Source organism: Cryptomeria japonica, chromosome 1 (genome assembly GCF_030272615.1).
Source record: "Cryptomeria japonica chromosome 1, Sugi_1.0, whole genome shotgun sequence".
Lineage (NCBI taxonomy): Eukaryota > Viridiplantae > Streptophyta > Pinopsida > Cupressales > Cupressaceae > Cryptomeria > Cryptomeria japonica.
Window position 1 is genome coordinate 616,690,667 of NC_081405.1, and position 144,179 is coordinate 616,834,845.

The 144,179-nt window shown below is 36.5% G+C and overlaps 1 long non-coding RNA gene across 1 annotated transcript; it reads left to right on the forward strand.

Moving 5' to 3' along the window:
* Positions 1-13,005: 13,005 nt before the first annotated feature.
* LOC131070244 (uncharacterized) lies at positions 13,006-64,922 on the forward strand. The gene is made up of 3 exons (XR_009112300.2): positions 13,006-13,086; positions 13,249-13,479; positions 64,556-64,922. It is a non-coding gene; the product is annotated as an uncharacterized LOC131070244 (long non-coding RNA).
* Positions 64,923-144,179: the final 79,257 nt, after the last annotated feature.

A 144,179-nucleotide genomic window follows, 5' to 3' on the forward strand; every position in this document is an offset into this window, starting at 1 on the left:
GTGATCTTATGCAACATCTAGTCATGGATCACTATGGCTTACTGACTACAGCATATACCTTGACCATATGAGCATGAACCATTATGGAGGGTCCATATTCTTTATCTATGCTGCTTGCTTAAAGGTATAATGCTCCAAACTTGGTTCCTACTACCTCATCCAAGATTGATACTACCATTTCTAAATGATGAAAAAATAAAAGCACTATGGATCCTCAATTCATCTCATTTGTTTATATTGTATTCCGTTGCATATCACCCATCCATTTGATCATTATTCATATTTATGGTTTTGTATGCAAGTGTGAACAAGTGAAAATATGAGAAGTTACTTAATATAAACTGGTCTTGGATACAATCATGACGGATTTCTCTAATACATCATCAGTGCATCATACAAATTCTCACCAACTTGCATTCATCTATCATGAACGCATGAAATCACCATTCCATTGCATTTAGTTGCATTTAAATGCATCTAGTTCATTATCATTTACTTCCATGTACATTCATTACATCCATTTTAGATATTCATTTAAGTGCATCTAATATCATTTAGTCGCATTAGTTATCATGTACTTACATTATCATCCTTACATCATTTCATCATTGCAAATAAAGGCATTTAGATTCATTTGTATAAATTTCCCATCATTTCATTACTACCATTATTAGTCATTAACGTACATTCATTTAGTCATCTAGGTATAGTTAGCTATCTCTTAAATCATTCAAAATCATTCATCATCATTTAAGTTTGTTTACAATACATTCATCTAGATTCATTTAGTTTCATTCATTTGCATTTATCTATCTATTAGTTAAGTACATTCATCTATCTATCCAATATATTCTTACACTCATTCATTTTATTCTCATCTTTAAAAGTTTCATCTAGATTCATCAAGATGCATTCATTATCCTTTTAATTTCATTAAGGTGCATTTATTCATTATCCCTTAGTTGCATTTATTTGCACTATCATTTCACTTAGTCATATTTTAAGTCATTTAGAATCATAACATAAACATTTGTCTCAACATTTGTTTATTCATTTTACAAGTGCATTCATTTAAAATCATCATATATACATTTGAATCACCATTTGTTTAACCATTTTGCATTCATTTTTAACCATCTATAAACATTTACATAAACCATTCAATTCATTACATTTCATCATATCAAACACAATTGCATATCACCATTTCATCAACATAAACACAAGTACTATCTCATAGTCAACATCATTCATTCATCATTTTTGCATACATCATCATTATGGCATTACATACATAAAGCATTACAACAATGCATCATACATTAACATACATCCACATGTTAGCATCACATTCATAAACATGCATATAGACATCATAAAATCATCATAACATGCATATAGAAATCATCTCATCAACATATACATCTAGCAAGTAAAAACGTCCATCTGAGCATAAATCATAAATCATCATCCTACATAAACCCATACATATCATCAAAATGCATATCATCACAAACTATGGGATCTCCTCATATATTATATCATATATCATCTCGCAAAAACATAAATGTATCAAAGTACAGTGATGTCAAAAATATCGGCTACCAAGAGCCATCCAAGCCATAGTCGAAAATGACAATGTAATAAAATACATAAATCTCTCTCAAATGGCACTTTGGCCAGATGTTGCACCCCCATCACCCCCTGCTCCACCACTACCCCCTGTACGACCCACACTATCTCACTGTGGAGGACCCATAACACGACCACTACTCTGCATCCTCTAGGACTGCTCTAATCTTGCCTGACGCATCTATGGATAACTCAGTGCCCACTGATTGGATGACACCACCTGCTCATATAAACCTGACCAATGATCTATCTCCACTTGAGCCCGCCGCATCTCCCTCATCACCTCCCTAGTAGGACCCTGTTCTCCTGCCACAACTAGTCCTCTCTCTTGTAGCTCCCTCAATCTCTCCACCACATCATCTCTCTCTCTCTCTCTCTCTCTCTCTCTCTCTCTCTCTCTCTCTCTCTCTCTCTCTCTCTCTCTCTCTCTCTCTCTCTCTCTCTCTCTCTCAGCACTACAGTCAATTCTGACTCCCGTGCAAATAGTTGAACATCTCTAGCTGCAACCTCTGCTTCCATCTCCTCCACCCATGCCTCGTCTACTATAAATCTAGACTACATATATACTAGCATATGATCTTGCACATCTACCATCCCCATCGGATACTCTCTTCCACCTGTAGGTCCCTCTCCTCCACCAGTAGCTCCCTCTCCCATATCCATAGATGCCTCTCCCTCCCCCATATCCCTGCAACCTAATCTAACTCCTTGAATCAAAGGACCCTTTGACAGTCGCAATGGCTTCCTTCCTCTCCCTCTCCACTATAACCATCCTCCTCCACCACCTCCACCTCCAAATCCACCCCTACCTCCAAATCCACCACCACCTCCCTCACCACCTCCTCCTCTTCCATCTCCTCTACCTCGTCCACCTACTATATGTCCTTGACCTCCTCTCCTCCTCTGTCTTTGTCTCCTATCATCCTCAAAAGCTAGAATCGGCTCCACTAGATCTGATATACGTGGAATAGGATGTGCAGTACGATATTGCATGTACTCCTTTGTAACCCCTGCATCTATAATCCCTAGACTCATATGCCATGGTCTCGCCTGTAAAGTCCAAAAATCGAGTAAGGCATGATTATACGATAACACTGGCCCCCACTGGAATCTCTCCCGCACTGCTCGTGCATACTCCCCTGATCCACTCGGTAACCCTGCCTCCGACCGAACTACCTCATCACTTTGTTGGGTACCTATATCTCAACATTGTAGGATGTCCTACCAATCAAATATCATGTCATAAATACATACAGCAAGTCCTCTGCATCATCATCCCAAGGCTCACACTCAAAATAGGGCCTCCATATCACTATATCTAAATCCTCTAATGCCCACCACCACCACTCTAACTTCCCTAGGTGGGGCTGACTCATCATACCTCCATACATGTACACGTAGGGCTTATCTACTGCCCTAAATCTCAAACTAACAAGTTGTATCACAGGTAGGTGCTCCCATGCCCAATATGCAAAAGAGTGATCGCAACTCCTAGAGAACTCGTCTCTCGGTACACCACCTCATGCAGATCCCAATATAAATATGCCAGAACGCACGGTCACCATACAAAGAGAGTCCCCTCAGTCACCATTTGCTCTATAACCTGGCCCCAACCCACAGCCAGTCCATGCGATCCTTGATCAAGGCATAGTAGGCCTCCAACAATCCCTGATAACACAACTGGAAGTGGCTCATATAACACAACTATCTCCTCCCATGCTACTGAGCCATCATCAATAAAAACATCCTCTAAAAATATCCATTGCACAGATGTTGTCCCCCATGCTCAGTCATATGTCACCAGCTCCCCTCGGATAGGGATGTGAAAAATCCATCACACATCCTCCAGTGTCATGGTCATCTCACCCATAGCCAAATGGAACGTGCAAGTCTCGTTGTGCCACCGCTTTGCTAATCCCGTCATCAAGCCGTGATTCATCTGAATCATGAGCATGTACATCATATCGTAAAGATCTGTTGTCGCAATGCAATCAATTTTGACCTTCGTTAGTTGATCTTGTAGTTGTTGGGTGGCTAGATGTCGCTCCCGCATCTGTAAGATGGAAAGATCCTCCTACATAAACACACATCCGCATCATCATTAGTTGTTTTGTTTCAAGCTTTATTAAGTTTCAACCTAGACTATCAACAGATACTCTAATCAAGTATCTTCGAGTCTCAACAGGTAAGCAATCATGGCAAACCTAGACTACAAGAGGCATTTATCATACTGACCTAGTCTCAACGGGGCTGCTATGGTTCAAAACAACTAACTTGTCCATCCATCCACCCAACATCGGCATCAGGAAATCATGTTCCTAAACAATGGGGCATCTATTTTTGACACGAGTGCAATTTTGCTAAAACAGACAAAAATGCTATTTTACTAACACTAATGTTAAAACAACTACACACTAGCGCTAAAACCACTGCATAACAATGCCATTCCAGGACAGTAGCGCTACAACTTTGACTCGATCGAGCTAAAACTACAATCACGCTAAAACAACTACACGACTGCTCTAAACCTTGCGATAACACTCAAACCACTATGCAATAGCATTATAGCGGAACAAAGGCACTAGTTTAGGTGACAAAAGTGCTAAAACACAATTTTAGTGCTATTGTCTTGACTGAACTGGGAAGCTTGAAAAAAGACATCAAAAATACATAAAAAAGAAAATTTAAATTGGCGTACCATTGGACCGTAGTCATCTGGCCGCTGGAATTGACAGACCCGCTCTAGCTAATGACTTGCTATCAAGACAAGCATCCTAATTGCTACTCGCTCTTTCACAAAAGTCACTATTAGAGCTCTAGATCACTGTGGAGATGGATGCAAATGACCCTGTTTTTACCCCTTCACCCCCAAATATACCCTCCACCCTCAACCTAATTTTACCCCGCTCACCGTCGTGGTCCCCATGAACTTCTAGTGCCTCCCATTTCTCTGTGTTATCTTCGATTTCTTCTATTCTTTTACCATTATTGCTAAATTCTTCTCTTCTACCTCCCTACCCAATCTTATTCTTTTTTGAGAGATCGCCCGATTTTTCAAAAAATTTCAAAAAATTTTCGTCCATCTTGAGAGGGGGCATACCACCCATTAAATTAAGATTTATGGGGCATATTTCTTCACACCTATTTTTATTTCTTTGAAATGACGCGATAAACTGCACCGTCTCAAAGAGGGGCAAATGTAGTCACATAAATCTATCCATTTAATTAAATGGATATTTACTATTTTTTTTTAATAAATCCACTAGCCAGCAGTTAATTAAATTAACATTTAACTAATTCATCCTCAAACATTCTCCTATTAATTAAATAAATTATTCAATTTATTTTAATTAATTCATTACACCAAATTCACAATCAATTAAATGAATAAATCCTATTTATTTAATTTAATCCCCTCTCCTCTTTTAAATAAATAAATTAAAACATTTATTTAAATCATTAAAATCCCCCCACTTGCATTCTCCTACAAATGCAAGTTGCAACCACAAGTTGAAATAAATTTATTTTATTTTAAATTAAATCCTATTTTCCCTCACCCACCAAACCCACTTGAAATCCTAAATCCCATTCTAGACCTTTCTAACCACTTTCTATTCATTCCCAATTAGCCTAATCCCATTTCCTAAACATTGTCACATTCCTAAGCAACTTGAAGTCACTTATCAAAGCCTTCAAAGTCTTGGAAAAGCATTTAATGCTTTATGTGTTCAACAAGCTAACCTCTAAAGTCTTCCAAACCACTAATGGCTCTTACATGACCATTTATGGCTCTTACATAACCATTTATTGTTAAATCCACTTGCCCCCATGGTTAGAGACTTTACCTCTAACTCAACCCTCATTTAACCTATGGGTCTCTTCAAGCATTTAATGCTTTGACCATGGTTATCCTCACTAACTCTTGCACAAGAGTTTATCCATTGGATAAAGATATTATTTATTGGATAATGGTTTTATTCTTTCAACTCAACATTAACCTTACCTCCCAGGTTAACCCTCAAGTCATGTCAAGCATTTAATGCTTATTCCCTCTCCTCTCAACCTGTCTCTTAGTGACATTTGTCATCCTAGACTTGGGTCGAAAGCCATCACATAGATCATAAACCCATTAATCTTGACTCTTGATGAGAATACTCAATCTCAGCCATCCATTGCTCCATTTTACCTATAAATAGAGCTCATTTCTTCATAATCCAGATCCTGAAAACTTGTATGCATCTAACTTATAGTGAATTTTAGAGAGCATTTAGCATAATCATCTATATTTGCCATTTTGGGCTAAAATTAATATTAGATAATTAGATAATTTATCATTTTAGCTTATTCAGATTTGCATTCTCATAATCATCCATTCTACAATCTTGAACCTCCATAAGACATCCAAAATAGTGCAAAAAGCTACTGAGAGCTACACTCATTTGGGAACTTGGAGAGGAAAGGAACAAGGGAGGAGAAGCTACAAGCATGGTGGAAGGCATTTGGATATGTCTTAGAGCATTTATTTTCTTTGTTAAGCTCTCTATTTTTCTTATAGTATCTCTCTTGATATGCTTGCTTAGGATAGTGTTTGATTTTTGATTTTCTAACACTAACAATTGGTTTCTTTCTTTTTTATTGGTGTTTGTCATCCTAACCATTCTTTTGTGCAAAGCATTAGAACCTATTTACTAAATAGTCTCTAAGGTAGAAAGGAGGGGTTTCATGAGAGGTGAGATAGACCAAAAACTAAAGATATACTAAAATTGAAAGTTGATCAACCTCCTAATTTGGAATGGTTTCTAGAACTTTATCTTTCCCTTTTTTATTGGACCTAGGAGGTGAATTAGTAGAGCCAACCTCCATCTCTATTATTTTGTGCTTATCTTTCTTCTTCTCTAGTTCTTATTGAAAGACCTATTATTATTGAAAGACTTATCTACTAGTTCCTACATGTTTTTCCCAATTGTATTTTGGTTGTCTTGGAGACTACCAATAGTCTTGTCAATCTTCCTTCTATCCTTGATTGAACCCATAGTATGTTGCAAGGTGTGCACCCTTCGTCTCCTTGTGTTGTGCAGTGTGGTGCTTGTGTTCATGACATGGCTCAATCACCTCCCATGCATTCATTAAATCTTGTGGTTGTATTGGAAATTAACAAGTCAATCTTTTGGTGCAGTGGCAACTATGTTTCTAACAAGTGGTATCAGAGCTTGAGTCATGGGTTTGAATACCTCGCTTGCACTGGGGGGACTATTGCAAGGTGTGCACCCTTGGTCTCCTTGTGTTGTGCAGCATAACACTTGGGTTCGCAACATGGCTTAACTACCTCTAGTGGATTCATTAAATCTCATGATTGTATAAGTCATTAATAGGTCGATGTTTTGGTGCAACGACAACCATGTTTCTAACATAGTAGCTTTGGTATTTTCCACTTCCTTCTCCAAAGCATCCCATCTGTTAGATCTCCTCACCAGTCCCTTTATAGAGGCCCAAACTTTCTCATCCACCAACTTAGTGGGCCATCTAATCACTATATCCATGGTTAAATCTTCCAACTCTATGATCTTAATCTTGGCAATATGAATTGAAGCTAAGTACCACTTAATAATCTTACTTTGAATGTTATAGGCGTTACATAGTTTGTTCACTTTGCACTCAACTCCTCACAAAGTTTGCAAGAAAGGGACATAGAGGATTCCCCACAATGAGAGGAGCAACATAATTTTGTAGAGGGATTGTTAGTGGTTTGGGAAGCAATCAATGAATCTTTAGAGGAAGGAGACTAGGTAGAATTTGAATCATCATTGGAAATATTAATTTTTTGGGGATATTCAAAAACCAAATTTTTCTTTTTAGGGTCTTTAAAAAATACTTTTTTATTTTATTTGGAGAAATAGAGGAATTGGCATCTTGGGTCTCTCATTTGACATAGTGTGGGGGATTGGAACAATATAGGTACAAGGGAGACCATGAATTTTAGTCTATATCTCTTAAAGTTCATTATTGAATTCAAAAGCTAATAAGATCCTTCCATACATCTTATCCTTATAACAATATAACTATCCATTTTATATCAATATATATCCTTTGAATGTAAGGATAATGATATCTAAACCATCACATTATTTATGATGAATGTAATAAAACCAAACAAAAACAAACATCCATATTTAACTTTGTTTAGACATCCTTCAAAATAGATTTACCCAATATGAAAGTTGTTTAAACATATCTTCATCTTTAAATATCTATACATTCTCTTTCATGTAAACTTTTCAATTAAGAATATTTAAAAATAATATCTATAAAAGGAAAGGCAAATTGCTACCTGGAACAAACATATTTCTTTTAACAATAAGTACAATTCAAATTGCCGACAAAATTTCACTTAACCAACCATGTGTAAATCTCGTCATTTCTTGTCTTCCCTGTAAATCATCATCACTTCCATCACCTCAGTGTACTCACCTTGCTCCCCACATCCCACTACTCAATGCTACACAGAACGAAAATATGGACAACATTTTCTTTTCGATGTGTACTCTCATGCCTAGAATGGCGCTTCCACCATTATTAAATCGCTTGACTATTTGTGCATATCCTCGATTGGAGACGTGGCACGATCAGGCCCACGCAATCAGTAATCACTTTTCATATAGAAATACATGAACAATGCTAGCGATTCTCATCAGCTTCATCTGGCATGGCGACATCTGCATTATGAGTTTACTTTACTTTTCTTGTCTTACTTTAAACATACTCTGACTTTAGCTGGGCCCTTCAAGCTCGTGAATGATTGCAGTACATTTGGAGACCACTATGGAATCATCATAATGATATTTATATTGTCCGACAGGCCAATAGTTCCAGCAGGACCCATAAATAGTTGAAAACTTTCGTTATAAGAACTCTACAGTCATTTGGCGGCACCGTCTTAACAGTTGCTGCATATCTACAGATATTGTGATGTTTGGTTCATCGACATGGCCAAACACTTAGCAGTTAGATTGGACTTGACTGCTAATTACAGAACCCAATGAGCTTTACATGTAAGCTAAACAAATTTTAGGTCTCTGGGGATCTCGAAGCAAAGGACTACCTCAATGAGCTTTACATGTAAGCTAAATTTTTTTTAGGTCTCTGAGGATCTCGAAGCAAAGGACTACCTCACGGCTCAGCAAACCTCACAATCCATTTCGGATGCATGTTACAATTAAATCCATTTAAATTGAGTGACTGACGTTTGGTCTAGCCTCACACCTAGGGAGGCCCACTCTCATGTGCGTTCTTCTCACATACTCCAAGTTCAACGTGCTTTCTTCACTAATGACTCCGGACTCAAAGGCGTACTAAATTAGATTGCAATAATTTCTGGCTCTTTGTTTTGTTCGGAGCACAAATTCTTAGAATTTTTAGTAAATCGGTCTGACAGGGTTTCAAATGCAAAACCATCTTCAAATATGATTTATGCAGTCCCAAATTTGAGATTTAAAGTTTTAAGTTTTGATTTGTTTTGATGGTTCATCTGAAATCACACTAACTTTTTCAATAAATTCAATCTGATAATGTGATTTTAGATGAGCTAGATAAACAAGTCAATCTTACATGATAGTTTTTAAGTTAAAATGTCTAATAGTATATGTCATATCAGTGTCACACCAATCTACTAACAACAAAAGAACTCAAAAAACATGTATAAACATGATTGAAAGGAGTACACTACACAAACAACAACTTGTGGTGTGGGACATGACACTAATGGATTAAATATGATAAAACTATGAACATGAACATTGGATCTGTCTCTCAAACATAAAATTATCTTTTAGATCTATATTCATATTATAGATCACTCGGGAATTAAAACAAGTGAAAAGGGTTCCTAAATATCTTATAATATTGTTTGCTAATGCTTTCCATCTAAAATAGGAAGAATCAAAATAAGGCACCCATCATGGTAAATTAGGCAAGATCATATTAGTGAAATAAATAAATAAATTCATGTTATATTGTGATATCATTGGTGTGTTTATGTGCATTGCAAGCATCTAATAATGTTTCAAAGAACTTCAAACTCAAACTTCTATTAAATTGAATAGTTTAATTTTGGCTATTTTTTTGGTTTCTTAACAAATTATAATTTCTTTTATAGAAGTTGTCAAACAAGGCAACAAACACAAAACTATATGAATTATGATTTATGAACAATCTTAAATTTGAAATGTAGTCATCCAAAATCATTGGAAACAGTCTAAGGTGATAGAGTGATATGGGAAAGCATAAACATCACATTCTATGCTTTGACTTGCTTACGTGGCTCCTAAAAAATTACACTAGCTTCAATAGTAAAGACCACCTATTAATGTGATTTTAAATGAGCCAACTATGCAAATCAAAGATTAAATTGTGTTTGTATGGTGAAAATATTGTTAATTCTCATTTCCCTTGGCTATAAGAGGATGAAATGGAATCATATAAAGTATTTTATGCATTGGAAGGGATGTTTAATATTTTGTAATGTGCCCTGTTATAGCCTCCTATTACCTCTAATCTAGAATAGTCTAAGATGTCATTTTGTATAGTTCATTATCTATTCTTCAATGCTACATGTGATATAATAAAGGAAATGTGTCAAATCCATAAGTTCATTCATGAGAAAAGAGTCTCCATCATATACTATGTATCTCCAATTATTAATTTAATAAAGCAATGATGTATTCACTAGTTAATCCATACATAATTTTTCTAAAAGAGATGAAAAGTGCATTTTGAATAATTACTCCAATTATATCATTTGAGTTTTCTTTGACCTCTTATTGATATCTTAAACTATTATTTCTTATAAGTTCTCTTAATTTACGTGACCAAGTGTTGTAGTTTCATAATAGAGGAAAAAATATGACTTTTTTATGCATGTTTTAGTTATGATTTTCCTAATATGCTTGTTTCTAGTTTCTTGTGTTTGATTTTTTTCTTACTATGTTATGACCTAGTAATCAATAATGTTTCCTATAATCACAACAATTCAAATATGAAAATGATGTTTCCTTTGTCTTTATACATTAGCTTTAGATTCCTTGTTATTATCCATCTTCATAAAGTCATGTTTATAACTCTTACATATATTTCTCAACCCTTTATTAACAATTATTCTCAAAGGTCCATGGATTCAATATTCTACCTAGAGTTACAAATCATCATTATAATCTCTCATATGCATACATACATGGGTATACATGTACAAACACATACACATACACAAACACATACACATACACATACACATACACATACACATACACATACACATACACATACACATACACATACACATACACATAAACATACACATATAAATATACATATGCATATGCATATACATGTGTGTGTGTGTGTGTGTGTGTGTGTGTGTGTGAGAGAGAGAGAGAGAGAGAGTGTGTGTGTGTGTGTGTGTGAGAGAGAGAGAGAGAGAGAGAGAGAGAGAGAGAGAGAGAGAGAGAGAGAGAGAGAGAGAGAGAGAGAGAGAGAGAGAGAGAGAGAGAGAATAACGCATGTGATAATTAATACTACATATACTTTGTTCTAGGATTTGGTTATGATTTTATATATAGATATAATTATCATCTGCCCTTATTGAAGGGTTGGGCTACTTCTAGTAGAAAGATGAGTGGGGAACTTCTTATTCTATCACTAGAGGTAAAGTGCTTATGTTCTCCCTCTTTATAGTTTAACAACCATATTCATTTCACTTAAATGAGATGACTATGAATATGGGATATCTATTTGTAATGAATATAAATGATAAAGGTCATTTCTAACTAATCAACATCAATAGCGCGATAGGAAACTAGCTCTAATCCTATTTTGAGTCTTGATGCATGCTATACACCAACTATCACGATGTACTATCTAATTAAATGTATGATATTTATGTCTTAAGTTATGAAACATTTTGTCTAAAATGTGAAAAAAACATCTTTTATGGGTAATATTGAATTCTTTTCTTTCCATGTAATTTACTTATTTTAATAATCATAATTATGGAGGTTTATTTCATTACCCTACAAGAACCATAGTACCATTTTCCCATGTAAATCCCGGTAATGAAACCACTTTAATTAAAACTTGAATAGGGCTTCTTAAGGATAGAGAAAATAGATAAAGAAATATTAATATTCTAATTATCTATACCTTTCAATGATATTTTATAAAGAAGCAATTCAATTATGTCCAATCTAACAATTGAAAACTAAAAACCTATTTAGCTACTTAAATATTGTATTATAACCATGCCCCCTATTATTCCATTTGAAAAAGTTGCCACTTTGTTTAATATCCACAATATTAAGAATTGACCTATTGTGATGTGATAACGAAAAAGAATGGTCTAGGTGACTCAAGGCCTTATGTTTCTCTTTAAGAAAAATAACAACATTACATCCCCATCGTATGTCAAAGGGATAGAAATAAACAAAGAATAAAAAAATTAAATATTTGACCATAAGAAGACCTTCACTTGAAAATTTGTAGGAGCATAAACATTAGATAAGTAAACAAGACTGCCATAATTAGAATAGGAACCCACTAAAGATATATAATGCTTACTCAATAATCAAGACAAAGGTGTAAGCTAACAATAGTCGCTAGGTATGCTAACCCTCTTTCACAACATTGAGCTCCAACACATTGATAGTGGATACCTTTTTGGAGCACTCAAGAAATACATAACAATTCATGCATTGAATCTTTCATTTCCTGAAAAAGAAATCCATTTCTATATTATTTATCTTATTGAATTCTTAAATAGCATGATTATGTTTGACAAAAATATTGACTTTATCTTCAAAAATTGTTAAAAAATTAGTGATAGTGCTAATTGTATATTGATATGCGCATGTATGTGAGGCATTTAAAAGCTTGTAGAAAAGGTTTCTTAATAATTGCCATAAATAGATTTCAGCTTTAACTGCTTTGATGGAGCTATACGTTTTTGGCAAACGTACCAAAAGAATATATTTTGCCCAATATATAATTTAAAATTAGAGCTCTATGGATACATTTCAGATCCAATCCCTGACATAAGTATCCTCGGATTTCATTGGGACCACTACAACAAATGGTATTAAAAGATATAATTCACAATAAAAAGGCATCCTTTCCTAAAATGGAAAAAGAGATTTCACGACAAGGTATCACATCAAAACCCCGCGTCCATGATCGATAATATTGTGCCCCTTTTACCAGACAATTAAACCGAATACATGTTTTTAGGGTAATCTTATTTTCTTGGTGGACATTGACGTGTAAAAGTCGGCTAAGTGGTTGACAGTTAATGCCCGCTACAGGTATCCAATTTCTCAGCCCTTCCTGTTCAAATAGTAACCCGTCGACTTCTTGGAACTCTTTTATATTACGAGTTTCATGTCTGCGCCCGTTGGGAATTCTTTACTCAAGGTGTCATGAAAATCCATTTGTTTGCTTGATATAAAATTAATGAATTTAGTTTGTAGTAGAATTTTTGTATGTATGTTTAATAGTCTCTCTCCTTTAACATGTTAACTTTCTGGTAATCGGATTCCTCGCAAGGAAATAAACCTGGGTGATGTGTTTTATCAGGGATGGAAGGAGAATGGAGATTTGGGGTTGAGTTTAGCCAGCTGTTACTCAGTGACAGCCTAGGAATCGTCGAATAAATCCACCTCCACACAACCGTGTTAGAATGGTGTGCAGAGTATATCTCTCTCTGGGTGGAAAGAGATTGATAGCGAAATCAACCCATGATCTCAGTGGAGAAGACGGCGGACAATTTAGGGTTTTACAGAAGGCGAAAGTGGCAGCGCCGTAAAGGTCAGTAACTGGTGGTGAAAGTCCTGTATTCATAGATTATTAGATGTTAGGGGATACTGATACTGATATACGCTGTTTTTTTATTCGAACAATACAGAAGCAACGCATATATTCTTTCTGATTGTTTAAGAAATTCATTTGACAGTCGATAACAGTATTCGGAAGGTCAGGAACTGTTGTTGAAAGTCCCTGTATTGGTAGATTAGTAGATGTTAGGGATTGAAAGCAGAGGTTTTTGCAATTATGATTTGTTTTTGGTTGTTTACCAAATTTCGTTTAACAGTGGATAATAGTATTCGATTTGGAAGTGACCACTTTTTTGATTTGAAGTTACTTTTTCTACACCACTAAAAGTGTCGATCTCTTTTTTTGGGAGCTTGGGTACGCTTGCGGATAAGATTTTTGAATGTTCATCAATGATTTGCCTACATGATTAGGAGGTGCAATGTTTGCCCACATAGGAAATGGCACTTTTTTAAAGCTCTTTTTTCGAGTACTTCAATGTCCATCCATTGGAAATATTGTAACTTAATTAGATTTGAAGAACATCCTGCCTTTACTATTTCAAGAAATGCTGCTTGTCTAAGTTTCTAAAGTGCATGATCAATGGATGATCTTCGATAACTTTTAATAATAGTTTTACTCATCCAACATCACTTTGCGTGATCGTTAATCATCTCTAATAATCATTCTGCTTGTTCAGAATCAGTTTCCATGCTGGGCAACTTCTTATTTTTTGTTTTTTTTAGCATAGTGGAACCACAAACTACAAAAACAGCATGTATGTTTTTTAATTTTTATCTTTCTTTTAATGCAGTTTTTAGTAGTTTTTCCATGCAGCTCTTATGCATGTGGATTACTTTTTTTTCGAACTGTTGTAAGAAAATAAGCCTTCTGCTAGTAATCACGGCTGTATGACCAGCTAAAACATTAAAATAAATGTTTTTAACAATGAACAGCCAATTCAATTGTGTTTTTTTTAATATCTTACATTTCCGAATGCTATATATTTTTGGAAAAAATATTACTACCCCTGTTCAAACCACCATCATTTTGGTTCCAGCAACCCCCATACACCCATACATATTAGAGCCCTACATTTCTGGCCTTGCGCCGAGAAACTATACTAATATCGACTTATACAACCAGAGCAGTTTACAGACAGGAAAGTATTAGACCCCTCAAAACTTTCTTACCCTATCATATATACCAGTTCTACGAATTTACAGCATCATAGCCATGGTGATCTTTGATAAAAACATTACAAAATTCACAGCATTATACATAATTCACAAAATTGTACAAAATTGATGCATTTTAAGCCCTTTGTGCCCTTGCTTGCCTGCCTGTCCCATTAGTCCTCTTCTTTGAATCTGAGCCGCTTCCTCGTAGGTGCTAGCCTGTTTTCACTTGTAGCGTTCGTTCCTTCTCCCAGTCAGCAATGTATTGTTTGATAAACTCCAACTCAATATGCACCTACTCCCTCCTCTCCTCTGTATCGCTTCCCGCCTTCCATATGAGGAATGGTCTATTGGGACAAGCAAACTCCCTTAAATGCTGCCATTCACCAAACGTGCGTTGAAACCCTCACTAGGATTTGCCATCTTCAACAACCCTTCCGAGACAAGGCACCATTCATTCCTCACCACGACCAACAAAATCCACCTTGTCGTCTCTTTGTCACCAAACTTCAAGCACCATGCCATGAAGAGTGAAGCGATGACCACATTGGTGCGGTAGCGATATTTTTTGACCGTGTATTCACCTACTACGATCATTTGAATCATTTGGAACAACAAGGGGTTGTCAAATGAGAAGATATTTCTCAGATGATCATCTATAATTTTCCCCATAAATGCCAATTGCTACTTCACCATCCTCAAAGAAAAGTACCACAAAAAATGGTGGAAAATCATTATGCATCCTTCATTAAAAGCTGCTCACAAGCATTGGTTGACAAATATTAATTACTATGAGTAAATCAAAATACCTTCACATCAACTCAAATCATTGCTCATACATTCAATCCTTTAAATTCCACATACCAAAAATCAAGCCACCAAAAATCATGATTTCCTTCATTAAATTTGTTCGCCTATTTCGATAATATGTTCACCAACTTATTGCCATCCCTTTTAATATGAGATATTTTGAAATTAAAAAAAAAAAGAAATATCCCTCATTATATTTATAAACCCATTGAGTTTCCAATTTTGAGCTTCACCTTTTGCAATAGCAATGGCCATTATTTGTGAGCCTCCTTCTAGATGTACTTTTGTGAGCACCATTTTATGGGCCATATTGGTTGCCAGTAGAGCCACACTAGCCTCTACTTCATTGTTTGTACCGTGCAGTAGATTTTGAGTTCAAATTGCCAAGATATTCCCCTTCTCATCCCTACCCACACATCTTGCTCCAGAGGGTAAAGGATTGCCTTTAAATGCCCCATCAAAACTGATTTTAATCCGTCATGTGTTTGGCTTATGTCATTCAACTCCTTGAGTCTACTTTTAGAGATGGATTAGCCCATGAAGGCCCATTAATAGGCCACAACTAATTCAATTATTGAGAATAATAAAAAAAATAACTTTTTTCTATTTATGCTAACTTCTCGGTTTTGGGTATTTTTTTTATTCGTAATAATTTATTACATCATTATACTTTTCTTGTTCATTAGAGTGTTAAGAGTGTGTCATTTGTTATATCTTTCAACTAGGACATTATATCCAAAACTATTTTCTTTCTTCGATGGGTATCACTATCAAATAAAGTTTAGGAAGTTTAACTTTTTATGTCTATTCTATTAGATTTATCCATTGAGTCATAAGATGGTTCACTTCATGGATTCAATTTCTTTAATTCTTAAATTTTTAAAATCTATTCAAAATATTGAAAGTATTACCAATTTGATTTCATCAAATGATTGGTTCATAGGGACTCCCATGCTTCCATTGATTCATTCATTCTAGCAATACAAAGAAAAATTGAAATATCCGATGTAGATTAGATGGCGAATAGAATTTGGTTGCCCCTATTTCTATCTTCTTTCATTTGAGTTATTTTATTAGTTTTTAAGCATTCAAAACATTTTGATTTTCAAGTCCTTTGAGTTCTATGTATCCTATTTGTTAGTTTACTTCATATTCTACCTAGGCGTCCACATAGGCTTTTAAGCCTAGCTAGGTAACTTGACACGTCTGCTTATGAGGTGTCCAAGTTGTTGAGAGGTTGTGAGTGGTGTCAAATATCACTTGACACATCTCCCTTATTTACTGGGTAGTTTTACCACTACTCCAGTTCTTTCCTCCTTTCATGGTAGGTCTTTAACCTATATGTACACATCTCCTTTCCATTATTCAATGGTCGAGTTTGTTCAATTTTGTGTTACTCTTGTGCTTGTTTTACCTTCATTAGATCTTGGTGTTTCACACATGGTATCACATGGCTAGCTAGCATGGCAGAGGAGAGGCTAGAGAAGCGGCCAGGTGGTCATAGCAGGACCAACACCTAGCTTGAAGCTCACAGAGGTTGAGACAACTTGCCATCTGGAGGCCGTTGAAATTCAAAATCATATTTTGAAAATCAGAAATCTAGCAGGCGTCAATTTTTATGGAGCCACAAAGGGCACTATTCATATGTAATTTGGCTCTCTTTTGATGACCTAAGAAACTAGGGGGTGGTGTGATGTCGTGGAAGGGAGGATCCAATTTTTTTTGGATTTTACTCCCTAGTCACATGACTTTTCTGCCCCTGGTTCTTAAATTTCCTCTAATTTCTCTCCTATTCTAATTTCTTAAATATTTTATTATTTGAAGTTTGTAAAAACAAATTTTATTGGTGTTAAAATTATAAAATTGTATGCAATATATGCACTAAAATAAAGTGCAAAACAAAGGAGAAATTGCAAATATTATAAAAGGGAAGTCATAGAGAGAATTGTAATAAAATCTACTCCAGAAATTGTACATTAAAACTATGTGTGTCATATCTACTCTATCAGCCAATTATGCCTCTAGAGCAAATGTAATGCATTGTGGCCTATCTACTCTATCTGCCACTTATGCCTCTAGAGAAAATGTAATGCATTGTGGCCTATCTGCTCTATCAGCCAATTATGCTTCCTGAGCAAATGCAATGTGCCCTATCTACTCTATCTACCAATTATGCCTCTAGAGAAAATGCAATGCATAGAGCCAAATGCAAGTTAAAGATGAAGAAATAGGAGGATCACAAGAAGAGGAAAATATTATAACTCTTTTTTGTAGGATAGTTTTTTCCCCACTATTTTTTCTATCTTACTCTATTTATTATATTTTTCTTTGTACATGAGTACCTTATCAGGCTTCATGGTAGAGACTCGTTTTCATTTGCATTGTACATGGGTACCTCACCAGGCTAGTAGTCGGGACCCATTTTTTTTCATTGTACTCACCTAAGCTATGCTTAAGGGGGTGTTAGTGTACTTCATTTTCCACCTAGGCGTCCACGTAGACCTTTAAACCTAGCTAGGTAACTTGACATATCTCCTTATGATGTTTCCAAGTTGTTGAGAGGTTGTGAGTGGTGTCAAATATCATTTGACACATCTCCCTTATTTCTTGGGTAGTTTTGCCACCACTCCAATTCTTCCCTCCTTTTGTGGTTGGTCTTTGACCTATATGTACACATCTTCTTCCCATTATTCAATGGTCAAGTTTTTTCAATTTCATATTAATCTTGTGCTTGTTTTATCTTCATTAGATGGTGTTTCACACACTATTTATACTAATTCTAAAATATATTGAGTTAAAAGTGGGATCTTCAATATATAACTGCAATATTCACTGTTGTCTACTATAAATAGTGGAGGCTAAAATGGGAAGCTAGTATCATTAGCCATTTGGAGATAATTCTTCACTTGATTTTTCTATCCACATAATAATATTATTTTTAGCATCCTCAAACACCAATTGAAAGATGAAAAAAAATGCGATTGGAGAACCTTAAGAAAAAGTGTGATTCTTGGGTAATAGATACTCAAATCATATATGATAACTAAATCTAAAGTATTTGTCAAATTAGATCATTATGTAGGAAGTTGACTTAAATTTGGAGATGTAATGCATGATGGCAACCTTTTTGAAAATAAGGAAATATAAATTTCTTATATTCATGATACTTTGTATCTATGAAAAATAGATCAAAATATTTAGTATACTAGACAACTTGTAATGAAAAAATTATAAAGCTATGTGTGAAGATAACCATAATAGAAAATGTGATAAATTAACTAGTTATCATTTTGAAACAAAGAATGGGAGGAGATCTTGTGTGCACAGAGCTGGATTTAAGCCAGACAAGTTCAAAATTTGTTGAAATTGTGTGGCACATTTGCAAGGAAGGAGGAGTTGATGGTTATCTTGAATAGATGCAAAGGTTTGATCAATAATTGTCTATCTAGCTTATTACATGTTGGGTGAACAAATGGGTCACTATGAGTGGTATCTTGTTCAAGGTTAGTGAGGAATTGATCATCTATGCGATTGGCCTCTCCATGGAAGGCAAGAAGTAGAAAAGAACAATCAATGTTGCAAATGGTGAAAGTCTTAACTAATTATTTCATGGGAAGGAAGCCCTTTTGAAGTTGCAAGGTGTTTATGTGACAGAAGAGCTCCCTGGCCACTAGGAAATGGAATGCTTAATGATAATGAAATATTTCACTCTCAAAGGTCATCATAAATTCTATTATTTATATCATATGCCAATTCTCAACCATTTGAGGAACCATGAAACCATTTCTTTTCCTTTCTATCTATTCCAATCCTTCAAACAGTCTATCAAACAAGCCCTTGATACAAAAAATAGGACAAAAATTTGGTGCCCTTGCACCAGGGTTTGATTTATAGGCTTAATCCTTTCCATCTTGCCCTTTGTTCGCCTTGACACATTGTTGTTATGGTAGCCCCTTCCATGAGTACTTACTCCTTTCTAATTGGTGCACCTAGTGCTTAGACAAAATACTATATTCCCCATCCAGAGGTTGATTTCATGGCTTCACCTACAACCCCTTCCACTTTTGTGGTTATAATAGAAATAGATATGCCCAAAACCCAAAAGGACCCAGCTAGAAAGAAGAAAGGGAAGATCCCAAGCCCCAAAAAGATTACAATTGTTGACGAGTCAAGTAAGGAAGAAGATGAGGAAAAGGAGAGTATTCAGAGTCAAGGTAGGAAATGGTTAGACATAATTGCCTCTTGTGATTCTGGGAACAGTAGGAGGTCAAAACTGGTGGATTATGACTTTAAAGATTAGGAAGGGGAGTAGGGAAAAAATTATGAAGAAAAAGGGGATGGTGGTAATACTTACAGTGGAAAGGAGTATTTGGATGAGAACCTTGAGAATTTAGATGGGAACCCTAAAAATTTGGATGACAATCTAGATCTAAGTCAGCTAAAAATAGTTGGGCCTAGTAGGGGAGCCTGATTGGGGATGAAAAACTAGAAGAGGTGGTCATGGAAGAAAATGTGAAGATGAATACAATGGGTGAGAGTTGTGTGGGATGTTAGAAGGCTGAGAAAGAGTTGAGATATAAGGGGGAGGAATTGCATAGACTTAAGGAAAAACTCATTGAGCTGGAATTGAAGATGGGTAGCATTTGTGAATCCAACCTCATGGTTATGAAAAATTCAACTACTTCTCTTTGTTTAATATAGGAAAAGGTACTTGTCGATGTTGTGCACAAATAAGGAATTCACAAGGAACTATTTAAGTTCCTAACTGATGACTAGAACAATGTTGTGGTACAAGAAGACCAAGGTGTTAAAAAATCTAGCAATACCTAGTTGTTTAGGGGATTTTCCTATTGTTGTTGTTCCTATTTATAAGAGCTTGGCTCCTTTTATAAACTTTAAAGGTTACTATGGTAGGTTTCTTTATTAGATTATGTTCTATACTTTCGATGGTTATGTTTATTGCTATCGAATTGTTGTGATTTTGTTATTTTTTGTGTGCTGTAATTTTAGTGTTTAATTTTGGATGCATTCGGGCTTTTGTTGTTATAGGGACAACTGTTAGGTCCTGGAGACAACTGAGACAGAGGGGGGGTGAATCAGTTGTCTAATAAATTCAAACAAAAAACCATTTAACCAACTTAATGCTTAATACCGGTAAACCAGTTAAGTATGCCCATAGACAGTGTTAATAGTAAATTACTATACCGGTAAAGATTAGTGCATGAAACATAAACATAAAGTCATCCACAACACATAACACCAATATTTGTACATGGAAACCTTGTAAGGGGAAAAAACACAGTGGGAAACCTTACCCACAATCAGATGATACTACTACAGATAATAAGTGTACATAAATGGGGTCTGCACATGCAGAAAGGCCAACAGCCTAGAGCTCATTGCTTAATCACAAAATGGGAGTCACACTGACTACAGTTGGATGGTTAAATCCAATAAGATTGTACTGTACAATTTAGCATCTTCATATGCTGGATTCAGTACCAGTGTAGTGCTGATATGCTTCTACAAAAACCTTGCTTCACCTTTAAATGATGTCTTCGTGTATACCTTTGCTTAATCTCACATATACCTTCTCACAATTCTTCTTTGCATTCCACATTCAATCTTACAAATAAGATCTTACATTTATACCATAACCTAAGACCAATTCTAGTAGGTCTACTCTACAAGATATTACAATAACAACATTTTACAAATAATATAATATCCGATACAATAACTGATTGAACATGTCAGCTTAATGCATTTACAACAATAATAAATCATCTCTATAGCATGCCATGCTGATCTAAAAAAGACAAGCCTATCGGTGTAACCCTAGATAATCCTGGACCTATTTAGCAGTAAAGACAAATATGCAAATATGAATATACCAATGATTAATTCTTCAAAACAAAGTGTCCACACGATATCTTCAACATTACCAAGTGTCTTCCATATTATTCGAAGTGCCAGTGAATGTTATATCCTGTTGATGAACCATATACCAGTAACTGTGCAATAGTTACTTGCTTGGCAGTGAATGTTGCTGGATCTCCAAAGTGCCAGTGTTTCAGTAGGTGTTGACATCAATGACAAAACCATACCAAAATACCAACAATCTCCCCCTTTGGCATTGATGGCAACACAAGATGGAAAAACCATCAAAGTGTCAAAACAGAAATGCCAAATGCCAAAAACCAATAATCTCCTCTAAATAGTTTCTCCCCTTGGGAGCAACATGTGTTTATCCAAAGATTTTTCAATACCAATCTCTCCTCAAAAGATAATGTGTTTTTCCATAGATATCTCTCCCCCTTTGACATCAAATGCCAAAGTTACAAAAATCAAGTTCATATACAAAATACCAATCAATTCAATATACCAACTACTCCCCCTGAGAAGTAGCTTCCTCATCAAAGACCGAAGTAAGAGATTTGTCTTTCAATTCTGTTGGTTGATGACAATCATCAACTGTCTGAGTCTCTGCCAGTGGTGGTATGACTCCAAGTTGATCTCTGAGATATTCAAAAGTCTCCTTAGGAAAAGATTTTGTGAAAATATCTGCAAGTTGTTCTTTAATATTCACATAAACTAGTTTTATCTCCTTTTCTTCAACTTTTTCCCTTAGAAAATTTAGTTTGATAGAAAAATGTTTTGTTTTAGAATGTAATACCGGATTCTTAGATATATCAATTGCTGTAGCGTTATCACAATATATAGTAATAGGTTCTTTGCATTTTACCTTTATGTCTTTCAACATTTTCTTAAGCCATAGTACCTATGTACAGTTAGTTGTTGCTGCAACATATTCTGATTCTGCTGTTGATAAAGATGTACAACTTTGTTTCTTACTCAACCAAGAAACTAATCTCTTTCCAAGAAAGAATGCTCCTCTAGTGGTGTTTTTTCTATCATCCACATCTCCTACCCAATTTACATCTGTGTATGCACAGAGATCAAAATTTTCATCTCTAGGATACTATAATCCAAGATTTACAGTGCCTTGTAAGTACCAAAAAATCCTTTTTACTGTTGATTCATGATTTTCCCTAGGATTACTTTGAAATCTAGAAACAATACATACTGCATTCATAATATTAGGTCTAGTTTGTGTCAAATACAGTAGACCTCCTATCATAGATTTATATCTAGTTGGATTAACGGGTGTAGATTCATCCCTTTGAGATAATTTGTCATTTATAGTCATAGGTGTGCTTACCAGTTTAGAGTTCTCCATCCAAAATTTCTTTAGTAATTCTTTCAAGTACTTGGATTGACTCAAGAATATACCTTTATCAATCTGTGAAATCTGCAATCGTAAAAAGAATTTTATTTCTCCAATCATAGACATTTCAAATTCTTGCTGCATTTTAATAGAAAATTCCCTACATAATCCATCTTCTCCTCCAAAGATTATATCATCAATGAATACCTCTATAATCAAGATGTCATCATTAGTTATTTTGTAATATAAATTGCTATCTGCATTTCCTTTAGTAAAACCAATCTTTAAAAGATACTTATCCAACCTTGCATACCAAGCTCTTGGGGCTTGTTTCAATCCATACAGAGCTTTTCTTAACCTGCAAACCATATCATTGTCATCTGTCAAAGAAAATCCACCAATTTGTTCAATATATACATTCTCTTCAAGATCTCCACTCAAAAATGCACATTTAATATCCATTTGATAAACTTTGTAGTCCTTGTGAGTTGCAAAAGCCAAGAATAATCTGACTACCTCAATTCTAGCTACCGGTGCAAAGGTTTCATTGTAATCAACTCCTTCTTTCTGAGAATATCCCTTACACACTAGTCTTGCTTTATTTTTGACAACCTTACCATCTTCATTAAGTTTGTTTCTAAAAACCCATTTGGTTCCAATTACATTTTTATCTTTAGGACGGGGAACTAATGTCCGAGTATTATTTTTCTCAATTTGTCCTAATTCTTCCATAGGTTTAATCCAAAATTAATCTTCACATGCCTCATTTATAGATGATGGTTCAATTTGAGAAATAAGACATACCTCTTCATTTGCCAATCTTCCTCTTGTCATAACTCCTTTAAATTTGTTTCCAATTATCTGATCTTCGGAATGATTCAATCTTACATACCAGGGTGTCTTAGTTTGTTATTGTTCTTCAATTACTGTGAAATCCTTTGATGGTACCGGGGTAACTGGATCTTCATTATGTACTGGTGGATTTAGTGTAGGTTCATTTGTCACAATTTATGTTGTTGGTTCAGAGTCTATATACCTTGAAGTTCCTCTGAATTGTTCATCAATCTTTACATTTGTACTCTCAACAATTTTTTACAATCTCTTATTAAAACATCTATATGCCTTGCTCTTAGATGAATAACCAAGAAATATTCCTTCATCACTTCTAGGATCAAATTTGCCAATATACTCATCTCTTCTAATATAACATTTACTTCCAAAAATTCTGAAATAATTAAGAGTAGGAGTATTAACAAACCATAGTTCATGAGGGGTCTTACCGGTTTCACCTTTGATGTGAAATTTGTTGAATGTATAGACAGTAGTGCTAACTGCTTCTCTCCAATACACATGTGGTAGATTTGCTTCAGATAACATACTTCCTGTTGCATCCAAGATAGTTCTATTTTTTCTTTCAACAACTCCATTCTGCTGTGGTGTCCAAGGTGTTGATAACTGTCTTCTGATTCCATTCACTTCACAAAATGTATTAAATTCCTTATATGTGAATTCTCCTCCTTGATCTGATCTTAAACATTTGATTTTCTTACCGGTTTCATTCTAAACCATTGCTTTGAACAGTTTGAACTTTCCAAGTGCTTCTGATTTTTCTTTGAGAAAAGTAACCCAACACATTCTAGAATAATCATCAATAATTAGCATGAAATATCTATCACCTTGTAAGATTTTAGTTCTTGTCAGACCACATAAATCAGTGTGAATCAAATCGAGAGCATTATTGGATTTGTCTAGAATACTTTTGAAACTAGCTCTAACTTGTTTTCCAAATTGACATTCCTTACAAATTATACTCTGAGGTTTCACAATTTTAGGTAGATCTCTAACTGCCTTAGAAGTACTAATTTTTACCATGCAATCAAAGTTTACATGACATAGTCTCTTATGCCATAACCAACTTTCATCTATATGTGCAATCAAGCATGCCTTTTCACTATTATTCAAATGAAAGATATTACCTCTAGTCTGATTACCGGTTGCAATTTCCAAACCAGTTCTATTCATGATTTTGCATTTTCCAATTTTAAATTGTAACTGAAATCCCTTCTCAACTAATTGACCAACACTTAAAAGATTATGCTTTGATCCTTCAACATAGTAGACATTGTTAGTGTTATTCTTACCATCAAGAGATATTGAACCCTTACCTTTGATTGAACAGGCTTTGTCATCTCCAAATCTTACTAAACCTCCATTGTATTCTTGAAAGTTCAAAAATTTACCTTTGTCTCCTGTCATGTGATGTGAGCATCCTGAGTCAATGATCCATTCATCCTTTGCTTCAACTTTAGCTTCTAGGGCTTGTTCTACCGGTTGAGCAATAGGTGTCGGTTGATCTTCGGTTATAGCAACAAAAACCCATCCATTGTCTACTAGATCCTCATCAAAATCATCAATCACACCTTCATCAGCAATGTAACAAGATTTGTCTTTGTTCTTCTTAAATCTGTATCTCTGATATTCAGGATTAGGCTTGTATGTTCTTCTAGCTTCTTCTCTTAGTCTAGCATGTCTATCAGGGCAGCTTGAAACCATATGACCAATTTTATTGCAATTGAAACATTTAAAGGATGCTTTACCTTCATACTTACTTCCAACTAGACCTTTTGGCATTTTCCTTGCAAATAGTGCTTCAAGTTCTTCAAGCTCTTCATTATCCTTCCTAGTTTCTTCAAGTTCTTTTGCATAAAAGGCTTTCCAGTTGGATTTGTCAAATGATGGAGCAGATGATGTTGATGATTTAAAGGCCAAATCTGTCTTTATAGTAGCAACAGGACCAAATTCCTCAATTTCGAAGGCTAAAAGTTTTCCAATCAATCTTTCCCTAGTTATTGATGTATTAGGCATTATTCTCAACTCATTTATAGTAGTAACCTTCATTTTATATGCTGGTGGCAATCCTCTTAAGATTTTTAAAACAATTTCATCCTCACTCAGGGTTCCTCCACAACATTTAATACCCAAATTAATTTCATTTACTCTTTCCATAAAAGAAGAAATTCTTTCATCTTCTTCCATTTTCAGATGTTCATACTTGATTCAGAAGCTTCCAAGTTTTGCAATCTTGACTATGGAATCTCCTTCATTTAGTGTTTCCAAATGATTCCAAATAGCTTTAGCAGTGGACCTATTTGATAATCCCATGATTTGTTGATCTGATAATCCACTCAAAGTGCTTCTCTTGCTTTCCAATCATTCTCCTCATCTTTAGCTAAGGTAGTTGGAGCAGTCTAACCAGCTATAGCAATAGTATAACCATTCTTTGTAACTTCCCAGATGTCTTTACCAATGCAATTCAGATGTGTCTCCATCCTAATCTTCCATATCCCATAGTTGGTTCCATCAATTTTAGGACTGTCCATCCTGAAATAATTAGTAGACATTGCATCTCCTCAATTTGTTAAACTTCTGCAAAAGAGGACTAAGCTATGATACCTATTGTTAGGTCCCAGAGACAACTAAGAGGGGGGGGGTGAATCAGTTGTCTAATAAATTCAAATTAAAAACCATTTAACCAACTTAATTCTTAATACCGATAAACCAGTTAAGTATGCCAGTAGACAGTGTTAATAATAAATTGCTTTACCGGTAAAGATTAGTGCATGAAACATAAACATAAAGTCATCCACAACACATAACACCAATATTTGTACATGAAAACCCTGTAAGGGGAAAACCATGGTGGGAAACCTTACCCACAATCAGATGATACTACTATAGATAGTAAATGTACATAAATGGGGTCTGCAAATGCAGAAAGGCCAACGGCCTAGAGCTCACTGCTGAATCACAAAATGGGAGTCACACTGACTAAAGTTGGATGGTTAAATCCAATAAGAATGTACTGTACAAAATAGCATCTTCATATGCTAGATTCAGTACTGATGTAGTGTTGATATGCTTCTACAAAAACCTTGCTTCAACTTCAAATGATGTCTTCATGTATACCTTTTCTTAATCTCGCATATACCTTCTCACAATTCTTCTTCGCATTCCACATTTGATCTTACAAATAAGATCTTACATTTATACCATAACCTAAGACCAATTTTAGTAGGTTGGCTCTACAAGATATTACAATAAAAACATTTTACAAATAATATAATATTTGATGCAATAACTGATTGAACATGTCGGCTTAATGCATTTACAACAATAATAAATCATCTCTATAGCATGCCATGCTGATCTGAAAAAGATAAGCCTGCAGGTGTAACCCTAGATAACCCTAGACCTATTTGCCGGTAAAGGCAAATATGCAAATATGAATATACCAATGATGAATTCTTCAAAACAAAGTGTCTACATGATGTCTTTGACATTACCAAGTGTCTTCCATATCATTCCAAGTGCCGGTGAACATTATATCCTGCTAGTGAACCATATACTAGTAACTGTGCAATAACTACTTGCTTGCCAGTGAATGTTGCTCGATCTCCAAAGTGATAGTGTTTCAGTAGGTGTTGACATCAATGACAAAACCATACCAAAATACCAACAACAACACCCTTGTTATGCTAGTTATAATATAGAAAGAAAACACTTGTATGAAATAATAATTTATTCTCTCTCATATTAGTTTATATTTAAATGCATTCCTTTAAAACAACCACAAATGATTCATGATTGTGACACCAATGTAACGGGCATTTAGCTTTTCAAAGATTACGTTTAGTTCACAAGAAGAATATTGTAATGTCCTTTTTTTATATTCTTGATTTTATCCTTAAACAAAAATATTTACTCAAAGTGATAATAACATTTACAAAAAATAAATAATTAATCATAATATTTAGATAAATAGATCATAGTATAATTCTAAAAATCAATCACATGATGATTTTTTTGCAAATACTTACAAACATGCTATATTAGAGGTTTTTATCCCTAACTCAAAAATGGTAATATCAAGAGTTTTCATTCTTAACTTTCAAACAACATTAAAGGGTTTTTGTCCTTCTAAAACTTAGTCTACCGTGACCAAGATTTGAGTTTTTATCTAAACTTGGTATGTGAATTAAGGGTTTTCAACCTTATCTTCTCATGAACTTAGAGGGGATTTCATCCCTCCTCATTGCAAGACACTTCCTAAAATTCGAGAATGATTGCTTGATGTATTTGCTAGATTATTGCTTTTACTAATTGATATATCTTGATGGATTGATAAGTCAATATTTGAATTTTTCTAGAATGAATTTATGGCTAGTGGATGCTTGAATTGCCTTTCTTGGATGAATGATCTCTTCCTCAAAAAAGTATCTACTATTTATATCCCATTCTTGAGGGAGTGACAAAATTTCACAAGAAATGAGTCACAATCCTTCATTGCTGCCCTTTTGAGAATAACATATTTTTCCAAATCAATTGCTTGAATTAATTCCTTTATTCCAAATAAATCATTGAATGCTTTTCCCCTTTATGAAATGATGTTATATTCATTTTATACCTTTAGTCCTCCACTAATCCTAAGTCATTATTTCAAGCTCTTTGACCACTTATTAAACTTAATTTAATTTTATATTTCATAATTATATTATAATTAGTTATTACTATTACATATTAGTAAATCCAATTTAAAAAAGGAGACATGAAAGTCCACCCTTCCAATGATTGCTTGTCATTAAGATATCACAAATTAGGATAGATTTAGAATTTTTCTTAAATTGACTAATCATAAAATTATGAAATGTATGATGGTGTGTGAGTGAAGTATGTGATTGTATTATGTCCGTGTTCTAATTTGTATAGACTATTTAGGTCATGTTATTTCTTCCCAGTTAAGACATTCTATGTATATAATTATAGACAATTTAAATTATACATTCATGTTATAAATTTAATTTTGAAGGAAAAGTTCTTGCATCCCATGGTTTTATTTTATTTATTTTTAATTATAAATTTATTGCAAGATTCAACTAATGTTTGGGCTTTAAGTGAATTAATGTAGGGAAATGATAACTTTTATAATTTTTATAATTTTTATTTTTGATGCTTTAGAAATTTTTAGGATGGTTTTGCTTTGTAATATTTTTTATTAAAGGTAGAATAGGTTTTAAAGGGACCCAAAACCATTTACAAATAGATTTTGTTGGGATATGGAACCCAGTTATAGAGCACTACAAAAATATAAAACATAGAATAGCAATAAATAGCCAAAATCATAACAACGACAACAACAACAACCAAACAAGAGAGAACATGTAGTTAAATCATCAAGACCTTAAATCCCCAAAAAAGGACTACTTAGAGAGACAACACTCACAAGACCAATAACGAACACAATAAGTATTAATCATATTAAAATATTTGACATTCACTTTCCTTTGAAACCGATATGAATACCTTACACAATTCTCAAACTCCACCTCAAAAGGAATAACAAGAACAATTCTACAAATTTCTTTAAACTCCACCTCAATACGAAAGAAAGAGTGAGATCTAAATGAAGGGAAACACTAGCTCCCTTGCAGCACTTCCCTTCTTCTCCTACACAACCAAACTTCATTTCTATAGGAAAAGGCTCAAGATCCATAAGAAAGGTCAAATAATATGAGAAAAATAAGTACTAGAACTCATCACAACCTACCACCACACTCTTTGTTGGAAATTGACACTCATTGGATTCATTTTGTTTTCATTGATGGCAACAAGATTGGATAGAAGGCAATTAGACTTGATGGAAGTCACAAACCGACACTAGGAGGCATATACCGGTAGATACTGGCATTGGAAGCATTCAGGACTACACCGGCACCGGCACTGGCACCGACATCAGTACTTCAAGGAAGCTGACATCAAGAAGGATTTATTTTGGTAAATCTTTTTGTAATTATTGTCAAGGCCGACATTGAATATTCTTTATAAATGCATTGTAAGCTGACATAAGACATATCATATGTAATAGGTATATAAGTCAGTTTGCTAGGTCAATTTAAGACATGAAGAGATGGTATAAAGATATACATATAGCAGAACTCTGAGATACAAAATATATGTATGGAGATCATTTTTGTATGTGAACAATGTATCATGCAATGATCTATAGATAGCTAGGAAAGAACTCTTGGAGGAGAAGTAATACCAGTAATAGTTCAAGATTGTGAACCGGTACAGAACAAAACTAGAACCAGAACTCTATCTGGCATAGCAGATGCATTCTTGACTCCATTTTTTAGTAATTTAATTTGGCAGAAAGCTTGTAGTCAGTGAGGCTGTTTAGTGATGAGCAGTATGCTCTAGGTAGTATGCCTTCCTGCAAGTGTAGGCCCCTGTTTATGTAATATCTTTTCATATGGCCAGTGAGCTAATATTGTGGGTCACAAATCCCACTATGGTTTTTCCTCATTGAGGTTTTCCATGTATAAATTATGTGTTATTGTGTTCATTTATGTGGATGGTTTATTTGCTTCTTGTTATATGCTTATTTGTTTACCGGTACATACATGCATGGTTTAGAAAGTTAAATATTGTTGATTCTGACATAACACTAATTCAGCCCCCCCTCTCAGTGTTCTCATATCCCAAAACACTTCACCTAAATAGGATAACCAATCACAAGTTATAAAACAGGGGTAGAAGAAATCCCCTTGTTGTATCTCCATAACCATCTAACTTTAGGATCTAAGGGAGAGAGAAAAAAGGAAACAAAACACCTAACCAAAAACACACATAAAAAAACTCATCCAAAAGAGGCCACCAAAATAAATAGGGGTCAAATCACAACAACCCCATTATAGCCAAAACACCCAAATGACACCACCAAATCCACTAACAAAAAATATAGTAACTAGGAATCTGAAAAAATAAAAATAAAAAGAACAAAACCACCAAGAAAAGATCCCTAAACAAGTAGGTTTTTCCCAAGTCTCCAATTGAATTTCAACGAGACTAGATTGAGTAATAAGAATTCTAGCACTGGAATAAGCCAATATAGAGGCAATCTCAAAAGGCACAGCAACCCAAAGAAAATATCTTTGTCTTGCAAGATCCCAACAACCCACTATGCAACAGGGCACCCAATCTCAACCACAAAAGAAGAATGAGAGAAACAACTGCACCATCTAAAACTTTCCTAAATAAGATGAAAGAAGAGCACTGACATATCACAAGTGCCACCAATCAAGCCTTGAATCCCTATTATAGGATAATCCTTAAAAACAAAACATCAACAACAACCACCAACAAACCCAAAAATTAAAATACTTGAAACACACAAAATTCAATAGAAAAAAAAACCTTGAAGCCATCATCCATGATACAAGAAGAATAAATCATGCTAAAATATAAAGAAAACACAACAACATCAAATAAAACAACACCAAAGAAAACCAAAAGAATATGGTATCAATCCCCCATGTAGAGGGAAAGGAGAGTCAAGAGGAAAGGGAAAGGATAGATATATCCCCAACCATTGCATCATCCTCAATACTATCCCAAGGAATAAGGAAAGGACACCACTTTGGAATCACCCTAGCTCTAGCAAGCACATGCATCACTCACCAAAAGAAAAAATGGTGAGATTCAAATGAGCCACATCTAAGACTGGGATGACCATAGCGGAAAACAATCATTCCACCATAGTGGCGAAAGGAACATTAGTTACTAGAGACAAATGTGTTTGAAGAAGCAACCTCACCCACAAATAAATCACCTTTATAATCTTTGTTTTAATTTTCTACACATTCTCCCTTGCTGGAAACCCTCTCTTCATTGTCTTTGTATCCTCCTATGGTTCTCGTGATTTTTTTCTTCAATGTTAATGGAACAATACGAGTTAATTTTCCTACTTTTAAATTTTCCAACAATTTATTTGTGATATTTTGGAAAAAATTGGCCTATTTAATATTTTCCAATTTTAATGCAATAAATGGAGTAAATGGACTTATTTTTCTTCTCATTATTAATTTGATAGATTAGAATAAATTCAAAAGGTGCAAGTGCCTCTTCATGAATATCATTTGGTAATTAATAGGGAAGTACATATACAAATTATTATAGAAATATACTTACTATTTTGGAAGCTTATTGTTGGTAGGGTTTGCACCCAACCATAGGAGCCAATCTATAGACCATCCTTCATAGAAAAAAGAGAACAAGCAATGGAAATGATATTTCACCACTAACAAAATGAATTAAGGTGAACGGTGAGTAAAAATGTACAATAGCCTTGCCTATAAAGGCAAGAGCATGAGGGAAGAGAGCACAAGATCTTGACATGTGTCTAAATATTAAAGGAGTGTAGGTAGAGTCTAATTACCAACAACTACCCAATTAAATGCTAGTTACCTAAGTGAAACACAAGTAAACATAAATAGGGAAAAATAGTCACTCAACACCTCTCATAAGTGGAGCTTAAGGATTAAAACTATCCAATATTAGATGCATTATGAGTCCTGACAACAACACTATGTTAGGTACCCATCTACAACTATACTGTGTTAGGAATTCCATGCAAAAAATATCAATTATATGCAAATAAAGAATAAAAAAAGGAATGAAAAACATGTTGGCATTCTACACTCACATGATAATGGTTGATGTTGTCATTGATGGCAACCAACTGGTAACAAGATTCTATAGGTTCACTAGCAAAACAAGCGTCATTCACCGACACCAGCAGGCACAACAAAGTTCATTCACTAGTATTTAGTTTTCACCGATAATGAAGCATACCGGCATCTAGGCCGAAATGAGACAAGTTTTGTTTATGTGAATTGTATTGTAATGTAATTATTTGTAAGCCGACATGATGCATTGTAAAGACTCATATATGTACGAGATCTTATAGGTTATTTTTGATATAATATAGAGAGGCAATTATGTAATAGATTATAGAAGATAGAGAAAGGATTTTGTAACAATTAAATATAGGTTATGTGAGTGAATATCATTCACCAACAAGGTTTTTGGTTATGGTTTCTAATAGAGCTTAAACCGATACTAAATCAAGCATTACAGATGCTATTTTGAGTAGTACATTGTCTTGTATTTAATTATTCATTTTGTAGTCAGTGAGACTCTTCTGAGTAATGAGCTCTAGGCTGTTGGCCTTCTTGCATGTGCAAGCCCCTATTGTAAGAAATATTTATTCATATTAGCCAATGAGTAAATATTGTGGGTCACAAATCCCACCGAGGTTTTTCCCTTATCGAGTTTCCTCGCCAAAATAACATGTGTTATGGTGTGCATTTATGCTTTCTCTATTATTTATCTTTGTTGCATTATTACATGTTTACTAGTACATTAATTTGGGTTGCAAAGTATAAATAAGTTCAAATATTCCTTTAACTAGTTAGACATTGATTCACCACCCCCCCCCCCCCCCCCCCACCCATCTCAGTGTCTTTGGGACTATGATTGAATCTAACAATTTGTACCAGAGCTGGGTCCTCTATTTGCAAAAGCCTAATCACTTGAGGAAGATTCTGAAATCGGTATTGATGGAGAGTTTGAGAAAATAGTTGGAAGGAGCTCTTGAAGATTTTGATGTAGAAAATTGAAGAATATCAAACTTGAAGATGATCTGAGGACTGCCCAGGAATTCATTAAAGGACTTCAGGAGAACCTAGTTATAGCACAAAATAAGAGGAAGGAATTTAATGAGCAAATGCAGAAACATGATGATGAAAAGGAAACTCTTAGAGATATTGTAGAGATGTTGAGGCAAGAGAATAGTAACATGAGGAATGGAATGCAAGATTTAACCATGAGGCTATGTAAGGATATTGAAGATAGGAAGAAGAATGAAGAAGACTTGACTAGGAGACTTAATGGTGGAGAAAATTAAAATCTAAGACTTTGTCATGAGAATGATATGCTAAAAATAGATCTGATTCACATGCAACAAGATAAAGAGGATCTTAGGAGACAAAATGGCATTTTGGAAAATGAGTTGATCATTGCAAATGAACACAATGACAAATTCAAGAAAAGTTCAGAAATGCTTGATGACATGCTCAAAAGACAAAAACCTGATGGAGATACAATTGGACTTGGATTTGAACATGGAGAAAGTTTCGAGACTGCAAATAATCAAGATCACAGCAAGCCGGTAAGACAACCTAATGCTTATAAATTTAATGGGAAATGTTATAATTGCAACAAATTTGGTCATAGAGAAAATTAGTGGAGATTTAGAAATAATCAGAATACAAATTTACCCACTGGTCAATGTTCCAAATGCAATAGAGTTGGTCACAACTCAAAAAATTGCAGAATGAATGTGAAATGCTATGTTTGTGGTCAATTTGGACATTTATCTAATCGATGCATAACACAAACTGGTCAAGGATATGGAAAGGTTATTCAGAGAAATAAAGTAACTTATTATGCATGTAACAAGTTTTGGCATATTGCAAAATTTGTAGAAGCAAGACTATACCGGCGAATAATAAAGGATCTAATGAGAAAGGAAAGGAAAAAGTAAATGAAATAAAGCAAGAATTTTCAAAACAATGGATTAAGAAGAGAGATCAAAGAGTTGATGAATCTGTCTCTGCACCGATAGAACAGAGTAACCCTCCACCAATAGGAGATTATTCATCTAACTAAGGAATAATACTTAGAGGGTATGGCAAAAAACTCAAAATCATGCATTCTACCCTTGGTTGATGGTAAAAAGTTATATTTATTCTTTACCGACAGATATGTTAAGATTTCACTTCACCGGCAAGCATTTAATGTGGTTGTAGGAGAAATTTTTTTCTATAAAACACCAAAATATCCCCATTTCAATCCACCAAGAATCCAAGCATTCAAAGAGCGCAAAGAGAGAGCAAAGGCATTTTAAAGAAAGCAACAAATATTTTTCAGGCATTTAAGGATTTCACAAGTGAAAAGGTATTTATCTTTCAAAATGGCATCTTCATCTTCTACACTTGAATTTATTGCAAACCCTACTGTGGTAGAAAACATTAAGCACCCTAGACTCATGTTTAAAATCATTCCTAAGATTTCTAAGCAAGGTGATTCCATTGGAGTCTTTTTTAAGATTCTAAATGAAGTTGCTTTTTTTGAAGACCCGGGGATTTTTATTCACTGCAATATAGAGAATCTAGGGTCAGATGACTTGAGGAACATGTATAGAAATGTTATAACTGATGAACAAGGTTTAGTCAAGCCGGAGCATAAGATTGTTGCGGATTTAGGATTTTTTGAAATTTTGAACATTCCTGAATTTTTGGATAAGATAGTTTGTCTTGTACTGAGCAGAGTTCATGGGGAGTTTATTTGGATAGACTCTATTTGTAAAATTACTAAGGAAGCAATTAAGGCAGTTACTGGTTTACCCTCAACCGGTACTAGGCCTGACAAAAGGAAGAAGATACCAAACAAGGGTGTTATGGACCTAACCGAAGCTACATTTGACAACAGATCTCTCAAGGTTAATGATATCATTCATGCAAATGTGAAATATGTGATCATAGTATTTGGATACAGAGTTACACATGCAAAGAGGTTAAATTTTGTTTCTAGTTTGTGTATTCATAGTGCATATGAGATGGTAAAGAAAAATGCTAAAATTGATATCTATGAGGGGCTTAAGGATGAACTGCTAGATAACTTGAAAAAAGATTAAGGGTGACAAGAAGGGAACATTCCATTTTGGGAATCTACTTGTGTGTTTAATTCTTTACTTCACAAAGGAGATACCCGACATTGGTCACAAGGACTTTGCATATGACATCTCGGTAGGTAGACAGATCATGGAAGCTATTACCGGCATAGGTGCTAACAATGATGACATGGTAAAAGACTACTTCAAAAACATCCATACCAAAATGAAGGCTAGAGAAAGGATACCGTAGAGCATTGTGGATAAGTATGACAAGCAAATTTGTTTTGTAATCAAAAGAGATGAGACATGGATGGAAGTTGTTACTCCTAGAACTATTTGGATAACAGAGATTGGATATGAAGTTGATCTGAATATTCTTGAGGCTTATGCTAAGACACTTCTTGATGCACCTAGGGAACCCTCTGAAGACTATTGAGAGTGTTGTTTTGATGCAGAATCAGAGAAAAAGAAGAGAAAAATTCATCAAAGATGCATCCAAAATAGTTAAAGAAGTTAAGGAAAATGTGATGAACTTAGGTGGTATTTCTGCTAGTGAATTGAAAGGATTAGAACCTATATCTCATGTTTCCTAGTTGTCACTTCTCCTGATACAGATAGTGGAAAGGCAACAATGTTCGAGAGAGTTGAAAGGAAGAAGCAGAAACCCTCACTAGTACCTTCTTGTTCTCCTAAAAGGACAAGAACATTAAGGAAGAAGCAACAGGCTATAAGGAAGCCTAAGAAGAAGTTAACTCCAAAGAAGAAATAACCTAAGGCACCAGATACCCTTACATTGGAGGAACTGGTAAATAAAATTACTAAAGATGGTAGTCTTTACAATGTGAATAAACTTTATCATTCATTCAAGGATTTTGATAAGGACACAATAAAGGAAAGCCTCATTTTGCATCTTGACATCTACAAGAAAGTTTTGATTGAGGTTGTAGATGATCTGCCTAGTGACTTATACATTAGATTAGAGGCTAAAAGGATGTTAATGATGGAATTGGATAAAAAGTTAAAGGTAGAAGCATTGTTGGTTGTTCACCCTGTTAATTCGAGAGAACAAATTGATGAATTGATTGTTGAAGCCAACCAGTTAGTTTTTATGAGTGGTCACCGGTAGGTCAGCCTAATGGCAGGAAGAGTGAAAGAGATAGCAGATGAAACTGCTGACAAATGGGACATATTTTTGGTTGAAAAAGAAATGAAATAAGAAATGGATAAACAAAAACTGGATGTCTTTTGCAAAGGTATGTCAAAAGGACAAAAGTAAAAATAAAATTGGTAGTGTACCTATTATAAATGTCATAGATAACCTTTCTCCACTGGCATAGCACACCCCAACAATAACTACAGAGATACCCGCACATACAGACAGTCAACCAGATAAGGAGGCTGAAGAAATAACACATGATGATACTAATCTAGATTCTAAAATTCTCTTAACTATGAATGCAGATACACATGATGTTAATATTGTTATGGATAAAGAGACTACAGAGGTTAAGATAGCTGATGCTACAAACATTGAGATCTCTGAGTCACTTGGTAACACTGTTGACTCTCAGAACATTAAAATATTGGCGAAAGATAAGAATCTTGACATTAAGAAACCAACAGAAGCAGAGGTAATAACACAGAGTGAGAAACTGGCAGCAACTGTAAATAAAGAGGAAACAAATGATGGAAACAAGGGAGAAATTGTTAAGGTAATTGGTGAAGTATCTATGGAAAAGAAATTTATTGTAGAACCAAGCACATCCACTATAGATTTCAGACCTACAAATGTAACAAATGTTCTTTTAGATTCAATTAAGAGGATCACAGAGTGCAATGCCTTAGCATACAAGACCATTGATGATACATTACCTATTTTGAAAATGATTGCACTGGTATGTACGTTAGATCATATTGATGGTTCTTTGGGTAAATTGGATGCATTGTCCAAATTTATTGCTTCAAATATTCTAACTGTAGATAAGATCAATGAAGAAACCATTAAGGAAACGGTAAATAAAGAAAAAGGTGAATTCTTTGAGAAAACTATCAAGGACTATACTAAGCATATTGATTCCTTATTACTGGTACTTAATTCCACAATTTTGGAATACAAAGAATTATATATGCAAGCCTGCAAGCCTCACCACCTGACTGAAGACATTGATGAGAAGATTAAGAAAACACAAATTGAGATAGATGACATAGCAGATAATATGATAGGTTCTTCAAAACTTACCTCTACTTTTGAACAAAACATGGTAGTTTTTGAAGAAAAGATATAGAAATTGGAGCAGGAAAAGAAAAGATAAGGTTGAAGGTCCGAGAATTGAAAAACAAAATTGGTCCAAAATTGAAGAGTCTTATAACTCACCGAGTTGAACTATCTAAAGCATTAATTCAAGGAGAACAATCACTGGAGAAACAGATGCATTATATGGCCGATATGATCCAATAGATAGAAACCAATATCTTTGACAACAATAAATTCATGCAGAGCCTGTTTCTAATATTGGTAGATATCTTTCAAATTGTAAACAATCAGTTACAGGTTATGAGGTAGAATTTTTGTATTCCTAGATTCTTTTTGACATCCTTTGTCATTGATGTCAAAGGGGGAGTAGTATGGAGAAAAATGTATGGAAGAAAATGCACAGAAGAAATCACTTGCTCAGGGGGAGCACACTTTTATTTGGGATCAGTTTTGGACTTCATTTTTGGACAACAGTTTTTGGATTTTTCTCACGAGTGTTGCCATCAATGCCAAAGGTGGAGATTATTGGTATTCTACACTCACATGAGAATGGTTGATATTTTCATTGATGACAACCAACCAGTAACAAGATTCTACAGGTTCACCTACAATGCAGACATCATTCACCGGCACTGGTAGGCATAACAAAGTTCACTCACCAGCATTTAGTTTTCACCGGCAACAAAGCATATGACATCCAGGTTGACATGAGACAAATTTTTTTTTATGTGAATTGTATTGTAGTGTAATTATTTGTAAGCCGACATGATGTATTGTAAAGACTTATATATGTCTGAGATCTTATAGGTCATTTTTGATATAATATAGAGAGGCAATTATGTAATAGATTATAGAAGATAGCAAAAGGATTTTGTAACAAGTAAAGATAGGCTATGTGAGCGAATATCATTCACCGGCAAGGTTTTTGGTTATGGTTTCTAACAAAGCTTAAACCGGTACTAAATCAAGCATTGCAGATGCTATTTTGAGCAATACATTATCTTGGATTTAATTATCCATTTTGTAGTCAGTGAGACTCTTTTGAGCAATGAGCTCTAGGCTGTTGGCCTTCCTGCATGTGCAAACCCCTATTATAATTAATATTTATTCATATTGGCAAGTGAGTAAATATTGTGGGTCACAAATCCCACCGAGGTTTTTCCCTTACAGGGTTTCCTCGCCAATATAGCTTGTTTTATGGTGAGCATTTATGTTGTCTCCATTATTTCTCTTTACTACATTATTACATGTTTAATGGTACATTACTTTGGGTTGCAAAATTATAAATAGGTTCAAATATTCCTTTAACCAGTTAGACACTGATTCACCCCCCCCCACTCTCTTAGTTTCTTTGGGACTGTCATTGCATCTAACAAAATAGAGAAATAATAATAGAGAGGAGACAATTTTAGTGTGGTTCACCCAAACTCGGGCTACATCCACCAAACGAAGAGTCCAATATTATTATCTAGTAAATAAAACCGATTACAACCAGCAATCCCTTGCAACTCAATACCACTGCAAAATGCTACAAAATTCTCTACAGAAAACCCTAACCCTTAGCCTTTTTATCAACACTTATTTCGTTTACAAAATTAAGGTTTCAACTTGTCAGGTAATAGAAAAATAACACCTGCTCCCCCAAAACCCCCGTAAAAAATATGGGGGGAAACCGCACCGATAGAAGTAGGAAAAATTTAACCTTTGAGTCTAATTAGGATCCATATAAAAAACATACTGCAATATAATCTCTCACCAATTGAAAAAATAAAAAGTTAGTCCTATAGAAGAAAGATCCTCTCCAAAAGAGAACATGAAGTACTAAGAAGCCTCCAAAATAATATCCAAAACAAGAACATGAAGGGAATTACTAAAGCATAAAGATGATGTATACAACTAACAAACAAAGAAGACTAATATAGTGCTATGATTGAACCACCTCCTCTGAAAAAGATGATGGTCAGGCTCAAGAAGACAAGAATTTGCATGAATGCCCCAAATGACACTACTCAAATAAGGATAAGATGGAAATAACTACAAAATATATATCAATTCAATTGAAAATATAGGTGGCACATGAATTTTCATGAATGATCTCATCATCACTACTGAATGAATAAAATGGAAAATATAGGTGTAATAGTTTGGGGAATCATGATTAAGGATATAAGGTTGCCTCCACAAAATAGGAAAGAAAGAGTGTCTCAACTCACTCCAAGTGAAACCATGGAAGCATTAGCACAAATAGTATAATACCCCCATAATGGTAATTAGGGAGAGTGATGACAGATCCACTGAAACTATGTGTCATCAAGAAATGCATGAAGGAGATTTGAGACAACATCTGAAGTGACCAAAATAGAGTACATGCAAATAAACAAAGGGTGTGCACCAAGACTACACACGTTCATGGGACAAAATGCCTAGAAATACATGAAAAAGATGTGGCATTTATCTCAATGTGTCCACACACCAAAAAAGAGTTCTTACAAAATATGCTCAACTGATCCATATGGTTTTCACAAATTATTAGGGTGGGCGCATAGAATTACTCTTTTGTATCTCTCATATAGGGGATTTTTTCACTAGATCATTTTTTTAGATTTATAAACATTAGGCAATACTAACTAGTGCACTATGTGACACTTGTTCTTCTTTATTTGTATTCTTTGAACATAGCTATATCTACATCTTTAACGTCATGGTTGAGTAATGATCTATAGGTTCACTAATGCAAAGTTTTGTATCTCTTGATTTACACTTTGGAGGTTTGTTGATTCCATTATACACTTGTTTATATTTTGGCAGAGTTTAAAGTTCTTGACATGCTTTAGGATTTATTCATGATTATGTTCATCTTCACATGGACATCATTGTAGGAGGTTTTAACCTTCTCTTTCTCTCTTTTATAGGGGATTTTCATTGCCACTGGATTTTCTCTCTTTCTTTGTTTATGAGAGATCTTCAATTTATACATGGGGATTATTTTTTTTTAGACTTGTTGAGCTGATGGTCTCATGGAGGAGCACAACTTATCTCCTAGGTTCTTAAGAGGGGTGAGGCATTTTTTTATCACCTTTGGTCCCTAATTGATGTGTTCTTTCTTTGTTGTGAAGGATGATCTGCAAATTGGTACTTTTGGTTTGCTAGAAACCCTAACATGGCATTAGAGTAGAGGAAAGAGAGCATAAGATCTTGACACGTGCCTCAATCTCAAAGGAGAGTAGGTAGAGTCTAACTACCAATAACTACCAAATTAAATTCTATTTAAATAAGAGAAAAATAAGTAAATGCAAATAGGAAAAACTATTTACTCCAACAATTGTCTTATACTATTGCTTTAAAAATAGTATTTTTTCCTAAATAAGATATATTTCAAGATTCCTTAGTGTGTGTACAAACATTTGTAAGTCTCAATTTTTATGTAATATTTTCTAGGTTAAGGGATCCATTTATTGATTCATTATTTTTTATTTTTTTTGAAGAACATTCACAAAAAAATATGAATTACTTGAAGGTAACACTTTTTACAGAGTTATTAAACAATATTTTTCATAGCACAACATTTGGTATTTTTTTCTTACATAAGAATTATTTGCTAAAACCCATAATACTAAATTTTATAATGGCTCTCTTATTATTATTTTAAATTTATAACAAATATTAGAGAGAAAAACACACTTTTAAGTGTGCTCTATTGAAGGCTCTCTTGTTAATTCACTTACATAGAAGATGATAAGAGATATTGTTAAAAAATCTTAAAATACTTACTATTTTGGCTAAATATTTCATACTCCTTCCTCACCTTCATCTTCTTGATTGTCCTTTTCTTGCTAATTGTAATGAAAGCAAGTAGAATGCATTGTATGTGAAAGAAAGACCCAACTTTGATCTTATAGCTATAGTCTCATTTATACAACGTTGAAGGTAATCTATTGTTGATAGCTAAGATATTGTGTTGATATGTGTATATCTTTGAAATATAGAAAAAATATTTTTCAGTGACCTGAATTATATGTTTAGTATTCTTGTGTATGATTCCATAGGTTCATATTGTTCATTGGCTATGTTAATTTTTTGACAACTGAACATAGAATTAGACTTGGTGTTTGTTGACGTGTATTTTGTACACTATCAAACATAGAATAAAATACCTAAAGGTACCTTATCCTCTCTTGAATAAAGCATCTGATTGCTGAAGATGTCGCAAAAAAGGATCAATCATGGTGACTCCAATGTTCTTTTATGTAGGGTCTCTACGTGTGGATAAGCACCAGTGGTCGTTGTGATTGTTGTTTCCTCAAGGGGACTTACGTATCCGAATTCCAGGAACAAGATTTCCTAATACTAATGAATTCCAAAAAAGATCAAAAGGGTAGGGTTTGCAAGAGATAAACTCTAATCTAATCCTAAGAATGACTCAATGTGGGCAGGACTTGGTAAGATTCTACCAACTTCAAAATTGCCATGAAATAACAACTCAACTGAAATTGATGCGATCTTCTAAGGTAACAAATGATCTCTCAATTCATCAAGGATCATGGAAACTACCACGAAGGCACATATCCAAAGCTCAATGACGATTGAAGGTTTAAGTAATTCGAGTCTCTCTAGTTGACCACACAAGGCGTTCCTACAATCAGTAAGAAGCTAGTGGTTTGGAATGTGAATCTCACCAAAGATCAAGCCCAACACTTAGTCCTTCAAACTTAAATACTACTTTGACTGAGAATGATTCAAGAAAGTAAACAACCATGAAGATAACCACAAGAATTGCAATAAAACACCATGACTTCAATATTTTATTGATCTCAAAGCCATCATAAACAACAATTGTTTGAAATTCCTTCTTCAAAGCTCAATCTTGCTACAAAATAACTTGCTTCTCTAAAAAAACTCTAAACTCTAACTATTTATTATTGCTCTCTCTTAATTCTATATCTATATATCAAAATGAAAATGAATGAGGGTATAAATAGCATCCTCAATTATAATGAATGGTCCAAATCAAAAGAAGATCAATGGCCAAGATTATGACACCTAAACCCTAATTAGGGTTTATTACAAATAGCCTCCTTTTTATTGAACAATATTAAATGCATAGCCAATATTAAATTTGGCACAAAAACCTAGGAGGCATAGACCAATGATAATTAAGGTGCCACATCATCTATAACAACCTTTCTTCTAGAATCTTATTCCCTTTCCAATGCTCTTTTTTAGCATATGTAATGAATCTAGACACGATTCCTTCAATCTCAGCAACTGGAATCTCGGGAAGATTCCTCATTCGTTCCTCCAAGTGGATGACCTGATCGAAAGCCTTGAGAAGAGCAGTGTCCCATCCAGGTTCAAGTTCTTTGATTTTCTCAATCAGGAGCATGGTAGCAAACATCTGATCCCGTTGCTCATCTGTAATAACATTCTCATCTTTGCAAAAGATGACCTTGACTCTTTTATCTAATTCTTGCAAATCCACATCTGTCTCAACTGCAATCCTCCTGCCAAGAATAGTACATAATACTTCAAATACCTTGTCCTGGATCGGATGGATAATCTCTTCAACTTGATTGCATTTGTTACTGATGTCCTCAAAAATAACTTCCTTCATCTGGAGTAAAGTTGACCATTGGAGTAAACTATGAGGTCCCCCATCCATTATCTTTTCTTGTGCTAGGATCTTTCTTGATGTTTGTCTGATTACTTGCAGGAAAGGAATGATAACATCTTTAGTATGAGCAAAGGCGGCTACCATTATCATTAGGTTGTGGATGATCTCAAGAACTTGGATAGCTCGATGAATGGTCTTTATCATTCTTGTTGCAAATTAAATAGCAACTGTATGGGATTTGTCAATCCAAGAGCTCATAAGCTGGACCAAACTCCTGACTCTCTCTGCCTCACCAACTGATTCAAGGGGAACTGCCTGCGCAGGAGATACTGTTGGATCCTGACGCCTCAAAGGCTAATTAAGATGGCTAAAGTAGCCTCTCCAAGCACTGACCTCTCGCTCAAGCTTTCTATTCTTTTCCATTTCTTCTCTAAGCTTGTCCTTAAGTGCCTCAAATGAATCAGTGGCCTCATCCAATGTCTGCTCGGCTGTGAGTGGACCAAGCTCAAATGTCTCTACATCATACTCCTCTGCAAGGATTTCACCTTCATACTTGTCCACTGCTGGTGTAGCTATCTGTAATTTCCTAGATCCAGTCTCATCTCTAATCATCTTGGACATCTTAGTGGCTTTCCTCTTTTCTGTCACTTCCTGAGAATTTCCAACAAGGCTCTCTAAATCAATCACATTATCTTTGTCCTCGATCACAATCACCCTTGTTTGTCTCTCTTTTAACCAATCTGGAATGGCAGATCTTGTTTCTCTAACCTGTATCTACTTAGGCAATGTTTCTTCTTCTCTGAGAGGAGATGTCACTTCGTCATCATTCTTGTCTTCATGTAGCTCATTGACTTGGAGAGATCAGTTTGATGAACGTTGAGATGCCTATCCTTCTTCATGTTTATCGTTCTGTACCATTGATTCCATAGATTCCTCCATTTCAAGTGTCCTCTTCTCTTGTCGAGAAGATGTGCCGGATGAACGATCTCGATTGGCCTCTTGCTTCTTCTTGGAGGATTCTCTTTTTTCAGGTCTCTCTTTTCTCTTTGAGCCCCTAGGATGAGGATTACCCTCACTTATGCTTCGAAGGTTGCCTTCGCGTGTGCTTCTAGGAGTAGGATTACCTTCACTTACACTTGCTCCTCCTTCTCCTGGCCTTTCCTCCAAAGTCAAAGTCATAGATATGCCCTGCTCTCTCAACTTTTGATGTTGCACATCAACCCATCTGCGAGTACAAGACAAAACTGGAGCCATCAAGGCATCTAGATCCAAAATTTCAGGTTCATTCCAATCTAGCCTCACTGCTTTGCTTTCTCGGTCATAAGATGATTGGAGATGTCTACCACTGTCCTAAGCTTGGTCGGTCACTCTGTAAATTTTGCATTTCCTGATGAAGTCTAAAGGCAATCTGGAATGCATCTTTCTTTTCACTTCAAGATCATCTGAGAGATTCATCACAAAGTCCTCTACCTGAGGTTCATGTCTTTATTTCCTTCTGATTGTCTCCTCTATATACCCATAAGGATCAAAACTCTCTCTCAAGGCAAAGAATGAAAATGAATATAAAGCTAACTCCTTTTCTGCATCATCCATGGCTAGAGCATTAGGACATACCTCAACTGAATTTCCTAGTATGATAGGCACAGGAACTCCATTTCCATAACTGTGTCTGAATGCCTTCGCATAAGCTGCCAACTGTCTAGTTACCTGAAGTAACACTATTCTGTCTGTCGGATATCTCGGCAACATGTACGGAGGTGAAGGACATCCATGAACTCTAATATATGTAAACTTCTGAAATTGGATGAACCAAGCACCGTACCTCTTTACAAGCTCTTGTGCATCTTGAGATAGCCGATTGTGAATCCCGCCTTGCAATGTCTTGGTGATGTTCATCGTGAAGGTATCATTGACCAACTTGTAGTCAGTTCCTGGAGGATGATGCAAATGAACATAGGAATCACAAACTCTGACTTCCCCGGGCCCTCTTCCGATCACTCCTCTGTGAGGTAATCCTGCATATTCAAAACTCCTTATCAAGGCATATATGATGTATGAACTCATGTGGAAGGACTTGGTAGGCTTCAGTCTTCTTAACTGCACGTCCAAGCAATGGCTAAACATTCTAGCCCAATGAATTGTTCCTTTTCCTTGAACTATCACTTGGATGAAGTAGAACATCCACCTCTCAAAATAGAAGGCTTGAGGATCCCCTGTAACCTAGTTGAGTAATGTTATCAAATCTCTGTACTCCTCCTGGAAGTTGATCCTATGTGGTGTGTTCGGAATCTTACTCGGGCGAGGACGACTCTTGAGTAACCAATTCTTGTTGATGATGCTCAAGCAAGTGTCTAGATCATCTTCGTACATGGACTTGGCTCCTTCTAAGCTTTTATAGATCATATCTTTATGTTCTGGTAGGTGAAGAGCTTCACTGATAGCCTCCTCTAAAAGATAAGCCAAAGTGTATCCTTCCTTGGACACGATCGATCTGGACTGTGGATCATAATGGCGAGCACACTCGATCATCAACTCATGGCACTGGATTTCTGGAGGGAAGCCAGCTGCCTTGATAATGCCACTTTCAATTATTCTCCTTGCGACAAGTGATGGCTTGCCAATGTAAGGGACCTCTCCAAATTTCCTCGTACTGAAGTTTCCCAAGTTGGTATCTCCAATGTTGCTCCACTTCAACACGATCTTGGTCTCCAATTCTTCGTTCTTTTGATCTTCCTTCATGAGGGCTGGACGACTGGTAGATGCTCCTGCTGTTGGGGTCACCATCGTGACATCTATACAACATTTCATAATGAGTAACAGATTTTGCAATATAGAAATATAGATTGAAATTTAAATTTAGGAAACTTCATGATAAATCCTTGAATTATCATTTCCTAAATATAACGATGCAATTTTGGAATTCAAGATTCAAAATTCAAAATTGAAAATTGGGGCTAGGATGATTCAAAATTCAAAATTTGGACAAGGGAGATCTTGCCATACCTTTCTTGAGAACTAACTCTAAAAAAAGATGCAAAATTAGGAAATTCGCCTAGGCAAAATGAAGATTGGAGTCTTCAACGTGAGCTTCTCTTAGCAAATGTGCCTCCTTTATCAACTTCACCACCCTTGGGGTCTTCAATGCCTTAAAGGAAAATCCGCTCCACCTCTAACCACAAACAAAGTTCGCACTCCTCCTTGGATGGAAATTTTGCTCCTTTCCTTGGATCAAAATTCGCTCCCTCTATTGCTTCTCCAAAATCGCATGTAACAATGATTGAATGATGTTTTAAAATGCTTCAAAGTACCCTTCTTATATAGGCGCTCATCTCCTTATTCTCACATAGGCCGACTTTTTGAAATAAGGCAAATAATAAACAAAATTTAAATAAAAAGGAGGCCGACTTTTGTAAAAATATAAAAATATAACCCCAAGCGCTCTCCCTTTTTATTTGATTTGATAATTAATTAATTTAAATGCCTTTGTAATTAATAATTTCAATTTTTTAAAAGGCTAAAGTAATTAGTAAATGCCTTATGCGCTATTTTTAAATGCCAATTTAATTTTATCGAAATCAGCACTTAATGTAATTCAAAAATTATTGGCGTCTATACATGGGAGGAATTTGGAACATTAATCAATATCGCTCTGGTCCCTGGGAGAGGGACAGGAGTGCTCATGCATTTTGGATTGATTTTCACGTTCAAAGTCACTTCCTTTATGTCCAAAATGGGGTCTTCATTTGTAGCTTGGAGTTTGATCTACTCAATTTTTTGAATGAATGCCTTTTAAACCATTTTCGCCCTGGTCCCTTGGTGAGGGACAGGAGTGATTTTTGCTTTAACTCCTTGGTCCTTGTTTTTTAAATTGTCAAATCAACTTGCGAGGTAGGCAATGATCATCCTTGTTTGTTCTACACATGCCAATCTTGTCTTTTGCAAAGCAAACTTGATATTCTGGAGATTTTTGCCTTGGTCCTTGACTGAGGGACAGGAGCGAACTTTACATTTGAGCTCAAAATTGTTGAGTCTTGGAGTCAATGCCTTGTTTATCATCTTCCTAAAGCCATGTGGGATCTTGCATGACCTTGCCTTGACGTAGTTTTTGAAGGGAACGGTTGACTTTATTGAAATCGCTTTGGTCCTTGACTGAAGGACAGGAGTGCCATTTTGTTCTTTGTGCGAACCCTTGATCATATCAACTTCCAATTGCCTTCAAAGTGAAAAACATTGTTTCTTATTCCTTCTTGAGTCTTGCAAACGATAGTAGTACTCCAAAATACTAGGCAATAAGGCAAATTTGAGGATTTCGCTCTAGTCCCTGGGAGAGGGACAGGAGCACCTTGGGCAATTCCATCAAGTTCTCGGGTTATTTACAACTTCATTCTTCTTTGAGGCATTCCAAACATCTTTACCATCATGTGCCTTGGCCTGGACTCAACCAAATTCGAAAGGGAATGCTAGATAACCAAGATTTCGCCCTGGTCCCTTGGAGAAGGACAGGAGCGAACTTGCATTTATAAGCTTATTTGTGTTTCGCCAACTTTCAAAATCATCTTTGACGGATTGGTTGGGTTGCCTTTCCTTCATCTCAAGCTTGAAATTCGCCTTTCCTTGGTCCAAAACTTGTCCTTTGAGAAAATCGCTCTGGTCCGTTGGAGAGGGACAAGAGCTTCATTTGAAAATCGCCCTGGTCCTTGGGAGAGGGACAGGAGGGAACTTGTACCTTGGGTCGATTTTCTCCTTCGTGGTCCATTCAAGTTATATTCAATGGGAAAAACGTACTTTACTTAATCTCTTCCAAATCGCGAAATCATTTAATCTTGCAAGAATAAGGCAAACTTGGAGTTCAAGCTCCGGTCCTTCAGTGAGGGACAGGAGCGATTTTGTCATCTTAGCATATTTCCTTGTTTGCCCTCCTTGATCTCTTCCAATCCAAAAATTGTCTTGGCCCTGCAAGGACAGTGCAACTTTGAGAAACAAGCTCCGGTCCTTCAGTGAGGGACAGGAGCGATTTTTGTCCTTAAGGTCAAATGTTCAACTTTTCATTGCAAATGTCTAAGTCTGGGTGCTCCATTATGTTGATTTCATCCCTTATTGCGTTCTTGATGCTCTAGTTTGATCAACTAAGGCCAAAGATGCCCTAAGTAAACCATTTCGCCCTGGTCCCTGGGAGAGGGACAGGAGCGATTTGGCCTTAAACCTTAAAAATTTGCCATTTTGAGTCTCAAAAAAAAAATCTTCCAAATCTTCAATTCATGCTCGATTGTATCTCTTGGCGACCCTGTACAAGACAAATGAAACAAGTCAATAACCAAGATGCATAAAATACCAATTTCGCCCTGGTCCTTGGGTGAGGGATAGGAGCGATTTGACCTCTATAGGCCAAAATATCAAGAATTTAGGCTTTTAGTCACTTCACAAGGCATAATTAGGTCATCTCCAAGGCCAGGGGTCAATTATCAAACTTTCCAAAATTTTGATCCAAATTCACCCGGACAAGATTGCACAATTCCATCATTAACACTTAGGTAAAATTTGAACTTGCTTTCAAAATTCCGACTGGACCTAGACAGACACACCTGACATACTGACAGACTCATCCTATTTCAAAATTGTAATCCACGCGAGGATGCTCAATAATCTTTCAAAATTTGACTGGACTGCAGCTTGAAAATATCAAAAAAAGGAAACCCGAAGGCTTAGCCCTAGTCCAGACGACTCACTCACTTACTCAAAACCCTAAAAGCAGAGAGAAGAACAGGCAAAACCGAGCAAAAAGAGGGGGTCCCCATTTTAATGGGGCGATGTGTGAAATGGTCACAACATCTGGCGACACCACTGAGAAATGTTGGAAAACATTTGGGAATCAATCTTTCTTGAAGAAAACTTAGAAAACCTCCCTTAACAAAACCAGGAGTTAAGAAACACTTACAAGAAGAGACCATCATATTGAGACAAAGTATCAAGTCCACAGTTACCCATTCGTGTGCAAATGAGTTGATTCCCCTCAACAAGACAATCATGATCCTCCAGGTTCCCCTGTGATAGGCTACGTAGTTAATCTGTACTCCAAAAGCATCCTGGATAGAGCCTCGCTGCCAGTTAGATGTCCATAGTCCCAACGAGGTTAACCCCGCAAGCTCACGAACATTGCTCCATTGCCAGCCAGGCATCTATAGCCCCGATGGAGTTACTCGTATATTCCCCTTAGCCAATTTGATATTTCTTTGTTAGCTCATTTTTCTTCTCTTTTGATTTTTTCTCATTTTTATCTCTTGATACTACTTTTCAATCCCGTCAATTCTTTTGGCTTGTGAGTAGTGAAGCTCACTAGGGTTTGAGGATTGCGGTGGCGCTGAAGTCAGATTTTAGATTTTTCACCGATCACAGCTTTGCCTGGAAACCATAATGACTCGGAGATTATAAGTGTGAAAAGATATAATAACTGGAGGACAAAAATACGTGAGTTCAATAAGCTAATCTTGCTTCATTGCAAATACGGCCTGACTCAAAGTTTTATCAAAAGAAACCCCCTTCGTAATTCCAAAAGACCTCATGATTGTCCAAATGCAACCAACAACCTAGTGAGAAGTCAGAGTGTTACATGACAAAATCACCCAATTTCAAATGGATACCCCTCAGGACAAAACAACTAACCTAAGACAAAACACCTAAACTAAGAACGAAAACAAAGTGAAAGGCAAACCAAAACGAAAGAAAAGCAAACAAACGAGAAATGACGAAAGCAAACTAAACTAGCTATGTACAAGGGAAGGCCTTAGGCATCCTAGGACTGGAAATAATGTTTGAGATACCTCCCATTGACAGGCAATGGGATGTCTTCTCCAGTTAAAGTCTTCAACCTAAATGCATTTTCTCCCAAAATCTCTGAAATTTGATAAGGGCCTTTCCAAAGCTTATCAAACTTGTCATGCTCTCCCCTTTTCTCATGTGCCTTATCCCAGTATAAGACAAGATCTGAGATCCAGAATGCCCTGACTTTAGCTTGCCGATCAAACCATCTTTTCACGACTCCTTGGTGTTTTGCAAAATTTTCCAATGCTTGATCTCTCTTCTCTTCCAGATTCATTAACTGTGTTAATCGGGCTTGAACAGCATCAGTGTCTTCCATGTATTCCTGAATAAATCTTAGGGTTGAGATCCTGAGTTGCATGGGGAAAATTGGATCTTGACCATAAACCAGAAAATAAGGTGAAATTCCTAATGCGTTCTTGGTCCTGATTTTGTCTGCCCATAGAGCAAATCTCAATTGGGTATGCCATTCTCTCGAGCTTCTTTCTAGCAGCTTCTTGATAACACTGAGTAGGTTCTTGTTAGTTGACTCAGCTAACCCATTACCCTGAGGATAATAATTTGATGAAAATTTGAGGGTTATCCCATATTCAAAAGCCCAATTCGAGAATCTCAATGATGTGAACGCCGAGCCATTGTCGCAAACCAACGCATAAGGACATCCAAACCTTGTGATGATGTTTTCCTCCAGGAATTTAATTACAGCTTTAGTGGTGCATACTTTGAGTGCTTGTGCCTCTGACCATCTGGTACAATAATCAGTAGCTGTGATGATATATTTGTGTTGTGCCGAGGATGCGGGGTTGATGACACCAATGAAATCCATTCCCCATTTGGCAAATGGTCTTGCTTCGATCACTGGGTTCAATGGCATGGCCGGATTTCTTTCTCTGAAAGCTGTGACTTGGCAAGTGTGGCAAGTCCTGATATGATTAAATGTATCTTTGAAAAGCGTAGGCCAGTAATACCCTGCTCTCAGGATCTGATGACCTGTAGCGAGGTTGGCTCCATGTTCGGTCCCAAACTTGGAGTGAAAATGTTCAATTATCTGTTTGGCCTCATCCTTGCCAACACACCTCAGATATATTCCTTCATGATTTCTGCAGTATAGAACAGATCCTTGAAGCATATAATGTTGACACTTTATTCTTAGTGCTCTTTTCTGCGTGGGTGTCATGCGAGCAGGACATTTGTTGTTAAGCAGGTATGTCACAATATCTTTGTACCATTCATCGGGGGTGACATCCTCTAATTCATAAATTTGTTGGACTAATCCTAGTCCGTCAATTGCCAATGTCTACGCCAAAGCTTGTCCTCGAACAAGTTTCATGGGTTGGATTTCGATATCGAACTCTTGGATAATGGCGACCCACTTTCCCCTTCTTTCTCCTAATTCATTTTGCATGAGAAGAGTCTTGACTGTTGCATCTAGTACTATTGCGTAAATTTTGGGCCTCAAGAGGTAATGTCTGAATTTCTTAATGGCCTTTACTAGCGCGTATGCTTGTTTCTCAATATTGGGATATCTGAGTTCTGCATCTTTCAGTGGGGTGCTCATGAATGCAATTGGATTCTCGTCCCTTTCTTCACTTCTCTAGGTGAGGATAGCAGCACAAGTGTAGTCAGAAGCGAAGGAATATAGATAGAAGGGCTTGAGGTAATCAGGACTGATCAAAACTAGCGCTTCTGCAATTGCTGTCTTTATCTCCTCGAATGCCCTTTTGGCTTGTGGTGACCATTCGATCTTTCCATCCTTCTTTAGCATCTCATTCAAGGGTCTGACTATCTCAGCAAATCCGGTGATGAATTTTCTGACAAAGTTGATCTTGCCAAATAATGATTTGAGTTCCTTCTTACTAGCCGGCAAATTGATAGTGGATATAGCTTTTACTCTTTCAGGGTCGATGGAGATTCCTCTTTTTGAAATGACATGTCCTAAAAGTTTTCCTTCTGTTACCCCAAATATGCATTTCTTTGGATTGAGAGATACACCATACCTTCTGCACCTTTGGAAGACTCTTCTTAAGTCATCCACATGATCTTCTCTTTGCCTGGAGAAAACTGTGATATCATCCATATATATAATAATGCATTTTCCAATTAAGTCCTTGAAAGCGATATCCATGGCTCTCTGGAATGTGGCCCCGGCATTGATGAGTCCAAAAGGCATTCTCTTGTATGCAAATGTTCCCCACTTGGTGGTAAACACGGTCTTTAGTCGATCTTCTAGCTCGACCAGAACTTGGTTATATCCTAAATATCCATCCAGAAAAGACATCATCTGCGACCCGTTGACAATCTGCAATACCTCATCTAGTGATGGTAGTGGATAATTGTCCTTTTCTGAAGACCGGTTGAGATTTCTGAAATCAACACACAATCTAATCTCTCCACTTTTCTTTCTGACAGGAACTAGGTTGGCGACCCACGTCGAATGCCTTACTGGGAAGATGATCTTGGCTGAGAGCAGTTTCTTAACTTCTTGATATATTAGGGGCTCCAATAAAGGATTAACTGGCCTTTGTCTCTGCCTAAATGGTTTGCTTCCTGGCTTCAAAGGGATTGTGTGAGTAATAATTGCAGTGTCATAAGTCTTGAGATCTTCATAACTCCATGCAATGACATCTGGGAAATCTCTCATGTTTTTCAGGATTCCATTTCTTTCAGTTGCGGTGCAGGATTTTCCAATAAACACATTCTTAGTTTGCATGTTGTCACCTACGTTGATTGCGTCACACATGTTTCCTTCCATGTTGTGGTTCTTCATCTCTTTCAATTTGTCAGGATCAAAAATTCTTTCTAATTCTACCATCCCCTTTGGAATAGTGTTTGTCTTTAGATTCAAAACTCCTTCGGCATCAAATTCTGCTTCTCCCACTTCTTCCTCATCAATGATCTAGGCTAGGAAGACATCTGTGTTGGTTAAGAAATCCAGTATGTGCTTGTTGTCTTCGAAAACTTGAAAATTAGTGATGTTATCCGGGACCGAAGGGACTGATGTTAACTCAACTGTGAACTTCTTCAATCCTTCCATTGCTAATGGTATCAAGGAGCTGGCGGCTTGTGCAAGGGAATTAGCCACTTGATTTTGATGCCTGTATATTGATTGGATGTTGAAGGCTTCGAAACTTTCAATGAGGTCCCAAACTTGATTCCGATATCTGGTCAACCTTTTGTCATGGCAGACATACTGTTTTCTGATTTGTCTTATGGGTATTTCTGAATCTCCATATACTTGTAGCATTTTTGCCTTCTTTTTGATAGCTAAAAATAACCCATGAATCAAGGATTCATATTCAACCACATTGTTGGTGCAGGGAAATTGCAATCTGTGAGTGGCAAGGTATGTTTCTCCTGTCGGGCTAATTAATTCGTAACCTACTCCAAATCCTTGTTTGGACTTGGAACCATCGAACCTTAATGTCCATATTGCATTTCCTCGATCTTCCGTTTCTAGGTCTTCTTGGCTTTCGGTTGATGTGTCGGATAAAGTCTCATCTTCTGAGGAGCTTTCCACTTCTAAATCTTGAACTTCTTCTATAATCAACGTCTACGGGGCTCTTTTGTATACTTGTTCTAATGCGGTCTGACATAAAGAACAAGATAATTCTGAATGGACGACATTGTGTATCCTACACCAGTTGGGAAGGAGCAGATCTCGAATGGACGCCAAGTTACCAAGTTGTACACTTTGCTGTATGTTTCTATGTACGAACCTTCTGAAATTTTCGAACATTCCATCATCTTCTTGATCGGATCCTTGATCACTTTCGATGACAATTTCTATAGATTCTATCACTTTTTGCTGACCATCTTTATCTTGTATGTTCTGTATCATCAGGACCTCACCTACTTTAGGTTTGTACGTCCCTAAATCTGATTATAAGAACAGGACCTCATTGTCTTCCCCATACTTAGTTATCATAAGTCTCAACCTTGGAGTGCTGTCGATCTTGATTTGATTTGGGACTCCTCTCCATGGTAGCCACATATGTGCAAAATCAGTTGACACATATCCATTCAATTTTCATGACCAATCTCTACTTAGGAGCATCCCATATGAATCTGGAATATCCATGACTGATATGTCTATTAAATTCTGGACCCTTGGATCCGCGGCCAATTGCATGTGGATGTTGTTCAACTCGCCCATTACTGGAACTTCTGTCTTGTCTAACTGGGTGACTTTTCTTTTGGTAGGAGCGGGAGTTATACCTAGTCTTTGACAGACAGCCAGGGGCATCACGTTACTGGAAGCTCCTGAATCATAGAGGCAATTGTGTAATAATTTCCCAAAAATTCTAACTGACAGCAGGAATAGGGCTGGTTCATCTTTTCCATGGGAAAGGGCTGAAGAATCCCCACTGTGTTCTTGATGTTTCACTTCATTGACCTTCAGATTGTTGTCCTTTACCAGACCCTCTTCTTTTGAGTGATCAGTTTTGTTTAGAGATTTTCCTTTCTTGACCACATCCTTTTTAATGGCAACTTCCTTTTCTGGAAGGATCTGACTAGTGGTGAGGCCTTCTTTGATAGTAGGTTGAGCTCACTTAGTTTTGCCTCTTTTGAGTAATACCTTTCCTTCTAACATGTCTTCTTTTTTGGCTGGGAAGGTTATGGTCTGGACCATGCATTCATCTTGTTCAGATTGCCCTTTGTCATCGGCTTCCTCTTGGGTCACATTGATGGTACCTTGAGCTTTGTCGGCCGAGTCCTGAACATTTGACCTTACTGTACTAGACTCACTCAAGCTATTGAACACTGCATCTTTGATTTCTGAGATTTTGAGTAACTCATAGAGTGGTAGACTAACTTTAACTTTCTTGAGTTCTTCTAACACCAATGTGGCTAGTCTTTTCATTTCATTGCCCATGGGGGGCATAATATTCCTTTGTTTGTATCCTTGCGTGTGTTGTGGATATTCTGGATTGTTCTTGGCTTGTGGATCCAGAGGAGTAGAGAAATTGTTCGGAGGGATCGATGTGGTTAGGGGTTCTTGATTTCTCTGATTTCTATGATAAACCCTTTGGTTCACGCCTCCTGAAGACTGGTGGAATACCTCCTTTATTCCCTCGACTAGGACACTGTTGTTCAAAGGTGGAAAATAATACTCTGAGTCTTCAATGGGTCCGTTTGCAGATGCAGGTGGGAACTGGGAACCCGGAGGTACCATTGGTCCGTTAGTAGATTCTGGTGGAAATCTCCCATTTTGAGTCTCACTATCTTCTTCTTGTGAATATTTGTAGCTTTCCACAATCATGGCTTGATCATACCATGTAGTTGGGACCATTTCATATCCAATCATGGGGGGATTTTCAGGGGGATCATTACTGCGCATCTCTTGCTGGAATATGTCGGCTGCGATTTTGAACTCAGGACACTGCAACTCAGAATGTTGGTTCGTATTGTGGAGTCTACACCAACTGGACAAGGCCGCCTCTGCTAGAAACACTTTATTGGTAGAATGATTTTCTTGATTCTGAGAATTTGGTTGGTTATCTAGTGGCGTCACCACATTTCCATTATTGGGAGCCGTATTCCACGGTCTCCTCTGAAAGCCTTGGTTATTATTTCATTGATAATTATTTCTGAAGCCTTGATTGTTATTTCCTTGGAAATTTTGATTTTTTGTATGTTGGCCGTGGTTGGCCCTCTGCATGCTTTGGAGTTGATTATTCTAATTCCTTAGATGAGTTACTTCAGTTGATAGTCTCTTGACTTGTTCAATCAACTCTTTCATTTCATCCTTTTCTTTCTGTGTTCTTGATGAGTTTGTTACATTTTGCAGGTACATAGGTTGTGCTGGTGGAGCTTGTGAAATCGGAACTCCAGGATGAAGGACCAACTGGTTTGTTGGCTGCACGCTCGGATATGTTGCTTGTGGAATCGGATTCATAACTGGAGTCTGGTTAGCCAACACCATTCCAACTATCTGCATTTGATTTGGTGCTGCGACAGGTCCCATGTGTAGTAGTGGCCCAGTGATATTTTGTCCCATGTGCTTACTAACTTCAATAGCCTTTGTGTACGCTGCATTTAGGTCATTCGGGATAGGATGTGTCCTTACAAACATAGCAGTGAGATGGTCCAAGGCCCCATAGTAGATTTCCCTTGGGTCCACAATGAGATAAGGATGCCGTAACATTGTGTATGCACGGTGAAACCTATTGTTAAAGGAAGTGATGGGCTCATGTTCTCTCCTTCGGACTTCAACAAACTATCTATACAACTTAGCTGGTGTGGTTGGTATACCAAACTTGGCAATAAATGCATCTTTCATCGCGTCCCAAGTCCTGATTGACCCTGTAGGCAAGTGGATGAACCAAAAGTATGCTTCTTCTCCTAATGAGTAGGGGAAAAGTCTACATGGAATAGAAATGCTTTGGATTCTTTGGCATATCATGATAGACCGCAAATTCCAATGGCGATGGGTTGTTGATTAGCCAAGTTGCGCCATTAAGCACATGAAGAAGAGGAGGAGGAGGAGGCGGAGCATTGTGAGCCATCGTACTTTTTGAGGCTTGAAAGCTTCACAAGGGGCTTGATGAACTAGCCTGGCTTGTTGTCTGAGAAATTGCCTGGATACTTGATTGGATCACCGCTTGTACTTGTTCTTGAAGAGACGGAGCTTGTTATGACTCAGGAGATTCCTCTAGTCTTAGTTCAAATTATTTGGGAGTATCTTCTCTTTTGACTCGCTTCGACTTTGAAGTAAACTGAAGCTCACTTAGATTCTTGATGCCTGGTGTTGACCTCAATATCTTTTGATGTTTCTCGGGCGACAAAGAACCAATGCGATCTAGCGTGAAGTTTTTGTCATGCAGAGATTATTGGAGGTTCCTTTGATTGCAAAGCTCTCTAACTGTGACTATTCGGTGTTCTTTAGCCCTATATTCTTCTTGTTCCAAAATGATTCTCACTCTGTTATACTCAACTTTACTTCTCCTTACGTTCCACACTAGGTGATTCAATCCTGAAACAATATCTTCTTGAATGTCGCCTATCTGCAAATTAGGTTGCACTACTTGATTCAATCCCTCATGTGGCAAGACCATCGTGATTCATGATCATGCCTGAAATGTATTCTTCTTTAAATCTTCGGATTTCGGATGTTCGAGCCCTCCTTCTAGTGCCAATTCTATTGACGTGTATTTTGTACACTATCAAACACAAAATAAAATACCTAAAGGTACCTTATCCTGTCTTGAATAAAGCCTCTGATTGCTGAAGATGTCGCAAAAAAGGATCAATCAGGGTGACTACAATGTTCTTTTATGTAGGGTCTCTACGTGTGGATAAGCACCAGTGGTCATTGTGATTGTTGTTTCATCAAGGGGACTTAAGTATCCGAATTACAGGAACAAGATTTCCTAATACTAATGAATTCCAAAAAAGATCAAAAGGGTAGGGTTTGCAAGAGATAAACTCTAATCTAATCCTAAGAATGACTCAATGCGGGCAAGACTTGGTAAGATTCTACCAACTTCAATATTGCCATGAAATAACAACTCAACTGAAATTGATGCGATCTTCTAAGGTAACAAATGATCTCTCAATTCATCAAGGATCATGGAAACTACCATGAAGGCACATATCCAAAGCTCAATGACGATTGAAGGTTTAAGTAATTCGAGTCTCTCGAGTTGACCACACAAGGCGTTCCTACAATCAGTAAGAAGCTAGTGGTTTGGAATGTGAATCTCACCAAAGATCAAGCCCAACACTTAGTCCTTCAAACTTAAATACTACTTTGACTGAGAATGATTTAAGAAAGTAAACAACCATGAAGATAACCACAAGAATTGTAATAAAACACCATAACTTCAATATTTTATTGATCTCAAAGCCATCATAAACAACAATTGTTTGAAATTCCTTCTTCAAAGCTCAATCTTGCTACAAAATAACTTGCTTCTCTAAAAAAACTCTAAACTCTAACTATTTCTTATTGCTCTCTCTTAATTCTATATCTATATATCAAAATGAAAATGAATGAGGGTATAAATAGCATCCTCAATTACAATGAACGGTCCAGATCAAAAGAAGATCAATGGCCAAGATTATGACACCTAAACCCTAATTAGGGTTTATTACAAATAGCCTCCTTTTTATTGAACAATATTAAATGCATAGCCAATATTAAATTTGGCACAAAAACCTAGGAGGCATAGACCAATGATAATTAAGGTGCCACATCATCTATAACAACCTTTCTTCTAGAATCTTATTCCCTTTCCAATTCTCTTTTTTAGCATATGCAATGAATCTAGACACGATTCCTTCAATCTCAGCAACTGGAATCTTGGGAAGATTCCTCATTCGTTCCTCCAAGTGGATGACCTGATCGAAAGCCTTGAGAAGAGCAATGTCCCATCCAGGTTCAAGTTCTTTGATTTTCTCAATCAGGCGCATGGTAGCAAACATCTGATCCCGTTGCTCATCTGTAATAACATTCTCATCTTTGCAAAACATGACCTTGACTCTTTCTTCTAATTCTTGCAAATCCACATCTGTCTCAACTGCAATCCTCCTGCCAAGAATAGTACATAATACTTCAAACACCTTGTCCTGGATCGGATGGATAATCTCTTCAACTTGATTGCATTTGTTACTGATGTCCTCAAAAAGAACTTCCTTCATCTGGAGTAAAGTTGACCATTGGAGTAAACTCTGAGGTCCCCCATCCATTATCTTTTCTTGTGCTAGGATCTTCCTTGATGTTTGTCTGATTACTTGCAGGAAAGGAATGATAACATCTTTAGTATGAGCAAAGGCGGCTACCGTTATCATTAGGTTGTGGATGATCTCAAGAACCTGGATAGCTCGATGAATGGTCTTTATCATTCTTGTTGCAAATTCAATAGCAACTGTATGGGATTTGTCAATCCAAGAGCTCATAAGCTGGACCAAACTCTTGACTCTCTCTGCCTCACCAACTGATTCAAGGGGAACTTCCTGCATAGGAGATACTGCTGGATCCTGACGCCTCAAAGGCTGATTGAGATGGCTAAAGTAGCCTCTCCAAGCACTGACCTCTTGCTCAAGCTTTCTATTCTTTTCCATTTCTTCTCTAAGCTTGTCCTTAAGTTCCTCAAATGAATCAATGGCCTCATCCAATGTCTGCTCGGCTGGGAGTGGACCAAGCTCAAATGTCTCTACATCATACTCCTCTGCAAGGATTTCACCTTCATACTTGTCCACTGCTGGTGTAGCTATCTGTAATTTCCTGGATCCTGTCTCATCTCTAATCATCTTGGACATCTTAGTGGATTTCCTCTTTTCTGTCACTTCCTGAGAATTTCCAACAAGGCTCTCTAAATAAATCACATTATCTTTGTCCTCAATCACAATCACCCTTGTTTGTCTCTCTTTTAACCAATCTGGAATGGTAGATCTTGTTTCTCTAACCTATATCTCCTTAGGCAATGTTTCTTCTTCTCTGAGAGGAGATGTCACTTCGTCATCGTTATTCTCTTCATGTAGCTCATTGACTTGGAGAGATCGGTTTGATGAATGTTGAGGTGCCTATCCTTCTTCATGTTTATCGTTCTGTACCATTGATTCCATAGATTCCTCCATTTCAAGTGTCCTTTTCTCTTGTCAAGAAGATGTGTCTGATGAACGATCTCGATTGGCCTCTTGCTTCTTCTTGGAGGATTCTCTTTTTTCAGGTCTCTCTTTTCTCTTTGAGCCCCTAGGATGAGGATTACCCTCACTTACGCTTCGAAGGTTGCCTTCACTTGTGCTTCTAGGATTAGGATTACCTTCACTTACACTTGCTCCTCCTTCTCCTGGCCTTTCCTCCAAAGTAAAAGTCATAGATATGCCCTGCTCTCTCAACTTTTGATGTTGCACATCAACCCATCTGCGAGTACAAGACAAAACTGGAGCCATCAAGGCATCTTGATCAAAAATTTTAGGTTCATTCCAATCTAGCGTCACTACTTTGCTTTCTCGGTCATAAGATGATTGGAGATGTCTGCCACTGTCCTGAGCTTGGTCGGCCACTCTGTAAATTTTGCATTTCCTGATGAAGTCTAAAGGCAATCTGGAATGCATCTTTCTTTTCACTTCAAGATCATCTGAGAGATTTATCACAAAGTCCTCTACCTGAGGTTCATGTCTGTATTTCCTTCCGACTGTCTCCTCTATATACCCATAAGGATCAAAACTCTCTCTCAAGGCAAAGAATGAATATGAATATAAAGCTAACTCCTTTTCTGCATCATCCATGGCTAGAGCATTAGGACATACCTCAACTAAATTTCCTAGTATGATAGGCACAGGAACTCCATTTCCATGCCTGTGTCTGAATGCCTTCGCATAAGCTGCCAACTGTCTAGTTACCTGAAGTAACACTATTCTGTCTGTCGGATATCTCGGCAACATGTAGGGAGGTGAAGGACATCCATGAACTCTAATATATGTAAACTTCTGAAATTGGATGAACCAAGCACCGTACCTCTTTACAAGCTCTTGTGCATCTTGAGATAGCCGATTGTGAATCCCGCCTTGCAATGTCCTGGTGATGTTCATCGTGAAGGTATCATTGACCAACTTGTAGTCACTTCCTAGAGGATGATGCAAATGAACATAGGAATCACAAACTCTGACTTCCCCGGGCCCTCTTCCGATCACTCCTCTGTGAGGTAATCCTGCATATTCAAAACTCCTTATCAAGGCATATATGATGTATGAACTCATGTGGAAGGACTTGGTAGCCTTCAGTCTTCTTAACTGCACGTCCAAGCAATGGCTAATCATTCTAGCCCAATGAATTGTTCCTTTTCCTTGAACTATCACTTGGATGAAGTAGAACATCCACTTCTCAAAATAGAAGGCTTGAGGAGCCCCTGTAACTTGGTTGAGTAATGTTATCAAATCTCTGTACTCCTCCTGGAAGTCAATCCTATGTGGTGTGTTCAGAATCTTACTCAGGCGAGGACGACTCTTGAGTAACCAATTCTTGTTGATGATGCTCAAGCAAGTGTCTGGATCATCTTCGTACATGGACTTGGCTCCTTCTAAGCTTTTATAGATCATATCTTTATGTTCTGGCAGGTGAAGAGCTTCACTGATAGCCTCCTCTGAAAGATAAGCTAAAGTGTTTCCTTCCTTAGACACGATCGATCTGGACTGTGGATCATAATGGCGAGCACACTCGATCATCAAGTCATGGCACTGGATTGCTGGAGGGAAGCTGGCTGCCTTGATAATGCCACTTTCAATTATTCTCCTTGCGACAGGTGATGGCTTGCCAATGTAAGGGACCTCTCGAAATTTCCTCGTACTGAAGTTTCCCAAGTTGGTACCTCCAATGTTGCTCCACTTCGACATGAGCTTGGTCTCCAATTCTTTGTTCTTTTGATCTTCCTTCATGAGGGTTGGATGATTGGTAGATGCTCCTGCCGTTGGGGTCGCCATCATGACACCTACACAACATTTCATAATGAGTAACAGATTTTGCAATATAGAAATATAGATTGAAATTTAAATTTAGGAAACTTCATGATAAATCCTTGAATTATCATTTCCTAAATATAATGATGCAATTTTGGAATTCAAGATTCAAAATTCAAAATTCAAAATTGGGGCTAGGACGATTCAAAATTCAAAATTTGGACAAGGGAGATCTTCCCATACCTTTCTTGAGAACTAACTCTAAAAAAAGATGCAAAATTAGGAAATTCGCCTAGGCAAAATGAAGATTGGAGTCTTCAACGTGAGCTTCTCTTAGCAAATGCACCTCCTTTATCAACTTCACCACCCTTGGGGTCTTCAACGCCTTAAAGGAAAATCCACTCCATCTCTAACCACAAACAAAGTTCACACTCCTCCTTGGATGGAAATTTTGCTCCTTTCCTTGGATCAAAATTCGCTCCCTCTATTGCTTCTCAAAAATCGCATGTAACAATGATTGAATGATGTTTTAAAATGCTTCAAAGTACCCTTCTTATATAGGCGCTCATCTCCTTATTCTCACATAGGCCGACTTTTGGAAATAAGGCAAGTAATAAACAAAATTTAAATAAAAAGGAGGCCGACTTTTGTAAAAATATAAAAATATAACCCCAAGCGCTCTCCCTTTTTATTTGATTTGATAATTAATTAATTTAAATGCCTTTGTAATTAATAATTTCGATTTTTTAAAAGGCTAAATTAATTAGTAAATGCCTTATGCACTATTTTTAAATGCCAATTTAATTTTATCGAAATCAGCACTTAATGTAATTCAAAAATTATTGGCGTCTAAACATGGGAGGAATTTGGGACATTAATCAATATCGCTCTAGTCCCTGGGAGAGGGACGGGAGCACTCATGCATTTTGGATTGATTTTCACGTTCAAAGTCACTTCCTTTACGTCCAAAATGGGGTCTTCATTCGTAGCTTGGAGTTTGATCTATTCAATTTTTTGAATGAATGCCTTTTAAACCATTTTCGCCTTGGTCCCTTGGTGAGGGACAGGAGCGATTTTTGCTTTAACTCCTTGGTCCTTGTTTTTTAAATTGTCAAATCAACTTGCGAGGTAGGCAATGATCATCCTTGTTTGTTCTACGCATGCCAATCTTGTCTTTTGCAAAGCAAACTTGATATTCTGGAGATTTTCGCCCTGGTCCTTGACTGAGGGACAGGAGCGAACTTTACATTTGAACTCAAAATTGTTGAGTCTTGGGGTCAATTCCTTGTTTATCATCTTCCTAAAGACATTTGGGATCTTGCATGACCTTGCCTTGACGTAGTTTTTGAAGGGAACGGTTGACTTTATTGAAATCGCTTTGGTCCTTGACTGAAGGACAGGAGCACCATTTTGTTATTTGTGCGAACCCTTGATCATATCAACTTCCAATTGCCTTCAAAGTGAAAAACGTTGTTTCTTATTCCTTCTTGAGTCTGGCAAACGATAGTAGTACTCCAAAATACTAGGCAATAAGGCAAATTTGAGGATTTCGCTCTAGTCCCTGGGAGAGGGACAGGAGCGCCTTGGGCAATTCCATCAAGTTCTCGGGTTATTTACAACTTCGTTCTTCTTTGAGGCATTCCAAACATCTTTATCATCATGTGCCTTGGCCTGGACTCAACCAAATTCAGAAGGGAATGCTAGATAACCAAGATTTCGCCCTGGTCCCTTGGAGAAGGACAGGAGCGAACTTGCATTTATAAGCTTATTTGTGTTTCGCCAACTTTCAAAATCATCTTTGACGGATTGGTTGGGTTGCCTTTCCTTCATCTCAAGCTTGAAATTCGCCTTTCCTTGGTCCAAAACTTGTCCTTTGAGAAAATCGCTCTGGTCCCTTGGAGAGGGACAAGAGCTTCATTTGAAAATCGCCCTGGTCCCTGGGAGAGGGACAGGAGCGAACTTGTACCTTGGGTCGATTTTCTCCTTCGTGGTCCATTCAAGTTATATTCAATGGGCAAAACGTACTTTACTTGATCTCTTCCAAATCGCGAAATCATTTAATCTTGCAAGAATAAGGCAAACTTGGAGTTCAAGCTCCGGTCCTTCAGTGAGGGACAGGAGCGATTTTGTCATCTTAGCATATTTCCTTGTTTGCAAATTACTTCAAATTATATTTAATGGACAAAACATGCCCTCCTTGATCCCTTCCAATCCAAAAATTGTCTTGGCCCTGCAAGGACAGTGCAACTTTGAGAAACAAGCTCCGGTCCTTCAGTGAGGGACAGGAGCGATTTTTGTCCTTAAGGTCAAATGTTCAACTTTTCATTGCAAATGACTAAGTCTGGGTGCTCCATTATGTTGATTTCATCCCTTATTGCGTTCTTGATGCTCCAGTTTGATCAACTAAGGCCAAAAATGCCCTAAGTAAACCATTTCGCCCTGGTCCCTGGGAGAGGGACAGGAGCGATTTGGCCTTAAACCTTAAAAATTTGCCATTTTGAGTCTCAAAAAAAAATCTTCCAAATCTTCAATTCATGCTCGATTGTATCTCCTAGCGACCCTGCACAAGACAAATGAAGCAAGTCAATAACCAAGATGCATAAAATACCAATTTCGCCTTGGTCCCTGGGTGAGGGACAGGAGCGATTTTACCTCTATAGGTCAAAATATCAAGAATTTAGGCTTTCAATCACTTCACAAGGCATAATTAGGTCATCTCCAAGGCCAGGGGTCAATTATCAAACTTTCCAAAATTTGGTCCAAATTCACCCGGACAAGATTGCACAATTCCATCATTAACACTTAGGTAAAATTTGAACTTGCTTTCAAAATTCCGACTGGACCTAGACAGACACACCTGACATATTGACAGACTCATCCTATTTCAAAATTGCAATCCACGTGAGGATGCTCAATAATCTTTCAAAATTTGACTGGACTGCAGCTTGAAAATATCAAAAAAAGGAAACCCTAAGGCTTAGCCCTAGTCCAGACGACTCACTCACTTACTCAAAACCCTAAAAGCAGAGAGAAGAACAGGCAAAACCGAGCAAAAAGAGGGGGTCCCCATTTTAATGGGGCGATGTGTGAAATGGTCACAACAGTGTTCTATAAGTGCGAGTTAGAATTTGAGCCCAATCACAACAAGCTCTACTCTTTATCTAAAATTAGTTATCATTACTTCCTTTATGATTGTGTACAGTACCAGGGCAGTAGAAGATGACATTGTCCAGGGCAACCAGACTAGACGAAGTAGCAGGAAATGAGGCATTGAATCTGCAGAATCATCTGAATCGTCTTCCGACTAGTCAAGGAATTCAATTGTTTTTTATTAAAATAAATAGGGAAGCATCCCAACCCTTTAAAGGTAAAAAAAAACCATGTAAACAATGTGCGCCCAACAAGACAAACTGAGTTTTTTTGTTTGCCCCGAGGGATTAAGGGAATTCAATTGTTGAGAACAATACAGTCCGTCTTTTGTATTTATGCTGACCACTCAGTTTTGGGGAGTGATTTTTTAATTGATGATAATTTAATAGAGCTCTGTGTTTTTGCTGTTCAGTATAGTGTTAGATTATTTTAAAATTTTATCTTTAACTTTCAACCATTCGAAGATTTCATGATTGGGAATGATTTTGCTCTCAATCATCTCCCTTGAGCATTCAAACCATTCACTTGAACTACTCCACATTGCCCCAGAATGAAGCAGTCTATTACAAGTTGCACAGTTCTTTGAACGATCTTTAATAACTCGAGCATTTACCATAAAGAATATCCTCCAATTGATTTCATCAATGTTTGAAACTATATAACTAGTGAGATCATCACTACCAGACAGACTGACGAACAAATTTTACCTTATTTACTTGACGTGGTCTAGAATCTGTCTGACAGAAATCAACCCTTGTTAGCCAAGGAGGCATCAAGGAATTCTGTTTTTCTTTTACCTATTTCCTTACAATTTGTCCCATTATTTAAGCAAAATTGTTCGTTCTTTGTGTCCCTTCTAGATTTGCTGTTATATCTCATGAAAAAGTCTTTTACCTGCCAGTTTCATGCAACTTCGGTTAAGATATAGTTGTTTCCTCTTCTGTCTGTTATTAAGAAGTAAAAACATTACAAACCATAAAAGTTCTCAAGAAGTCCTAATCAAAAGGAGGGAGGAGAATTTACCGTCTAGAAGCTGATACCTGGGAACATGGTTCTGAATAAGTGCTGACAAAAAGAATTCACGAATATTTACCGTTTAGAAACTAACATCTGGAACATGGAACTGTGATACTGCATAGAGGCATCCAAATGTAACTGAAGAAGTGTCCTATGGAAGACCGTGAATCTTCTATCATCTTCTGAGGATGAAAAAACTTTTGGAATATGTAATTTCTTTCACAATTATTTAATGACGGAGCAAGATGTACATATTTAGTATTGTTTAGAAGGAGTAAGTATTAAATGTTTGTTACTAACTTTTTTCAATTGGGATTTGTCTGCTAAATTTGTAGAAAGCACTAAAGACCTCTATATATTTAAACAATTTTAATTGTAACATTCTATTATCATGTGGTAGGTAATCAAGTTGAATACAATTGTTTGCTTAAGCCTTTCTGTATTCTCTGTCAAGCTTCAAAAACCTCAACCGTTAAGGAGATAGTTATCATGTTTCCACACAAACTAGAGCAAATGCTTTACGAAAATACTAATCAAATTCGCTGTCTACAGATTGGACCTTCAATATACAGTTTCATTTTGTCCGTATCTAAAGGGCAATAGGACCCACTCCCTTTAAGAAGATACTTAGGATTTGCGTAGTAAGTGAGAAACTGAACTGAATCCAGAATTGCATAAGGGTTATGTTACATCATATTTGAAAAGTCTTAATTGGAAATCTGCAAACGATTTAGTCATTTATTAAAAGCCTTAGCATATCTAACGTAACGGCTTTTAAAGACAATAAAGAATTATAAATGATGCTTTAAGCCCAGAGTAGAAACAAGAACCCTCGTTAGCCCATTCCCATCTGTTATGCATAGATTTGTTCTTACTTCTTTGTCGCTTTACATGTGGAAGTTATAAGAACATAAGCTAATGTCAGGGTAAAAGGAAAGAAATCTAGTCTTAACAGTACACAATTAATAACATTGTTTCGTTCATTTTCGTTTCAAATGGTTTTTAATCCTTCATTGCCTTTACTGGAGAGGCATTTCACTGAGTGATTGCAGTTAAAGCAAGAGAGAAAATGTTAAGCTCTCCAGCTGTATGAAGTTTAAAATATAATTGCTTACAGTTACATTTAAACCCATGATTTAACAAAACGGAAAAACCAAATGATGATGGATAACCCACAGTAGAAGTGTTGCATTTTCATTGGCGCAGTAATAGACTCAGACACAGATTATGGCTAAGTTTTTCTATATAGAATTTTAGAATAACAATGTTGTATTAGCACTACAAAATCTTCTATTAATACTAAACAATGTAGACTTAGTAAAGATTTATCTATCCTAAGTTTATTATTCAATATAAATATATAGGTTTAGAGTATTTTGTTCAATTTTATTGTTTTCTTGGTTCTTTCTTTTATTTAGTTTTTACTTAAACAGTAGGAGATTTTGAACTACAGTTCATAAAATTCAGGTAGGATTTGAATTTAGGACATTCTATTTTCTACTAAGGTGCTCTACCAATGGAGCTACTAGCCTTTCTTTAATCGAAATGGCTATCCAGGTTTTAGGATGCACAAAACATTTATTATAATATATTTGTAATATATGAGGAACATTGATGGCTTGGTGTATTCTAAGGGCTGGGTACTCATTTCCTTTTTGGCCAACTTATTGTTAGTCTAGATGTGGTTTATTTCCAACATTCTATCTTAACCCACTATGTAGCTGCTTAGAGCTTTTAACTTAACTCTAATACCGTGTGTTGAGCTACAACTCATATGAAACAGCCTCGAACTTAAGACCTTCTGTTTGCTGCTGGAGTCCTCTATCAATTGAGCCATTGACCCTTCTTTGACCAAACATTCATTGAATCTGAGTGTGACATAATTCCAACAGAAACAACGGAATTTAGTCATGCCCAAAAGTTCTAACAAATCTCTTTTGTACACCCCATATAGGGACAGATGTAAAGAATAAGAGCAATAAAGAATATAAAAACATGAAATAATGTACTAATTTGAATACATTAATCTCTTAAAAATTTGTGTAAATACACGTCCCATGTTTGAAATTTAATGGAAAATAGAAGCTGGAAAAAAAAAATACACGATCCTCCCTGTAATCAAACATATTCAGTGGACACGTCAAACAAATGACTTATGTTTCTTGTCATCCCGCGCCATAAAGGGATACCAATACCTTACAAAAATCGTGATGTCCTGAGACGATGATTTTTCCAGAAAGAGCGATCTGAAATAATTATTAATAGACAGCATGGATTGCTAAAAACAGCAATTGGATTAAGGATGAACAACGGTTAGTATATGCTAATGAAGCGATCTTAACTATGCAGCGATCTAAGTTAAGGAAAACACTAAGTATTTGGTTAAGAACATGCAATCCATCAAATGGTGCGATTGAAAACTAGCTATGATGACTAATGATTAAGGATGGGGTAGCAATGAGGAGACCCAACCCCTCATGAAGGAAAACCTGTCCAAAAGTTACACAGCTTCAGGGAAATGATAGGATATAAAATCATGATGGGAAGAAGACAACAAGGGCTTTGAAGGAGAGAACTTAAGGCATTCGATCAATCAATAGATTTGCAGTTCACAATTAATTAAACTAGGCATCAGACTTATATGGTGTTCAAGTATTTGGAGTAATGCATAATGCATGGCATTCTGATCAGGTTGATATGCTATCTTGTCTTCCACTTGCTAGGAAGTATGAATGTGAAGTAGGAATGTTAAGCAGTTAATATATTACTGATATATGATGTCTATACATAAATGGAGTATATATATGTAAGATTCTTTATCAAAGGAAGACAGAACACAAAATTGCAGTAAATAGTGAGAAATATCAAGCAGAAAAAAGACAGTTTATATTAGTGTCAAAATAGAGCCACCAGTGCTCTTTTGCAATCATACATACATTCATAAAACAGAGTATGCACATTTCAGTCCTTTTAAAAAACAGAGCCCTGCCCACAGCTACGGGAGAGGCTTCTAGATTACGCACTAAAAAGAACCATCTATGTATCTTAAAACTCTTTTTCTAGCTTTCCAATGTGATTGTTTTGGTTTGTCCATGAATCTAGAAATGAAACTTACCCCTACATAATATCCGGTTTTGTCATAGTTAGATACATGGGGCTGGCAACTAATCTCTTGAATAAGGTTGCATCAACACTAGGACTTTTATCATCCTTGCTAATTTTTAAACCCAAAGCAATGGGTGTAGGGATTGGATTCACATTTGTCATCTTAAGTCTATTCAACAAATCATTAGCATACTTGCTTTGACATATAAAAATGCCTTGATCATTTTGACTTACCTTTATCCCCAAAAAATATCTCATTAGCTCCAAATCGAACATATATCAAATTCTCTTTCCTTGGTTGTCTTGAATGAGTTAATTGATATATTACCTGTGAATATCAAATCATCTACATGTACAAACAAACTCTCAAGATTTCTCCTTTATCATTCACTTTGACATACAAAGTTGGTTCATTACCACACTTGCTAAACCCATTGTTCACAAAATAAGAGTATCATGTTGTACAAAGCTCTAGGAGCTTGCTTCAAACAATATGGGGCCTTTTTCAATTTGTATACCTTATGTTCTCTGAAAACTTCATAACCCAGTGGCTGTTTTATAGACGCTTCTTCTAAAATGCCATTCAAGAATGCTGATTTAACATCCATTTTATAAACCTTCCAATTTTTTTGAGCTGCTATAGATAAGACCATTCTAATGGTATCCAATCTTGCCACAAGTGCAAAAGTTTCATTGTACTCTATACCTGGCTATCGTGTGAAGCCTTTAGCTACTAGTCTTGCTTTGTGCTTCTCTAGTTGTTCATTGGCATTATACTTTGTTCTGTAAACCCATTTAACTCCAATCACATCCTTGCCTTTAGGAAGCTCTACTAGACCCCAAGTTTCATTCTTTTATATTGACTGAATTTCTTGTATTTCATCATATACCTCCTTTAGACTTCATGTCTTCTTTGAAGTGTTTATGGATTTTGATCTTAGTGATGCAAGTGTTGGATTAGAAGACTCATTGCTATTATTACGTGTTGGAGCAGTAGGTGTCCTAGTAGGTGTTGTAGGAACATTTTCTTATAGAGTAGGATTCTCAACTTGAGTTTCTTTCTCTTCATTCTCTTATCGAACATTAGCTGCAACTATAGTTGTTTTGTCTATCCTGCCATCCCATGGTTCTTCTTCAACAAATTCAACATCAAGGATTATTATTTTTTTTTTTATAATAGGATTGCACAACTTATATGCCTTCGATTATTCACTATATCCCACAAATATGCAGTTCTCTTTTCTATCATCTAGTTTCTTTCTCAACTCTTGAGGTATTAATGAGTATGCCACACATCCAAAGACTCTCAAGTGTGCTATATCATGCTTCCTTTTGCTCCAAGCTTCTTTTGGTGTCTTCCAAATGTTGTTTAACCTGAATATGCAATGCTGCCATGTGATCTGCAAAGTCTTCTGCTTCTAAACTTCTCCGATCTTCATTGCCAATGTCTCTCAATTTCGATATACCTCTAGGATGCACTCCGGTAACAATATCAAAATGTGTTTTTTCGATACTTCTATTCACTATATTGTTGTAGGCAAAATCTTCTTGTGCAAGGATCAAATCCCAACTTTCGGTTTTATCTCGCACTAAACATCTCAACAAGTTTCCTAGACTCTAGTTAACAACTTTTGTCTATCCATCAATCTATGGAGGAAAAGTAGAACTGAACTTCAAATCTATCTTCATCTTATTCTTGAGTGTTCTCCAAAAATATCTAAAAAACTTAGTGTCTCTATTTGAAACTATGCTCTTAGGTAATCCATCCAACCTTACTACTTCCATGAAAAATAGGTCTGCTACATGCAATACATTTGATGTCATCTTACAAGGCATGAAATGAGCCATCTTCAAGAATCTATCCACTACCACAAATATATAATTATTCCCTCTCAATGTCTTAGTAAATCCAAGTACAAAATTCATGCTTATATTCTCCCAAGGTCTTATTGCTACTGTCAAAGGTTTATACAATCCCACATTCTGACAACTATCCTTTGCAACTTGACAAACTCTACAACCCTGCGCATATCTCTTAACATCCTTATGAATCTGAGGCCAAAAGTACTGCTCACTCACCAATGCTACTATTTTGTCAATGCCAAAATGTCTAGCTAGTCCTCCACTATGTTTCTCCTTTATCAGATTCTCCCTCATAGAACTCTTAGGTACGCACAACTGAGCTCCTTTGAATAACATCCCATCCTGAATGAAGTAATCCAACCACTTGCTTCTATCTACCATAATCGGTTCTCTACATGCTTTCGAAGGTTCTGCAAAATTTGGATCATCATCATACAAGGTCTTCAAATCTCCAAATCCTAATACTGTTAGTCTCATCTCTGTTAGCAAATTCCTTGTTTGGTTCAATGCATCATAAACTTTGTTAGATTTCCCACTTCTATGTTTCAACACAGAGGTGTAACTCTGCAATAATTCTACCCATCTCATATGTCTCTGATTCAACTTACTCTGACTATTCAAATACTGCAAATCTTGATGATTTGTATACAACACAAACTCCTTAGAGAACAAATAATGTCTCCACTTCTTCAAGGCTTGAACTATGGCATAAAACTCCTTTTCATACATTGAATATCTCCTCTGGGCATCATTCAATTTCTCACTGAAATAGGCAACTACTCTCCCTTCTTGACTCAAGAGTGCTCCTATTGTTGTTCCACTTGCATCACAATCCACTTGAAATACTTTATTGAAATCTGGTAAAGCTAATGTAGGCTACTTAGTCACTTTCTGGTTGAACATTTCAAAACATTTTTTTTGCTCTAGTGGTCCACTTAAATTCCTACCAATCTCCTCTCTTGGTCTCAGTCATAGGGTTACAAACTGAACTAAAATTTCTGATAAACTTTCGATAAAAATTGGCCAATCCATGAAATGATCTTACCTCTCCAATGCTTTCTAGTGTAGGCCACTCAACAATTGCTTTCACTTTCTCAGGGTCCATCTTCAAACCATCCTTAGATATCACAAATCCCAAATAGACTAACTCATCCTTCATGAAAGTACACTTTTTGATATTGATCAACAATTTCTCTCTCAATTTTTGCAAAGCTTGTCTTAACTGCAACAAATGCTCCTCTTTTATCCTACTGAAAAATCATAATGTCATCCAAATACACAATAACAAAAACTTACCCAAGAATTTCTTCAATACCTCATTCATCAGCCTCATGAAAGTACTCGGTGCATTAGTCAATCCAAAAGGCATCACCAACCATTCATACAATCCTTCATTTGTCTTAAATGTTGTCTTCTTTGATCCTAACCTAATGATATCCACTCTTCGAATCTATCTTTGTAAATTATTTTGCTCCACTCAAATAGTCCATTATGTCATCCATCCTAGGCAAAGGAAACCGATATTTCCGTGTGATCTTGTTTATTGCTCTAGACTTTGTACACATTCTCCACTCTCCATTCTTCTTAGGTGCTAATATTGTTGGTACTGCACAAGGGCTTAGACTCTCCCTAATCAGACCTTTCTTCAAGAGCTCCTCCACTTGTCTATTCAATTCTTCATTCTCTGTCGGTGTCAACTGGTGTGCAACTTTGTTAGGCAAACTAGCTCTGGGAACCAAGTCCATGCAATAACTAATACTTCTCATAGGTGGCAATCCATCAGGTACATTATCTGAAATGATGTCCTCATATTCTATCAACAAATCTTTTATCTCTTCCAGGTGTTCTCCTTCAGGTTTCGGTTTCTCAGTCTTCTTAGGAATTAAGGCAAAATACACATTCTCATGTTGAAATCCATCAAGGAATTTCCTTCCATCTACTAAATAGATTGTAGCATTCATACAGACTTCATTCTTCAAAGGTTCCTCCAAGGGTAACAAGGTTTGCTTCATCCCATTGGCCATAATAGTATATGTATTCTTCCTCCCATCATGTACTGCCTATCTATCAAACTGCCAAGTTCTACCCAACAAACAATGACAAATATCCATAGGCATAATATCATACAAGACTTCATCATGATAATTCCCAATTTTAAATTTCACCAAAAATTGTTCACTTACTAGCAACTTATGTTCATCATGAATCCATGCTATCTGATAATGCTTAGGGCATTTCAATCTCTCCACTATTGAGTTACTTACCATCTCTTCAGAAATATGACTATCTGAACTACAACTATCAATAACAACTTTACAACACTTACCGGATACCTTACATCTGGTCTTGAACAGATTCTTCCTCTACAAGGGCTCTTCATCTCTTCCAGTATGACACAAAGCTCTTCTCATCACCAACAGTTCTCCATCTTACAGTTTATTGTCTGATCCAGTGGGGTTTTCCTCCACCACTACTACTCTTCTGGTAGTTTTTTGTCTTCTTACACTCGAATGCATGGTGTCCTTCTCCTCCACACGTAAATAATATTCCTCTAAATGTCCTCTTGTCTAATCTTCCAAAATTCTCATTCCGGTAACCATCTGGTTCTCTCCTCAGGTAGAAATTTCTATCATCCCTCCAATATGAATTACCTTCTTTGCTCACTTCCTTGTCCTTTCTATGATCTGTACTGGTTCTTCTTCCTCTGGTATATCCTCTTTGTCCTTGAAATCTTCCTCCAATAAACCTTCCACCTCTTCCTCTCTGTCTCTACTCATGTCTTTTGTTTAACTTCTCTTCTACCTTTAGGGCATATTGGTAAGCCTCTTCAACACTCTCCAATTTGATCATACTGAGTTCATCTTGTATAGAAATCCGCAATCCATTCAAATATCTTGTAACTTATTCAACTTCATCATCAACATGTTCGGATCTGATATTCAACTTGTAAAATGCTTCGGTGTACTCCTTCACACTAGATTCCTTCTTTCTCAAATTTTGCAACTTTCCGAATAGATCCACTTGATAATTCACCAGCACAAACTTCAATTTCAACTTAGTAATCATTCGATCCCATGTCTTAATCTTCTCTTTACCTCTTCTTTGTCTATAAACTTTCAAATTCTCCCACCAAAGAGATTGATTACCTTTCAACTGGGTACAGGCATATTTCACCTTCCTCTCTTCTACAGTGTTTTCAAAATCAAAATACTCTTCCATCTCCAAGATCCAATCCATCAACTCATCCAAATATGACTTTTCATCATATTCCAGTGGGGTAAAATGAGGTTTAGTATTCACCCTACTCAAAACCCTTAAAAACCTTTCCTCATCCGGATCAACCGCCAGTTGGTTTTCTTGTTCTGTCGGGGCTTCTTCTCCTTCATCTTCACCTACATCTTCAATATGTTGGCCTCTTCTCTAGGCTATCTCCATGGCTTCCAACTAGGCTGCTATACCTCGCAACATCTCCATCATAGGAGGATCTACATTCCCACGTGCTTTACCATTCCTATCTCCTCTTTGCACCATCATTCAAGCTAGTCCTCTGTAACTGCAGGTCAGATCCACAATCCTCCACCCTACAACAAAATTTCAGGATGCACAACCTTCGGAATAAAACTTCACTCTGATACCACTTGAAGTAGTCACCGGTGAGGAGGGACCTCAAAGAGATCAATCTGGACCAGTCAAAAAGATTAAATACAAAGGAAACACAAAGATATGACAGAGGAAATGCAAAACAAATTGTTTTGTTAGATAAAAAATAATTACATCCAACTGATAATAACCGGGTTACAATATACTGACTCATAGGCCTAGTAGAACATACAAAATAGGTCATAGGCGAGACCTTGAACTATGAAATCTATCTTCTATGCATAGTATAGCTACTTGATTCTCTCCTTTATTAATTCATTCTAATGCACAATTACAATTATATATATTGATCCAAAGGATCTAGTCGGCCCAAAAGGGATCAAAATTCAAAGAACAAGACCTAACATGCAAAATAAACAAGGTTGGCCTCCACCAAGAGATTTCTCTAGAAAATCCAAAGGATGAAATGTAAATCACGGGAAAAGGTCAGCCACATGCCAAGGAATATCGGAATCAACACGCAAGGCTTCACAAGCTTCAGAAGGGTTTTGATAGATCACCAAAATAGGTCCCGGCAACTGATAACAGGAAACTGTAATGGAAACTGGTAGCGATATCATGCCGGAAAATGATCCAAATGTGATGCGGTTTGAAAGAAAGAAATATGATCAAGTCTTCAAGTAGAATCCAACTCCACAAGATCAGGTGAGCCAAAACCAGGACACACAGAAAGGAAAACTAAAACTGCAAACACAAAGGAAAACAAAAAGGAATTTTTTTTTGGTTGATACAAGATTTGTTGGCAATTTGGCACTAAGTTTTCATTGATGTCAACTAGTTTGGCAAGGTCACCAGTAAGTTAGAAGTGGTGACCGATATGATGGTGATACACATGAGAGTGAGCAGACAGAAGGAAGGCTACCGATACACATGACTCGGGTCATCTACTGGTAAAGAAGGCTTACCGGTAAGGCATAAACCAAAATGAAGGCTATTTTTGTGTTGTGAAGGCACAATAACTGGTGGAAAACCACTGAGCAGAACCGAAAGGATGGTTGATGATCATACCAATGAGATAAGCTAAACTGATAGTCAACTTGGGTCAACAAAGTATGTCAAATCGACATAGGAATCCAAGCAAAGGAGGATGTCGACAAGCATGACAGCTGGATGCTAGGTGGAGGTATTGCACAGGTCGGTGTAGTGTGCATCGATGTAACAAATCGAGATGCAGGTTGTCTTTTAAGAGGAACCCGCAAGTCACAGAGGATATCAGAAGATTATAGCTTGAGGAAGGCTAGCTAGAAAAGCAATCGCACTGATCTTGTAAGAAGATTTGATCTTCGTACCTGATAGGTGAAGGAAACAACAAAGCTATTAATGACGAGTGATAGAGAAAAGCAAAAAATCATGGTGTAGACCTCCAGATTTAGAAAACGCACATTGGAATACGAAGTTTGGCTGGTGATTGATCGTTGTCATAAAGATCATATCCTTGAAAAAGAAGATCCAATCAAAGGGGATTCAGATTGAGCTAAGAAAGGAAAAACTAACACGGTAGTGTTTGAATGCATTCTTGGTGGGAATCCATGGTTATAAATATACAAGCTTGAAATAAAAAAGATTGATGCTTGAAGAGAAGAAGAAGAGTGAAGAAAGCTGAATTGTAGAGAAAGATCATTTTGCCTTAGAATTTATTCTAAGAAATTTGTAGTGACTAAGCAACAAAAATGGTGAGAGGGTTTAACTGACAGTGATTGAGTACCGGTATAACTATAGCAGGTCCAACATTTAAGTAAATTGGTGAGGTGTGGTAGAGAAAGACAACATCCAAGTGTGACATAGTAAGTTGTGAGACTGTGAGTGAGAGAGAGAGAAGAGAGGGCAAGAATCAGATAGAGTGATCTCACAACTGGTAGTGTGAGATCCCATGGAGAAGAAAAGGTTGTCAACCATTTGATCAAGAGTTGCAGAACTCATTTGTAACAAGAAGCCATAACTGTATCAAAATTGTATTTTCAATATACATCACCAAGTTGGAGCTTGGTGCACGAGTTGGTGCTCCTTGGGTTGGTACCCTAAATCAGTAGGGGTTGGTGCTCCTTGGGTTGGTGCCCTAGATCTTTGTAATTCAATGTTTCATTTGTGAGCCTAGATTGGAGCAGTAGTCTCCAAAAATATTTCTCACTACGGTTTTTCCAATATTGGGTTTTCCTCGTACATCTGGTGTTGTGGAGTGCATTTGTGTGACTATCTTCTTTGGTCTCCCCATTTGCTTTACTGGTTTGACTATTTAGTGCTTAAGATAACAACTGGTATTCTAAACTTGCTTTAAAAAAAAAAGGAAAAGAGCTTTAGGATCCACTGATTCATGCCCCCCTCTCAATGGTACTCTATGTTCAATAACTAGTATCAGAGCCTAGGTTCTTGTTTATTTTTAAAAATAAACCTTGGGTAGATTATGGAGTTAGAACACAATGGCAAGAAATGAGTGTGCTCCTTCAAAATCCACCATGTTTGATGGATCCAACTATGCCTTCTAGAGTAGAAGAATGGAGACCTATATTTCCTCCCCTAGTTTTGATGTGTGGATGTCTGTCAAGAATGGGTATGTTGTTCCTAGTGTTCCTCCCACTAATCTGGATGCCAAAAAGGAGTATGAGAACAACACAAAAACCAAACATGCTATCTTGAGAAAACTATCTAATAATGAGTTTGTCAAAGTCATGCATTGTGCATCGGCCAAGGAGACTTGGGATAAATTACAGAGGCTATTTGAAGGAGACGTAAAAGTCAACGAGGCCAAGTTGTAAGCAATAAGGGGCCAACTTCAAGGCATCAAGATGAAAGATGATGAAAAGATTGTAGACTACCTTCACAAATTTGATGAAATTGTGAATAACATCAAAGGGATTGGTGAAGAAATTGCAGATGAGATCCTTGTAAAGAAGGTACTTGGGTCCCCTACACCTAAGTATGATACAAAGGTGTCTGCCATAGAAGAAGCCAAGGATTTGAAGATATTTTCAATTAATCAGCTATTTGGCTCACTAACAACCTATGAGATGAGAACAGTCGGTGATGCTTCCTTAAGGAAAGAAGCAACATTCAACACCATAAAAAAGAGCAAAGAAGTAGCTACTCATAAAGAATCCAGTGAAGACTCTGATGCAGAGCTGGCAAACTTTGTCAGAAAGATTAAAAGAGGATCCAACAAGTATAAAGAAAAGATACCACTCAAATGTTTCAATTGTGGTTGTGTATGTAGATGATATTATCTTTGGAGGCAACAAGGACACCCTCTGCAAAGAATTTTCTAATAAGATGCAGTCAAAATTTGAGATGTCAATGCTTGGTGAATCGACATGATTCCTTGGTTTGCATATATTACAACAAGATAAGGGAATCTTTATCTCACAAATAAAGTATGCAAAGGAAATGTTGAAGATATTCTGACTGGAGGATTGTAAATTGGTAAGTACCCCCATGGTGACTGGAAGTAAATTTAGCAAGAATGATGAATCATTGGTGGTGGATTAGACTTTGTATAGATCCATGATAGGCAGTCTATTGTATCTAACCGCTTCTAGACCGGATATAGTACAGGCAATATGCATGGCGGCCAGATTCCAAGTTGCACCTAAGTAGTCACATATGAATGCTATAAGCAGAATCTTTACGTACCTACAAGGGACACTCAGTTATGGATTATGGTACCCTAAACAAGGGGAATTCATCTTGGAAGCATACATTGATGTTGATTGGGCAGGTTGCATTGATGTACGAAAGAGCACAACTAGTGGTACATTCTTTCTAGGTGACCGGTTGGTCTCATGGCATAGAAAGAAACAAAACTCAGTCTCTCTATCAATTGTTGAAACAAAATATATTGCTGCTATTACATGCTGCTCTTAGGTGCATTAGACAAAGAAAACCCTCAAGGACATCTAGGTAGATATCACTGATACTATTCTCATCCGGTGTGATAATTTGTGTGCAATCAACATAGCAAAGAATCCTGTGATGCATTCCAGAAAAAAACACATTGCTATCAAGTATCATTTTCTCAGAGAGAAGGTTGAAGGATAGGAGATAAGGATGGATTATTTCCCTACCGATGAACAAGTAGAAGACATTTTCACCAAACCATTACTAGTGAGCACCTTTGAGTACCTCCGACATAATTTGGGAGTTGTATCATCTTCCTAGGAAGGATTCATGTGGTTCGGGGGGATTTCATAGCAATTAAAGGGGGGGCTCGATATGGATCAAAGGGGAAGTGTATAGTACCCTTTTTCATTGAGTCAAAGGGGGGTAAATATACTGGTATGAAGTGTCTTGTGGAAAGTTGACATCAATGCCAAAGGGGGAGATTGTTGGCAATTTGGCACTAATTTGTCATTGATGTCAACTGGTTTGGAAAGGTCATCGGTATGTTAGAAGTGGTGACCAATATGATGGTGATACACATGCGAGTGAGTAGATAGAAGGAAGGCTACCAGTACACATGACTCGGGTCATCTATCGGTAAAGAAGGCTTATCAGTAAGGCATAAACTAGAATAAAGGTTGATTGTGTGTTATGAAGGCACAACAATTGGTGGATAAGCAGTGAACAAAACCAAAAGGATGGTTGATGATCATACCGATGAGATAAGCTAAACCGATAGTCAACTTGGGTTGATAAAGTATGTCAAACCAACATAGGAATCCAAGCAAAGGAGGATATTGACAAGAATGACAACTAGATGCTAGGTAGAGGTATTGCATAGGTCATTGGAGTGTGCATCGATGTAACAAACCTGCATTCAGGTTGGCTTTTATGAGGAACCCAAAAGTTATAGAGGATTCCAGAAGATTGCAGCTCGAAGAAGGCTAACTGGAAAAGAAATCGCACTAATCTTGCAAGAAGATTTGATCTTCATACCTGATAGGTGAAGGAAACAAAAAAGCCATTAATGGCAAGTGATAGAGAAAAGTAGAAAAGAATGGTGTAGACCTCCATATTTAAAAAACACACATTGGAATGCAAAGTTCAGTTGGTGATTGATCGTTGTCATTAAGATCATATCCCTAAAAAGAAGATCGAATCAAAGGGGATTCAGATTGAGCTGGAAAAGGAAAACTGAACATGACAGTGTTTGAATACATTCTTGGTGGGAATCCATGATTATAATATACAAGCTCGAAACAGAAAAGATTGATGCTTGAAGAGAAGAAGAAGAGTAAAGAAAGATGAAGTGCAGAGAAGGATCATTTTGCCTTAGAATTTATTCTAAGAAATCTACAGAGTGAGTAAGCAAGCAAATTGGTGAGAAGGTTTAACTGACAGTGATTGAGTACTATATAACTATAGCAGTTCTAACAGTTAAGCAAACTAGTGAGGTATGGTAGAGAAAGACAACATCCAAGTGTGACATACTAAGTTGTGAGACTGTGAGTGAGAGAGAGAGAAGAGAGGGCAAGAATCAGAAAGAGTGGTCTCACAATCGGTAGTGTGAGATTCTCTGGAGAAGAAAAGATGGTCAATTGATAGTAAGTTATTTGATCAAGAGTTGCAGAATTCATTTGCAACAAGAAGCCATAACTGTATATCGGAATTGTATTTTCAATATACATCACCAAGTTGGAGCTTGGTGCCCTAAACCAGTAGGGGTTGGTCCTCCTTGGGCTGGTGCCCTAAATCTTTGTAATTCAGTGTTTCATTTGTGAGGTTGGATTGGAGCAGTAGTCTTGAGTAGCATTTCTCACCGAGGTTTTTCCCATATTGGGTTTTCCTTGTACATCTGGTGTTGTGGAGTGCATTTGTGTGATTGTCTTCTTTGGTCTCCCCATTCACTTTACTAGTTTGACTATTTAGTGCTTAAGATAACAACTGGTATTCTAAAGTTTCTTAAAAAAAAGGAAAAGAGCTTTAGGAACCACTGATTCACCCCCCCCTCTCAGTGGTACTCTGTGTTCAACAAGATTTCTATGAACCGAGGATGCTCTTGCATCAAGATGAAACAAAAGTCAATGATGTCTTGAACTGGTTGTACAAAGATAACGAAGACATGCAAGCAACAATGTTAAGAGTCACCGTACCAATAGAGCAATAAGGAAATGGATTCAAAATCATGCAAAGGATGGGATACTTAGGAAAAGGTCCTAATGGAAAATGAAAAGGGGATATCGTAGAACCAATCCAACCATACTCACAACTTGTCAAGGATAAATTTGGACTAGGATATGGACAACATGAACATCAACCGGATCAACAAAATTGACAATGAGCAATGGCATGGAAACGAAATCACCAACAACAAACCACATAGTGATAACAAAAGAAATAGGATTTAACACAACAACAAATAATTGATGAGGCATCCCAAATGAACTAGGAAGAGGAGTATTAAAACAACAAGAAGACCTTGCCATAAAAAAGAGATGAGGCTTCTCAAAAGTAGATCCATAGATTGCAACCTAGTACAAAGCCTGATTCAAATTGAATGGAAGTAAGTTCGGAGATAAAAGAAAGAACTATACTAGTTGTCAACAAACTCTTCTCACCAAATGATATCTCCATCATATATAGCAATAGATTCCTAGAGAGCAATTCTGAAATAGACTCACATGAATATGAATGGGATACTTATTTTGATATAATTGAAGACATTGATATAGATGTAATTTATACATATACACCCACAACTAATGAAGGAGAAGGCTTAGGATCTAGATCATTTGAATTAGGACCACAACATATCTACAAAGCCAATGAGAACAAGCAACGTTGCTACAAAAAATTAAATACTGAAGAGAGTGCCATCATAGACCTCGATTGTGTTATTGACAACGCTAACAACATTTTTGTCATGACACTTACAAATGTCGAAATAAATCCACCTAATGATTCCTTACCCCTCATACATCCTGAACTCATAGACTGAGAACAGACCGAACAACTCAACATACCTATCTTCCCAGATTATGACACTATTGTCCATTACCTTTGTTTGGTAAATTCAAAAACATGTTCCACCATTGAATCTCATAAATAAGTTCTTCAACATGAGAGTGCCAAGTCTCTTAGTCACAAAATGAATAAAATCAAAAAATGATCTAATGGTGAAAACCATTTCATGGTAGTATTAGATCATAAAAAAGTTAAAAAAAAAGGATATATCCAATGGTGAAAACCTTGTTGAGGTGCCAAAGGATGAGAGACTTGACACTCTTCTTGAACATTATCAGGAGAGATCTCCAATTTTGATTGAACCAACTCAATCAATTAGCATCGCCACTAAAGTAGTGGCAAAGACCATACACCTGGTATACTCATCAATCAATTTTGCCTGGTCCTATGTAGATATTGCAAGGGTAGATCCAAATTTGATTATGCACTGAACTTATCTATAGCCCCAGGAGCTAAGCCAGTCAAGAAACAACTGAGAAATATGAACCCGCATGTCGTACTACTGGTTAAAGCAGAACTGGAAAAGCTACTTGATGTAGGATTCATCTGACCCATAGATTATGAAGAATGGATATCTAACATTGTACTTGTATCCAAACTAGATAAGAGCATCATCATATGTACAGATTTCATAGACCTCATCAAGGCTTGTCTGAAGGATGACTTTCCTTTACCCAACATCAACACAATTGTAGATCTAACAACAAGAAATGATATGTTATCACTTATGGATGGTTTATCAGCCTATAATCAAATAAAAATAGTACTAGAAGACCAAGATAAAAAAAAATTTACATGTCCATGGGTTACTTAGTGTTGGAATGTCATGCCTTTCAGTTTGAAGAATGCGCGAGTGGCCTATCAATGGGGAATGACCATAATATTTCATGACATCATGCACATATTCATGGAATATTATGTAGATGACCTATTGGATAAATCATTTACAAGAGAGGGACATCTGAAAATATTAGACAAAATATTTCAATGGCTAGAGCAATTCAATGTCCGATTAAATCCTAAAAAGTGTGTCTTTGGTGTAACATCTGGAAAACACTTAGGATACATAGTCTCAGAAAAGGAATCAAAGTGGACCCCACAAATGTACAAGAAATCATGGAGATGCCACCTCCTAGAAATATTAGTCAATTAAGATCTCTACAAGGATGGCTACAATCTATAAAAAGATTCATTGCTCAACTAGCTAACAAGTGCCTTCCTTTCACACATCTACTCCACAAGAATGTCCCTTTTAGATGGGAGGATAGATGTCCAGAATCAATCCACCAAATCAATCAATATATAACGAATCCACCTATATTGGTGTTGGTATTTTGGTATGGTTTGGTCATTGATGTCAACACCTACTAACACTTATCAACTCAGCGACTTTGGAGAATCAGCAACATTCACCGACAAGCAAATGACTCATGCACAGTTATCGGTATCTGGTACACCGATAGGATATAATGATCATTGGCACTTGGAATGCCATGGAAAACACTTGGTTATGTTGAAGACATCGTTTGGACACTTTGTCTTTGAGATTTGATTATTGGTATATTCATATTTGCATATTTGTTGTTACCGGCAAATAGGTCCAGGTTATACACTAGCAGGTTTATCTTTTCCAGATCAGCATGGCATGCTATGGAGATGATTTATTTTTGTTGTAAATGCATTAAGCCGACATGTTGAATCGGTTATTGCATCAGGCATTAATTTATTTATAAACTAATTTTATTGTAATATCCTTTTGAGTTGACCTACTAAAATTGGTCCTAGGTTATGATATAAATGTAAGATCTTATTTGTAAGATGGAATGTGGGATGCAAAGAAGAATTGTGAGAAGGTATATGTGAGAATAAGCAGAGCTATACATGTAGACAACATTTGAAGGTGAAGCAAGGTTTTTTTGAAAGCATATAAGAACTACACCGGTACTAAATCGAGCATACAAAGATGCTATTTTGAGCAGTACATTCTTATTGGATTTAACCATCCAATTGTAGTCAGTGTGACTCCTATTTTGTGTTTGAGTAGTGAGCTCTAGGTGCTTGACCTTTCTGCATGTGCAGACCTCATTTGTATACACTTACTATCTGCAGTAGTATCATCTGATTGTGGGTAAGGTTGCCCACCATGGTTTTTCCCATTATCGAGTTTCCACGTACAAATATTGGTGTTAAGTGTTGTGGATAACTTTGTCTTTTTGTTTTATGCATTAATCTTTACCAGTATTGCAATTATCTGTTAAAACTGTCCACTGGTATAAAAGACTCGTTTACCAGTATTAAGCAATAAGTTGGTTAATTTGTTTTGGTTTGAATTTATTTGACAACTAATTGACCCACCCCCCTCTCAGTTGTCTTTGGGACCTAACAATTGGTATCAGACCCTAGTCCTCTTTTGCAGAAGTTTAACAACTTGAGGAGATCTAATGTCTACTAACTATTTCAGTAAGGATAGTCCTAAACTTGATGGAACCAACTATGGCATATGGAAGATTAGAATGGAGACACATTTGAATTGCATTGGAAAGGACATCTGGGAAGTTACAAAGAATGGCTATACTAAACCTACTCCCAGTCAGCCTAATCCACCTACCTTGGGAAAAGATGAAGAAAATGATTGCAAAGAAAGAGAAGCACTTTTGAGTGCATTATCAGATCAGCAAATCATGGGATTATCAGATAGGTCCACTGCTAAAGCTATTTGGGATCATTTGGAAACACTGAATGAAGGAAATTCCATAGTCAAAATTGCAAAGCTTGAAAGCTTCTAGGTCAGGTATGAAAATCTGAAAATGGAAGAAGATGAAAGGATTTCTGCTTTTATGGAAAGAGTCAATGAAATTGTTTTGGCTATTAAATGTTGTGGAGGAACCTTAAGTGAAAATGAAGTTGTTTCAAAAGTTTTAAGAGTATTGCGACCGGCATATAAAATGAAAGTCACTGCTATAAATGAGTTAAGAACAATGCCTAATACATCAGTAACTAGAGATACATTGATTGGAAAACTTTCAGCCTTTGAAATTGAGGAATTTGGTCCTGTTGCTACTATAAAGATAGATTTAGCCTTTAAAGAATCAACATCATCTGCATCATCATTTGATAAATCTGATTGGAAAGCCTTTTATGGAAGAGAACTTGAAGAAAGAAGGAAAGAAAATGAAGAAATTGAAGCACTATTTGCAAGGAAAATGCCTAAAGGTCCAGTTGGAAGTAAGTATGAAGGTAAAGCACGCTTTAAATGTTTTAACTATAATAGGATTGGTCACATGGCTTCAAGATTCCCTCATAGACATGCTAGACTAAGAGAAGAAGCTAGAATAACATACAAGCCTAACCCTGAATATCAAAGATACAGATGTTACTACTTATCAAGTTGCCATTAGTTTTATATCCAAAGTCATTCTATATACTCTAGTTGGTTACTACTACCAAAACAATCAGTCGGTATGCACAAAATAGTCGGTTATAGAATAATGTAGTCACAGAGCCCAGTATACATCGAGCTATCTACTGAGTAACATTCCATGTCTATCGAGCAGAAATAATGATACACCGAGTTGATATACAGCGAGTGAAACGTGTTACTAGATTCATTAAATCTAGACACACATGGGAAAATATGTTAAAAGATCGAGGAACATAGAACCATTATCACATTGGAAATTGTACTTAAAGATTGTGTATGATTTTGAGGTCATCTAACCAATGAAATATTTTGTACGGTTATTCATTCAATAAATCATGTTTGTAAGATTGAAGCAATGAATCAGATCACCGACATAAGAGATCTATTTATTCAGCATGGATTAAGGATAAAAGTGTGATAGGCAGAGATATAGAGAGGTGTATGAAGCAAGACATGTGTGATACATAAGAAAGCACTAAGTGTTATGACTGTTACAGAGACACAAAGGTCACCGAGAAGGATTTCAGAGAACAGTCAAAGAACAGAGTAAATAGAAGGGTTTACTGAGTTACTTTATGGGTTACCGAGGTATGCTATAAGCAAGGTAATCTCATTTTGAGCACATAGAATCTGCTATAATATTCCAAATGTAAAGTTGCAGATATTTGTAAAGATTTTATTGTAATAATTTGAGTTGTAAGAGAAACCTTTAACAGGGTAAAAGACTCTAACTAAGTCTATAAATTGTAAAGCCTCTAACCAGGTGCAGCATTTAGTTTAAGTGTTGTAAAAACCTTTAGCAAGGTAGATCTAATGATCTTGATACTCCTAATAGGGTAAGCTATCAGAAATAACTAAACATGTAGCTCTAACCAAGCAACCTTTATTATTGCAGTAGTGAAGTTGTGGGTGCCATCCCCACAGTAGTTTTTCTCTCTAACCAAGAGTTTCTGTGTAACCAAAATATATGAGTTATGGAGTGAATCATGTATGATTGTTATTTATTTGTTTTAGCTTTATGTTATGTTACAACAGTTTTTGGTTTATGCATAACAGTAAAGATATTGTTTAAGAAAGGATTTGAAGTACTGATTCACCCCTCCCTTCTCAGTACATTAGCTTTCCATATTGGGCCTAACAATTGGTATTAGAGCTTGAATCTTGGAAAAGGGTTTAACTACCTAAAGAGAAAGATCTTATCAATGGAAGGCTATAAACAATCTTGGAGAATTGTGTATCTACAAGAAGAGTTGGATCATGCTAATCAAGTGATTGCAGACATGCAAAGACAAATGCAAAAAAAATTGAAAGCTAGAAGGAGATTATCTAATGATTTGCAAGACTCTCAAGAGTTAGTGGAACAAATTGAAACATCATCTAAGAACAGTATATCTAAAGAGACTGAAGAGATGACTGAAGAAAAAAAGGAAAAGAACAAAGCACTGGCTGATCAGCTAAAAGCAATGAAAAGAGGTGATGAACATTTCAGCACACAGATGACTGAGAATCTTGATGCACTAAGGACAACTGAGGATAAAGTAAGAGATCTAGAAAAAGAAAAACAACAGCTTGAAGCATTAGTATCTGAAAAGAATGATGAAATTACCAGGTTGACTAGGATTCAACAAAATCTGTCAGATCAATTGGGTTATGCACATCATGAAGCAAATTTGAAAGATGATGAGAATATAGCATTGAAACTTGAAGTATCAAGGTTGACCAATGAACTTGAAATAGAAAAGAAATCCAAGGAAACACTGGAAAATATTTATGAATCATCAAAAATGTTTGATGAGCAACTGAATACAAGAAGACCCAACAAAGAAGCAGGACTTGGTTACAAAGGAAAAGACTCTACTGAGAAGGGAATTCATACGACTGAGAGAGGAGAATCATCAAAACAAGATGGAAACAAGAAGCACATAAAAAGAAAGAAGCCCATTTGCAACTACTGTGGAAAACAAGGTCACACTGCTAACATATGCCAAATCAGAAAAGGTAAGCAACCGAATGTCACTAAGTCAAATGGTTATTATTACAATTGCAATATATATGGTCACACATTTAACCAATGTATGACAAAGTATACTAGCAATTATAAGAAGGCAAAATTCAAAGGGTTTTGTAAAAACTGCAATAGATATGGACATAGTACCGAGGAGTGTTGGTTTAAGTAGAAAAACTATATGTGGTCTACACATCGAGCAAATACTAGAGACTACCGAACTCACACAAATCCTTATCGACAATATTCTACAGTACCATGGGATTACAATACAAGGATATAGTGTGAATGTTGTGGAAGATATGGACATATAAGTGCCAACTGCTTTATAAGGTTTAGAATGAACAACCGAAGATCATGGAAAAATCCTGGTATGGCATGTTTTTATTGTCGCAAAGTTGGACACTTGGCTAGAGATTGCAGAGATCAACCTAGAGGAGACATTGAAGAAATAAAAGACAAATTACAGATGATTTAGAAAAAGAAGGAAATTGTGTCAAATGAAGAAAGCACCTTACCTACCGAGTTAGGTGCACCTATTCCAAATTAATCGGTAAAGGTATGAAAGGACTGCATTCTCTCAAGGTTCAATCTTAACAGTTCCTATTTTATTATGTACTTAATTCAAAATTTGCATAAATAAGATGTATTAGTAAGTTTGAAATTCTATCAAAGTCTTTTGGAGAACTATACAGGAAGCCTGTCAAGTCGGTGAATACAGGAAGCCTATCAAGTCGGTAAATGAAGGAAGTCTGGCTACTCGGTTAAAGTGCAAAAATGAAAGAAGGTTTAGTGGAACCGAGTGCATTTAATGTTTTTGACCTAACCTACACGGAGCCCGGTAAGGTATATTGGGTACTTAAAGCATTTACGCGGTCATTTTACACTTACCAAGTTTTCAAGAAAGCAGAGCAAAGCGATTCAAAGGTTATCAAACCTCCTCCAAAGCAAAATTCAAGGTATTTACATCAATCTCAATGCATTGTTAAGCTGGTTTACCGATCATATCAGGTGTGATTATCTATTTTACATTTACTAAGTGTGAAGTGTCTATCATTTGAAAATCTTCAAACCCTAAGGATCTTGTGTTAATTTTTATCTGAAATCTGCAATGGCACCTAAGATCCAAGAGCCTATTGTTGTTGAGAACATTGAAAAGCCCTCACTGAAATACTCTTTAACTCGCAAAATTGCATCTAAACCGGATGATAAAACTGTATTCTCACTCATCCCAAATAGAGTTTTACTAGTTGAGGATGTCAGATTCTTCACCAAATGTCGAGTTGAAGAACTAGGTCACATTGAAATCAAAGACACATATGATGAATTGTGCACCGATGGTAAAATGGATAGCAAGTATGAGCACATTAAGATCAAGGGATTGACTGAAGCCCTTAGAACCTATCCCCATGTCTTCAAATCCCAGTGGATCAAGTTTGTTCTGAGTAGAGTTCATGATGACTTTGTGTGGCTAGAAGAGCAACCGTTTAAGATCACCAAGGAAATCATTCATTTGATCATCAGTTACCCTACTTATGATCATGCCTAAGCTCAAAAAATGATATCACAGAAGGAATTGATTAGTTTAATCAGAGTAAAATCTGATTGCAGGGGACTGAAACTGAACAATATCATAGATGCAGAGCTAAAGTTTGCCATTAGAGTAATAGGTTACTATTTCTTCCAATTGGCAAGTGAAAATAGTGTACCCTATGCAGTAGTAGACTTAGCATATAAAATTGTGAAGAAAGGAATGAAAACTGATTTATGTGAGGTATTGTTGAAAAACCTGTTTGAGAATCTCAATACCATAAGGAAGCCAAAGAAGAACAATTCGGCCAATACACTATTAATATGCATGTTTTTCTATTTTGAAAAATTCTTTCCGTCAGTTGGTAAAGTTGTTTGGGAGCTACACCGACCAATCACCCATAAAATCAATGACTTTATCAAACATCTAGGTGATAACTTTAATGATATTATGGATGATTACTTTAGCAAGTTTCAGAAAATGATGCATAACAGGTACCTAATTCTACCCAAGTTAGTGGAGAAATACAAGGATGACATATGTTTTGAAGTGGACACTGATTACTGTTATGTGAATGTTGTGGAACTAAGAACTCAATCTTTGCCACCTATGGGTTATGAGATTGATTTTGACATCACACAATAGTAGATAGATGCTTTTCTAACATTACCAAGGCATGCTACCGAGCTAAGGTATGGAACATATGAAGAAGTTAAGGAAAAAGTAAAAATGAGCATTGTAGTACCCAAGGCTACAAGGAAGGCAACAAAGATGATAAAGGCATAAATTCAGAAATTTGGAGAAGGTTCTTCCTCCATACCTGTCAAGGGCACTATAGTAATCACCAAAGAGGAATCTGAAGCCCAAGAGGCAGCTATAACACTGAGCACCAAATTGCCTAAAGGGAAAGTTTTGAAAAGAAAGAAACATGATACATCAAAGGTATCACTGACTCCTCCAGCAAAGCGACCTAACATAAGAGAATCTACAACATCACCGAGTAAGAAAACAAAGAGTGTTGTCACACCAAAGGTAACAAAAACTTACAAGAAATCTACTCAGAGACTCATTTTGGCAAAAGAGTCTAGTGACACCGAATCTGAAGATGCAAGTAAATTTCAGATTGTCAAGAGCAAGAAGGTAAATGTACATAGTGTTGAAAATTTTTGTGCTAATCTGAAGCAATATGGTGGATTTGGATCATTCAAATATGTAAAATATGAATCCAAATCTGTTGATGAAAAGAGACAAATAGAAGAAGCTATCATTTGCACTCTATTGAAATTCTGTTTGGTCCCATTGGAAGTATGTAAATCTCTTCCAAATGAATTATATTTTCATATTGACAATAGGTGGAATTATGCAATGGACTTACAGAAACAAATAAGAGAAAGAAGTCTGGTACATCTTTTCCCAAACATGTCGGTAGATGAGATCACCAAACATCTAAAAAACTGCCACACAAAATTCCTAGTAAAGCAAAGAGCCTTGAAATTGATGAATGGCCTTTACTTGGATGTAGAGAATGAGACCAAAGAAAAATGGCAGGAAATCTTTCAAAAAAAGAATGATGGTGAGAAAGTTGAATTTGAAATAGCTGATGTCACCGAACAAGATCCTGATATCACCGAGCAAGACCCTGTTGACACCATACAAGTAGATGAAGATATCATGGATACCGAGGCACTAGAACAAGAAATGATAGAAGGGAATGCTTATGCCCAACTTGTATCCAGTGAATTAGTTTTGGAGCAAGTTCAACCCTATCCTCCGGTCAATCAGCCTATTTCAACCGAGGTCCCTCAGGATACAGAGTAAGACACAGAAGGTCACAAGTCAACATTAGGAGAAGCTACTTCTCAAGAATAGACCTCTAATGCTCCATCTAGTAGTGAAAATGTTACAACTAAGACACCAAGCTCAGAGACACCAAAGGATACTACAGAGGCCAAAGGAACTGACCAAAGTGTTGCCTCTACCGAGCAACCTACCGAGGGTCAACAAGCCTCACAAGACATTGTTTTAGTTCAACTAATGAAAGGTAAAGAAAAGAAGATGAAAAAGCATAGTTTAAAATTAGATTTGTCAAAACCAATAGTGTTGCCCAATATTGATATATCCAAATTAAAAGGGCAAGCACTCATTGAATTCGGTGAACTATGCAAAGCCAAAGCTGAATAGGAGAAGCAAATGGCTATTCAAAAGAAAAATAAAGTACTTCAGAAGGTGAAAGCACTCTTAACAGATATGCTACCTGAAGGAACAGTAACAAAAGATTCAGCCATCCACATTCAACTAGATGAACTCCTAACCAAGATAGAGACATCTGGAGTAGATACATCTGAATATTTGAGCAAGTTAAAGGACAAGGAGCTCACTGCAAAAATGATTGAAGAGGTACAAAAAGCTATTGCCATTGGTAAAGTCAAACTTGTCAAATTTATTGCTGAGTTGTCCCCTCAACTCAAGCACATTCTTTATTTATTTCAGAAACTCTGTACATTCTCTTTATTTATTAAAGATATCAAAAATAAAATAGAAGCAATTGAGAAAGAGATCACCAATCTCTCAAATAAGTTGACCACAGAGCCAAATTTTGTTCAAAATTTTTATACAAAGTTACAAAAGCTCATGGCTCAACAATTGGAACTCAGGAATGAAGAACACAAAATAAGGATGGACATTATGACTCTACAAACCTTATTCATTCCACACTTGTCTTCCATCCAAGAACAGATCAACCGAGCCACCTATTTATATACTAAACAAGAGGGAAGCACATTAGATGGTTTAATTTCACTATTAGCTGGCATTCAAGCGCAAAATTCTTTAATGGACAGTGTCAAGGATGCCCTCTCTGTTGCTCTCACCAATGCAAGGAAAAAGTATAAATCCATTTTTGACCAGTTGCCACCACCAAATGGTAACTAAGTTTTGATGTTTTTCAAAAAGGGGGAGTGAGTATCATATCAAAGTATACAGGGGAATGTAGTATATAGGGGGAGTATATACCAGGCAAAATAGAGTATTCTAATACAGAGTCAATTTTGACAGGAAACAGAGAACTGAGCAATGAACCGACAAGTACACTGAGCAGTGATCATCAAACAAAACCAAGTACAGAATATTGATCACCAAGCATGCAAAATCAGAGTTTTGTACAATATATTGATAAGGGGAGTATATCTAAAACATATCATTTCATTGACAAATGTATATACTGTCAGTTTTGTCAAAATTTTGTAAGTATATAGATTTTTGAGTTATGACTTTGAAAGTAGTTTTGTCAAACATCTCAACTAATTTCAAAAGGGGAGATTGTTACTACTTATCAAGTTACCATTAGTTTTATATCCAAAGTCATTCTATATACACTAGTCAGTTACTACTACCAAAACATTCAGTCGGTATGCATAGAACAGTCGGTTATAGAAGAATGTAGTCACATAGCCCAGTATACACCGAGTTGTCTACCGAGTCCATTTCTACCCAAAAAAAATAATGATACACCGCGTGAAACTTGTTACCAGATTCATTGAATCTAGACACACATGGGAAAACATGTTACAAGATCGAGGAACATAGAACCGTTATCACATTGGAAATTTCACTTAAAGATTGTGTATGATTTTGAGGTCATCTAACAAATGAAATATTTTGTATGGTAATTCATTCGATAAATCATGTTTGTAAGATTGAAGCAATGAATCAGATCACCGACATAAGAGATCTTTTTATTCCGCATGGATTAAGGATAAAAGTGTGATAGAAAGAGATATACAGAGGTGTATGAAACAAGACATGTGTGATACATAAGAAAGCACTAAGTGTTATGAATATTACAAAGACACAGAGGTCACCAAGAAGGATTTCAGAGAACAGTCAAAGAACAGAGTAAACAGAAGGGTTTACCGAGTTACTTTATGGGTTACCGAGGTATGCTATAAGCAAAGTAATCTCATTTTGAGCACATAGAATCTGCTATAACATTCCAGATGTAAAGTTGCAGATATTTGTAAATATTTTATTTTAATAATTTGAGTTGTAAGAGAAACTTCTAACAGGGTAAAAGACTCTAACTAAGTCTATAAATTGTAAAGCCTCTGACCATGTGCAACATTTAGTTTAAGTGTTGTAAAATCCTTTAGCAAGGTAGATCTAACGATCTTGATACTCCTAACAAGGTAAGCTATCAAAAATAGCTGAACATGTAGCTCTAACCGAGCAACCTTTATTATTGCAGTAGTGAAGCTATGGGTGCCAACCCCATCGCAGTTTTTCTCTCTAACCAAGAGTTTTTGCATAACCAAAATATATGAGTTATTGAGTGAATCATGTATGATTGTTATTTATTTGTTTTAGCTTTATGTTATGTTACAGTAGTTTTTGGTTTATGCATAATAGTAAAGATATTGTTTAAGAAAGGATTTGAAGTACTGATTCACCCCTCCCCTCTCAGTACATTAGCTTTCCATATTGGGCCTAACAACAGATTTAAGAAGAATAAAGAAAATCTTGTTATCTTGCTAATGAAGGAGTGACTGATGATTCTAATGAGGATCCGACAGACAATGGATGGGTTTTTGTTGCTATAACAAAAGACCAACCAACACCTACCATTCAATCGGTAGATCAGGCCTTGGCAGCTAAAGTTGAAGTAAAGGATGAATGGATCATTGATTCGAGATGCTCACATCATATGAGAGGAGATAAAAGTAAATTCTTGAACTTTCAAGAATATAATGGAGGTCTAGTGAGATTTGGAGATGATAAAGCTTGTCTGATCAAAGGTAAAGTTACAATATCTCTTGATGGAAAGCATAATACTGACAATGTTTACTATGTTGAAGGTTTAAAGAATAATCTTTTGCGTGTTGGTCAATTAGTTGAGAAAGGATTTCAGTTAGAATTCAAAAATGGAAAATGCAAAATAATGAATAGAATTGGTTTAGAAATTGCAACCAGTAATCAAAATAGAGGTAATATCTTTCATTTGAATAACAGTGAAAAGACATGCTTGATTGCACCTATTGATGAAAGTTGCCTATGGCATAAGAGACTCTGTCATGTAAACTTTGATTGCATGGTAAAAATTAGTACTACTAAGGCAGTTAGAGATTTACCTAAAATTGTCAAACCTCACAATACAGTATGTAAGGAATGTCAAATTGGAAAACAAGTTAGAGCCACCTTCAAAAGTATTCTATAAAAATCTAATAATGCTCTTGACTTAATTCACACTGATTTATGTGGTCCAACTAGAACTAAAAGTTTACAAGGTGATAGATATTTCATGCTAATCATTGATGAGTATTCTAGAATGGGTTGGGTTACTTTTCTCATAGAAAAATAAGAAGCACTTGGGAAGTTCAAACTATTCAAAGCAATGGTAGAAAATGAAACTGATAAGAAAATCAAATGTCTAAGATCAGATCGAGGAGGAGAATTTACATCTAAGGAATTTAATGCATTCTGTGAAGTGAATGGAATCAGAAGACAGCTGTCAGCACCTCAGACACCATAGCAAAATGGAGTTGTTGAAAGAAAAAATAGAAATGTCTTGGATGCAGCTAGAAGTATGTTATCAGAAGCAAGCCTACCACATGTATATTGGAAAGAGGTAGTAAGTACAACGATCTATACATTCAACAAATTTCACATCAAAGGTGAAACCGGTAAGACTCCTCATGAACTATGGTTTTGTATTACTCCTACTCTTAAATATTTCAGAATATTTGGAAGTAAATGTTATATTAGAAGAGATGAGTATATTGGGAAATTTGATCCTAAAGTGATGAAGGAATATTTCTTGGTTATTCATCTAAGAGTAAAGCATATAGATGTTTTAACAAAAGATTGCAGAAAAATGTTGAGAGTACAAATGTGAAGATTGATGAACAATTCAGAGGAACTTCAAGGTATATAGATTCTGAACTGGCAACAAAAATTCTAACAAATGAACCTACACTGAATCCACCAGTACAGAATGAAGATCCAGTTACACTAGTATCATCTGAAAATTCCATAGTAACTGAGGAACAACAACAAACAAAGACACCTCGGTATGTAAGACTGAATCATTCTAAAGATCAGATAATTGGAAACAAGTATAAAGGAGTTATGACAAGAGGAAGATTGGCAAATGAAGAGGTATGCCTTATCTCTCAAATTGAACCATCATCAGTTAATGAGGAATGTGAAGATAAACATTGGACTAAAGCTATGGAAGAAGAATTAGGACAAATTGAGAAGAATAACACTTGGACATTAGTTCCCCAGCCTAAAGATCAAAATGTAATTGGAACCAAATGGGTATTTACAAACAAACTTAATGAAGATGGTAAGGTCATCAGAAATAAAGCAAGACTAGTGTGTAAGGGATATTCTCAAAAAGAAGGAATTGATTATAATGAGACCTTTGCACCGGTAGCCAGAATTAAGGCAGCTAGATTATTTTTGGCTTTTGCAACACATAAGAACTACAAAGTATATCAAATGGATATTAAATGTGCATTTCTGAATGGAGATCTTGAAGAAGAAATTTACATTGAACAATGTGATGGATTTTCTTTGATAGATAACAAAGATATGGTTTGCAGGTTAAGGAAATCTTTGTATGGATTGAAGCAAGCTCCAAGAGCTTGGTATGCTAGATTGGATAAGTATCTTTTGAAGATTGGTTTTTATAAAGGTAATGCTGATAGCAACTTATATTTTAAAGTTACTAATGATAACATCTTGGTTATAGAAGTTTTTGTTGATGATATAATCTTTGGAGGAGAATATGGATTATGTAAATATTTTTTTATTCAAATGCAACAAGAATTTGAAATGTCTATGATTGGAGAAATAAAATTCTTTTTATGATTGCAAATTTCATAGACTAACAAAGGTATATTCTTGAGTCAATCCAAGTACTTAAAGGATTTACTAAAGAAATTTGGGATGGAGAACTCTAAACCGGTAAGCACACCTATGACTATGAGTGACAAACTATCACTAAGGGATGAATCTACACGTGTTAATCCAACTAGGTACAAATCTATGATAGGAGGTTTACTATATTTGACACAAACCAGACTTGATATCATGAATGTAGTATGTATTGTTTCAAGATTTCAGAGTAATCCTAGAGAAAATCATGAATCAGCAGTAAAAAGGATTTTTCAGTACTTACAAGGCACTACAAATCTTGGATTATGGTATCCTAGAGATGAAAAATTTGAATTATGTGCATACACAGATGCAAATTGGGCAAGAGATGTGGATGATAGAAAAAGCACCACTGGCAGAGCATTTTTTCTTGGAAACAGACTAGTTTCTTGGTTGAGTAAGAAACAAAGTTGTACATCCTTATCAATAGCAGAATCAGAATATGTTGTAGTAGCAACTAACTATACACAAGTACTATGGCTTAAGAAAATGTTGAAAGACATAAAGGTAAAATGCAAGGAACCTATAACTATCTATTGTGATAACACTACAGCAATTGATATATCTAAGAATCTGGTACTACATTCTAAAACCAAACATGTTTCTATCAAACTGAATTTTCTAAGGGAAAATGTTGAAGCAAAAGAAATAAAACTAGTTTATGTGAATACTAAAGAGCAGATTGCATATATTTTCACTAAACCTCTACCTAAGGAGACTTTTGAATATCTTAGAGATCAGCTTGGGGTCATACCCCCACCGGTAGATACTTAGAGAGTTGATGTTTTTCATCAACCAACATAATTAATAGAGAATTCTTTACTTCAACTTTGATGAGGAAGCTACTTCACAGGGGGAGTAGTTGGTATACTAAATTGGTTGGTATTTTGTATATGAACTTGGTTTTATAGTAACTTTGGTAGTTGATATCAAAGGGGGAGAGATTGGTATGGAAAAACACAAGGAAACACATGTCACTCTCAGGGGGAGAGATTGTTACTTTGGGAGAAATTACTTATATTTTGGTAATTGTTGGTATTTTAGTATTTGGCATTTCTATTTTGGCACTTTGATGATTTTTCAATCTTGTGTTGCCATCAATGCCAAAGGGGGAGATTGTTGGTATTTTGGTATGGTTTTGTCATTGATGTCAACACCTACTAACACTTATCAACTCTGGTACTTTGGAGAATCAACAACATTCACTGGCAAGAAAATGACTCATGCAAAGTCACTGGTATCTAGTACACCAACATGATATAATGATCACTGACACTTGGAATGGCATGGAAAACACTTGGTTATGTCGAAGACATTGTTTGGACACTTTGTCTTTGAGATTTGATTATTGGTATATTCGTATTTGCATATTTGTTGTTACTGGCAAATAGGTCCAGGTTATACACCGGCAGGTTTATCTTTTCCAGATCAGCATGGCACACTATGGAGATGATTTATTATTGTTGTAAATGCATTAAGCTGACATGTTGAATCGGTTATTGTATCGGGCATTAATTTATTTATAAATTGATTTTATTGTAATATCCTTTCGAGCCGACCTACTAAAATTGGTCCTAGGTTATGATATAAATGTAAGATCTTATTTTTAAGATTTAATGTGGAATGCGAAGAAGAATTGTGAGAAGGTATATGCGAGAATAAGAAGAGCTATACAAGCAGACATCATTTGAAGGTGAAGCAGGGTTTTTGTGATAGAATATTAGAACTACACCAGTACCGAATCCTACATATGAAGATGCTATTTTGAGCAGTACATTCTTATTGGATTTAACCATCCAATTGTAGTCAGTGTGACTCCTATTTTGTGTTTGAGCAGTGAGCTCTAGGTACTTGGCCTTTCTGCATGTGCAGACCCCATTTGTATACACTTACTATCTGCAGTAGTATCATCTGATTGTGGGTAAGGCTTCCCACCATGGTTTTTCCCCTTACCAGGTTTCCACGTACAAATATTGGTGTTAAGTGTTGTGGATAACTTTGTCTTTTTGTTTCATGCATTAATCTTTACCGATATTGCAGTTATCTATTAAAAATATCCATCAATATAAAAGACTGGTTTACCAGTATTAAGCGCTAAGTTGGTTAAGTTGTTTTGGTTTGAATTTATTTGACAACTTATTCACCCCCCCTCCCCTCTCAGTTGTCTCTGGGACCTAGCAATTGGTACCCCCAATAGCAAACAAACCTCTCATTCTTTACATATTAGCTATAGAGGTATCACTAGAAGCATTGTTAGCAGAAGAGGATTCAACGGGCAAGGAAAGATCAATATACTACATCAACAAGACATTGAATGGTTACGATCTCAACTACACATTCATTGAAAAATCTTGTTTGGATATGGTTTTCGCTTCTCAAAAGTTTTGACACTATATGCTAGCTCACATAATCAAGCAGATAGAAAAGATTGACCCATTAAAATATCTACTAAGTAAGGCCACTCTCAGAGGAAGGTTAGCTAAATGGGTGACAATTCTAAGTGAGTTTGACAGCCAATACATAGATAGAAAGGCTATCAAAGGTCAAGCTATCACAGATCATCTTGTAGATAGTCATCCAATCCATATTGAATTTTCAGACATAGATATTCTCACAATATCGACAAAACCATGGGTCTTATACTTTGATAGATCATACACATAGCATGGATTAGGTGTCGGCATCCTATTAATCACTCCAGAAGGACACACTATTCCAAGATCTTACAGATTGATGTTTCCTTGTACAAATAACATATATGAGTATGAAGCCCTAGTCATAGGAATCAAAGTGGCAGTTGAATGGAAGATCATAGAATTATAGGTCTTTGGTGACTCTTATTAGTCATCAATTAAGTAAATGATCACTATCAAACAAAGGATGACAAGTTGATGGCCTACAAGCACATGGTGGATGAGTTCAAGAAGTACTTTGTGGACATCAAATTTGAGCAGATTCCAAGGTTGAATAACAAAGTTGTTGACACCATGGCAAACATTGCCTCACTCCTGCAAATACCAGACAAACATAGTCATTATGAGTTCCTCATGGAACAATTGTTTTCCCCTACCTATAAAAATTCCAAACCCTGTCATATGCCACATTGTAGGTTCTGACTCACCCCTCTATGGAAAGATCTATTCCTACCTAAAAGACAATATCCTTCCACTAGATCTATCTTGAAACCAAAAACACAATTTTATTCATCAAGCAGTCTACTATACTCTAGCCACTGACACACACTATCGATGAGGTCTCGATGGTACTCTTGTTTGGTGTCTTGATTGTAATGAATCTAAAACCTCCTTGCAAGAACTTCATGAAGGCATTTGTGGCACACATTCAAGTGGTCCTACTCTCACAAAGAAACTTCTAAGGATGGGATATTATTGACCAACCATGGAAAAGGAATCATACCAGTTTTCCAGAAAATGTCCAAAATGCCAAGTTCATGGCAGTCTTATACATGGACCAGCACAAGAGCTACATTTGTTCACTACATCATGGCCATTTTGTCAATGGGGACTCAACTTAGTGGGCAAGATTCATCCTTCCTCATCAAATGGATATAAGTTTATCTTCACAACCACTAAGTATTTTACAAAGTGGATAGAGGCTACCCCATTGACTACTATTACAAGCAAGCAAATATCCTCTTTTATCCTGAATTATCTCATTTATCGGTATGGTATTCCTAGTTCCATTATTATTGATAATGAAAGACCACTCAAGAATCAAGATGTGAAATAACTATGTGAATGACTCCATATAAAACATTATTTCTCCACACCTTACTATCCACAAGGGAATGGCCAAGCAGAGGCCTCAAACAAAACCATCTCTAAAATCCTCAAGAAAACAGTGAATGAAGCTGGTCATGATTGGCATATTCAACTCAACCCAACATTATCGGCCTATAGAATTAGCATCTGCATGCCTACATGAACTACACCATACTCACTTGTGTATGGATTAGAGGCTATTCTACCTATTGAGGTTGAGATTCCATCTTTCAGAGTATCACTAGTGGAACTCATCTTGGATGAGGAATATTGGGTAAATAGACTGTAGGAATTAGAACTGCTAGATGAACATTGACAACATGCTTTTGATTACCTTAAATCATATCAACAATACATGTGCAGGAGCTACAATCACAAAGCAAAACCAAGGGCATTTCAAATCAGTGACTTAGTACTAAAGGAAAATCCCCGCAATCAATAGGATTGGGAAAAGAAGGGAAAGTTTGAACCAAATTGGCTAGGTCCTTTTGTCATCATATCAACCTATGGATCTAGGGCATATCAGTTATATACATCAAAAGGGGATCATTTTTATGAACCTATCAACAAAATTCTCCTCAAAAATCTCTATAGATGAGTTATCCAATGCACAGATAAGGAAATAATACAAAAAAATAAAAACATCAAGAAAAATACAAATTTTTTTTATAAAAATCATAGAGTGCAATAAATGCAAGTATTGAAAACTTGGCAATAGGCGCTATTTGTGATAAATCAGCTCTTCCTTCTATAGGTGCATATATCATATCTTTGGCATCCATCAGAGCTAAGCCAATGGCCATTGCAAAACCTTTTAATGTAGCACAAATCCTGGACACACTTAGCATAGTCACTATCCTTAGTTATTCTAATAGTTATCTGCATCACATCTCGCCATGGCTTGGTGACCAATGTATATATCTATATCGAAAGAAGTGTCCATAGCTGTCGATTAAATCCTGATCTTAACTAGGGACATCTTGCAATTTGGGTTTAAATAGAAAAAACAACACAACCATAGATGCTTAAATGAAAATGAAGATCAAAACTATCAATGGTAAACATCAACACCGGAATTAGAAGCACAAAAATGATTTCTGCAACAAACAAAGATCCATTTGCAAGATGTTTTATCTGATAAACTACATAGGATAGCATGCATATTTATCTTGGTAGTTTTTTATTTTTGTGATCATATCTCCTAAGCAACTCAAGGATGTCTTCAGGACTAGAGAAGTGATGAAGGAGTGTGATATTTTATTTATCTATTGTTTGTGAGTAAAGCCTTATTAATATACAAATTTGGCTTACAACGTGATCAGGAAATATATGACTAAGGATATTTCAGATTTGTATAGGACAAAAGGTTGAACACTTGTCTATTATATGCAAGCAACGCTCAGGTCATCTTGGTTAAACTATACCTCAATGCTTGTGTCATCTTGCAATATCAAAATCCATGTAATTTATACTCAGTTCATCATGGTTCAATTATACCATGATGCTTGTATCAAATATCAACATTTTAAAAGCTCAATGATGATAAAAGGGAAGCACTATAAATTTGATCACAAGGATGACTATATCAACAACAAGGGATCATTTCATATCATACTCACTTGCATTTAGTTGCATTAATTAGTTATATCCACTTACCTACATATTATTGGTTGGTTAATATAATTTAAAAATTGCATTAGTATCATTTTGCATCTCATTTTCAAGATACATCTCGTTGCATTATCATGTTAGTTTTGCATCTATACATTTCATTATCATATCATTTCATAGTATATTACATTGCATTTTCATATCATTTAAAAAGTACATTTAGTTACATTTTCATATCATTTGAAACACATTATCATTTCATATTGTATCATTCCATTAGTAGCATTAATCATTTCATATCATTTCAATCACATCATTTCATTTAGTATCATTTCAATTAAATTTCATATCATTTAAAACCATATCATTGCATTTAGTGTCCTTTAAAATTTCATATCATTTAGTTATGCATCATTCATACATTTAGTACAATATCAAAGCATTTATCATTTCTCAAAGCATCACATAAGAATGATAAAAACCGTCATCATATCCAGATCACATCTGCATATCATACCATCTAAAAACATGTATTGCACACATCTGCATATCAAGAAAATCATAACATAGGCATGTATCACTTTAAAAAATGTATCGCATCCATCAATCATGATCATCATTTTCATACATCCATATGTAATCAAAATCATCATATAGGCATATATCACCTTCAAAACATATAGATCACGTCATATTATCACACACATCACATAGATATCATCTGCACAAACTCATACATATAAACATCTAGATCATCAAAGTAAATACATCCATAGAATGTATAGGCATATCTAGCATCATATCATCATACATGTGTGACCCGTATGGATCCAAAGGAAAATTAGGGATACATGTCAGAATAAATCAAAAGAAAGAATAACTATCTAAAAGTCCCTAAATATCATATCAATAGTAAAAAGTACATCATAAGGAGATTGGAATCATCACTATCAAAAAAATTAATCAGTATGTACATCGCATCAGATCAAAATGCTCAAATAAATATTAATATGTACATCAATATTTTCAAGAGATAAAAAATACAATCATAGTGAGGCAATCTAGGAGTGGCTGCCACCCGAATCTGCTAGCCTTGCACTGAAACCACCAGTTGTACTTGCATGACCTGAACCTATATCATCACCATCAGGATCTCTCCTAGGTCCCAATACTCCTTGACTACCCTCCTATCTCTACGATCCCCCATGTTGTGAACTAGGTACATAGGATGGTGCTCGCCTCTTTGGAGGCACAACCTGATGATAGAGACTCTGATAGTGCTTGTCTCACTCCGATTGTCGTATGAGATCTCTCAGGGTCTCCATGGTCAAGCCCTGAGTAGATGTCTATTGAATGGTCTACATGAGATGCTCAACATGGTCCCGCTTCTCTATCTTTGTATCTCGCTTAGTGGTGAGTCAAGCAATCAGAGACTGTGCATCATGTAACCCCTAACATGTTGTATCCCTCACTAGGGTTAGCGAGGTAACCTGTACTAATACAACTTATATTGGGGCAGTTGGTGGTGGTATCTTCGTCCTCCTCTGCCTAACCAGTGGTTGTGGATCCTCCTCCTCCTCCTCATATCATACCTAATCCCTCTAATCCCACCCATAGCCTCATCTCCTGACTCCTCTGATTGAGTCTCCTTTGAAGATCCCTCTTCCTCCTTAGTCTCCTCCAAGTCTGACTCCTCATCACCCCCATCTCTTTATCCTCCTTATGCTTCCCCTACCTGCAATGCCCCTCCTTATCCCAAATCTTGCCTCCATTCTCCAACTCTCCCTCTCACTCCTCATCCTGCATCCCCTCCTCCATCTCCCCCATCCCCACTACCGCCATCTCCTCCTCAGCCAATCTAACCTTTGGCTCAACCCACCTCTCCACCTCTCCTTCCTCTGTCTCTACCCCAACCTTGCTTACCACCCCTTTGTTTTCCAAGTCCTCCCCGATCATTGTTGGCATTGTATTGTCATTAATGTCAACCTGTATAGCAATGTAACTGGTATGGGAAATTGATGTGTATTGTTGTCATTGATGTATACCCGTAATGTTGTCATTGGTGTCAACTATTATAGCGAGTTACTGATATAGCTTGTCATTGATAAGAAGAGGATGTCAATCAACTTTGTGGTCATTGGGATCACTGGTACATAAGTTAGTGTTAGCTTGTGTTGAAGAGAAGTAGTGGAGACCAATATGGTATGACAACCAGTATGTGATATGTTGGCAAGTGCATTGTAGCCAACCGATAAGTATATGACTAGTGAGCAAACATGTTGAGCTAATGAAGAAGTGCAGAAACAGTATGCATTGGGATGCAAATCTGCAGGACTCCCACCAGATGAAGATAATATCATAGGTTGATGATATGACTAACAGTGAGTGTGCCCAACCGGATCATATGTGCCTAATTGAAGATGAATCTGCTCAATGTCAGCTAAGGCATATTGGTGCAATACCAAATAAACATGACAAGGATCCTCTCCCATTAGTAAGTGATAATGTTCTAGGATAAGTCAAAGATATTAAAGGCAGATGATTGAAGTCTCACACCAGATCAAGCAATGAAACACAAGGATGCCTCACATGCATGAAATCAGAGATGTGCACTGGATCAACAAGAGTTGGCATGTTGTGCCACTGAGATAGAAAAGGAAGACTAAATAAGTCATGGGTTTGTCACTTTGACAAACTGATTGAGATGATGTATGGGTTGATGAAGAAGAAGGTAAGGTCGAGAAGCTCCAGACAGAGAGTGCAACTGGAATGAAGTTGCCTCAGATGGAAATAGTTGAAGGTTGATGACATGGTGTCATAAATGTGCCTACCAGTAAGTATGTGAACCAGTAAGAGAGAAAAGAGGGTAAGTGTTGTGCTCCTACTTGATGAAGATAAGCATGTGGTGGATTGATATGTTTGGTTACCAACAAAGGTGTTCTAGTGGCAGAGCTGCCAACTACAGGCTTGAAGGTGTTGGCATTCTACACTCTTATGAGAATAGTTGATGTTTTCATTGATGGCAACCAATTGGCAACCAATTGGAAATCATTTGTCTACCCACCGACAGTTACCAGCACCAGCAATAGACTTATACATACACCGACAGGCACTTCACCAGCAATGGCAATAATGCATACCGACACTCAAGCCGACATGGAATAAACTGTGTTTATTGTTTTATAGTGTAATTATTTTTTGTAAAAGCCAACATGGCATATTGTAAAAGACTCATATATATATGTGTGAGATCTTATAGGACATTTGTATAGAGGATAGATAAGAAGATATGATATAGATGAGATTTTTGTATAGGTGATATAGTTGATAGCGAAGGTTTTTGGTAATAGACTGAGCTTAAACCGGTATTGAACCTGGCATAGTTGATGTTGATATAAAGAAGTACATTGTATTGGATTTTATTAATCCATTTGTAAGTCAGTGAGACTTTTGTTTTGTAATTGAGCAGTGAGCTCTACGCTACTAGCCTTCCTGCATGTGCAGGCCCCTCATTGTAATTGAGCTTAAATTGGTATTGAACATGGAATAGTTGATGCTGATCTGAAGTAGTACATTGTATTGGATTTTGTTAATCCATTTGTAAGTCAGTGAGACTTCTGTTTTGTAATTGAGCAGTGAGCTCTAGGCTGCTAGCCTTCCTGCATGTGTAGGCCCCTCATTGGCTAGTGAATGAATATTGTGGGTCACAAATCCCACCGAGTTTTTTCCCACAATGGGTTTCCTCATTAAATATCTTGTGTTATGGTGTGTTCTCTATGTTGTCTCTATTATTCTTATTTGCTGCATTAATTCTTATTTACCGGTACACTATTTTGGGATGCAAAGTTCTAAATAAGTTTAAATATTCTGCTAACCTATTAAACACTGGTTCACAACCCCCTCTGAGTGTCTTTGGGACTGTCATTGACTCTAACAATTGTTATGAGAGCGTGGTCCTCTATTTTCAAAATCCCAGTAGCTTGAGGAAGATTTTGACACCGCTACAGATGGAGAACTTAAGAAAACAATTGGAAGAAGCTCTTGTAGATTATGATGCAGAGAAATTGAAGAAGATCAAATTTGAAGATGATGTAAAGACTTCACAAGAATTCATTAAAGGAATTTAGGAGAACCTTGCTATAGCACAAAATAAAAGAAATGAACTTCACGAGAAGATGCAAAAAGATGATGAGGAAAAAGAAACTCTTAATGATCTTGCAAACAAGTTGGGGCAGGAAAATAGTAATATGAAGAATGAAATGCAAGATATGACTATGAAGTTATGTAAAGACATTGAAGACAGGAAAAAGAATGGAGAAGACTTGAATAGAAGACTCAATGATGTTGGAAATGAAAATCTAAGACTTAGTCATGAAAATGATATGTTAAAGATAGATCTGATTCACATGCAACATGATAAAATTGAGCTTATGAGACAAAAGGGAATTCTAGAAAATGAGTTGGCTACTACAAATCAATAGAAAGAGAAATTCAAGAAAATATCAGAGGAGCTTGATGACATGCTGAAAAGTCAGAAACCTAGTGGAGATACTAATAGACTTGGATTTGAAGTTGGAGAAAGTTCCACTACTACAAACAATCTAGATCAGAACAAACTGGTAAGACAACCTAATGCTTATAAGTTTAATGGCAAATGTTTCAATTGCAACAAATATGGTCATAGAGAAAATCAATGTAGATTTAAAAATAATCATAATATTAATGCACCCATCGGTCAATGTTTCAAATGCAACAAAGTTGGTCATAATTCAGAAAACTGCAGAATGAATGTAAAATGCTATATTTGTGGAAGATATGGACACCTATCTAATCAATGTAGAAAACAAACCGGTGTATGATATGGAAATGTTGTTGAGAGGAATAATGTGACTTGTAATGCTTGTAACAAAATTGGATATATTGCTAAATTTTGTAGAAGCAAGACTTTACCAAAAAACAATAAAGGATCCAGTTTGAAAGGCAAAGAAAATGTAGTTGAGTTAAAGCACGAATTTTCAAAACAATGGATTAGGAAGAGAGATCAGAATTTTGATGAAACTATCTCTATACCAGTAGAACAGAGTAATCCTCCATCGCCAGGAGATTCTTCATCCAACTAAGAAGTAACCCTTTGGGGGTATTGCAGTAAGTTCAAAATCATGCAGATTACCCTCGATCGATTGTGAGAAGATAGATTTTTTCCTTACCGACAGATGTGTTAAGTTTTCACTTAATCGACAAACTTTTAATGTGGTTGGTGAGAGAAATGTTATTATAAATCAACTAATTTCCCTCATTTTTGATTCATCAAGCACTCAAATTAGAAGAGAGCGTGAAAATAAGAGAAGGCATTCAAGGCGAAGGTGTGGAGTGATTTCTTTAGGCATTCAGAATATTTTCAGGCAACTAAAGGTATTTTTCAATGGCTTCTTTTGCTCCCAAGTTTATTCAGAACCCTACTATTATGGAAAATGTGAAATGCCCGAGGCCCGTATTTAAGATAATTCTCAAAGTAGCTAAGAAAGATGACTCTATAGGGGCATTTTCAAAAATTCCTAAAGGTGTAGCTTCTGCAGAAGACCCTAGGATTTATATACATTGCAATATAGAAGAACTAGGTTCCAAAGAATTGATAAAAATGTTTACTAAAGTGATTTGTGATGAAAATGGTGTTGTCAAACCGAAACACAAGATTATAGAAACTCTAGGTTTTGTGGAGATATTGAACATTCCCCAATTTCTAGAGGAAGTAGTAGGAATTGTTTTAAGTAGAGCACATGGAGAATTATTATGTCTGGATTATGTCTACAAAATAACTCGACAAGCAATTAAGGTAGTAACTAGATTACCCTCAACTGGCAGCAAACCTGATAAAACAAAGAAGATTCCTAACAACAAAGTGATGAACCTAATAGGAGCAACATCTAATAATAGATCACTAAGAGTGAATGATATCAAAGACATCAATGTAATATTTGTAAGTATGGTGTTAGGATATAAGACTACACATGAAAACAAGCTAAATTCAGCTTCTAGTCTTTTTATTAGCAATGCCTATGAAATGGTTAACAACAATGCAATGATAGATGTGTGTGAATGGCTAAAAGATGAACTCATTGACAATTTGAAAAAGATTAAAAGAGATAAGAAAGGGACATTCCTCTATGGAAATCTTTTGGTATGTTTAATTCTGTACTTTACTAAGGAAATCCACGGTATAGGACCTAAAGACTTTGGATATGACATGTCGGTAGGAAAACAATTATAGGAAGCTTTTACTAGCATGGGAACTGCAAAGGACAACAACATAAGTGAATACTTCAAAACCTTCCAAGCTAAAATGAAAACTAGAGAAAGGCTACCATAGAGTGTAGTGGACAAATATAACAAAGAAATCTACTTTGTTATCAAGAAAAATGAGACATGGATGGAAGTTGTACTCCCTAGGACTGTTTTGGTGACTTAAATCAGATATGAGGTAGATCTTAACATTCTTGAGACATATGCTAAGGATTTACTAGATGCACCAAGAGAACCATTTGAACAAGTTTTTGGTAGTGTTGAGACTATTGAAAGTGATGTAAAAACATTGAAGCAAAGGAAGAAAAGAGAAAAATTTATTAGAGATGCTTCTAAGAAAGTGGAGGAAATCAAGGAAAATGTAATGAACATCAGTGGTATATCGGCTAGTGAACTTGAAGGATTACAACCAGAGGTACACATTTCACCAGTTGGCACATCTTCTGGAACCAATAGTGACTAGGCAACAGAGTTTAAAAGAGTTGAAAGGAGGAAGAGAAAACCTTCACCGGTACCCTCTCGTTCACCTAAGAGAACAAGGACTTTGAGGAAGAAACAACAGGCAGTAAGGGAACCACCAAAGAAACTGACACCAAAGAAGAAACAACAACCTGTTACCCCTTCTTTGAATGACTTTTTGAATGAGATAACTGATGATGGAAATCTAGCTAATGTACACCAACTATATAACACATTTAATGATTCTGACAGGGAAAGCATTGAAAACCATATAATTTTACATCTGGACATATACAAAAAGGTTTAATTGAAGTTGTGGATGACTTACCCAATGATTTGTATAGGAGATTGGAAGCAAAAAGAATTGCAGTGATCGAATTAGATAAGATACTGAAAGTTGAAAAACTTCTAGCTGTACATCTTGTAAACTCAAAAGAGAAAATTGATGAGTTAATTTTTGAAGCTAACCGATCTATTTTTGCTAGTGAACACTGACAAGTAATTTTAATGACAGGAAGAGTAAAAGAGATTGCAAATGAAATTACTGATAACTGGGATATATTTTTTCAGGAGAAGGAAAAACAAGAGGAAATAAACCGACCAAAGAAGACATTTAAAGTATATCATAAGGATAAGGACAAGGGCAAAGGTAAAAGTTGTGGTATTCCAAACATCGAGATCACTGAAAAATTTACTGCCACCTTTGGATACTGCACCGGTACATACAGACACTGAAGGTATTACAAATGATGACACAAATCCTGAATCTGAGATACTCTTCACCATGAATGTGGATACTCTAGAAGTGAATATTGTTGTAGATAAGGATAGTGTAGAGGTTAAGGAAGACAATGTTGATAGAGGCAACATGGCTAAGAAATCAGTAGAGACTGCTGAGGTTGAGATCCCAACCCAAACAGAGCAACCATTAGAAAAAGAGAAACCTACTAATGGAATAGATGTTGGCACAAAGTCACTAGAGACTGAGATACCAACATAAGTACACATTGAGGAAGAAGTACATACTGAGGTAGAGGTACACACTGAGGTAGTGGTACACACTAAGGCAGAGGTACATACTAAGGTAGAGAAACCGACAATCACTATGACATCAAAGCAGTCTGAGAAACCCTTGCTAGTTGAGATGCAAACACAGACTGATCCACCAAAGTAAACACAAGCAAAATGGTTACAACTGATGGAAGCATAGAGGTAATTAAGGCAATTGGCTAGACATCCAACACATCAACAAGTGAATTCAGACCTACCAATGTTACAAAGGTACTTTTGGATTCAATCAAAAGGATAACGGATTGCAATGCTTTGGCCTAAAAGGAAATTGATAACACTGTACCAATTCTTAAATTAATTGCACAAAAGTGTAACATAGATCATAGTAAGGATTCTTTAAGTAAATTGTACACATTGTCCAAATTTATTTCTGACAATGTAACAACAGTTGATAAAGTGAATGAGGATACAATAAAAGGGAGAGTTGAGAAAGAGAAGAACAAATTCTTTGATGACACCATAAATAAGTGCATTGAACATCTAAATACATTATTACCGACACTGAGTACAAAGAGCTATATAGGGAAACATGCAAATGTCACCTTCTAACATCAGACATAGACAAGGAGATCAACAAAATATAGAAAGAAATTGATGACATAGCTGATAACATAATAGGTTCATCTAGTCACATATTAGTTTTTGAGAAAGCGATGGTAGGTTTTAAGGAAAAATTAGAGAAACTTGAGAAAGAAAAGACAAGGATAAGATCTAATGCTAGAGAACTTAAGGATAAACTTGGTCCTAAGTTGGAAAATCTTATTTCCCAGAGAATTGAAATAAATAAGGCATTACTTCAGGGAGAATGATCACCGAAAGATCACATGCATCATCTCACCGGCATGATCCAACAGACTAAGGCAACCTTGAATGACAGAAAAAGGTTTATGCAGAGTCTAAATTTGATTTTAGCAGATATCTTTCAGATTGTAACCAACCGGTTATAGAATTTGAGATGAAATTTTTGCACTCATTTGACAATTTTTGACAACCTTTGTCAATCATGTCAAAGGGGGAGTAGTGGAGAGAAAAATGCTTAAAAATGCTTATTCAGAGGAGATCATTTGCTCATGGGGAGCACATCTATTTGGAAACTTTTGGGACTCCAGTTTTTGGAATAGTTTTTGGATTTTTCTCATGGGTGTTGCCATCAATGCCAAAGGGGGAGATTGTTGGCATTCTACACTCTTATGAGAATAGTTGATGTTGTCATTGATGGAAACCAACTGGAAATCATCTGGCTACCCACAGGCAGTTACCAACACCAGCAATAGACTTCTACATACACTGGTAGGCACTTCACCAACAATGGCAATAATACATACCGACACTCAAGCTGACATGGAATAAACTTTGTTTATTATTTTATATTGTAATTATCTTTTGTAAAAGCTGACTTGGCATATTGTAAAAGACTCATATATGTGTGAGATCTTATAGGACATTCGTATAGAGGACAGATAAGAAGATATGATATAGATGAGATTTTTGTATAAGGTGATATAATTGATAGCGAAGGTTTTTGGTAATAGACTAAGCTTAAACCAGTACTTAACTTGGAAAAGTTGATGTTGATCTGAAGTAGTACATTGTATTGGATTTTGTTAATCCATTTGTAAGTCAGTGAGACTTTTGTTTTATAATTGTGCAATGAGATCTAGGCTGCTAGCCTTCCTGCATATGAGGCCCTTATTGTAAGTAATATATATTCATTGGCCAATGACTGAATATTGTGGGTTATAAATCCCACCAAGGTTTTTCCTACACCGGTTTTCCTTGTTAAATATCTTGTGTTATGGTGTGTTCCCTATGTTGTCTCTGTTATTCTTATTTATTGCATTAATTCTTATTTACTGGTACATTATTTTGGAATACAAAGTTTTAAATAAGTTTAAATATTTTGCTAACTAGTTAGACACTGATTGATGCCCCCCTCTCAGTGTCTTTGGGACTGTCATTGACTCTAATAGAAGCTTGAGTAGTTGGGGAATAACTGGCAGGGTTAGAGAATCGATAGATGAAGCACCAATATTGTGTGTTGGTCGGTGACAGAGTCTAAAGTGATATGGTGACCAAACTGAGGTTCATGCCAATGATGATGACATGTAGGACACAAGTATCATGCATACTATGGTTGGTGAAGTGTGAGTCAGTGAGGTAGTTGTTGACTGAGTTTGCATTTATGGTCAACCCTGAAAATCATGGGTGTGTTGCAGGGGTTTGTGGCTCGAGATCAAATGAACAGAGGAGATCTAGGATGCACTGATCGACCATATCATAGTAGGTGAAGGAAACCACATAATGCAAGATAATCCACAAAACACAAGGTTGAAATATCAAGATGCAGGTTGTTGTGTTTGCTAAATATAGTAAACATGTTCTAGAAGTAGCGCGATTGGCAGTGATAAGAGATATATTGCAGGTTGACTATCTCTGGAAAGAGATCCGATACAATTTGATATGCCTTGTGGTTGATGAAGGAACCCTAGCACACCAAAAAGTTTGAATGTCAGTCATGGCAGGAAAAATTAGGTATAAATATATCAGCTAAAGATCGAAGAGGATTGATGCTATAGGTCGAATATTGAAGATCAAAGAGTGAAAGTGAAGTAGAGAGATAGCCAATTAGAGAGTTGATTGAAGATCAAGGTGACTTAGTACTTGAGAGAGAACTGGTAAGAAGAGCTAAGATGGCAAGGGTAAGGCAACCGATAGATTGTCAAAGAGTTTGACAATGGGGTGAACCGATAGTGTTACAACCGATAAGAAGGAAGAAGTGAGAGAATCAAAAAGAGTGTCAATGAAGATAAGACACAATAGTGATCAAGCAGAGTACCGATAGAGAAGAGGTCGAGGCTAAACCAGTAAGGTTGCAGCAGAGAGGAAAGAAGAATATAGAACTGGTGACCAGAGAATTGACAGAGAGTAGAGTTGAAGAAGACCGATTGAGAAGACTAAAACCAGAAGGAAGATTACATAGGTTACATAACTCATTTGTAATTCGGAGATTACTTTTGCATTGAATACATACTTTGTAATCATTGGGTTGGATCTCAATGTAGGGGTTGGTGCTCCTTAGGCTGGTTCCTTAAAACCAAGGGTTGGTGCTCTAAAATTAGGGGTTGGTGCTCCTTGGGTTGGTTCTCTTTGGGTTGGAGCCCTAAATCTGTAAGCATGGTACTCCTTGGGTTGGTGCCCTAAATGTTATAACCATTGTTTTATTGTGAGGATGGATTGGAGCAGTAATCTCTAGCAATATTTCTCACCGTGGTTTTTCCCATGGGTTTTCCTCATATATCTGGTGTTGTGTGATATGCCCTTTTGTGTGTTCTTGCATCTTGATGTTCTCACCCATCTCACCGGTATGTTTACTTTGTGTTAGATATGCTAACTAGCACACACATACTTTGGATTAAAAGGTTAAAGTTTGGAAACCATTGATTCACCCCCCTCTCAGTGGCATCTTTTTTTCTACAATCATCATCATCATCTATCTCCTCAAGAGTTGACACTGGCTCCCCCGGTCCTGTCAATCATGGAAAAGGATGATCTAGAAAATATATAGCATACTGAGTTGTCATACCTAGATTCATCACCCTTGGTAGCATATCGCACCATACATAAGGAAGAGCCTAGAACTTGGCTTATGGTGTATCAAAGTCCAAAGGGGACCCCAATCCACCCTCTCCTTGTACACCTGGGCAAAGATGGCCATCCCCTATGGCATCACCTGAGGATGACCAAACTACCAAAGTACACAAGGCAAGATGAATCTCTGAACAATATACAGGGTCCTCCCTATCAAATATCAGCTTTGAAATAGGATAGGGATCTCTATCTCATCCTCTGCCTAGGCCTCACAATATTTGTAAGGCCACTAGACCACTAAATCCAAACCATCTAGGACCCATCTCCAACACTCTAAATTCCTGAGCATGGGCTGGGAAGCTACCCATCGATACATGAATAAATAGGGTAGCCCGACTAGTCGTGATCTCTCTACTAGTAGGAGAGAAACTTCTATGTACTCCCAAGCCCAAATCTACAATAGTGTGACCCCTGCTGCTAAGATGGAACCCTCATCATATATAGCCTAGTGTATCTCTTCATAAAAGTGGGCCAACACATAGATCCCCCATGCATATTGCTTCCATTGTCACACCATTTATCGAGTATCCGCCCCCATCCAACTAAGAACCCACGTGATCTCCTATTTGGACAAAGGAAGCCACCAATCAAACCTACTAATATAGATGGAAGTGGGGCATACTGATCCACCATGTCCTACCATGCAAGTGAATAACCACTGAGGTGCAAATCCGCAAACACCTCTCGCAATGCATCAGTCCCACCCTACTCCACATCATACTGTACCAACTCTCTGGTGATCGGGATCAAGAGTATCCTATACACATCCTTGGGTGTCACTATGATATCTCTAGTCAATAAATGGAATGTGTTATGCTCCCTATATGATCTCTTAGCTAATGTAGTTAATAGGGCCCTATTATTCCTATAGGAAGGAATGAACAGGATGTGCGACAAACTGCATGCAACAATAACAACTCTATTTTGATCAGTAAGAGCTCCCTTGATAACAACAGTTCGAGTATCACTCCTGAAGAGTCAGTACACCAAAAGAAGCCTACATCACAATATCAACACCATATCAGTCTTATCTATCAAAAGGATCACATCATCTTCACTCAATCAAAGCAATCTCCTATCAGTGACACCTGTCATGCTATTAGTCAAGGAATTCTAATCTTAAACTCTTATCCACATGGGATGGTTCATCTTAGCCTATCCTATCGGTGCTTTTGTAACAAACCTAAGAAGCACTTGACATAACCATCTTACATTGTCACACAAGCCTACCACTTATCAGTGATTAAATTCACACTATCAAATCAAAGTTGGCCCATAACAAAATCAAAGTTGACCGATATCAAATCAAAGTTGACCCATATCGAAATAAAAATTATCGCATATCAAAACAAAGTTGACCCATATCGAAATCAAAGTTGACCTATATCAAAATCAAATTTGACCCATATCAAATCAAAGTTGACCCATATCAAAATCAAAGTTATCCCATATCAAATCAAAGTTGACCTGTATCAAATAAAAGTTGACCCATATAAAAATGAAAGTTGTCTCCTATCGAATCACATGGCCCATATCGAATCCACTGATCCATATTGCAATCAATTGTCTCATATCAAAATCAAGTATCCTATCCATGATGCCAGTCACACTAGAGTTTTGATCCTACACTCTATCACTCAAAACATCATTTTGACATCTCACAAAGTCCTATTACTGTGAATAATCCATATTCTTGACAAATTGGACTACATCATGATAAATCAACCATTGGACCTAGTATCGGACATCATCACAATCATCAAAATCAATTTTGGAAGTATCAAAAGTGACAAAAAATTAAAAAAAATTAACTATTTCACATATGCGCTAGAATAGTTGTTGTATGAACTAGATCAAATATGCCACAACAACAATTATATACACTACACAACCCATCATATGCACCAATACATTGAATGTATGTGCCACAACAATGAACAAATGCACTAAAATATCTATCATATGTGCTACTAAATTGAACATATGTTTTGCACATAGGTTCCTATGTGCCATGATAACATTCGTATGCACCAAAAGATAATTCATATGCGATTCAAAAATGAATATATGCACTAAAATAAAGTACAAAAACCAGGGCATGGATTTGTGCTAAAAATGGCTAAAAAACTTGCCAAATCTAACTAACAATGCATCAAAAACACACAAAGAGGGCCACAACTTCACTTACCAGTGGGCCATACTCTGCTAGCCTGTTGAATCATTGAACCCACTTGAAGCTATGATTATGATAGGGGGGCACCATCATTCTCTCTCTCCTCTTCTCCTCTCCAATCTCCAATCTTCAAATGCCAAGTGCACAAATGAGCTGGAAATGGACCCTTGGAGACCTATATAGCCAATGGTGATGTAAGCAAGATTTCTTGCCTAGATGGGCATGTGGTGTATGTGTGTGCTCTGATCACACCACATTTTCACAAATGTAAATTGTGTAGGGGAAAAAGTGACACTAAGCAAACATGCCCTAATCTCACTTTTAATCACACACTTGTGGAATACGAAAGAGCCTAGAGGTATCACACAATTGGCTACTTCTTTTTGTGGAAGAGAGATCCATGGGCTACCTATTAGGATTTCTATTCCTTTGTTGCAAATGATAGATAAAATGATGCAAGTTCAACTACTAACCCTAAAGTGTAAGTATGAACTAGTAACAAGATTACAAGATTGAGATTAAGTGATGAAAAGCTATAAACACAAGGATAAAAGGAGAATGCAGATGTGTACCTGGGGTTAAAATTTGAGTGGAAATGTTCAGGACGGGGGTGCATGCACTACTGACCTGATTTTGCACCTGAAAGTAGTTGAAAAGTGCTGAAAACTGTTGTTGTCTGAGGGACCAGGGCGCCCAGCGCCCCTGTCCTAGGGACCAGGGCACCCAGCGCCCCTGTCCCAGGGACCAGGGTGCCTAGCACCCCTATCCTGTCAGGACCAAGGCATCCCATGCCCCTGTCCTAGGTTTTTGCTCTGCAATTTGGTGTGTTGTCCCGTCTCAGTCTGCTTCCGTCAGATCTGCAACTTACGGCGTCCTTCGAATTCGGAAATCTGCACTTATATCTGAAAAGGGGTTTTAGGTGGCTATATAGGGTTTTGCCTTATTCAAACCCCTTCTTTGGTGATTTCCACCTCCACGAATAGCCAAGTTGTATAGTAAAAGTTGTGTGTGTAGACCTTGTGTGTGTGCAAGATCCTAAAATGAAAGTAAGCAAACTAGAGCAACCTAGAAAGTAAACCCTAATTGCTTGTAAATGATAATGTAAATGCTCCAAATCAAGATGAAAAGTGATCTAAAGCATGAATACAAACGATACAATGAGGCTTATGCAAAGACATGAAAACAACATGAAATCATACCCAACCCCAAGGGATGGGTACAAGCCAATCTTTAGTCAGTGATCCCCTATTGCTCTTCAATGTCTTCAAAGCCCTAAATGGATGAATGAAATTGATGAATGTTTGATGGATGGATGTTGAATGTTGTTGAAGTCTTCAAAGATCTGCTCTTTCGCTGCATAGAAGGTCCCTGAAACCAAAATTTTGATCCTTTCCAATGAAGAAAGAGAGCTCTTATATATGAAACCCAAGGTCTTAATTTCAACTTTTGGCTGACCTAGAGATTGAATCTCCCACCAATTTCTTGGGGTTAAGCTTTATTTTATGATTGGATCATGCTCCTAAAATTTCGAGAAAAATGTCTGGGACCATGTGCACTACGGGTGCCATGGTCTCGACAACTTTTCACCAAATTTTCAGGGCCGTCGGATATGATGATTTTAGAGAGAATCCCGAAGTTACAGGTGATTTCGAGATGTTTTGACCCCCAAAATCAAGCCCCCAAGTTCAAAATAGGACTTAATTAGGGTTTTTGATTAAATGATGTATTGGAGGAATAAAATGTAAGGGGCACACTTTAATGAAAAGGGCCCAACTGGAAGATGATAAAATAAGACCTTAGACCTAATTAATTTGATTAATTAAGTGCTAAAAGGGGAAATTCGATGCAAAATGCAAAATGCGCCAAGGTGGGTGCTAAACTAGGTGTTAAATTGTACCACCCTAACAAGTGCATACAATTTACAACGCTACATTTAGCCCCCACTTTAGCGGTCATATGAACACTACGTGCATATGCAAGCTAAACTACAGAAAAGTAAACATTATTTGAAAAAGGATATATCCATAAGTCTGTCGAATGAAGCCCCCAGCGGCATCTGCAGGACATAGTTAGGAACTGTACCCTACAAAACACACGTTAGATCACAAAATCATCTAATTCTTACTAGGGATGGTGATGAAAATTCGAGGGTAGCTATATGCCCCCCCCTGTTTCGGCTTGCTAATTTTAGTGAGTTGAAATAGGGTATCATGTTTACCACTTCAAATTGTTAAAGAATATTGATGACAAATGCTCACAAGAAGATTTGATATGAGATCAAAAACTAATGGAGAATCATTTGGTAGGAAAGAGGACTAAATCCAAATTCCAACACAACAAAGAGTGTGAGGATTTGAGAGTTCTCTAACACAAGATGAAGGATGTGAATGGAAACAAAATGCAAAGAGAAGAAAAGAAAGGAGAAAAGCATGAATACACACATTGGTGATCCATGAGAAGAATAGTGAGAGAGAAAACATGGACTTCTCACCCCTAGACCTTGTCTAAGTTATCCATGGGAAAAGGACATGGAAAACTAGCCCCTAGAGTCTATCTAGGTGATCCATGTAAGGGAGGCGAGTGAGAAAGTCTAGCCTTATGGTGCTAGTTCCACTCAACCTCATGCATGTGTGTGTAAGGGAGGTTAGAAGCACCTCATAGGAGTCTATGCCTGAGTATGCTACAACCTGTATATGTATAGTACAAAAGCATGACATCTCGCTCTAAGAGTCTGTGCTCTGGTTTCGAGAATGACCCATTGCTCAAAAAGTGTAATGTTTATGTCATAAGCAAAGTAGAACAAGGATACCTACCTTCATCATAAAAGAAGATACCCCAAAAATGCAATAATGTCATAGATCCAAGCAAGAGAGTTTTGCACTCTTTAAGCAAGGATAAGATAGTTGAAAAGGGATATCTTGTAGTATGTGTAAAGGAGATCCTTAGAGGAGAAGAGATCTGTGTACAAAAGACACCTATCCCCGAGAGGAATTGTCTTAGACAAATATAACATCTTCTAGAATAAGACAAAGAAGAGAATAAGAATGCAATACTTCCTTCTTTTGCGAGGTGAAAGTGATTCTTAATGAAGGATGACGCTCTTTTTAACCCAATTGGGAGAGTGAATTCATTATGGATGTATTTTACCAAGTGCAAAAGAGGTTGTAGTCAAGGACTTACACCTCTTGTAAGAGAGAATCCTTGAACAAACAACAACAAATGCATACAAGGAATAACATCAAGTAATAAAGTTCACACCATCCACAAAATAGGAAAAAATGGATCCTTAGATAAAAATAAGGAAAGATCATTGCCTCCCAAGGATAAGGACAATGAGAAGGACTTATACAATCTTCTAGGGAGAGATTTAGACATAAGCAAAATGTACCACATACTCACATGAGTTCATGCAAGAAAGACATTAGTGTATGTAAAATGCTCCTCACAAGAAGTGCGTAGGATAAGAAAGAGAATACACATCTTCTCCCATATCTAGAAAAAGAGGATTCTAAAGAAAAGATGATCAATATTTCCACACTATTACCCCAAAGGGAAATTTTAACCATAAAAAGAAGAGATGTATGAAATCACTCTTGTCCCCATAGGAACAAGAGATAACATAGAAAATTAGGCTATTATGTTGCTTCCAAAAATATGATTGCACTTGAAATTGTACCATCATGAATGACAATGAGCCCCCAGTAAATGAGCTACCAATGTCACATAATGATGAGAAACATAATAGCCATTAATGTTATTTAAAGACATGATATATTGAATGAGGTATTTGAATATGACATTCTGAATGCTCAACTATAAGTGAGATCAAAAACATGTATAAAATGATAAAAATTGAAGAAGAAAAGTCACAAGAAATCTTAGAAGAGGGATGAGTGTAATTTATTAGAGCCTTATCCCTGGAGGAAAGGACTTTATGATGAATAGGAGATAAAGGTTCATAAGTGGATTTAGAAATTTGAGGGGATTCATAAAGAGATTTGTTCATCGCCAAGATTTCCTTATGAGGGGAATGAGAGTTGATAGAAGTAGAAGATGATTTAGTTGAAGTGAGATCATCATCACTACTAAATATAGCATTCACATTGAGAGATGGTCTTTTAGATGCTTTGGTGGGCTTAGAAAGATTATATCCAAGTCCAAATGAATATTCATGCATGTTATGTTCTAAAGGAACTTTAATTCCTTCTTCATTTGTGCCACAACCATTTCCACTATAGCCACTCTTAGCCAAAATATGAAAACCACGACCATAACGATTAGCCATTTCAGAAAGAAAAGGTGGTTTTTCATAAGACAAAGAATCAAATTCTTCAGAATTAGAGGTGTGAGGAGAAGAAGTTTGAGGAGTGGCCACAAAATTATTGCTCATAGGTTCTGGTAAGACTGATTGATCTCTAGTTTCTTCCTTCTTTTTAACTTTAAGCTCTCTAGGAGGAACCCTATACTCACCTACAAAGGTGGGATTGAAATCAAGAGATCCCCAATCATCTTCTGTGAGAACCTTCTCAGGATCAAAAGCCTTTTCATGTGTAGATTCAAGTTGAGAAGAATCTTCTTCAGGAACTTCAGACTCATCCAAATAATTTTGATTATCAGAGGGTGATGATTCATCCATAGGTATCTTGTTTAACGAGTCATCACTAGAAGAGGAAGACTTAGAAGAACTCCCTTTGGAAGTAGATGTTTGCAAACAAGCTTGAAAATTAGTATCACCTATCAAGCTATATGTCTTATTATTATAAATAAATTTAACTTATCTATGCAATGTAGAGGGGACAGCTTGCATACTGTGAATCCAAGGTCTCCCTAATAACAAGTTGTATGTTATATTTCCTGACATAACATGGATAGGAGTAGGCAGAGTAATAGGTCCCACTGTGATGGGTAAGGTGATAATACCTAATGAAGACTTAGCCACATTATCAAAGCCTCGAATGGGACAAGAGTCAGGCTCAATAAGGGATGTATCCACATTCATCTTATGCAATAGATTAATGCTACACACATTAAGGCCAGAACCATTATCTACCAGTGTTCGTCTTATAGCAGTGTCATTTATGATAACCACAATCATCAAGGGATCATATTGATGTTGAATTTCACTAGTAGGCAACTCATCTTGAGTAAACACAATTTGAGCTTTAGGATTCATCACAGAGTTAACCAAAGACACTATATTACTAGATGTATTAGGTGGAGGAACATTCAAATCTTTCAAGGCATCTTGTAACATTCCATGATGAGCAGAAGAAGTTTGGATCAAATCCCAAAGGGATATCTTAGCAGGGCTAGCTTTAAGTTGTTCTATGAGATCATATTCCTTACCAAGAACTTGTGAAATACGAGGAGATTGAGGAAGAATAGGTTGGGAAGAAGTGAAGCTGGGATAACTGGAGGAGGATTAGGTTGCCTATTGTTTCTTGTGTTATAGATATGAGCAACCGCATTATAACTCTCTCTAGTCAGTTGCTTAGCATACTCATAAGGGCTCTTAGTAGAATAACCTCCTTGCACAGTAATAATAGGTTTGTTAGGAGTGAAAAAAGAATCATTAGCATAACCACCTTGAACCACTAAGATAGGCTTATTTAAAGGTTGAGAATTTTGAGAAGGACAAGCACCTTGGACAGTGAAGAGAGGTTTGTTAGGTGTTTCATTCACACGTATCAAATTGATTAAGGATGGTTTAGAGGAATGAACAAAAGTGTTGGAAGAATTATTGATAGTCTTCTCTTGCACTAAAATCTTATCACGGATTAAATCAATTTTAGGAGAGAGACAAGGGGTAGGAATTGATGTTCCAGTAGGAAGAGTAATACTAGGAAAGGTCATATCATCCTCTATCATCAAAGGATCTACATGGGGAATAAACTCTCTAGGAGAAGGATCAACATTACTCTCTAAAGTCTCACTTTTGAGATGGAGATCTTTGAAAGAGATGTTAACCATCTTGTTTTGAACTAGGGTTTCCTTATGAGTAGAACCAAGTTGAGGAGAGGGAGATGCTTTATTTTTAGAGGGAGAATGATTGAGATTCAAGGAAGGTGAGAAACTATCAAGGGAGTTTTCAATCTTGATTTCATCCCCTTTGGCTAGGGTTCTCTCATGGGGTATAGAATAGTCTACACCTTCTTCTAATGGTTCATCCCAAATAGTGAAGTTGTTGAAAGGAACGTTTGAAGTATTGTCAATTTGGGGAGAGGAGATAACATTGTTTATTAATTCCTCATCCTTAGGAGGGAGAGCATCAATAGATGTGTTAAACTCATCTTATTTCCTCAAAATATGTTCAATATGATCTTTAGGGGAGAGAGAATTAAGGAAATTGCTTATTATTTCATCTTCTTTCTCTAAGGGATGCTTATGGGTAAGACCAACTTTAGGAGAAGGGTAAGCATTTATCATTAATTCATCATCTGTAGTGGGAATTTTGGTGGAAAATGAAATTCCATCACTAGGAAATGTAGGGATAATTCCATCTTCTTGCACAAAAGGATCCTCATGAAGGGAGTGTTTTTTAGGAGGAACATGAACATATTTCTCCAAAGATTCATGCTTAGGAAGGAGATCTTTGAAAGAAGTGTTCATAACCTCTTGTTGCACTAACATGCCCCCATTGGAAGGACCAACTTTAGGAGAAAATAAGTCAATGTCCATCAATACCTTTTCACTTAGAGAGGCATCATGTAGGGAAGGTGAAGTAACATTAAGACAGGCGTTTATGATATCATTCTCTTCCTCTAGGATAGCTAAATAGGAAGGGCACATTTTAGGAGAATTGTCAAGATCACTCTTAAAGTCTTCATCCTTAGGGCATGGGAGAGTCTCAAAGGGATTGGTAGCAACTCTTTTAGGCACTAAAATGTTGTTATAGATGGGGGGAGGTTCTTTAGGAGAAGGAAAAATTGAAACAAGGGAAGCTAACCCATTATCACATCTATGAAATGAATGCATCATGACAACAATTTTCCTCTTTCAAATGATAACACATGCAAAATAGAAGGAAATGTTTAATTTTAACCAATGCAAGCACTTAGAATGTAGATTTAGAAAATTAAATTTATGATTCAAATGAGTTCCTAAATCAGATTTGATCCTAATTAAGCTATCCACAAGTTCAACTTTCAATTGAAAAATTAGGGTTTTAGCAAAAATTTCCTCTAAATTTTTGAATCTTGCAAGAAATTAAAACTTATAAATACAAATTTGAATTTGAAATAGCATAAGCACTCAAATTTGAAAACATAAATCAGAATTAGAGAAGATTGGAATTCACGTCAGGTTCACCAAAATGTGTAGGGGAAAAAGTGACACTAAGCAAACATGCCCTAATCTCACTTTCAATCACACACTTGTGGAATACGAAAGAGCCTAGAGGTATCACACAATTGGCTACTTCTTTTTGTGGAAGAGAGAGCCACGGGCTACCTATTAGGATTTCTATTCCTTTGTTGCAAATGATAGATAAAATGATGCAAGTTCAACTACTAACCCTAAAGTGTAAGTATGAACTAGTAACAAGATTACAAGATTGAGATTAAGTGATGAAAATCTATAAACACAAGGATAAAAGGAGAATGTAGATGTGTACCTGGGGTTAAAATCTGAGTGGAAATGTTTGGGATGGGGGTGCATGCACCACTGACCTAATTCTGCACCTGAAACTGCTCCTTTTGGCAACCTGAAAGTTGTCGAAAAGTGTTGAAAACTGTTGTTGTCTGAGGGACCAGGGCGCCTAGCGCCCCTATCCCAGGGACCAGGGCACCTAGCGCCCCTGTCCTGTCAGGACCAGGGCGCCCCACACCCCTATCCTAGGTTTCTGCTCTGCAATTTGGTGTGTTGTCCCGTCTCAGTCTGCTTTCGTCAGATCTACAACTTGTGGCGTCCTTCGAATTCGAAAATCTGCACTTATATCTGAAAAGGGGTTGTAGGTTGCTATATAGGGTTTTGCCTTAGTCAAACCCCTGCTTTGGTGATTTCCACCTCCATGAATAGCCAAGTTGTATAGTAAAAGTTGTGTGTGCAGACCTTGTGTGTGTGCAAGATCCTAAAATGAAAGTAAGCAAACTAGAGCAACCTAGAAAGTAAACCCTAATTGCTTGTAAATGATAATGTAAATGCTCCAAATCAAGATGCAAAGTGATCTAAAGCATGAATACAAATGATACAGTGAGGCTTATGCAAAGACATGAAAACAACATGAAATCATACCCAACCCCAAGGGAGGGGTACAAGCCAAGCTTCAGTCGGTGATCCCCTATTGCTCTTCAATGTCTTCAAAGCCCTAAATGGATGAATGAAATTGATGAATGTTTGATGGATGGATGTTGAATGTTGTTGAAGTCTTCAAAGATCTGCTCTTTCACTGCATAGAAGGTCCCTGAAACCAAAATCTTGATCCTTTCCAATGAAGAAAGAGAGCTCTTATATATGAAACCCTAGGTCTTAATTTCAACTTTTGGCCGACCTAGAGATTGAATCTCCCACCAATTTCTTGGGGTTAAGCTTTATTTTATGATTGGATCGCGCTCCTAAAATTGCAAGAAAAATGTCCGAGACCATGTGCACTCTGGGCACCATGGTCCCGATAACTTTTCACCAAATTTTCAGGGCCGTTGGATATGATGATTTTAGAGAGAATCCCAAAGTTACAGGTGATTTCGAGATGTTTTGGCCCCCGAAATCAAGCCCCCAAGTTCAAAATAGGACCTAATTAGGGTTTTTGATTAAATGATGTATTGGAGGAATAAAATGAAAGGGGCACACTTTAATGAAAAGGGCCCAATTGGAAGATGATAAAATAAGACCTTAGACCTAATTAATTTAATTAATTAAGTCCTAAAAGGGGAAATGCGATGCAAAATGCAAAATGCGCCAAGGCGGGTGCTAAACTAGGTGTGAAATTGTACCACCCTAACAAGTGCGTACAATTTACGACGCTACATAAATAACTTTTATCGGTAGATCAATTTTTAAAAAAGCAAAAATCACCAAAAAAAATTAAAAATTTTAAAAAATCAAAAAAATCGTCCAATCCTCCAACATCAACGAAATCGACTCGAGTGTCAAATTTTTCATAATTTCTCTCCCAAGAGGGAATCTTTATCATATCAACCTCATATCAGTATTAGTATTCACATATGGGGTATCATATCAAAATTTTTGTAAACAACATCAAAATAAAAAATCTCAGGCAACATATCGAGGGATTTTTCTTTGAATCAACATGTGGTCACACATCACTTCAAAGAGGGGAAAAATATAGAAACCTAAATCTGCACACTTAATTAAATGAATTTTATTTATCTAATTATCATTTATCCACCTATTAATTAAACTAAGGTTTTATTAATATCCCTTTTTCTTCTATCTAACCATTAATTAAATTCAATATTTGATTAATTCTCCTTTCTTCTATTAATTGAATAAATTCTATTTATTTGATTAAATTTCCTCTCCACCATTTAATTAAATTATATTTAATTCAAATCATTTCTTGCATATAAATAAATTAAATTTATTTATAAACTGCCCCCACCTTGCATTCTCCTACATTTTTCATTAACCTCCTAATCATTCTTCTAGAAGTCCTCAAATCCCACTTAATGATTTTAATTCTTCTAATCATATCACATCCCTAAATTTGGGGAAGTCACTTCTCCAAATTTGGAATAAATTCTTCTAAATGCATTTAAATTTTTATCCTTTTCAACAAGTTAACTTGTTGAGTTCTCCAGATTTGTAAGGCTCTTACGAATTAACCTCCAAAGTCTTTCAAACCATTAAAGGCTATTGCAAAATCTTTGAAGATTTCTCCCTTCACACAAGATAATCCCTCAAAATTCTCGAAAGATAATTTAATGCTCTTACAAGACTTCAATTCTTCATCACATCCCACTTTATAGAAGATTTTACCCAATGGACAATATCTTTTACCCTTGGATAAAAGCTTTATCCAACAAGCTTGCCCACATGAGGTTAACCATTAAGTCTTCCCAAGAAATTAATGTTTCCTTCCTCTCCTCTCAAACAATATCATGGTGACACTTGTCAACATGAGATTGGGTTGAAAATCTCACATGGATTGATAAATTTCAATTATATCCCTTGTCAAGATTATTCAATCTTTGACATCCATTTGACCAATTCTTCTATAAATAGAGATCATTTTCTCATATCAAGGATCCCATCTTAGTCATTTGCATCTAAGCTATAGCTAAATTGTCTTATACAAGTTATCAAGAAGCTCCTTTTTTCATCTCTAATAATTTTAGATAATTATAGTTGTATCATAGCATAGGTCTCATCATGTATTAGTATATCATGTTAGTTTATTTTCCATTCTAGATTAATCTCATGTTCATATAATTCTCATGCTAGCTTAATATCACACTAATTTCATCAATTTGGCAACATATCATAGTTTCATATCAATAGGACCTCACTAAGATCTTAGTTGCATACATTTAAATCTTAGAATCATATATCTCTTGTTCACTAGGTTGTCATCCTAGAGATCAAGTGCTCTCTTGAGTTGAGAGCCACCTTGAATTTGAAGGATCCTTGGAGATAGATGACAATGGGACATGGTTAGAGTTTTATGTCACTAACTTGTTTTATGATTTCAATCCTCTAACAAATTTTTTCATTGGTGTGTTTGAGTTGTTTGTTTCTCATTTGCAGGATTCCACACTTTTTGAGCATACACATAGTAGCAATGTTAAGGAACCCATAAAAGGACTTTGTTTCTTTTTATATTTATCTTCCACTAGTGCATATGTAATGGATAATATTATGATAAGTTTATAGATGCAATATGTATATTTGTTTAAAAAAATTATTGTTATTATTTCAGTTAGTTAGTTATTAACCTTATGGGGCTATTTACCAGGGCATTACAACTCATATCAAAGTTGGGTTGCAAAAACTAGGATCTCTAGTTAATGTTATTGCCCTTGATCTTGTATGGTGTGTTGTTTTGGAAATTAAATCCTAGTACTTCTTGTATATGTGTTGGTTCTTTTGAAATCATTCTTGGGGAAAGATCATGGAGACCCTGAAGTTAGTTGTGTTGTGTCTGCTAGTGTAATTTCTTCTTAAATTAGGGTTATTTACTAACATTATATGTATCTATCTGTTGTCTATTCTCTTAACAAAAGTAATGGTTGATTTGTTTCTATGTGTCCTTGAGTTACCCCTATGACTTCTAGTGTTTACTTGGATGTTAAAGATATTATTAGATATATGGAAGATTATGTTTATAGATGAAGTATTTCCATATAATAATGCTTATTAGGTTTACTCTATTGAAATGATGAATTATTTCCCTATTATTAATGAAATGAAGAGCGTGCTTAAGAATATGTATAAATTCTATTTGGTATGTATTGTGATGAATATAGGATGAAGTTTATTTGACACATAAACACACACACACACACACACACACTTTGTGGTGTAGTTTGTACTAATTAGAATCTTTGATTGTTTACTTATAAATATGATCTGGTGTGTATAAAAGGAATGTTTTATTTAAACAATTTTTCTCTTAAGGACCTAAGTTCCAAATTGCATTGATGGCCCTATATAAATGAGTAAATTAGATGGATGTCTTTTGCATGGATAATATCAAGTGATAACATGAAGGATTATATTAGTATATCATGTTATAGAACACATGATGAATGTAAAGTAAGGGTGATGCATTGCATGTTATAAGTTGTGCTTATGAAACAATCCTTTCATGTCTTTCTTTGATTTGGAAAGATGAATGTATTTAACTTTGTCATATATCTACATGCTTTAAGTGAAATATGAATATTGTGTTTGATCAAGTGAAAAATGCTAATAAATTATGTTATTACATTTTTATAATTGGATGTTGGAAAGGCCTACTTATTACATGAATTTCAATTCATTAAATGATGGTTTAACATGTTTTTGATCACAGGAAAAAAGGTTTTAAAGGGACCAAAAATGATTTATAGAAGATTACAAAAGATAGATCAAATAGAGTCTAGTCATAAGAAAATTACATCTAAAACAACCAAACAGGACTGAAAGACAAAAAAAGACAAACAAAAGACTGCTCAGTCCACAAAAATAGGAAAAGGCTACCAAAATTACAACACAAAACCGGAAACAGAGAAAGGATTAACCCATATTTTTAAGGTTCTCAACATCAGCACTAAGCTGGTGCATCTTCTTGGCAACATTCTTCAAGTCCAAAATGTCCTGAGGAAGCTCAATGGCTTTCTTCTTCATACTGGCACAAGTGCACTTTCCTAGAGGACCTAAATCTTCAACACCAACAACCATCTCCTTATCCATATCCACAAAAACCCTGTCCATGTGAGATTCTCTAGCTTGATGACCATGGTAGACATAGTATTTGTAGAATCCTTCACAATGTTCTAACTAGTTTCCATAATTTCCTTAAGGGTAGTCTCACACTTTGCAATTTTGGCCTCCATATCCATATTTTTTGTCAGATATATCCTTAACACATTGAGTAGCCTCCATATCCTTGGCCAAACAATCTGTTATCACCTGTTTTTCACTTCCAGTCCACAAAACACCAGCCAAAGTACCGTGAACCATCTCCTTACCAACATCAACAAGGTGAGCTCTCATAGTACTATGCAGCAAATTTTTAGCATTAGCTTGCATAATTTCCATCTTGGAAGATAAAGACCATTGCTTAAGATTGATATTTTTGATTTCATAGAAAACCTATCTGAAAGACGAAAAACCTCCAAAGAGTAGTTTTGCACAACATTAAGCACATGAAATGGTATCTCCTATTTAGGATGAAAATCCTGAGAGAAAAAATTTGACGAATCTTGAGAATTATACTCCATGCCATGAAATGAAGATGACACCTCAATATTTTGATTTTGGTCCATGGAATCTCGATCATCAGAGCTAACATAAACCTTCAAAGTGGCTTTTCTAGATTTATCCTTAGGGTGTTTACTTGAGCCTTCCCCACTAGCACCAGGGGAACCCATAGTCACATCCGCAACAACCATCTTTGCCCTAGTTTTGGCCTTTTTACTAGAATGAGGGGCACAATCCCCATCATCACTATTAGTTTCCCATCCTTCCGACTTTGATTCCTCACTACAATCAATATTTTCAGCTGAAACAAGGGATGACTTATTGGGGTTTTTACAAGCCCTAGCTTTCAAATGCTAAAAAATTAGAGCAATTAACCCTTGGTTTAAAACATGATTAACATGGGGGTTTTCCTTGAAATCAACAATACTTGCATTTAAAGAAGACAACAAATAAAAATGGAATGCCATTTTCTCATTATGATGGAAATGGTTAAGGAACAGAAACTGACACCCATAAAATTTTGTGAACCTGTCGTCCAGACTGAAGAACTCCATAATCACCTCCAGAAGCCCTCGCCATATGGCTTTAATATGCTTCAACTCAAAATAAGTCTTATTGGCCTTCATTGGACATTCTCGTTCCTTCTCCTTCTTGGGGAATCTCTTTACAACAACATCAAAGATTTTTCTATCTCTATAAAACTTAATACCCTTTGTAGACATCCACACCAATTCAACAATAAGATATTCATTAATATTAGTCACCATAAGAAACAGATGCACCTTACCATCCTTCCATCCCTTTACAAATTGTCTCGTAGCACTCTGGTTGTGCCCATGCAACTTTTCCAAAAAAGTAACCACACCCCCCTTTTGTAATCTATGCCAAATTGTAGGATTCTTCTTCCAGTTAGCATAGTTAGCAGGTTCCACCCAACACTGCTGACCCCCCATAGTATTAAAACTCAGCTCAGAGACAACCAACTTCAGAAGAAAAAGGTTTGCAGTAGAAAAACCAGCAATGACTTCAAAATCAAATAACAACCATAAAGCATGCGAAGTCTGCTAGTAATAATAACAACTTAAGGCAACCAAACCAAATTCTTGCCACAAAATGATGACAAAATTAATAGCTTTCATCATCGAAAATAGTATGGATCTCCTCATATCTATCATTTGTTTGATCATGCATAAGGAGTGACCGAACCTCAAAATCCAAGGTGTCTTCATTAAACCACACCTTCCTAGTGTTAATTCTAACCCCTATGTTAGCGAAATAGTCTACTACACAATTACCTTCTCTATAGTTATGAGAAATATAAAAATCCTTGAAGGTATTGATTATATTCTTGGAGGCATTAATGATATTTTTAATCATCCATGAAGGTGAATTTTTCTCCTTAAGACATTGAATAATATTATTCGAATCTCCCTCAATCCACACCTACCTGCATCGAACTTGCTTGGCAATTTGCAAAGTTTGGAAGGTGCCCATGGCTTCAGCAAGGTGGTTGGTCTTAGTACCCATGGGGAGTGCCACCACAGCAATACACCTACCATTATTATCCCTTATCACTCCCGTACACCCAGGCATCCCAGGATTACCCTTAGCTACCCCATCAAAATTAATTTTAACCCAATTTGAAGGAGGAAAATTCCACACATAGTTATCTCTAGTCTTATGCCTTTGTCTATGACATTTAGGAAGAACCAATCTCCATTCATTTGAAACAACAATCTCAAAGTCATTGATTAGGTTTGAAGAGTACAAGGATCCAACATTGAAGACCATATTAACATTCTCAGAAATAGCCCTGCAAATATTTTCAGCAACCAAATTAGGAGGGACAGAGGAATCTCTAAAAAAATGATTATTTCTCTCCTTCCAAATCCCCCAAGAAACATGAGGGAAAATAAAGGACCACAACAACTTGATGGAAGAATTAGAAGAGGGGCATCTCTACTATTGAAAGAAATCCAAAATCTATTGAGGGAAGACCCAACTGACACCCCACTTTTGGAACACACAACTCCAAATTTCAAAAGAAAAAGAGAAATGAATAACCAAATGAGAAACCAATTCCTCCTCATGCAAGAAAAGAAAACATTTATTGGGGAGAAAAAAAACCCTTGACATAAACTATCCATAGTAATAAATTTATTATGAAGCATAAGCCACAAAAAAATATTTTTAGGAGTAAGATTCTTCACCCAAGCCTTCACCCAGCAGGGGGTGGAGAAGGAGCAGGAGACAACAAAGAAACAATAGAAGCCACTAAGAATTGGCTAGAATAAGTCCCCTTCCAAATCAAAGTCCTTAGCATTCAAACAAGGGAAACAAGAGAGAAGAGATAGCTAGATAGGAAGCAAGGGAGGAAAATCCTCTGAAAGATTAACCCAACTAGAATCTCTCCAGGAATTAGCAACAAAAACACCAAAAGAAATTTTGTAATCATCCTTAAAAGGAGAAAGATTTGGGAGATCACGGAGAGGACCAAAAGAGAGCCAAGAATCTTCCCAGAATCTGATAGTCTTGCCATATCCCAGCTTCCAAAAACTTCCCTTCAAAGCAACCTCCCTAGCCTTAAGCACATTATTTCAATGAAAAGAACCAGAAGGGAGAGTGACCACATTAAAAAATTCTTGTAAAGGGGGGGAGCAAAACAAATACTTACTACACCAGATCAAGTTCCACTCACAGTTTTTTTTTTAAATCTCCAAAACTGTTTAGCTAAAAGAGCTTGATTCAAGGATCTAATACTTCGAATACCCAGGCCTCCTCCAAATTTAGGTATACAAATACTCTCCCAAGAAAGAAGAGTTATATTCTTTTTCTCCTACACCCCAGATGAGAGGAACCACTTCTAAATTATTTCAATAACTTCAACAAATTTGGAAGGGATTTTGAAGAGACTAAGAGCATAAACAGGGAGATTTTGAAGAGATGACTTCAAAAGTTGAACTTTTCTAGCTTGACTTAATAAAGTACCTTTCCATCTAGACAATTTTTTATTAAATCTATCAATCAAAGACAACCAAAAAGAATCTGATGGTTTCAAGCAAAGGGGGAGGCCTAGATAAGTGGAAGGAAAAGAACCAATATCACAGTCAAGAATATCCACAATTCTTCTTTGTCTGATATCTGGGGTATTGAAAAAGAAAAAAAGAGCTTTTACTCTAGTTTATCAACTAACCAAACATTTTTCTATAAAGATCAATAGCATTCTTCAAAGTTCTAGCTTCCTCGATAGAAGAAATTCCCAATAAAATAGTATCATCAACGAAGTATTGGTGGGAACACACAAGACTAGATGAAGACGGTCTCAAACCTTGGAAAAAGCTATCTGTAACTAGTTTCAATAAATACCTACCAAGAGCCTCCACCATAATAGTAAAGAGGATGGGCAAAATAAGATCCCCCTATCTCAAACCTATAGAAGAATTGAAAAAGTGAGATGGGGATCCATTAACAAGAACCGCAAAGGAAGGTGTGGAGACTAGTTGGAAAATGAGTTTAATAACTCTACCACAAAATCCAAATGCATGAAGGATTCTAGAAAGAAAAGGCCAATCAAGTCTATCATAAGCTTTAGAAAGATCCAACTTCATAAGAAATCCCTCTTTATGAGACACTTCCAAGGAATGGATGTTCTCATGCACAATAATGATAAAATCCAGAATCTATCTACTAGGGACAAATCCATTATGTTGAGGAGAAATGATATCCGACAAGATGGACAAAAGCCTCAGCATGAGAACCTTAGAAATAATCTTATAGAATGAATTACAAAGGCTTATTGGGTGGAAGTTATTCATAGAATCAGCCCCAACATATTTAGGAATCAACACAATAAAGGTATAATTGAGTTCTTTGAGTGACAGTCCAACTCCAAAAAACTCTTACACCCCATCTGAAATATCCTTTTTCATAGTATTCCAGAAATATTGAAAGAAAAACAACGAAAAACCATCCAAACTCGGGGCTGTGTTACCATCAAAAGAAAAGACAACAACTTTAATTTCTTTAGAAGGAATAGTAGTTAGGAACTTATTATGCTCTTCTTTCAAGATAGAGGAGACATCTACCAAAAGAGAATTCTAAGCATCAACATCCAAATTAGTCTTATCTAAGAGAAGGGAAGAAAAAAATGAGAAGTGTCCCCACATATTTCCTCTTCTTTCACTAGCACACCATATTCCACCACCATCTTAGAGATCCTATTAGCAGATTTATGTTTGAGGGTGGTGAAATTAAAAAATATTGTGTTCTTATCCCTAATAGACAACCACAAGGCCCTAGATGTTTGTCTCCAAAAGAACTCTTCCTTAGTTACAGCATCATGATACATTTTCAGAATATCATTTTCTTTTTCTAAATATATTGAATAATAATCCTCAACTTGAATTGTATCTTGAATGTATTTCAACTCACATTGAATAGTAGATTTAGAAGTAAAAAGTTTTCCAAACACTTCTTTATTCCATCTTCTAACATTATCTTTCACGAATCTGAGTTTTTTAGAAACTCTAAACATAGTAGACCCAACCATAGGTATATTCCACCATTTCATAATACAATCTTCCTGCAAGGAATGGGACAACCATATTTTTTTAAATCTAAAAGGATAGTTTTTGTTACCATCAATAGCCTCAGCAACAAAAGAGATGGGGAAATGATCTGAACAAACCATAGGGAGAGCCCTAAGGGAACAGACATACTTAACCAACCAATTGTTAGAGATAAGAGCCCGATCAAGATGGACTTGAATCAATTCATCAGCCACTCTCCTATTGGTCCAGGTGAACAAGGCACCTTGAAGGTCAATATCATGTAGAGATTGAGCATAAATAAATGCCATCAAGTCCAACCGACTATCCATTTTGGATCTGAGAACCTCCAAACTTCTCATAATTTTTAAGGGGAGTATTAAAATCTCCCATAATAATCCAATTTTCATTATAGTGCTTAGAACGATAAACCTCCAATTTCTTCAAAAACTTATTCCTAGCTGCTTTAGAGTTGGGAGCATAGATATTAGAGAGAACCTAGAAAAAATCATCTCTAATATGGTTAAATCTAATAGAAACCAAATTGGAATCAACATCCAAGATTTAACCCTTTATGTAATTCAAATTCCAAAAAATAGCAATCCAACCCAAAGCACCTTTCGAATTACCCCACAATGCTTGAAAAACTTTAGATTTTCCACCTTTTCCCTAATCATTTTAGTTTCTTTTATAAGGACAATATCCAAATTATGATCCCTAATCATGTTACGAACTATATCTTGTTTATGGGGCATATTAAGTTCCTGTATGTTCTAAGAAATAAATTTCATTTTTAACCAGGGGAATAAACCTCATAGATGGTCTTCTAACTACCATCCACCAGGTTACGCCTACATTCTTGCTCTCTCAACTATTTTGTAGATTTTCTATCAAGAGTGGTATTCGGTGTACTAGTATCATCTTTATGTTTCTACCTTGTAGAAACACCAACATGTGGAACACCAGTAGTCTGTCCATCTTTCTTAGATTTCTTTTTCTCAACTTGGATAGATAGAGATTCACCCCTCATAGCCTCTTGCATCAGTAAGTGAATCTCTTTCCCTAATTTTAATGGACCACTCCCACCACCAAATTCCCTTTGATTTTCCTCTAACAAGTTATGGGGAAGAGGGGAATGTTGGAATTTACATGAAGATTGCATTAATAAAATGTTATGTTGTCATTGATGTCAATTATAACCTGCAATGATGTTGTTTTGTAATTGGTAGGAAGAGATAGTGAAGGGAACAGTAACCTGTAGGTGAGTTTGTGGAGTGAACTAGTATTGCTAAGTATTGGAGAGTTGAACCGGTAAACCCTACTAGTTTTTGGCATTATGTGCACCGGTATGAGGACATAATGACATTGCATGTTGTCATTGATGTCAATATGATGAAGAGGTGTGAACTGGCATATGTGAGAACTGGTATAACATTGTGAACCAGCATTTGTGCCAAAGTGAAGCGGTGTACTTGTTCATGATGAACCGGCATATGGAAGTATTGTATGACTACCAGTTGGTAGTCTCAACTTTAGGGTTTTCGGTTGATGTGCTTCAAGCCTGTGTGGCTCAACTGATGGTATTATGTGATGAGTTAGCATTGTAAAGTAGAATAGATCATGTTGCCATGCAAGCCTATGTGCATGAAGGATCTTGCATGAGGGAGATTGTTCCTATCTACCTTGGGAATGTGCAAAGTCTGTATACGATGATAACATGTGATGGGTTATCAACGGCCATAAAATCAATGGAAATGGATGATGGAGAATGTCTTGAGTTTGGATCAAGATCTACTGCATTTAATGCAGTGTGCTCAATGGCCAGGATTTAACTGTTTGAATTCCTTAACCTAACAGGTTTAGGGTTTAGGGTTTATGGTACCGACCTATCTATTTTCCTATAAGGTCAATGTTATGTCTCTTTTTGAGGTTGTTGGCAAAAGTTGTGTGTGTGTATCCAAGAGAAGGGATACGTGATTCTTGCCAGACCAAAAGGAGAGAAGTGATAACTGCAGAGTGTAAGTGCAGAAGGTGAAGAGGAGCTTAAGCGGATCTGCATTGGCATTGAGTGTTGTTTCTAGATCATTGTAATACCTGTTGATCTCTAACCACCTCAACAGTTGGAAAATCCCTTAACAGGATAGCCTTAACTGGCTTGCTGAAAATCCTTTAACAGGGTAACTCAAAGCTACTGCGTTCGGAATCCTTTAGCTATTGAGTTCTTGAAATCCTCTAACAAGGTAACCTTTAACAGGGTTTGACCCTTAATCGGGTGATCTCTAATAGGATCGGTTCCTAGCAGAACCTTTTGTAATGTCTCTAACTGGACAAGGCTCCTAACAGAGTGGACTTCTAAAGAGTTCAAAAATAGCTTGTGGGTATTCATCCCCATGACAGTTTTTCCCAGTTGGGTTTCCACGTGAAAAATATGTGGGTCATGTGTGATGCTTTTATCTTGTGATGCTTTGCTATTGTCTGTCAAGCATATGATGGTTCTGTGTTTTATGCCTATCAATAAAACATGTTGAACTAGATGTTATTATGATTTGATGATAGATTACCTATTTATGCATAAGGGTGAAATGGTAGTGTAGTCTCGAGTTGAGTGAAAAGCTAAGTGAGTAATCAATTAATGCTTGTCTTAGACATTCTTAGCTTTACCTGTTGCACTCTATTTCAAACCAGTGTCACTGTTTGCCAGTCATTTGAAGTGTCTGTTGTCAAACTAGTTTTGAACTATATTTTTGTCTGTACTAATTCACCCCCTGCCTCTCAGTACCGGTTTGGTACTATTCCCTCATCATTAAGTTATCAATTGGTATCAGAGCATTCTCCAGGTACTTTGTGCTATAAGCTTAACCACTTGAGGTAAAGATCCTAGTCTAATGATGAAGAGGGAAGGTCCAAAGTTTAATAGAGAAAATTTTAGTATATGGAAAGATAGAATGAAGATATTCATCTAAAGCATGGGTGCTCAACACTGGAGCTATGTTGAGATTGTCTATTTTTCTCCTACCAGTACCCTTACCAATGACCAAAAGAGAGAGATGTAGGAGAATGGGCAAGTCATATTAGCCCTAATCAGTAGTTTATCTGACATTGAGTTTATTGATGTTCAAGATAAGGTAAATCCCAAAGAGGTATGGGATACTCTTGAAAATATCTATGGCAGTGATGAGCATGTAAAATAGGCTAAGGAAGAAAGCCTTAGACGGAAGTTTGAAGAAATATAGATGGTTGAAGGTGAGACCATTCAACAGTATGGAATAAGGATCAAAACCATTGTTGGAGATATCAAGAGTGCAGGTGGTAAAATAGAAGATGCTACTATGGTAAGCAAAGTCCTGAGATCTCTATTACCGGTCTATGCAATAAGGGTTGCTGCTATTCAGGAGCTGAGATCAATAGACAAGACTAAGGTATCCTTAGACTCCATCATAGCAAAGTTGACAGCCTATGAGCTAAATAGTTTTGATGGTAGTGTTCAAAAGACTAAATCAGCTTTTAAAGCTTCTGCTATACCATCCAGAAAAGGAAAAGAAGCTAGCACTAGTGGTGAACCAAGATAGAGCAGAGAAATGGATGATGAGGAGATTTTGATGGCATTTCAAGCTCTCCTTACTAGGAAACTTCCTAAAGGAACCGACAAGTACAAAGGTAAGCTACCTTTGAAATGCTTTTCTTGCAACTAGATAGGACATATTGTTGTAAACTATCCTAATGGCACAACAAGGACAAACCAGAAAGGTTCAAGAAATGCAAAGGAGGAAACTGGAGAAACTATTTTGTGGCAATTGATGAAGGTGTCACAAATGAAGAATCAGAGGATGAAGAAAATGAAGATATTGTGTTTGTTTCTATCAAGGAAGATATGTCAAACAAGAAGGCTATTGTCTCCCGATTTGATAATTCCAATGAGTGGATCATTGACAGTGGCTATTCTCACCATATGATTGGTGACCGGAGAAAGTTTCTATCCTTGGAGGAGTATGATGGTGGTGTGGTTTGCTTTGGCAATGCTGCACCATGCATGGTCAAAGGTAGAGGGTTCATCTCTTTGAATGGAAAGAGTAGTGCTAACAATGTGTATTGGGTTGATGGTCTCAGACACAACCTTCTGAGTGATGCCCAACTGAATGACAGTGGCCTCACTTTGAAATTCAAGAATGGAATTTGCAGAATCAAAGGAAATAATGGTGAATTGGTGGCCACTGGCATGCAAACCAAAGGTAACCTATTTCATCTGAATGCAAATATAAGTACATGTCTTATGGAAAAATTTGATGATAGCTAGATATGGCATAGGAGACTCTGCCATGTAAACTTTGATAACATTATGAAAGCTAGTAGGATCAAGGTAGTTACAGGGTTGTCGGTGCTAAGGAAACTGGATAATACCTTGTGTAGAGAGTGTCAATTGGGGAAAATGTCTTCCTCAACCTTTAAAGGTAAATCTTTCATTACTGACAACTTGCTTGATCTTGTGCATACTGATTTGTGTGGTCTTATAAAAATTAGAAGTGTGGAGGGTGATAGGTACTTCATGGTTCTCATTGATGACTGCTCAAGAATGATGTGGGTCACATTCTTGAAAGACAAGTCTGAAGCCTTTGTAAATTTCAAAGCTTTCAAAGATTTAGTGGAGAAGAAAAGTGATAAAAGGATCAAGTGCCTGAGAACTGATCAAGGATTGGAATTCACTTCTGGTGAATTCAACAAGTACTGTGAAGAACATGGCATCAAGAGGCAATTGTCTGCCCCCCGGACTCCATAGCAGAATGGCCTAGCAGAAAGGAATAACTGGACTATGGTTGAAGCAGCTAGAACCATGTTGATTCAAGGAGAGGTAGCTCACACCTTTTGGAGAGAAGCGGTGAGCACTGCAGTCTACACAATGAACCGGGTACTCATCAAGAAAGGTAAGGATAAAACTCCTTATGAGTATTGGACCAGTAAGACACCTGTGGTTAGCTACTTTAGAATGTTTGGTAGCAAATGTTATATCAAGAGAAGTTAACACTAGAGCAAATTTGATGTGAAATGTGATGAGGGAATATTCCTAGGATATTCCACCAAGAGCAAAGCTCTCAAGTGTTTAACCGAGGAAAATGGTAATGTGCAAGTGGTAAGTGAACCGGTTGCAACCTTTTGGGAACCGGTTGTCAGTCAACCGAGTACCAGTAACAGTGTTCCTACACTAGTAGATGTAGATGTTGATACTGATGGAGATGAGGATGAAGAAGAAAAGCAAGAGGAATCTATCCAGATCATTCCTCAGTATGTCAACCTAAATCATGATCCTAAGTATATCATAGGAGATAAGGATGCAGGAATCCTTAAAAGAAGAAAAGGTAGAGAAAACTCATGCATGATCTCTGAATTCAAGCCTAAAACATTCAAAGAGGCACATAATGATGAAGACTGGATCAAGGCAATGGAAGAGGAATTTGACCAAATAGAGAAAAATGGTACATGGTCCTTGGTACCCAGACCAGAGCACAAAAATGTAATTGGTACCAAATGGGTCTTCAAAAATAAGCTGAATGAGGATGGCACAATGATTAGAAACAAAGCCAGACTGGTGTGCAAAGGATATGCCCAAGAAGAAGGAGAAGACTATGGTGAAACCTTTGCTCCTATAGCCAGATTGGAAGGAGTTTGTATGCTTCTTGCATATGCAGCTTTTAAAGGCTTCAAAGTATCTCAAATGGATGTAAAATCTGCATTCCTAAATGGTGTACTTGAAGAGGAGGTGTATATAGAACAACTAGATGGGTTTTCCCTATCTGAAGATAGAGACATGGTGTGTAGGCTACATAAAGCCTTATATGGGCTAAAGCAGGCACCTAGAGCATGGTATGAATGCCTGTATGCCCATCTTGTGAAGATTGGATTTGACAGAACAAGTGAAGATAGCAATATCTACTTGAATTTTGAAGGAGATCAGATCCTGATCTGTGAGGTATTTGTTGATGACATTATCTTTGGTGGAGATGACAAGATGAGTCATGAATTTGTAGATGAGAAGAAAGAGTTTGAGATGTCACTCACAGAGGAGATTAAGTTCTTCATTGGACTGCAGATCTAGTAGATGAAGGATGGAATCTTTATCCCTCAGTCCAAGTATGTCAAAGAGGTGTTGAAGACCTTTGGCATGGAAGATAGCAAACTAGTTGGTACACCGATGGTGACCGGTTGTAAACTATCCAAAGAGGATGACTCTGCATTGGTTGATGAGAAGGAATATCGATCAATGATTGGTAAGTTGCATTATGTAGTGCATAGAAGACTGGATATTGCACATGCAGTTGGCATTACTGCAAGATTCCAGAAAATTCCAAGAGAATCCCACTTGGTTGCAGTCAAGCAGATTCTTAGGTATCTGAAAGGAACTATTGACTATGGGCTATGGTATCCATACAATAATGATTTTAACTTGAAAGTGTTCATAGTTCTGATTGGGAGATAATTATTTTTTTGTTGTGTTATCGACCTATCAATTTGTTTATAAGGTCGATGAGTTTTTTTGTTTCAATGTTGGCAAGTTTTTAGTTGAGTGTTTGGGTGCCGAACCGGATGATGTATCTATAGTTTGTGTAAAGGATGATAGGAGCATGAAAAGGATCTGAATAAGCAAGTGTAGTGTTATTCAAATAGATCAACAAACCCCTATTATTTTTTAACAATTACAGCAGTTAAAATCCCCTAACCGGGTAAGCTCTACCAAGCTTAGTGTTATTCAAATCCTCTAACTAGGTGGTCCATTAGCTTGGATTTCAAATCCTCTACTGAGGTTACACCTCACAGGGTATTTCTTTTAATAGGGCATTATAGTTAATCCCATAACCGGGTGGTCCCTAATAGGATTTGTTCTTAACATGACTTTTTGTAAAGCTTTAATAGGATTGGCTCCTAACAGGGAGAACTTGAGAAGAGTTCAAAATAATTGTGAGTCTCATCTCACTATGGTTTCTCCTATTTGGGTTTCCACATTAAAAATATTGTGTCAAGTGGTGATTTTTTTTGTGGTTATGTTTATTATGGCTAAATTGCTTAACTGCTTAATCCACTTTGATATGTTATGTTAACTAACAACAATATGAAATGAGGTTTTACTTATGTCAGTAAAGTATTTGGATGTTTGTGAGTTTGAAGTTGTTTTACTGTTAATCTGTTATAAAAGTCAACTGGTAAAACTTGACAGTGATATTGCATTTATAGTTCAGTGGTTTAACTTGTCAGTTTAGATTTTACTTTGAGAGGTTGATTCTGAGATTAGTGAAAGTTTATATCAGTTTTCTATCTACTGATTCACCCCCCCCTCTAAGTAGTTGACCGGATCCTTATTCTTTCATCATACCATCAATTGGTATTAGAGCCTCTCAGGTCCTCTAAGGTCTAAGCCTAACAGCTTGAGGTAAAGATCTTTCTAGAACATTATGAAGAAGGAAGGTCTGAAGTTTAAGAGAGAGAACTATAAAATATGGAGTGATAGAATGTTAATTTATATTAAGATTATAGGAAGTAAATACTGGGAACATGTTGGTACTCAATATGTTGCACCTAGTGGGATTGTGACTGATGATTAGAAGTGTAGCTTCCTAAAATTGTGACACTTGCAATTTCGACTGCATTTGGGTCTTCACGATGGCGATGCAACACAGAACTTGAATGGAGACCCCGAAACTTGTTCATGACATCAAAAACTGCATTTTTCTGCACCCTGGCCTGATCCTCCTTGCACCCTGCTGCCCCTGGAGGTGGGACCATGGTGCCCAGCACCCTAGTCCTTCAGGACTAGGGTGCCCAGCACTCTGGTCCCCCAGGACCATGGTGCCCAGCGCCCTGGTCCCTGGCCCTATTTTGGGCCCAGTCTCTTATGGGGCTTCGGGTCTTTAAGTTTGCAAATTGGAAAATAATCTTCCTAGGTCGGCCTAAGGTCGGGAAAATCAGTCTATCAGCCCTAATTGACAAGTATATAAACTACATTCCCTCTCTCAAAAAAGAGGAGGACACATGTGAAAAAGGCGGAAACGATATTCAAGCATTCAAACATTCAAGCATTTAAGCATTCCTTCAAGCAATTGATCATTCTAAGTCTCCATTCAAGGCTAAGTGTTGCATTCAAGACAAGGATTCAACCATTGAAGAGGAGATCACATACAACACATTACATGCTACATACATTACACCTTCGCATGTAAGAATACAAACATTCTTACAACAAGGTATCAGTACTTGTTTACATTACAAACATTTACATTTACAACATTCTCATTTCTTGGTTAATTCCAAAACCGAGGTTTGACCTAAAGGCAAACCCCTCATCCCTAACCCCCCAATCATCCTCTCTTTTCTGTGTGTAGGTTGCAGGTACGTAGCTATAATTGAAGATCTGGAATCCTTGTGCAGAGACGAACAGATCCACCTTCGTTTCACGGATTTTTCGGAGGACCGTGTGCACGCCGGGCGCCATCGTCCCGTCAACTTTCGCTCAAATTTGCAGAACAGCACCGTCTTGACATTTTACTGCTAATTCTAGGTCCGTAGCTTCATCCCATATCCCTATCTCTGTTTACAAGCAAATCTTTCCTACTTTACATGCATTCCTAACTCAATCTTTCTATCTACATTTCTTTACAAAAGAGGGTATCCTTGATGTCTTAACCCTTGAAACTCATATAGAATCCAATCTTGCATTGCATGGGATTGGACCTTGTGGGTTTCAACCCCTCTTTTGAATGTAAAGTCTCTCCTAAGTGAAAACCATCAACCCTAGTGACCTCCCTTCTCTCTCCTCGGAGTTGGGGAGGGGAGAACGACTAGGGTTCGATTTTTCTGCTTTACATTTTTGTGAACCCGATGTGAACATCCTCATTCTGATTATTCATGGTTAGATCTGAAAATTTTGTGCCCTTAATTACATTTCCATGTTTGATCTTTTGCAAATTTTAGAGGCTAATTGCATAAAAACCCTAAAATTTTCTTTTAGTAATTAAACCTATGAAACGTTTAATTGTTAATGCTTGTTTCAAATCTACCCTCCTATTGCAAATTATCAATTCACATTTGTGCTTTAATTCTGAAAATTAAGTGGTTAAGTGTCAAAACCCTAATTTTTAGAACCCTCTTGATTCAACCTTTGACTGATAATTTCACTGATCAAAACACCTCCAAATCGGCTGTAACTTTGGATTCCGCAATAAAATCACAATATCTCTCATCCCTGAAAATTTGGAAAAAAGTTGCGAGGACTGTGTGCACCCCGAGCGCCATCGTCCCTGACATTTTTTCTGAAATTTCAAGAGCTAGATCTTACTGTATTTTTTTGCTAAAATCCAGAATTTTGGCTGATTTTATCAATTTTAACACTTTCAAAATTACAGTCAAAGTTGGTCTACCAATTGCTTGGATTGAGGCTTCTAATCATTCAAAAATCATTGAAATTAAAATTCCTATCAAAATTGTGTTTCTTATAGTCCTAAATCTGAAAAGTGTGTTGGTGTTCATTCAGAATTTCAGTGTTTTATTCAAATTTTTACAATTTGTGACTTCTGAAATTAAGTGTTTAATTGCAACAACTTTGATTTCCACTTTCAAATTTGAATTTTGCATGAAATCAAGTCAACTTTTAAGTTTCAAAGCTTGCATTGCTTTTAGTATTCCCTCTAAAATCATAAAATTCAAAATTTCAGTTTCCCTCTCTTTTTCAAAATTCAAATTTTACATTTTTCAACAATCTTGGTAGGGTTCAATTTTGAGATTGCAAATTTAATTTGGCCTATCTATAGATCGTAAAATCACTCAATTTTTTCAGATTAGCTTTAAAATCATCATAACTTTCATCCCGGAAAATTTCAAAAAAAATTGCGAGGACCGTGTGCACTCCGTTTGCCACGGTCCCGGACATTTTTTCCAAAATTTCGGGAGATTGTCCTGATTGCATTTTACAGCTTAAATCTAGGAGATTGGCTGATTTTATTGAAATTTGCTACCTCTAAAATTCAAAATCTTCTCTCTCTCTTTAGTGCATGAGTTTTACAACAATAAGCCCTACTTACACTATTCCCGTTAGACGAAGCCTTAGAATTAAGTATTTCCAAGGTTTAATTACTGAGGAGATGGAACCTAATTTGAATGGCCTTTTTAAAGAGGACATGGGTAATTCCTCTAATCCTCTTAATGATGAAGAAGCTCTCCATGAGGTTTCTGTAGAACAACTTTCGAAATTGGATAACCAATTTGATGATTTTCGACAATGGATGTCTCAAGAATACCCTGATAGCGAAGCTCTTTCATTAATTGAGGGTCTAAAACGTATGGTTCAAAGTGATAAGAATGGAATTGATATTTTGCGTGGTATTGCACACATTGTGGATTCGAATGTGATGCTAATGAAAATTTGTGCCGAAACCTTAGGTTATACACAACCTCCTACTCAAGTCAATCATTCTATTCCTTTGACGACTCCTATTGCTAGTATACCTACTTTTACATCAAACATAATGACTACTTCAACACAAGATATTCCCCCTATGATCACCAGTCATGGGGGCAATCCCTCTTCTTCAATCAAACCTCTTCCTTCATTCAATCCAACTTCTTCATTCATTCCTTCAATAAGTGTTCCTATTATATCTCCACAAATGAACATGACGCAAGGGGGCAATTCATTTAACCCTTCCATTCCTCCTTGTAGTGTTCCTCCTGTCCAATCATCTCCTATGACTAACTATCATAGTGTCCCACCACCTTACTCTCTACCTTCTTTCAGTAACATAACACCTCCATCACAATCTAACACGTCTAATATGAACTCTTCGACTGAAGTGACCATTAACAATCTCGCACAGACTGTCTCTTCTTTACAGCAACAAATTGCCTCTATGAATCAATCTAAGTTTAGTGTGCCCACATTTGATGTTGCGAGCCCACTTTCTCTTGACATTGTCCAAGCTATTCCCCCTAAACATGTTGAAATTCCGCATTTGGAGCTTTATAATGGTAAGGGTGATCCTTTAACACATGTTAAGACCTTTCAAACAATATGTACCGATTTTGCTTATGACCAAAGGTTGCTTGCAAAACTGTTTACTAGAACATTAAGAGATAAAGCCCTACAATGGTATTGCTCGTTGCCTTCTTATTCTATTACTTCTTTCGAACAACTTGCAAATGCTTTCATTCAACAATTTCAAAACAATATAAGTCCTAAAGTTACTTTGATTGATTTAATGCATTGTAAACAAGGTGTTAAAGAAAAAGTGGCTGATTTCATTGGTAGATATAAGCATTTGTATGCTCAAATTTCTTTTCCAGTGCCTAAAAATGATATTCAAAGAATCTTTATTTCTAATTTACAAAAAGACATTAGAGAAAAACTCCTATTTTCTGAGTTTACTTCTTTCCAACAGTTGTGCGCAACTCTTCACAATTATCAACTGACTGTGAGTCAAATGGAACAAGCAAATCCTATGACTCTGAGTGATAAGGGTGATACTAGTCAACAACCATTTGGGAAGTTTAAACCGAACAGAGAGTCCATTAAATTCAATGAAAACATCATCAACAACCATGTGAATGTAGCATCAGGTGTGCCTCCTATTTCTAAGTTTTTCAAGAAAGAAAGAAAGTTTACTCCTTTGAATGAATCATTGCATAGTATTATGAACAAGTTATTGGAAGAAAATGTGCTTACTCTTCCTCCTATAAAGCAAATAGATCCTACAAAGATTAATTCACCCTATTTTGATAACAAATCTTTTTGTCAATTTCATCATTATCTTGGGCATGATACTGAAAAATGTTTTTCTTTAAAGGGTAAAATTCAAGATTTGATTGATAATAATACTATCTCTGTTTCTGGTGTGAATGATAAAGGCAATACATCTGTAGCTCCTCCTAACCAAATTCTTAAGATTTTTACTGATCCATTGCCTTCTCATACCTCTAATGCGATTGATACTACTGATTCCTCTGTCTCACCTGATGATCTCGTGTCTATGACTCCGAATGTGATTAACTTTGTGGAACAGCAGAAAATCCCTAAAGAACCTTCCATCACATTTGTTTCCAGTGAAACTATTAGGGCACCTGATGGTGCTTTATATATAGTTGCAAAAGTCAAGAATACACCTTGCCGTGGAGTGCTTATTGATCCTTCTTGTATTGTTAATATCATTACTGAAGAATTTCTTTTTACTTTGCAATTGAATCAAGTGATCTATGATGAAACAAATGTGGTTGTGAAATTATTTGATGCATTTTATTCTCCTGCAATTGGTTCTATTACATTACCTATTGAGGTCCATAACAAATCCCTTGATGTGGACTTTGCTATTATTCCATCATCTGAACAATTTCGTGTGAAGCTAGGCTATCCTTGGCTATCTTCCATGAAAGCTATTGCTTCCCCTATTCACAAGTGCTTGAAATTTCCTCATAATGGTGAAGTTGTTACTGTCAATCATAGTCTCTTTAAACTAGCTGAAAGAACTTCTAGCGTTCCTATTGATTACTTTTGGCCTAAACAATTCCAATCTCTTCCTCCACGAAGTGATCATCTTTTCAATTCTTATCAAAAGTGGAAAAAAGATATGATCCTTTCTCTAAGTGAACCTAGAACACCCAAACTTGACATTCCTATCATTCTTGAGAAGGAAGTTCTTCCTTTGAAAGATAAAACTAATGTCTTTCCTAAAAGTAGACCTATACCTCCTCGCCATGATGGACTTGGTCTCCTTCCTAAACCAAATATTCCTCCCTTATATGGAGCAGTTCCTCCTCCTTTCTCTT